General features: G+C 41.6%; 3 protein-coding genes and 2 non-coding genes across 7 annotated transcripts; 3 read left to right on the plus strand and 2 right to left on the minus strand.

Annotated features, from left to right (window-relative positions):
- Positions 1–44,186: 44,186 nt before the first annotated feature.
- PWWP3A (PWWP domain containing 3A, DNA repair factor) lies at positions 44,187–71,463 on the plus strand. Of its 3 annotated transcripts, XM_072601391.1 has the most exons (15): positions 44,187–44,506; positions 45,015–45,098; positions 45,456–45,568; positions 46,011–46,102; positions 47,578–47,648; positions 49,442–50,368; positions 56,322–56,426; positions 57,485–57,555; positions 59,908–59,984; positions 61,281–61,341; positions 64,019–64,094; positions 64,829–64,879; positions 66,464–66,900; positions 68,063–68,151; positions 71,256–71,463. In XM_072601391.1, exons 3-15 carry the CDS (start codon positions 45,512–45,514, stop codon positions 71,320–71,322), a joined length of 2,181 nt encoding a protein of 726 aa, XP_072457492.1. In that variant the 5' UTR covers positions 44,187–44,506; positions 45,015–45,098; positions 45,456–45,511; the 3' UTR covers positions 71,323–71,463. The 3 variants fall into 3 exon arrangements, with proteins under 3 accessions (XP_072457492.1, XP_072457491.1, XP_072457493.1); XM_072601390.1 differs by lacking the exon at positions 45,015–45,098 and having other exon boundaries at positions 44,296–44,506; XM_072601392.1 differs by lacking the exon at positions 45,015–45,098 and having other exon boundaries at positions 44,368–44,506; positions 64,847–64,879.
- A 4,075-nt stretch (positions 71,464–75,538) lies between these two features.
- Positions 75,539–75,611, minus strand: TRNAF-GAA (transfer RNA phenylalanine (anticodon GAA)). The gene has a single exon. It is a non-coding gene; the product is annotated as a tRNA-Phe (tRNA).
- Positions 75,612–76,090: 479 nt separating this feature from the next.
- Positions 76,091–76,164, plus strand: TRNAN-GUU (transfer RNA asparagine (anticodon GUU)). The gene has a single exon. It is a non-coding gene; the product is annotated as a tRNA-Asn (tRNA).
- A 27-nt stretch (positions 76,165–76,191) lies between these two features.
- NDUFS7 (NADH:ubiquinone oxidoreductase core subunit S7) lies at positions 76,192–90,960 on the plus strand. Its single transcript, XM_072601393.1, is given in 10 exon segments — positions 76,192–76,496; positions 76,498–76,589; positions 76,592–76,645; positions 78,022–78,058; positions 78,781–78,840; positions 79,366–79,483; positions 83,999–84,178; positions 84,673–84,719; positions 87,592–87,680; positions 90,084–90,960. Coding segments are annotated over 10 exon segments (1,065 nt in total). The 5' UTR covers positions 76,192–76,206; the 3' UTR covers positions 90,182–90,960.
- A 2,523-nt stretch (positions 90,961–93,483) lies between these two features.
- On the minus strand, positions 93,484–109,335 carry GAMT (guanidinoacetate N-methyltransferase). Its single transcript, XM_072601394.1, has 6 exons — positions 108,996–109,335; positions 99,897–100,042; positions 99,495–99,558; positions 97,858–97,925; positions 97,558–97,668; positions 93,484–95,121 (listed from the first exon to the last, which is right to left on the minus strand). The coding sequence occupies exons 1-6, from the start codon at positions 109,177–109,179 to the stop codon at positions 94,981–94,983; spliced, it is 714 nt and encodes a 237-aa protein (XP_072457495.1). The 5' UTR covers positions 109,180–109,335; the 3' UTR covers positions 93,484–94,980.
- Positions 109,336–144,179: the final 34,844 nt, after the last annotated feature.

Consider the following 144,179-nt stretch of genomic DNA (forward strand, 5'->3'; position numbering starts at 1 on the left):
ATCCAGTGACACTGGTCTTGTAGTTGCTTAAATAAGACAGTCTGTCTCCCAACTCCAGACACTAGCTGTCTCCCATGTCTAGAATATTCTCCTTTATTATCTCTGCCTCCTGGTTTCCCCTACTTCCTTTAAGCTCCAGCTAATATCTCACCTCCAAGAAGTCTTTCCCAGTAGCCCTTCATCCTACTGCCTTCCTTCTATCCATTATTCCTATGCATAACTTGCTTGTACTCACTTGTTTGCTTGTCTCCCCCATCAGACTGAGTTCCTAGAGAGCAAGGGCGGTCTTTTGCCTTTATTCATATTCCTAGTGCTTAGTACAGTGTCTTGCAATTCAATTCAATAAACATTTGTTAAGTGCCTACTATGTGTCAGGCAGTGGAGTTACAAAAAGAGGCAAAAGACAGTTCCAGTCCTCAGATCACAGTAAGTGCTCTGTGGACTCAACTTTATGACTTGCCAGAGAGATTGTGACTTGCCCAAGATCACACAGGTACTAATTAGCAGAGAAGGGTGCTCTCAGTAACATGCTTTTCATGGGGAGTTTTTTAATCTTTGGCATTTCCCATCACCAGTGCAGAGGAACTGAGGTCAGAGGCCATGCCACTTCTTTTCTGTGATGCCTCTAGAGGCTGCCACTGGAATTCAACTGCCTTCTATGTGGTTGATCCCGTGTTGAGTGCTCAAGAGACTGATAAAAAACGGCCAATCTCCTACCCTAGCCAATTAATCAACAAGCATTTCTTAAGCACCTACTATGTGCTGGGCTCTAGGGATAAACCAAGACAAAAAAAGAAAAAGAATCAATAGTGAAATTATGACGTTTATATCAATAAGTAATATAGTATGAGATAGGGGAGATAAAACTAAACTAAACGTAAGTCTTTGTGAAAAAGATCTTGAAGTCTTGGTGAGTTGCTAACTCAGTAAGAGTAAACAGTATAACAAGGCAAACCAAAAAAAAAGCAGTTATGTTAGGCTACATTACAGAATAAGAGAATCCTAATTTATCCTGTAAAGAAATTCATCATCTGCTTAAAGATTGCCAGTAAGAGAAACCTACCACCTTTAGAAGAGGCAGCTCTGTAATGAAGAGGATAGAGTGCTGGGCCTAGAGTTCAAATCCAACCTCAGTCACTTATTAGCTGTGTGACCCTGAGCAAGTCACTTAACCCCTGTCTGCCTGAGTTTCCTCAACTATAAAATGGGATCATAATAGTACCAGGGTTGTTCAGATCAAACGAGATTATATTTGTAACTGTCCAACTCTTCATGATTCCATTTGAGGTTTTCTTGGCAAAGATACTAGAGTGATTTGTCATGTCCTTCTCCAGGCATTTTTATGAATGAGGAAACTGAGGCAAACAGGGTTAAGTGACTTGCCCAGGGTCACCTGGTTAGTATGTGTCTGAGATGGGATTTGAACTCAGATATTCCTGACTCCAGGACTGACTGTATCCACGGCACCACCTAGCTGCCATATATTTATCAAGCACTATAGAAATGCTAGCTGTGATAGCTTAAGTGGCCCATTCCATTTTGGACAGTTCTAGCTGGTAGAAAGTCTTCATGAAGACATAGTAGAGTCCCTGGGTCCAGACTGAGGGAGAAACCTATCCATCCCTCTGTCCTCTGTCCTGGTCAGAACCCATCCATCAGGCATGCTGGATTCAGCGGTAGATGTGACATTTTGGGAAGGGCATTGAGAAGCTGGAGAGGGCTCAAAAGAGAATCACCACTTTGGTGACAGGATTAGAGACCACATCCCAGGAAGATCAATGGAAGGAACTGGGGCTATTTAGCCTGGAGAAGAGAAGGCAGGGTAGAGTGGGAGGGGACAGAAGGAGATAATCCCTATCCTTGAGTATTCAAAGTCCTGGGGAGTAGAAAAGGGATCTGACTTCTATTTGGCCCTAGAGAGAAGGACAAGGAACACTGAATAGAAGTTGTGCAAAGGGAGACTGAGGCTTTTGAAACAAGGAGACCTTTCTTACATCTATTACTACTCAGAAATGGAGTGGGTTACTCCAGGAGGTAATGAGTTCCCGGTCAAAATGAGTCTTCAAGCCAAGGATGGATGACCTCTGCTTGTCAGGGGTGTTAAAGATGATTCCTTTCTAGATTTGCAGTGGAGATGACACTCCTTGGGACCTTCCTTACTAGCCCTGAGATTCTCGAATGTAAGAGAGAATGTGATGGGGCACAGGAGAAATATAAATTAAGTTCTCTAAAAAATTCTCCAGCTAGATCGCTTTCCGCTTTGGGGGAAGGGTGGCAGAGATATCAAGGGATTCTTCTTCAGGGAGGGACCCCTCAAAAGTAAGGAAAGAGTGAATACACAAAAGTGGAAGATAGAAGAGAAGATGGGGGGTTGCCAATAGCATCTTTGGGATTCAGAAGAAGCATGTGTGGAACAGGGTAGAAAGAAAGAGTGGTAGGCTATGACCGGACTGGGGAGGGCCTCAAATACCAGGAAGAAGTGTTTGTAAGAATCAGGACCCCCAGCATTTTACCTCCAAGTACAATATGAAGAAATGTTTTGGTGCTTATAACACTTCTTTTTACTTTACTGTTTTAGTCTTAAAAAAAAAAACCAAAACACAAAAAAACCACCACCAACAACAAAACAGCACCAACCAGCATTTCTTTAGCCCCCCAGAGGCTCCTGTTCTGACGGCTCTCACAGGTCTTAAGCGTTAACCTGGCAAGAGCTCTGGACCAACTGTTGCCAGTTATTAATATACCCTCCATCCTCTGCACTTGCAGGCATTTTTCAGCCCATGCAGTGAGCAGGACATGGACAGCAGGGTTCAGAGCTGAAAATCTGAATTCATTTCCCCAGGTGGGGTGAGGTCTCTCTCTCTCTTGATGCCAAGGACTCGGTAAGCAATTCAGTGCCTCTGCATGGGAATTAACAGAGCTGAAGGAAGTCGCTACAGGAGATGGGTTTGGGTAGCAGAGGGCCCTCTCAACAACATGATGAAGCTGGCCCACTGGGTGGTCCAGGCAGGAGGGGGACTTGGAAATACACTGCCTGGAGGAATCCCCAGGGCATCAGATGGAGCTACGGCTGCAGAGCGGAAAAATTATGTAAAATGCACCACTCGGCTGACTTGGAAATGCTTCAGAAAAGCAATGAAGGAAGAAACTTTGATTACTGTGGCACCAGAAGTGAAAACCCCCATACGATCTTTGGCAACTTGGGGACAGCAGTGAGTATTTAAGAATAACTTGAAGTATGGTCAGTATGACCTGTTAACTGATTTTCCCTACCACCCTACAAGCATGGACTGGTGGACTTAGAACCCAAGATAACCTTAGAGGTAATATATTCCAGCCTTTTACAGGAGAGGAAATTGAGATCCAGAACGGGGGAGTGGATTGCCTGGCATTTCTCACCTAATAAGTGTCTGATCTGATTTCAAGTCTTCCAGGTCTTCCTGATTTCAAGTTCAAAATTCTATCATTCTCTGCAGCTACTGCTTTCTAGCTGGGTAGCTCTGGGAAAATATAGTACCCACATCTGTAAAAGGACAATAAAGGTATTTCACATTGAATGAATATGTATCTAGCTAACATTTATACAGCTCACAAGTTATCTCATTCAATCCTCACGACAACCCTATTAGTTAGGTAAGGGTTATTTCCATTTTACAGATGAACGTGGAGCAACAGGGTATCTTTTAAAAAGTGTTGGGGCTAAAACACATGGAATATGGCAGATTGAAAGGACTTCAGAGTTCATCTCTGTCTAAGCCCCTCGTTCCTAAAACCCAACTCTGACTTTGGTATCCCACCGCCCCTGCCCAAGATATTTCAATGGTTCCCTATTATTTTTAGGAGAAAACACAAACTCCTCTGATTGGCCTTGAAAGCCTTTCACAAAGGGAAGCCAGGTGTGGTGAGAAAAGCATGGGATTTAATCAGAGAATCAGCTTTGCCACTGTCTAACCTGGATCACTTGGGTCGAGTAATGTAACCTACCTCAGTCTCAGTTTCCTAATCTGTAAAATGAGGGGGTTAGACAAGATGAACTCTAAAGTCTTTTCTAGCTCTAAATCTATACTCCTATGGTGATCTGACTACACTTTGTCTTTCCAGACCAATTATACATCATCATTCCCGCTCTACTCCCCTCATATTCCAGCCAAATTGTCCCCAGTGTATGACATTCCATCTCTCCCCATGCATAGGATGCACTTTCTCGTTGTGAAGTCATTTCAGTCATGTCCAACTCTTCGTGACCCCATCTGGAGTTTTCTTGGCCGAGATACCAGAGAGGTTCACCATTTCCTTCTCCAATTCATTTTAGAGATGAGATAACGGAGGCAAACAAAGTTAAGTGACTTGCTCAGGGTCACACAGTGAGTGTCCGAGTCTGGATTTGAGCTCAGGTCTTCCTGACTCCAGGTCCTCCTCCCTACCCGCTGTATCCTCTTGCTGCCCTTCTTATCTCTATGCCTTAGAATCCTTAGCACTTTCAAGGCTCAGCCCAAGAGCTTCACCCTACTTTTCTCATTTCCTCTCAATTGTTAGTATCTCCACCAACCCCCAGTGAAATTCTTTGTATAAAATTTGTGAATATTTATGTGTTTATATGTTGTTTTCCTCAGCAGAATATTAGCTCCTAGAGGACAAAGGCTGTTTCTTTGTATCTCTAGAGCCTAGAATAGTTCTTGGCATATAGTAGGTGTCTAATCATTACTTATTGAATTGAATTTTACGGAACAGACTAAGGTTCAGAACGGAGAAGCAATTTGCCCATGGTCCCATAGTAATTATCAGGGTCAGGTTTGAAGCCAGGTCTTTTGATTCCAAGTCCAATGCCCTTGCCCCTGGAGCAGAAGACCTGTGTTTACGATCTTATTACCTGTGCAACCTTGGGCAACCACCTCTCCAGCCTCAGCCTTGATCTCCATGTCCTCCAACAAAAAAGTTCATATTTGCCCTACCTCCCTCATGGGAAGAAAAATGGTTACCAAACCTTAAAAACACTATAGAATGATAGTTGTGCCACCTCCCTTAGACCCAATCTATGGGGAAAGCTCTTCGTGTTCCTGTTTAAAGCAGTACAGGATATAAAGGATGCTGTGTGACTCTGCCCAGCTCACTTTACCTCTCTGACTAACCTCATTTGTCTCATTTGTAAAATGAGGACACAACCCCCTCACCCTCATTTAGAGGAACTCAATGCATAAACCTTAAAGTACCAGGAAAAAATGGGTATTCTTAGTGGTTTGTGCTTAAAAGACCTCACCTAGAACTGGTGTGATCAGAAAAGGAGGCAGCCCGGAGTAAAGTAAGCCCTCTCCTGCATTTGGTCCTTTGTCAGCTGAGTGCTTACATGGGAGCCAATGGTCTTTTCCTCTTTTTGTGGAGAAGTAAATTTCACTGCTCCCAGGGAAATTCTAGGTGGGGACACTAGCCAAAAGAGTGATGTATCAGAAGCCCCTAAGATTGAAACTAGTCTATATAGCTTTCAGTTCCAGGTCACGGGTCACATTTGCTAACTAAAGTCTGAATTTCCTTGCACAAACCTAATTGCCAGCTGCAGGTGGCCTGAATTTGCTTATATTAAAGCGCCCTGTTTTTTGCTAAGGGCATGCACTTCTGCTCCCCTCTAAATCGCCTTCAAAACCCTTTCATGACCCTTCAAATTGGCTGGTGTCTTAGCCGCCGTCTCTCCTGAAACCCTCTAATGGCTTCGAGTAACCCCACAGCCCATTAATAAAACACGGGCCCTTGTGCTTGCCTTGCCCCCCTTCTTACCCAATGGAGGCAGCGGAAGTGCAGCCTACTGATGATGGATGAGGATGGCTCTGGAAGAGATGCCTGGCTTTCCCCCAGCCGTGATCAATGATTCATGGCCAAGTGGAGTAATTGCCTCTCAAGCTAGTCTTTCCTTGGATGCATCTGACAGTGGGGCAGAGGAAGGAGGGGAAAGAAGGAAGGGGGAGAAGAAGAGTCAGTCCCAGAAGATTTGGGATCCTCTGCCCCGTATTACATTGATGGACAGAGAAATCTCTCCCCACCCCCATTGGTGATCCCCATTGGTGATCTATCATTTTATCCCACCCAGGACACCATCTTTGCATGAAAAAGGACTAGAAGCATAGAATGGGTGTGGAATCGATTTGTTGGCCAGAAGGTGGTGAAAGAGAAAATGGTTAGTTGTAATGGACCCACATGTTCACACAAAATTCCCAGTAGGGTTTACTGATGGAAAAGCTGGAATATGGCCAGAACCTCATATTTCCCTCCTTGATTAGAGGAGAGGGGGCACAGGTTCTGATATGTACAAATGCATCTATCAGATGTCCTTTGCTGCTCCCCAACTCAAATCTTAATAATAATGCTAATGATATCTCAGATTTCTTTGCAGTTTATGAAGCATTTCCCCTCCACAACAGTTCTATGAGGTTGGCAATGTCAATATGATTATCCCCATTTTACAGAAAAAAGAAAATTAAGAAAATATACATAATAAAGTTATAAGAATACTAAGGCTTAGAAAAAAAGTAATGACTTACCCAAGATCACATTGCCAGTTAAGTAACAGAGCCAGGACTCATAAACTGTCTCCACCCCCATACCCCCATCACTAGCACTGTCTTACTCTTCAAGATATTTGTGTATAATGTTGCATTCCCTCATGAGAACAGAGATCACAGGAGAGGTCATAGATTTAGAGGAAGAAGGTAGAGATCAACCCCACCCCACCCCACCCATTTGACTGAGGAAGGCACTGAAAAGTGAAATGAAATGAATTAACCAGGGTCACACAGCTTCTAAGTGTCTAAGCAGAATTTGAGCCCACGTCTTTCAGACTCCAGGTTTAGCTTCTCTCCACCATATTACACAGAGTCTTTGTGTAAAGTCCTTGAGGGTAGGGATTATTTCATTTTGGTCTGCATCCCCCAGCTCCTAACACAGTACCTGTAGAATTGAAGTGAACTGAATTGAATTAAGTGAACCTTAGAAGAGTTTGAGGAAATATCAGGTCAGAATGGGCAAGGATCTTAGATCTGTGGAGGTCTCTCTAGCTTAAAATGCCCTGTCCACAAATCCTCCTTTGATTCCTCAGGTTCACTCCTCTGATCCAATCTTAGCACAGTGAGTTCTCTACTTATGCCCTTCATTTCAATTCAACAATTCACTTATGAAACAGAAACAGTGACAGTGTGCAGAATATTGGACTAGGCACAAGAAGGGATATCTGTGTGCAGATCAGGGGAGATGCACAGTTTAGGCAAGGCATGATCACTCTTCTCATGGAGTTTACAGTCTCATGGGGATGATCCATACACAGATAACTGATAGCTAGAAAACTAGATAACAAGATAACTAGAAAAGACTGTAAAAATACACATTTGTTGTTTAGTCAGATGTCTGACTCTTCATGACCCCTTTTGGGTTTTTCTTGGCAAAGATACTAGAGTGGTTTGCCATTTCCTTCTTCAGTTCCTTTTATTGATGAGGAAACTGAGGGAAACAAGGTTAAATGACTTGCCCAGGGTCATACAGGTTAGTAAGTGTCTGCGGTCTTATTTGAACTTGGAAGAGGAATCTTCCTTACTCCAGGCCCAGAGCTCTAAAGATTGCACCACCTACCTGCCTAGATTGTAAAGAATATATATTTTGAAAGAATATAGAAAGAACATATATATATGTATATATAAAGAATGGATTTTAAAAGGTACAAAACGTGTTCATTACTAGATTCTCATTTGTATTTGTTCTATGTGTCTCCATGTCATCTCCCCTATTGTACTGTAAGCTCCGTAAGGGCAGGGGTCATCTCTTATCCATCTTTTTGCATCCTTCCCCACCCCCAACCCTCAGTGAAATACATTCAATTCAAGTTTTTAAAAATGAGCACCAGAATGACACCAGGGCTATGGTGTCAGGTGACCTGGGTTTGAAGTTTTCCTCTTGACAATTTACTCCTTGTATGACTTAGACAAGATGAGGAAACTGAAGTTCAGAGAGGATGAGCCACTTGACCAAGGTCATACAGTTAACAAATGTTTGAAGCAGGATTTGAACTCAGATCTTCCTGACTCTAAGTCTAGCACTCTAGACACTATTCCACCTTGCTGCCTAGGTAGAAACAAGATAAATCCAAGATAGTCTGACAAAGGAGGCTCTAGTAAGCAGATGGGGAGGGTTAGTCATCAGGAAGGGCTTCATGGGGGTGGCACACAAGGAAATGAAGATTCTAAAAGGTAGGAATGAGGAAGGGGAGCATGGTAGACAGCCTGGGTAAAGGTGCAGAGAGAGATGCCATCTTAATCAGAGAGCAAGGAGGAGCAGGAGGGCAGTCCAACAGTGCAATGGAAGAGAGTGATGTATCACAAGGCTTGGGAGATGGGACAGAGCCAGGTTAGAAAGGCTGTTAAATCCCTAACAAATACATTTGCATTTGATCCTTAAGATCATAGGAAAGCACTGGTTTTTATGAAGCAGTGGAGGGACATGGGCTAGTACGTGCTTTGAGAATATCACCTTGATATCTGTGCAGGGTGGATTAGAGAAGGGAGAGACTTGAGACAGGGAGACCAGCTGGCACTTGTCCAGGTAGAGGTGATGAATGCCTGGACTGGGTGTGGGGAGGGGGGGGTTGGAGTGTGAGGGGGAAGAAGGGGAAGGTGTGAAAGAAATGGCAACAATGAGACTCATGCAGCTGACTGATTATGGGAATGAAATGAGAATGAAGAGTTAAAGATGGTTCCCTGGTTATTACAGCTGGGATGATTTGTGGCACCCTTAATAGAAAAAGGGAAATTCTGAAGAGGACAATGGAAACGAGTTCTGTTTTGGAAACGTTATGTTTGAGGTGCCTTTGGGATGTGGGTACAAAACGCCCCCTAGTTTCATGGTGATGTGAGACTGATGGGGATGAGATCTGAAGCCCTAAAAGGAAAACACCATGTCTTTGAAAGTTTTCTCATACATTTCAGTATCCTAGATGGAAAGAAGGCTCAAGTGGTCCAATTCTTTTGAGGCAGACCCATTCCTTGTATTTTGGGGTTCTTAGCACCCCTACATCACAACAGGACTGAAGCTCAGGAAGGAGACAAATACTAGATATGTAGATAGGAGAGACAATCTGCATAAAGATGATGGTCTAACTTAAAGGAATCAATAAGATCCTCAAGAAACAATGTAAGAGATAAGAGAGGAAGACCTACACCTACAGTTGGGGGTGGGAGAGGATAAGTGTCATGATCCAGCAAAGGAGAATGAGGACAGATAGGAAGAAAAAAGCAAGAGAACAGTGTTGAGAAAGCCCAGAGAAGAGAGTATCCAGAAGGATGAGATAGTCAACAACAAGATATTGCAAAGAGGTCAAGAAGGATGAAGTTGGAGAAAAGGTCATCAGGTTTGCAATTCAGAGATCAGTCGTGACTCTGGAGAGAGCAGTTTTGGCAACTAGATGATATAATGGAGTTAGGAAGTCCCAAGTTCAAGTCCAGGCTTAGACAATTTACTGACTGTGGGATCTCGGGCAAGTCACTTAACCTCTGTCTGCCTCTGTTTCCTCATTGGTAAAATGGGGATAATAATAATTGTTGTGGAAATCAAGTAAGATAACATGTGAAAGACACTTTGCAAACCTTACAATGCTATAGGGATGATAGATATAGGATAGACAGACAGATAGATAGATAGATAGATAGATAGATAGATAGATAGATAGATAGATAGATAGATGATAGATAGATAGGATGATATTATTGTTAATAATAATAATGTTGTTGTTAGATTACAAGGCATTATGAACTAAAGAGAGGGGATATAATCAATAAATGTAAATAGTTTCTTCTAGGAATCTAGCCATGAAAGGAAGGTATGGAATGATAGCTTGAGGGGATGGTAGGGTCCAGTGAGTTGTGTTTTGGGAAGACCTGTACATATTTATAGGTAACAGATAGATATATCAATATCAATAGATAGGGAGAGGTAGAAGATTGGAGAAAGGAGGGGATGATTGTGGGGGCAATCTTCTGGAAGAGACAAGAAGGGACTGGCCCATGGAGAAGGACCATTTCTTCATCAGAGATTGGAGTAAAGAAGGACAGAATGGGGGATGATGTCAAGAGGTTTTTGTAAGTAAAGGAGAAAAAGAGCCTTGAAGTGAGTGATGATTCTCAGGAGAGTATGAGGTGAGTTCTTCTGAGAGGGTGCAGAGGAAGGAAAGGACTAAGGCACTTAAGAAAAGAAGAGAATTTGGGAGACTGCCATAAGGAATACTTTAGACAAAGAAGGAGGAGTAGGATTGCCTTGTTTCAGTGAGTGCCCAGCTGAGATTAGATGACAAAATTCATAGTGAACCCAGTGATCATAGTGACATACATGACTTTCTTTACTTCCTCTAATGGTGAATCACTGATCAGTAGCACAAGTATACGAATGGAAGAGGATGGAAGCATTGCAGGATGGGGCAGGAGATTGGCAACACAAAGGGGCAACGAATTCAAGAGTAGGGAACTGAGCAATATCAAACTTGGTTAACTCTGGGATTGCTGTAAGGAAGGAAGGAAAATATCCCCAGAGCAGGGCTGGTGATGGCTTGAATGAGTACTGAGATATGGAGGGACCAGGATTAAGAATAGCTTTAGAAGGAAGGAAGTCAGGGAGAGATGGAATGCTAAGAATTTCAGAATTCTTGATGCTGGAAGGAGAACTTTGGTGGGTGACATTCAAGGACATGACTATCCTAGTGTGTGACTGAGGGTGGAATGGAGGTTGAGGAGATGGAGGAATTAGAAAGCCACGGGGTTTGAGCACACATCAGTGTGAAAATATATGAGCAGTGGTTGGCATGAGAAGGAAGATTATGGCCAAATACTGAACTCCTTGGAAAAAAAAAAGAATGACGTAAGGATCACCAGGGTCTGGATTGATATATTTGAATGGAGTAAACCTCAAAAACAACGTGGTGGCTAGGTGATGGCCACAAATAAGGAGTCTGGAAAACCCAGGTGTAAATCTTCCTGATACTTACTAAACATGGGATTGTGGTCAAGGCACTATCCTCTCTAGATTTCAACTTTCTCATCTGTAAAATGGGGATAACAATACCCACAGAGTCCACATCACAGGGCTACCAGGAGGCTCAGATGAGAACCTTGCAAACTTTAAGGTGCTATTATAAATATCAGCTGTTATCATGAGAATGGGAGAAGAACAAGATTAAGCTGGACTGGTCAACTGGCTCCAAATTGTGGAAGATTTGAGTCTTAGTGCCAGGCACTGAAATTCGATTTCAGAGGTTTTTAAGTATAGAGGACTAGCCCTGGAGTCAAGGAGACCTGGGTTCAAATCCTACCTTTGATATCACTTATTGTCTCAGTGGCCAGACACTGACTTACTTCTGAAACTACTAGCTGTGTGACCATGGGAAAATCATTTAACTTCTCTGAACCTCAGTTTCTCCACCTATAAAATATATATTATAATACCTGTAGAACTTACCTCAGAGTTGTGAAGCTCAAATGATCTACATGTAAAGCATTTTGCAAACTTGATAAATGAGTCATTATTATGCTGTGGTGCCCTGGAGAAAAGATTTAGATATTGGGTCAAAACCTTTGAGATCATCTAGTACGAAGTCTTCATTTTACAGACAAGGAGACTGAAGCCTAGGGTGTACCTGGTACAATCATCATGAGATACACCCTGAAATCAATTCTTCAAGACAGATTGAATTGAGAGACCTATAGGAGACATCATGGAAGGTAGATAAGAGACCTACATTGTCTCCTGGGGGCAAAGACCTTGAGATGTTGAGAAGATACTGGTGGGGACAGGAGGTAGTGTTGGACCAGACAGTCTGGTAGCTTCCCCATTGAACTATTCTTGCTGATAAGTTCTATGTCTAGTTGTTTCTGAAGGTATACAAGTACTATTATTAGCATCCTTTAAATTTTAGTTCCCCAAGACAAAGCCTTGGTCACCCCACCTTTGTTATGGCTTGGCCCAGAGAGCACAAGCAGTAAGTAGAAGAATCAGGATATAAATTCAAGTCTTCTGATCCGAAATCCCCTGCACTTTTCATTATGCCACATTGCCTGCTGGGTACAAGGAGATGATGATGACAGGGAGAAGTGGCTGCATAACCAGTCAAATATCCATAGACGGAAATAGCAAGAGGAAGGGGGGAGCGTGGTAGAGAATAAATTGAGCTCATATTGTATAACACAGTAAAGATTTAATGCTGTTCATAATCACAGGGATCTTGAACTTGGATCTCTTAACCTGAATCTTTGCTCATCTCTGGTCATAGGTCAAAAATCTGCTCGCCTCAGATCCCCAGAAGAGACTGACCACAGAGAAGGCTCTAGGGAGCCCCTGGGTCACAGGCAAAGTTACTAACTTTGCTCATATGGAAGGCACAAAAAAGAAACTCCAGGAGTTCTGTACCTGCCAGAAATTGAAAGTAAGGCCAAGGGACCATGCTGTTCTCAGTGCTAACATTTTTCCATTTTAATCTCCCTGAAAGTGTTGGCCTCCTGTGTGCACCCCTAGATGCGGTTACTATTAGGCTGTTATGCTATCTGAAATCAAAAGAGAGACAGGCTCGTGAATAGTTCAGGTTTCTGGGGGACTAGATTGGGCTGGGGATTGGTAATTGGCTGCTGGGGATGGAGACTTTAACCTCTAGGGGGCTGGTTAATGCCTAAGTTACCCAGATCCCAGAGTTACTGCCATTTTCCTTATGTGGGGTTTGGATCACACGATAAGTTCCCCAGAAGATGGTCACTTGTACCAGGACAGGGACTTTCTTAATCCAAGATTTCCCTTTACCACTGAAATCCCAGATCCAGTCCTATCCCTGTTCCTATCCTCCATCCATTGTTTATACTGTATTATTATGTTACATAGTATACACAATTTGTTACATAATGTAACAAATTGTGTATACTATGTAACACAACATAATAATACAGTATAAACAATGTGTACATACATATGTGTATATATCATATATGCCTGTTATATATTATATATACATGCATTGTATATATTGTATCTATATTACATATTCATATAGTATAGGTATATATGCATGTATTTTCTGTAGTATATATTATGTGTATAGTATATATACATATGTTCTATATATAATATATACTATATATGGCATATATAGTATATATATAGATAGTGTGTATCTATCTATATATACAATAATATGTTATATATCATGTTAATACTCTTGATATTGATCTAGTGAAGTACCGGTGTGTTTTTAGGACCCTGGTCCTCAAGGAACCATCCACTAAGTTGTGCATAGGACTATGAATCATAGTATTGCCAAATCAGAATTAGAAGGGACCTCCAAGGTCTCTAGTCCTGCCTGGGTGAATCCCCTCTACAGGGAACACCCATTACTACATGAAAGGATTTAGAGTTGGAAGAGGTCTTGGGCATCATAGAACACAGGAGAAAACTGAGACTCAGGGAAAGGAAAGGACTTGCCCAAAGTCATCTAGGCAGTAAGTACCAGAATAGGGAGGAGTGGGGATCAAGGTCCAGCGACTCCAAATCTCATGTTCTTTTCTGCACCATGTAACTAAGTGGTTCCCCAGCCTCAGACTGAAAATGTTAAGTGATGTGGAACTCAAATTCATGACCATCCAATGCAGCCCAAGTCTACTTTGGGACCATTCTCATTGCTGGAAAGTCTTTCTTTTGATGGAGCTTTAAACTGGCTTTCTGCACCTCCCTCCATCCACAAGCTCATTTTCCCATCAGACTCACTCAGCAAGAATGGATACCTCCCTCCCCTGAGATGAAAATGTCCATATCTTTAAGATAATTTAGGTCAGGTTTGGCAGCCAGCCACAGCAAGCCAGCCACAGCACTTTGGCACCAGGCTAACTTTCAGGGACACTTGGGCAAGTGATAACTCCATAAAGCCCTTGGTACTACTTGCTATAGAGGTTGCCCTCAGAGAAAGCTGGCACAGTAGTAATGTTTTCTCCATCATTCTCCCCTTCCCTCCCATGAGAGCCAGTGGATATTGCGTGATTCTGGGCAAATGTCTTAAGCCTCTGAACCTCAATTTTATCACTCGTAAAATGAGGACAATAATACTTGCTTTCCCCACTTACACAGAATCTCAGAATTGGATGGACTTTCCAAGGTCATAGAATTATAAATTTAAAGATAGAAAGGACTTTGAGATCATGAAGTCCATCCCCTCTTTTTTTCTTTTACAGAAGAAGAAACTAAGGTAAGTGAGCTGACTTGCCTCCAAGTCATTCGCATAGTAGATGGTGGAGTAAGTCATCTAATCTAAAACCTACCCAGGTAGGATTTCCCTCTGTAGCACCCCAAACAAGTGAAAATTCTATAAAAATCAGAATTATTCAAGAAGAGGCCTTACCATGTGTTTTGCCACTGTACCCTGAGGACCATGGGACCTTTCCATATGAGTTTCATCAGAAACTTTCCATGTGTGTTGTCTCTCCTACTAGAATGCAAATTCCTGGCTAGCGAGGCCTGTCTTCTTTTTCTTGTTGGAATTCCAGTGCTTTGCATATAGTAAGTACTTAAGGGGCAACAAAAATGGTGGCTGTTTTCACTTTGCTGGGGGAACCTGGACAGCTCTCAGAAAAGGAGTGGGAGGGAGGGTCCCAAAGATCAGACCCTAAAAGAGTCAGTAAAAGAGACCCTGAGTCCTGTCTCCTGGAGGGTTCTGGGAGCCCTTCTTGCTCAGTCTACCTTCTGGGAGACAGAAGCCAGAGGGTTTAGTTAAGCTAGAGAGTTCAGGAGCCCACAGGCGATTTTGATCATGCCGGCAGCAGACATTAATATTCCAAAGGGAGTCAGGCTTGTGGTGTTAGATTGATAGATCAAAAATAGAAATCACTGTCTCCTCCACCAAACCTGTCTCTCTTCCAACCTTCTCTCTATTACTGCTGAGGGCCCCTTAGTCACCTCTTAGTAATCCAGACACCCAACTTCTGACGTACCTTTGACTCTTCTCGCCTCCTATCTTCCCCCAATCCAATCAGCTGCCAGATTTTGCTAATTCTACCTCCTTGACATTTTTTGAATCCAGAGGCACTACAAACCAGCCCATAGTGTCAATTGTTAAATTTTCATGGTGAGCATTTTCACCTCAGAAATTAGCAATTGTTAAAAATCAGGGTTTGATAAACTATTTGTATTGTCTCTAGACTTAAGAAAGGGGCAGTTAGGTGGTTCAGTGGATAGAGCACCAGTACAGGAGTCAGGAGGATCTGAGTTCAGATCTCACCTCAGACACTTGACACTCACAGGCTGTGTGACCTTGGGTAAGTCACTTAACCCCAATTGCCTCATCTTGGGTCATCTCCAGTCATCCTAATGAACATCTGGTCACTGGATTCAGATGGCTCTGGAGGAGAAGTGAGGCTGGTGACCTACACAGCCCTCCCTCACTCAAAACAAAGTCAAGTGCATGTCATTATTTCTCTGATGGCATGGTCTTCTTTAGCAATGAAGGACAAACACACAGACTTAATAAAGTTATGGCAAGAATATGAATAATGCAGATTAAACTTAAAAATGTGTCATACATCTATTTTTCTCCCTGAAAACTGATTGATAAATATTTGCATGCATACCCACCTTCTACACACCATCTATGTCCTTTATTATATTCACACCACAACCACTATAGTTTGGGCCCTCATCACCTCTTTCCTGAACTATTGGAATAGCCTCCTGATGGGTCTCCCCACTCTAGTCTCTCCATCTACCTTCCACACAAGCTGCTGAAATCATCTTCCTACAGTCCAGGTCTGGCCATATAACTCCCTTACACTAGAAACATCAACAGCACCCTATTGCCTCCAGGAATAAAATCCTTAGCTCAGCATTCTATGCTCCTTAGAGTTGGGCACTAACCTACCTTTCCAGGTTTATTTCACCTCACTCTCTTTTCTGCACTCAATATTCCAATATCGAGTATTATCAAGTAATATCAAGGGATATGCTATTCCCTTCCCTCGTGTTGAAGCATAAAAACCCCAAGACCCTTTTCTGTATTTAATTGGAATTAAAGGTCAAGGATGGAAGAAATAAGAATCAACCCACAGGCCCTGGGAGGTCCAACTACTCACCAAGCTCTTTTACAACATATCCTTTGCCATCCTATTTATCCCATTTCAAACAAACTGTATAGAACTGTATCTTGAAAACTGTGTACCCTGTTCTGATCTCTCCTTTTATAGAATATTGACTGCATTCATCACTTGTAATCTAATTGGCCATCATCAATGTACTTCCTGGTCGTATTCTATAAATGTCAGATGCACAAGCTTGGAGCTAGGGTGGGAGGCTGGTACAGAGCCACTTGGGCATTGTCATGGTCAATGGGTCCTTTCTTCAATGCCTTGTATCAACAGTCAAGGGATTCTGCCAGACTTTCTTCCTTCTGGCCAACTGCAGAATAAAAATTGTTTTGTGTTTACTCATTTATAAATGTGTTCTGTCTAGGGGTGTTGTGAGGGTCAAATGAAATAATGGCTGTAAAGTACATTGCAAACTTTAAAGTTCTGTGTAAATACTTATCATCACCATCCCCCCATCTTCCCATCATCATTGTTATTAGCCTCTAGTCACCTGGCCTCCAGTCTGGCAATGACTTCCCTACCTGAGCCTTCTTCTGCCCTCCTGTTGAGCTCAAGCAAAGTTTATAGAGCAATGCAGGAGCTTGCATTTAAATGTTTAACAGCTTCACTCTCCAAAAAGTAGAGCACACACACTTTCAAGTTTAATCTGCATTATTAATGCTTTCTTAAATCTAGACAATCATCAAAACCATAAAACAAGCCCCAATTCATAGGGCTTGGCAATTTCTGCAGTATAAATGCTCACACTGAATATTTAACAATCAGCCCTCTAGTTAGAACTGGTTCCAGCACACCTCTGCTTACATTCCCTGGAAGAATGTGTGTGTTTTTTCCTTCATTGCTGAAGAAGACCATGTCATCAGAGAAATAATGACATGACTTGCACTTGACTTTGTTTTGAGTGAGGGAGGGCTGTGCAGGTCACCAGCCTCACTTCTCCTCCAGAGCCATCTGAATCCAGTGACCAGATGTTCATCAGGATGACTGGAGATGACCCAAGATGAGGCAATTGGGGTTAAGTGACTTGCCCAAGGTCACACAGCTAGTGAGTGTCAAGTGTCTGAGATGAGATTTGAACTCAGGTCCTCCTGACTCCTGCACTGGTGCTCTAACCACTGTACCACCTAGCTGCCCTTCCTGGTAGAATAGGAACTTCTTGAAGGAAGGGGGATCATTTTTATTTTTTTTGTATCCCTAGCACCCAGCATAGTGCCTATATTTTATAAAAAGCTTATTAAATTGAATCAAATTGAATTCATGTGTCATCAGTTTCTGAACTACTCCTTGGAAAAGCAATGTCCCTGCTGTCTCATTATAATGACCAATCTTAACCCTTGGTGGAGAGCTGAGGAAATGCCTCTTTTGTTGGGGGAAGAAAGGAATGGGTGGGTTGTGACCCATCAACCTGAAAAGATTGACTTACTGGTTGGTTTTGTGTAACTGTTTTTCTCTGTTAGGAAGGAAGAAGGTTCATTGTGTAAAGAGAGATAGAAATATTTCAAAATGACTGTCACGCAAAAAAAAAAAGCCTCAATAACGTATTAAACAATAACAACAAACTAACAAGCAATGTTTCCTTTAGCATTGGGACAATGGGCAGAAAGGTCAGTAGCATCCCAAAGCTGCACATGAACATCTGAATGTACTGTCACAGGGCTCTGGCTAGCACCATTAGTAGAGGTCTCTTCTCACCCATTGTCTCTGGTTATCCTCCACGTTAAGAAATTAACAAACACGACCTGGCAATCTCTGGGCTGCCACCAACATTTCAAGAGTCAAGGGTTTCTGCTGTAGATGGTGTACAATCCACTCAGAACCTAAGTGAATTGCTTAGAGTCTACACATTTCAGAGGCAGGACCTGAACCCAGATCCACCTGCCTATGGGGCTTAGCTATCTACCACACCACTTTTACTTTTTTTCTAAGATTTTTTAAAAAGAGTTCATAAGAGCATAGAATGGCTGAGATTTGTGGGACTCCAAGAGGTTATTCTCTCAACAGGACAATTAGGTGGCACAGTGGATCTGAGTTTAAATCTGACCTCAGACACTTACTACCCAAGTGACTCTCAAGTCACTTAACTCTGATTAGAAGAAGAAAAAGAAGGAGGAAGAGGAGGGAAAAGAAGAAGGAGAAGGAGAAGATACTCCTCTACCTCCAGCAATTGCAACCCCAGAATTCTGTGATAATTATTGTAGACTTCTAGGCTGGTATGGAATATTGGAACTAGAAAGTTCCTTAGAGATCAAGTCAAAAGGTTCTTAATCTGAGGCCCATGAACTTTTTTTTAATATTTAAATAACTGTACTTCAATAAAATGTTCCCTTTGTAATCTGATGGATTTTATTTATACATTTGAAAACATTAAGGATTCCACAGACTTCACCAGGCTATTAAAGGGGTCCATGAAACAAAGAAGGTTAAGAATCCCTGATATACACTATTGATTAGAGAAATGCAAATTAAAACAACTCTGAGGTACCCCCTCACACCTACAGATTGGCTAATAGAAAAGGAAAAAGACAAATGTTAGAGGGTATGTGGAAAAATTAGCATTCTAATGTACTGTTGGTAGAGTTGTGAATTGATCCAACCATTCTGAAGAGCAATTTGGAACTATGCCCAAAGAGCTATAAAACTGCATATCTTTTGACTCAGCAATGCCACTACTAGGTCTATATCTCAAAGAGATAAAAAATAAAGAGAAAGGACCTATATAGTAGAAACTTGGTTTATGAATTTAATACATTCTGAGATTCTGTTCATCATGTGATTTTTGTTCATATTGCAAAGCAAATTTTCCCATAGGAAATAATATAAAGTTGGATGATTGGTACTACATCCCCCAAAATATTCATATAATAATTATTATTTGTAATTTTAAGTAAGTTTTTGTCCTTTATGCACCTGAAATACAATAGCGATGATCAGTACACAATATAAACCGAATGTAAAATAAATTAACCTGCACTTTATCTCTGAGAAGAGTCATAGCTGGCACGAGGGAAACTAGAGGGAGGATGGGGAGGAAGGGCTATTGCTTGGAAGGAGAATCTCCTTCTAGGAGAACATTGGGGATTTCAATGTGGGGAGTGTTCTCTCTTATGCTGCTCTCACTGAAAGTAAGACTACTGTCTTCACTTATTTTTTCAATTTTTAGAATCACTTTCATGTTTTGACTCGCTGATTTCTTTTTTCTTTATTTTCACTTCTGACTAGGAATCTATCTAACAACACTTGCTTTTGACTTTTGTAAAAAATTAATTTATTTGTTTTCAGTTTTCAACAATCATTTCCATAAGCTTTAGATTTTCTCCCCCTCCCTCTACTTCCCTCCCTAGAGGACATGCAATCTTATACGGGTTCAAAAAAAACCAAAGCGGGGGAGGAGCCAAGATGGCGGAATAGAAAGATACACATATGCTAGCTCTGAACCCACAGCCCATAAAATACCTGTAAAGAAGAACTCCCAAAGAGTTCTGGAGCAGCAGAAGCCACAGAGAGAGGGAGTGGAGGAGATTTCTGTTCCAGAGAGCCCTGAAGGGCCAACACGGAGGGTCTGTTGCTCCCCAGACACGGAGCGGAGCCCAGCCCTGCCTTGGCCAGGCAGCATTGGGAGGAGTGGATATGAGCAGGCTTCAGGGAGAGAATCTCCAGCCACGCAGGTCCCTCCACCCACAGGCACCAAAGGTCAGTGAGAGACTTTCTTTGGCTGGCCAAGAGGGGAGTGGGGTGTCCCCCATGACTCGGGCCCCCTTGGGAGGCAGCAGTGGAGGCAGCAGACAGGGGCTCCCAAAGCAGGCAGGAGCTCAGATCCATTGTTGAAGGGTTCTGCATAAACCCCTGAGGGAACTGAGCCCCGGTAGTGGCCCTGCCCCCACCCGAGCCCCTGAACTTAATCTCACACTGAATAGCAGCCTGCCAAACGCCCTGAGGCTGGGAAGCAGCATTTGAATCTCAGACCCCAAGCACTGGCTGGGCAGATCTGGAGGAGAGGTGGGTGTGGAAAGGAAACTCAGAAGTCAAGTAACTGGCTGGGAAAATGCCCAGAAAAGGGAAAAAAATAATACCATAGAAGGTTACTTTCTTGGTGAACAGGTATCTCCTCCCATCCTTTCGGATGAGGAAGAACAATGCTTACCATCAGGGAAAGACATAGAAATCAAGGCTTCTGTATCCCAAACATCCAAAATAAATATTTAATGGGCTCAAGCCATGGAAGAGTTCAAAAAGGATTTTGAAAATCAAGTTAGAGAGGGGGAGGAAAAACTGGGAAGAGAAATGAGAGAGATGCAAGAAAAGCATGAAAAGCACGTCAACACCTTGCTAAAGGAGACCCAAAACAATGCTGAAGAAAAAAAAACCAAAACATTGCCCTAGTTGAGTGTCATCCATTTGTGAACCCTTCAAGTTCAAACATGATGATTGTACTGCAAATTTTTGTTCAACCTGCAAGACAAATTTTGTGAAAAATTTTTCTTTCTCCAGTGAATTACATGTAGACCAGTTTACTCATAAACCAAGGTTCTACTGTATGTGCAAAAATATTAATAACAGCTCTTTTTGTGATGGCAAAGAGCTGGAAAATGAAGGAATGCCCATCAACTGGGGAATGGCAGAACAAGTTGTAGTATAGGACTGTGAAGAAATGTGTTCGTCGTTCTTTGCTAAAGAAGACCATGCCATCGCAGAAATAATGTGACTTGCATTTGACTTTATTTTGAGTGAGGGAGGGCTGTTCAGGTCGCCAGCCTCATTTCTCCTCCAGAGCCATCTGAATCCAGTGACCAGATATTCATCAGGATGACTGGAGATGACCCAGGATGAGGCAATTGGGGTTAAGTGACTTGCCCAAGGTCACACACAGCTAGTGACTGTCAAGTGTCTGAGGTGAGATTTGAACTCAGGTCTTCCTGACTCCTGCACTGGTGCTCTATCCACCACACCATCTACCTGCCCCCTACTGTGAAGAAATACTGTTGTTCTGGAAGAAGTGACAAGCAGACATTAAATTGAAAAGTTTTTGTACAAACAAAGCTAACGCAACCAACATTAGGAGGGAAGCAGAAAACTGGGAAAGAATTTTTACAACTAGTGGCTGTCATAAAGGCCTCTTTTCTAAAATATATAGAGAACTGAGTCAAATATACAAGAATATGTCATTCCTCAATTGATAAATGGTCAAAGGATATGAATAGGCAGTTTTCAGAGGAAGAAATTAAAGCTATCTATAGTTATATCAAAAAATGCTCTAAATCACTATTGATTGGAGAGATGCAAATCAAAACAACTCTGAGGTACCACATCACACCTATCAGATTGGCAAACATGACAAAAGAGAAAATGATAAATGTTGAGAAGATATGGGAGAGTTAGAACTCGAATTCATTGTTGGTGGAGCTGTGAGCTGATCCAACCGTTCTGGAAAGCAATTTGGAACTGTGCCCAAAGGGCTACAAAAATATACATACCCTTTGACCCAGCAATATTGCTTCTAGAATTGTATCCCAAAGAGATCACAAAAATGGAAGAAGGTCCCATATATATAAAAATATTTATAGCAACTCTCTTTGTGGTGGCCAAAAACTGGAAATCGAGGGAATACCCATCAATGGGGGAATGGCTGAACAAGTTGTGGTATATGAATGTAATGGAATACTATTGTACTATAAGAAATGATGAACAGGATGTCTTCAGAGAGGCCTGGAAGGACTTATATGAACTGATGCTCAGTGAAGGGAGCAGAACCAGGAGAACATGGCACACAGCAACAACCACAGTGTGAGAGGAATTTTTCTGGTAGACTTAGCCCTTCGCAACAATGCAAAGACCTAAAAAATTCCCAATGGACTCTTGGGGCAAAATGTCATGTATATTCAGAGAAAGAACTATGGAATTGGACTGAAGAATGAAGTAGACTATTTTCTCTTGTGTTTTGGTTTGGTTTGATTTTTCTCATGGTTTCTCCCATTCATTTTAATTCTTCCATGCAATATGACTAAGATGAAAATGTATTTAGTAAGAATGCATGTGTAGAACACATATAAAATTGCACAGCATCTTGGAGAGGGAGCAAGGAAGAAGGGGAAGAAAATCTAAGATTTATGGAAGTGATTATAGAAAACTAAAAACAATTAATTTAATTAATAAAAAAAGATTAACATAAAAAAAAGAAATGGCAAGCAGGATGGTTTCAGAAAAACCTGGAAAGACTTACATGAACTGATGCAAAATGAAGTAAGCAGAGGCAGGAGAGCAGTGTATATAGTAAGAATGATACTGTATGGATGATCAATTGTGAATGACAGCTATTCTCTGAAAGATTTATAATTAAAAAGCTATCCACCTCCAGAAAACGAACTGATGGAGTCTGAATGCAGATAGAAGCATAACTTTTTAATTTAACTTTCTTTTACTTTTCTTGTTTGATTTTGTTTTGCTAATATGGAAACATGTTTTGCATGATGGCATATATAAAATCTATATCATATTGCTTGCCTTCTCAAGGAGAGTGAAGGAGGGAGAGAATTTGTAACTCAAAATAAAAAAAATGTTTAAAAGTGTTTTTACATTTAACTGGGAAAAATAAAATAAATGTGTATGTATATGTAGGTATATATCCATCGATCTATCTAATCCCTGATCTAGTCCAATCCCTTTCTTTTACAGACGACTTCAAGTCCGCCACACCAATAACCTGGGTTCATTCTTTTGTATTTTGTATTTCTATGATAATTTTTTACAGTTTTCAAAGCACTTTCATAGGAATCATCCATAGAGCTTATAGACTTTTCAAATGCTCCAACTGGAAGAGATGTTGGGTTTCATCCAGGTGAACCTCCTTTTTCTACAGAGGAAGAAAGTAAAGTCCAGAGAAGGAACTTACCTAGAATCACAATGTTGGTCAATGACAGATCTAAAGCTTGAATTTGAATCTCTGATTCTTTTTTTTTTCTTTTTGGCCAAACTTGGAGCCAAGAGATCTGGGTTTGAATTCTAGCTCTGTTAATAGCTGAGTGAACCTGGCTAAGGGAAACAACTTCCCTCTTTCAACATAAACATTTGCTCAATGGCCTTGTCATGGCCTTAGGCACCCAGGCTCTAGTCTTAGATCCATCCCTTTCCCAAATCATGCTAGCCCTGAACCTGGGAGCCCATTTTAGGTTTGAATACCTTCTAGAAGCACTGGTTAATTGCAATCGAGCAAGCAGTAACTAACACAGAGAGGAGGGAGAGAGAAGAGTCAAGGTAGCTCCCACATCATACAAGATCTAGTAATCAAGTGTTTTGCACATAGTAAATGCTTAATAATGACTCTTGAAGAATGAGTGGCTCTAAAGGTGGAGCATTATTACAGTTTCCTCTTCAAGATCTTAGAGAGTACAGGGGCAGTTCCAGGTACAGGACCAAACAATTTCATATCAGACACCCTGGATTCAAAACCCACCTTTGTTATTTACTACAAGAGTAACCCTGAGCAAGTTTCTCCATCTCTCTGGATCTCAGTCTTCCCATCTATAAAATGAGAGAGTCTGGACTTGATCTCTAGCCCCTTTAGCTCTGAATCATGTGATAGTCCATGGCTCATGTAAGTTCTGGGACTACTTCCCAGACCACCATCTTTGCAGTGAGATCATTAGCTCCCCAGATTAAGGTTACTACTTCCTTTCAATGACACAATGGTATCCCTGAGTGGTTGTGACTTGTCTTTTTCATTCTGCAGCTCACAAGCTATAACAGCAAGGACCCCAACATATATAGGAGGGCCTGATGCACAGGTTCTTAGACCTACTTTTCTAAAAGGAAAGCAACTTTTGAAGGGTCAACAATCACTTTAATCAAGCATATGATCATTACAACTGCCTGACAGTAAACAATATATACATCACAGATCAACAGACAAATAACTGTCTGACCATACATACATAGTTACCAGAGAGAGAAGCCCCAACATCTGGGTTTTCAAAGTGGCAGGGGGAGGGGGGGCGGGGATTCCTTAGCAGCTGCCCAGAGTCTCCTCTGGCCAAACAAATACTTCCAATGAGTAAGCCCCAAAGTAAAACCTCACCTCAGAGTATTTATAGACTTTTCTGAGCCAGAATGCATCACAACCCTTGAAACCCAGTGCCTCACTAACAAAATGTGTGGGCTTTCCTTCAAATCTTCCCAATTAAACTCCCCTTAATGGGCAGGCCCATTAATGGATGGGGAAGATCTTTAACTCTCTGATTAGCATTACACAACATTCCATTAGTATGTTTTTTGATATGATTATCAATTAATATAAATTAAGTCACCCAGAAAGGAGTATTTACAAAGGTGGTATAGTAAGAACAGCTGGTATAAAACATTTCTCCCCAAAGGTCTGTGATCCACTGTCCCACAAGTACATACACAGTCCAGGGGAAAGTGGGCTCAAGCTCAGAGCATGTGCTGCAAAGGGGCAAATCGCTGGCTCCTAGAAATCCTTTTGTTGGAGTCTTCAAGATACATCCCCTTAGGGATGACTGAGTTGTTTTCTGCTGGACTCTTTGTAGAGCTTTAAATCTATATCCAACCCATTGTTGTGGCTACAGAGGCCACCAGCCACTGCTATCCCAATAATGCTCCTGGATGCCCAATGAGAAGTCCAGTCCTCTAAATTTCCAACTCTTTCTCAGCTCACAGCTCACTCAGAATTCCTGATTCCATCTAAGTGGATGGTTTGATGCAGTACCCAACCAGGATGGCCTAGTCCCTTAGTCAATCAGAATAGATTTCCTGCATCCAGGCCTCATTCACTTCTAGTGAGCAATGAGATGTGTATCTTACCTGATTCATGTGGGAGAGGGAGGGACAATTTCCCTTTCTCCTCCCCTTACAAAGTCTGTGATCTATGACTGAATCCTAATAATAATTCCCATTTATGCACCATTTCAAGTTCTACAAAATACTTTCCTCATAGCCACTTTGGGATCTAGTCGAAGGTTGCTATCTCCATTTTATACCTGAGGAAGCTGAGGCTTACAGAGGGTAATCCAGAGGTGAGACAGAGTCAGGGGCTCCTTCAGTTCCACTGTTGACCATATCAATAAAACAAACATGATGTCCATTTTATTGAATGACTATATATACATATATGCATGCATGTGTGCACATATATAAATACATTTTGTAAATCAAGTTAGCCAAAATTATACATTACATCAATGTCTAAATACAGGAATATTAATAGGATCTGTTATTTAATCAATATAAGGAAGGAATTTTCCTCCACCAAAGAGCACAACTATTCTCTGACAATAATAAATTCTAGGCATTTGCCTGAGTCACAGAGAGGTTGACTACATAGCTGAGGATCACAGAGCCACTCAGTGAAGAAGACAGGCCTTGAGCCCATTCCTTCCCTGCTCAATGTACCACCCACTAGTTGACCATCTCTCTAACCAGTGTATCAGCTTACCTAGGCTTAAATGTCTAAGTAAAGCCAGATAAATAACAAGAGTTTTAAGTCCTTGACAAAGTGTTAAAAATCCTTCTGCCACTCTCTGTCTCGAAGAACCTTTCTCTATGACTTCCTGAGGCTGAGCCAATCACTCGGACCACCCAGAAGCACCTTACAGATTGAAAAATCGGAGAGAAACAATGCACAGTTTAGCTAACGACCCACTGAATTCCAAAGACCTAGAACCTCACCTCTTTATTGTTAGTGTCTTTTGCCTCTTTTTTGTACCCCTGGCACTTAGCACAGCACCAGACACATAGTAGGTGCTTAATAAATGTCAATTGATTAGTGTGAAATGACACTGGCTTTAGAACTGAATGACCTGTGTGGTTCATGTCCTTCCCTTCGCAGACTCTCAGTGTCCTCAATTGTAAAATACCAACTACTCAGACTTTGGGAGCAAAAGAACTCTGTAAGCCTTAAATGTCTAAGACCTACCATTATATCTACAAGCACCAACTGAACAACCTGCTATAATAAAAGTCCCTATTTCTGTTGTAAGTAAGGGTCTGCAAAGCTTTTTACATATGTTATCTCATTTGATCCTCACAACACTCCTGTAACGTATTGTTATCCTTATTTCACAGATGGAGAAACTAAGGCTTAGGGAGATCTGCCTTGCCCAGAGTTCCACAGCTTATGAGTGTCTGAGGCGGGATTTGAACTCATATATTTCTGAATCCTGTATCTTCAGCACCTAGCAAAATGCCTCATACACAGAGGCCATGTAGTAGTACACCGGATAAAATGCTAGCCCTGATCAGGAAGACCTGAGTTCAAATCCAGCTTCAGACATTTTCTAGCTGTATGACCCTGGGCAAGTCACTCTGATTGCTTCAGTTCCTCATCAGTTCCTAAAATGAGCCAGAGAATGAAATGGCAAATCGCTCTAATAGATCTCTGCCCACCATTTAGATACCACTGAAACAAGTGAACCATTTCCAACTCCAGGTTCAGTGCTCTATTGACTGTGCCACCTAGCTGCCTCTGTGTATGAGGCATTTGCTAGGTGCTGGAGACACAGGAACAAGAAGGAAATGATCAATCCCTACTGGCAAAAAGCTTACATTCTGATGGGAAAAACACAATTACATGCCCAAATATACACAGCAAAAATAAAGCAAATCAATACAAGTAAATACAAAGTTGTTAAGTATAACATAGTCAGAGAGAGGGAGGACACTAGCCATTTGAGGCATCTGCAAAGGCTTCTCACAGAAGATGGTGCTTAAGCTGTTTGCTCTGCAAGGAGGTTTTACAACATGTCAATCCTAGGGAAGGGCTGAAAATTGGGAGGGACTCAATCACCCCCTCCCCAAATAAAATGTGATCAAATTAAAGAGAGGGAGGGGTCAGGAAGAAAAGGGTTCATATTTCTCCATCTTTTGAGCTAGAAGAGACATCGTGGATCATCTAGTCCTGCCCTCTTCATTTTTCATAGAAGGAAACTGAAATCATAAGAGGTAGTGTGAAAGTAAATGGAGAAAAATGTGATTTCAACTCAAGTCCTCTCACTCCAAATCCGATGCTCTTCCCCATCCCTGCTTGAATTCATTATTAATCCTCTATTCCCATGGGCTCTCCAAATTGGATAATCCATCTCTTTCATGTGATTTCCTGAGTTTTCTTTCTTTAGACACCATTTTTTTTTCCTTCTGGGATATGGCTCTCTTCCATTCTTCCTTATAGAAAGTTTTCCAGGCCAACACATTATTTTCTGTAAGAGCCTAATCAGTTTCAAGAAAGGGTGAAGGATTCCCTAATGAACCTTGTACCTAAAATTCTTTTGAATACATCCAAGTATCATATGAGTTCTTTAAATAACAACATATCCTGGTTGAGTCCTCTCCAGCTTATATCTTTACTTCACTTCCAGGTCCTTCAAGGTTGCTCTTTTTGCCCAACTACTTAGCCCCAGCCCATCTAGCATGAGCCTGACAACATCGGAGCATGTCAGAGCTGGGAGGAACCTTAGAACATATATTGCCATAACTGGACATCTATAAAATGAGCTGGAGAAGAAAAGGGCAAACCACTCCAGTGTCTTTGCTCAGAAAACCCTAAATGAGATTATGACATGACTGAAAAATGACTCAACAGCAACAAAACTTCCTCACTCCAGGTACTGAGTGTTATCCACTACCCGGCTGCCTCTGTTAATTGCAAGACATATAGCTTTTGCTAAAGCCCCAGTCTTTGCCCTGGGGATACAAGGACAAAAATGGAATTCTTTGCCTTTAAGGAGCTTACCTTGTAGGGGGAAAAATCTACAAGATCAGGAAGACAAGTGTGTGTGTGTGCATACACACGCATTATACATACATATTGCCATCACATACATACATGCATATATACACACATATACACATGGACAATATGTTATATATAGATAATACATATGTATATGCTTGTATGTGTATTTGTGTGTGAATATATATATATACATACATATCTATCTATATATATAGATATATATGATAATTTGTGCCATCCTGCATTGGTGAAGGGACTTTCTTCACCTAGAATTCCCTATATCAGTGAAATCACAGATCTGCTCTAAAACCACAATTTTCTGAGAAGGGAGACATTAAATATTGGGAGCATACTAATATGATAATAACTAACATTTATATAGGGCATTAAGGTTTGCAAAGCACATTGCAAATATCTCATCTGATCCTCACAACTTTGGGAAGTAGATCCAATTTTTCCCCTCATTTTACAGTGGAGGAAACCAAGGCAAACTGAGGTTAAGGCACTGCCTTGGGGTCACCCAGCTAGTTAAGTGCCTGAGGTTGGATTTGAACTCAAAGACTTCTTGGCGCTAGGGCTTCACCTCAAAGAACTCTGAAACCCTCGGAGGAGCCGGGCAATGCATTGTAGCTATGGGGCTTTGGAGAAGCTTGTGCAATGGAGAGTGGAAAGCCGAGTGTGGCCAGGCTGAGGTGTACTTAAAACATAAAAACCTTGGAGCGTAGAAAGTCAGAGTTTAATCTGCCTTTTGATGGACTGGCAGAGTCGGAAACAGCTTTAGAGATCAATTAGCTCAGGGATTCTTATTCTTGTCTGTGAACTTGTTTTGTTGTTTGTTTTAACACATTTGATAACGCTAATCCATCATACTTGGTTTCCTTTGTGATCCTGTATTTTTTTTTTTTTTTTTTTTTTGCACATTAAAAAATGTGATCTGAGAAGGGGCCCATGGATTTCACCAGGCTTCCAAAGAGTTCCATAGTGCACACAGGAAAAAAGGTTAAAAATGCCTCCCCTAGGAAGAAATGTTGATTTGCCTCAGGTCACCCAGCTAGTGGCTAAGAGCTAGCTGGAGCTGGGACTCAAACCCAGGTCTTCCGGCTGGTTGCCGGGCAGGGCCCCTTCAACACTCGTCGGCTGCCTCCCCAGCAGTTGGCTTTTTTCTTCCTCTAACCGCCCCACAGCTGTACATTCCTCCCATTGAACTTCATCGTATTTATTACGGGGCACCTCTTTAACTTGTCAAGGTCATTTCGAATTCTAATCCTATCCTCCAGGGTCCATCTTTATGTCAAGACCATTTGCTTCAGATGCCCCGAAAATAAGGCAGAGAGAGCAGTTGAAAGCTTCCTATTCTCTCCCCACCTCCCATCCAGGAAATAGTCACTGTACTTAAGAGAGAAAAAGGACACAGGGGTTCAGAAAGGGCACCCCCTGACCAAAGGCAGCCTTTGGTACCTCGACAAACAACCTAACGTTTTATCTCCGCCAAAGGGGCCCCTAACACGGTCTTCATGAGCGTTTTGCCATGGTTTTAAATGTAAGTTGTCCTGAAAGGCATATTTAAGGAAGGAAGAAGTGAGGTCTCTGTCTCCAGTCTAATTCTTTGAAAATGCAGTGCTTTTGGTCGGGCCAGAGACTGTTTGAATCTGACCTCAGTCATTTCATCTCATCCACAGAAATATGTTTTAAATCATTGACTCCCTGTGGATCATAGCTGTTGGCCTTCCTCTCCATGGGGACCCTGCTGATTGCAGCCTTGTCTGCACTTTTCAGAAGCTGTCGAGTTCCAGTTGCTTCAAGACCCTCCAATTGCCCGGCAGAATAATAACACCATCCTTCATTATAACAAAGAACACTGAGCCACCGCAGCCACTGGTGATCCCAGCCTTCAGACTGGTTTGCAAAATCCCAATATGCGGTATGATTTTAATGGGGGAAAAGATTTTTAAATACGTCAGCAGTTCACCTTCAAAAGACTTCTGCCACGAAAGAGCTGGGGACCTGTTTTTAAATAACACTGCAGTCTAAATCCTTCCCACGAGTTAGCATCTGACAATCTGCATAAGGCTTTCAAATGAATATCTGGGCGCTGGGAAACAGACTCGCTGTCATGACACTGGAAAGTCGACGGAGGCATATGTAATGGAATGATAAGAGTGGAAAGGACCTTCTGAGGTCTAGTCCATACTCCCCCGTCTCAGGCAGAAGTATTCCTTCAAGCACGGGAGACAGATGGGAATCAATCCTACTTGGAAAAGGAGAGATACAAATGCAGTGTAGGAACATTTCAGCTCCACAAATGAGACAGACCTGTCAGTCATTTCCATTACATGCCACCGCTGTGGTATGTTGTGGGTGGGATGAAATGCCTTCTAAACGTGCTCTATAATATATATGGCAGACAGACAGGATAGAAAGATGGCTGATTTCCATCTTGACTTTGAACAGCTCCTAAAATCACCTTCTTCTGACAGGGTGGGGGGTTTGGGAGGGTTGTCATTTTTTTCTTTTTACATAAAGACTAAGAAATTACTTGACTGGCACTTAAAGTGAGTGACTCTATGTGAGCTTAGGACAACCCTGTTCTTTGAAGGGTATCATGCAGAGAAAAAGATTTGTTTATTTTCATTTATTTCACCTCTCCCACCCCTGAACATAGATAACATGCTGTTCACTTAGACCCAATTGTCTGACTTTAAATTGTTTATAAAACTGAGAAACTAAGAAAGGGGACGTTTAAAGACAAATTTTCAGCCTCATAACCAAAGGGAGATGAGGCAAGGATTGAAACATTACATTTTTAAAATGAGCCTTAATAATAGTATTAGAATATGCACATTAGTACATTAATGCGCTAAAAGTATTTTTATATATTATCTTGATTAATCCCTTATAAGGACCTTGTGAGGTACCTAGGTGCTATTATTAACCCTTACAGATGGGAGAACTGAGGCTGAGAAAGGTTAGGTTATTGACTGACTCTCCCAGGATCACCCAGCTAGTAAGTGTTTGAATCAGAATTTGAACTCAGGTCTTCCTAACTCCAAGTTAGGCTAGATCACCAAGCTTCCTTGGGAACTAAAAAGGCCAGAGAGAAGTAGGATGTTCCTTTATTTTATGTGAGTGTAGTATCAGCCTGGAAGTCCAGAGGAAGCTGAGTTCAAATGCTATCTTTCATACTTAATAGACAATAGGAAAATTATTTAAGTCCTCTGAGCTTCCTTTTCCTTCTCCACAAAATAGAGGTCACAATACTTGTGATCTCTACCTCCCAGGAATGTTGTAAAGAAAGGGCTTTGTGAACCTACAGTAATTTGAGGACCAAGAGCCCCCAGTGATCATACATGTTCAATACCAGACCAGAAAGTCAATATTAGAAATACTGAATGTGTTACTAGAGGTTTGTTGAAGTAGGAGTCCATACAAACAGACACACAAATGCAGAGAAATTAATAGTGAATAGCTTCTGCAGTTGTGGGAGGAATGCTGAACTGGATTCAGAATCAGACAAAAGAGGCAGTGTGGTGTAATGGATACAGCACAATACTCAAAGTCCAAAAGAACTGGATTTCAATCAGTCAGTTAATCAATAAATATTATTTATTAGCTACCTATATGTGCCAGGTCCTGTGCTTCAGACAATTACTACCTGAATGACCATGAGCAAGTCACTTAAGTTCTTGTTCCTCAATTTCCTCATCTGTAAAATGAGCAGGTTGGATTCAATGACTGCTAAGGTTCTTCCCCAGCTCTAAACCTCTGATTCTATGACTCATATTTGACTCTTCCTTCTGCTTACTGGCTAGATGATCTAAGCCTAGTCTCTTCTCTCCAAACTGGTTTCCTTACCAGTCAAATATAAGGGTTGGATTAGACAAGGCATTCTTAATCTTTTTGTGTGTGTCCTGGACCCATGTGGCAATCAGTCTGTTGAAACCTGTGGACCCTTTTTCAGAATAATATTTTTAAATGCATAAAAAATACATAGGATTACAAAGGAAACCAATTATATTGAAATCATCATCAAAATATTTTTTTGAAAAAATCTCACAGACTCCTTGACTAGACTAGAGGATTTCTAAGCTTCCTTCCTGCTCTCAGCGTTCTGGTCTTATACTCAATTTATAAAAAACACACATGTACATGTATGTATGTGCACACATATGTACATATATATACACATACACATATAGCTCTGTAATTTCAGTCAGTGAGGATGAACTCCTGATGTAAAAACCCCTGCTACTAATAAAGATCTCAGGCAATGATCTGTAATTGCTTTAATTATTATCCCTGCCTCCAATTTCTCTGTTTTCCAATCCATCCTCCCCACAGCTGCCAAAATAGTGTTCCTACAGCATGATCCTGTCAATCGACCCTCTGCTCATGAAGCTCAAGTGGCTCCCTATTGCCTCAAGGATCAAATTCTCATTTTAAAGCCCTTTACCATCTGGTTGCAGTTGACTGTTCCAGGTTTATCCGCATGCCTCCCCTTCATTCTTTCCCCTTCATATACTCTATATTCCAGTCAAATTGACCTTGCTATCCGTCTTCTTTCATCTCCCACTTCGATACCTTTCCAGAAGCTATCCCCTGCCTCTTGAAATCCTTAGCTTCCTTTCAAGATCAAATATTGCCACCCTGTCACCCACTCAGGGCTTCCCACACTAAATTACCTTATATCTACTTAAGCCAGGTAGACAGATATACTCTTAAGTTCCTTAAGAGTAGAGGTTCTTTTGCTTATATTTTGGCCAAAGTGTTTGGTGCCTGGAACATAGTTGGGGCTTAATAAATATTTGGTGATTGTTGATGATAGTTTTAGAGAGTTACCTGGGACATTGAGAAGTTAAATGATTCATTCAAGTTCATATAGCTAGTATTATCAGAGATGAGATTTGAACCCAGACTGTTGTGATTCTAAGGGGCAGCTCTGCTATCCCTCTCTCCTAAAGTATCTACACTTTTCTATTTAGCATGAATTATGGCTAAAATTGATATAAAATATTTTGATGGAAATCATGATTTTTAACAACTCCAGCTACTGAGGCATTTAATGAAAACAAAAAATATGCTTTGGATTTTAATTTGTTTAATGAGATTACTAACTTAGCAATGGAGTGCTGAGTTTGGAGTTAAAGGACCTGGGTTTGAATCCTGGTTCTGTCATGTACTGTCTGTGTGACCTTGGGTAAGTTGATTAACCTCTTCGGGTCTCATCTACAAAAATATGTGATTTAATCAAGTTATCAAAAGGCATATGAAAAATGTTCTAAATCACTAATAATTAGAGAAATGTAAATCAAAACAATTCTGAGGTACCATCTCACATCCATTAGATTGGCAAAGATGACAAAAAAGGGAAAATGACAAATGTTGGAGAAGATATGAGAAAATGAGTACACTAATACACTATTGGTAGAATTGTGAACCAGTCCAACCATTCTAGAAAATAATTTGGGACTATGCCCAAAATGCTATTAAATTGTGTATACCTTTTGACCCAACAATAATACAGTTACCAGGTCTATGTCTCAAAGAGATCAAAGAAGAAATGGGCCCATACGTACAGAAATATTTATAGATGCTCTTTTTGTGGTAGGATTGGAAATTGAGGGGATGTCCATCAATTGGGGAATGGCTGAACAAATTATGATATAAGACTGCAGTGGAATAGTATTGTGTTATAAGAAACGACAAAGGGGATGGTTTCAGACAAAGCTGACAAGACCTATATGAACTGATGCAAAGTGAAGTAAGCAGAACCTGAAGAATATTGTACATAGTGACAGCAATCCTGTAAAGAAAACAGCTATGAAACACAGTAAAAACAAAGCAAATAAGCAAAAAACTATCCACCTCCAGAAAGAAAACTGTACACTAAAGGGAAGATTAAAGCATATTTTCTTTTTTTTCTTTGCTCTTCCTTCCCCCACCCCTTGCCATGGTTAACTCAGCAATTTGCTTTGCATGACAATATATATTTTTAATAGGTTTTGTTTTTCTTGCCTTCTTAGTAGGTCAAGGGCTGGAAGGTGGAGGGAGGGAGATAATTTGGACCTAAAAATAAAGTTAAATTGATTTAAAAAATAAAAATGAGCAAATATGAGGATTAAAAAATAAATTAAATGAAGTAAATTAACAAATGGATAACATGCATTGGACTGGAGTTCTAAGATTTCTTTCAATTCTAAACTTATGATCTGATATTCCGTCACAAAGACAGGACTTTAGAGAAAAAAATTAGATGTAAAAGTTGTCATTGCAAGAGAATCAAATATGTTATCAGATCATAGATTTAGGGTTAGAAGGGACCTTACAGGTCATTGAATCCAGCCCCCTCAATTTATAGATGAGGAAATTGAGGCACAGAAAGTTAAAGTGACTTTCCCAGTGTCATGCAGATAATAAGCAACAGGACCAGGTCTTGAATTCAGGTCTTCCAGACTCCAGGCCTAGTGTTTTATGTACTTTGACACTTAGCTGAGCTGCTACGGGTGGAAAATTCTTCACTATGAGTTTTCTCACAATTATACATCTCAAGCAACTGATGTGTCTTACCTGGATACCTTGTTCCTTTGATTGAATACAGATACTTGGCAAGAGGGAGGGGGACACCTCTTTTTCTGATTTCAGGGAATTGCACCTATTTGCTGTCCACTTCCCAGTTTATAAAGGTCCTAATCTTTCTTCCAATTAGAAATCAGATGACCTAATCTTGTTGTTTCTTGTTAATTGTTTTCTTTTAATGCATAAAAATCGGTCTCCCCTATATTTGGGATCTAGTGTCAAGCAAAGGCCTAGTCCTGATTTGTTATGCAATTAGCATTGCTTATGCAATTGGCAATTATGCAGAGTTATGGCATTGCCTAATAAATTGATCTGCTTGGAAGCTCGAACCTTTGTTTCCTCAGTTATTCAGGTTTTGCCCCTCATACTCTCTGGTTAACTGTGCTGGTCCTCACATGACAAACATAAAACACCAATGCTGATCTCAAGGCAATTCCAGATTGATAGGACCTTCCCTTAGCCTGTTCCACTCTATAGTCCACTGAATAGCCTTAAGGAACCCAGAGTCACTCTCTGCCCCAGTGAACCATTGAAGGAGAACTTGAGAGGAATATATTTTATAGAAGGATTTACAATAAAATTAGGATTTTGCTGGAATCCAATTGATGGCCCTACAGATAAAAATCTATCTAGGATCAGAAAATCACAGAGGTATAAGGGAACTAATTTCAGAGGCCATCCTGTCCACTCTCTACAACATATACAAAAAATGGCTTTGATGCTTGAACACCTGCAGTGAAGGGGAACCTACTACCTCCTAAGGCATACCATACCATAAGGCATTTTGGGATAGCTCTAATTATTAGAAAACTTTCCTCTACATCAAACTAAAATTTATCTCTTAACAACTTTTACTCATTTTCCTAGTTCTGCCTTCACTGGGTAGATAGAACCCACTGGGTTTTTTCTTCCCCTCAAATATGCAAATACAACTGTAACATTCTTCCTCTGCTCTTTTAAAAAATACATTTTATTGATATCTTTAGTTTTTCCAATGTCTAAATTTCCCTTTGTACTCTTACCTTTTGTCTCTCAGAAGGTCAACCCATATAACAAATTATTTTTAAAAGAAAAAAAATTAAATGAAGAGAATAAAATCAGCAAAACTCACCAATACATTGAAAAAAAATCTGAAAATATATGCAGTGCTCTACACCCATGAACCTCCCACCTTGGCAAAGGACTGAAGAGAAGTATTTTCTTACATCTTTTCTTGGAGGCCAGGTTTGTTCTTTGTAATTCTGCAACATTTTCAATTAAGTTAATTTTTTTATGTTTTCCCTTCCATTTAAATTGTAGTCATTTTATAGATATTTTTTACTCTAATGATTTCATGCTGTATCAGTTCATTTAAATCTTTCCACGCTTTTCTATATTCATGTTATTTCTTACAGCACAGTAATATTCTATTACATTCAAGTACCACAATTTGTTTAGCTGTTCCCCAGGCAGTGAGCATCTACCTTGTTTCCAGTCCTTTACTACCATAAAACATGCTGCCAAAGATATTTTGGTGCATAGAGGGCCTTTTTATTTTTTAAAAATCATCAATCTCCTTAGAGTTTGTTCCTCACTTTGAATATGATATGAATTATGAATATGATATGCTAAGGATACGAACATTTCAGCCTTTTTTTTGCATTATTCCAAATTGCTTTCCCAAATGGTTACACTGTCTTTACCGCTACATCCACAATGCATATTAGTGTAACTTTCTTTCTACAACACCTCCACCATTCACTATTCCCATCTTCTGTTGTCTCTGTTCATTTTTAGGGGGTGAGGTGAAGCCTCACAATTGATTTGATTGTCATTTCTCTTAATATTAATGATTTGAAGCATTCTTTCATATGGCCCTGTCTACTCTTATCCAGTCTAAACACCCCAAATTCCTTAATCAGTCTTCATATAGCATGAACTTGAGATCCTTAATAATGACAGCTGCCCTCCTCTGGAAGCTTTCTCAACCTATCAAGGTCCTTTCTATAAAATGGAGATGAAGTTAACATAAAAAACTAGTTAATCACAAAAAACGGGGTGGGGAGACACGGGATAGGAAGATACATTGAATTAGCTTAGATTTTTCTTCCCTCTACAATCCAGGAAAACAAAACCAAACCTGTTTGTGACCTCTGGGCCCCCAGGTGCCATTAATTTATATTACCTTTGTATACATTGCGTTTACACTTACATGTATCATTTCCTTCTAGTAGAACCGAAGGTCTTGGAAGGTGGAGACTCTTGTCTTCATATCACCAGATAATCTTGGTTCACACACATATACAGTAACGGGATACAGTAATTCTGTGGATATTTTCAGGACGTTATTGACTATGAGTTGAGCCCAAGGCATCTTGGGACTTAAAAAAGCCAAAATCCATATTTGAACTTGCTATGTCTTATGTCAAACAGAAACACGGTTAGGAGTGATCCCAAGAGACTGGGTAGTGAACATTGCTAGGTGGAGAAATCACTTCAGCATTTCAGGGGAACTCAACTATGAAAAGGTGAGTGCAGAGAAGTTTTGAGGAAACATCTCTGAGAGGACTAGTCTTAGGGAAAGTGAAAGTTATTGTCGGGAACAATGCAAGAAACTCTGATATAGGACCTTGAAGAAAACTAACAAAACACAGTTGTAGATCACCTACATCTGGGAGAAGAACAAGGAACTCGGGGACGAGAGCAAAACAAATCCTTCCAGCAATTCTTTTTGAAATGCAGATAACAGTAGGCATTCTGCCCTGAAATGCCTAATAGTTAAAATGAAAGGCTTAAAAAAAAAATCAAAGACAAAACAGGATGGAAACACTGTGGGGCCTAATCCTTTCCTCTTTGTGAAGGCAAAACTCTAGCTGATTCCAACTGGAGTTTGGCTGGTCTAAAGGACAGGGGGCTAGGTCCCTGTGGAGTGAGAGAGGATACCAAGCAGCCCACAACAATGGACAGATTCAAAGGGGGGAAACAAGTAAAAAAAAAAAAGGTAGCATTGCTAGCTAGCTTGTCTTGTCAAAAACATTATTCTGTAAACTTGTGATCTTGGTAGAGAACATCAATCCCCTGAAACATACTGGGTGTGTACGGCCACGATTTCAATGGTGTGTTTTTGAAATGTGCTCTAATCACTATTTATGAATGCAACCTAGTGTTAACATTTTCAATGTTATGGATATTTATACAGCTAGACTTTTAGAAAAATAAAATAAAAATAGAGATCATTATGTTGCCTATTTTTCTTGATATTCAGCTGACAAACAATGTCACTTTTTGGCTGCATCTAGACTAATGAGTGTTTGTCATACACCTTGCTTATTTTAACAGGTCCAAAGCATCTTAACAAACAAAGATTCTATTGGGGGTGCATCCTAACAGCTCCAAACAGTTTGTTACAGCTGAGAATGGCAGCTTCATCAAGCAACCATTTCCAAAAGAAGAATGCCTATTTTAATTCTTGTGGTGAAACAAACATTTTTGCATTGCTATTTTTTTTCTGAGGTTTAACAGACATATTTCCCCCATAGTTTCTGCAGGTTAGCAATCAATCACATAGGCTCCAGAAATCTTTCTTGTTGATCAGAAACTTTCTTTGCAAGGTGTCCCTGGCTGCCTCATTCATTCATTTACCCCTCTATTGGTCTCATCAGCCACAGTTGGACACACTGTACCTTGACCCCAACATAGTGATACCATTTTGGTCCTCTTCAAGAACAAAGGACAACAACCAACCAACCAAAAGATGTAAGCTCTTTGGAAGTAGCAATTATTTCATTCATTGTATCTGTATCCCTGATGCCTAACAAAGTCAGACCCATAGGTGCTTGATAAATGTTTGTTGATTGACTCACTCATTCATTCATACACTTAGACCTAGAAGAAGCCTTAGATCTAGTACAACAGGCTTGTTTTTTTCAGATAAGGAAATGGAAGTCAGTAGAAAAATACCTTTCCCCCCTAAAATGCATGCCAAAAGGCTGGTGAAACTAAAACACAAAATCTAAAAATTAAATCCTATTGTCACTTTTTGGTTTTTTTTTTTTTTTTATCACAGTCATTTCCAGATATTGTCCCACTTCCCAATGGAAATCTCTCTTGTATAAAAGAAAAAGTTAAGCCAAACTAGCCGACACAGAGACAGAGTGTGCCCATATGGGTAACATCGTGCACTGGTATTCCCCCACCTCACTCCTGGAAGGAGGGAGGAGGATATATTTCATTATCTGTTCTCCAGGACAGAAACTGGTCATGTTGAAGAATCGACCCAGTACTTGCTTAAAGGCACATCTTTATTTCTTGCAGTTAAAAAGGGGAAGAGACATTAGAACACAGACACAGAGTAGCAGTGATGTGAATGAGAAGCTCTTCCCCAGCCAAGTGAAAGCATGGGGGAAGTTTTTACAATCTTTGGAGAAGACAAAAATCAATGGAGGATAGTCCAAAGTTAGGAGATTAATAAAGGTACACAAGATGGAGAGATTTTAAGGAAAAAAAATTGTATTGATATCTTTTGTTTTCACATCACCTGCATTTTCATACACATCCCTTCCCCCATCCCTTCCTCCATCCTTCCCTATGGAGCTATCCTCAGAAACAAAGAACATGAGAGGGAAGAAAAAAAAAAGCAGTTCGGCAAAACTAACCAATACATCAAACTGGACTGACAGTAAACACAATATTCTGCACCCATATTCCCCTACCTCTGCAAAGAAGGACGAGAGGTGCCTTTCCTTATCTCTTCTTTGGGACCAAGGTTGACCCAATTATACAATGTTTAGTTGTTTTTGCTGATTTTCCCTGCTCTGCATTGTTGTAGCCAGTGTGTATGTTGTTTTCCTGGTTCTGCTTACTATATTTTTATATTTTCACATAAGTCTTCCCATGCTTCTCTGTAAATTTATGGGGTGTGAGGTAGAATCTCAGAGTTGTTTAGATTTTTATTTCAATTATTATTAGTTATTGGAACAATCTTTCATAGGATTGTGAATAGTTCTTTTGAGAATTAGGCACTGGTAGGCCAAATGAAACAGTCTCTACCCTTAAGGAGTTTATGTTGTAAAGGGATAGAAAATCAACATATTTAATTTCTTTCTATATAACTATATGTTAACTTTTTATATATATTTGTTATCTGAGGCAGCTAGGTGGTACAGTGGATAAAGTGCTGGGCCTAAAGTCAGGAAGACCTGAGTTCAAATTCTGACTTAGATACTTACCAGCAAAGTTACTTAATCTTTGTCTGCTTCAGTTTCCTCATCTGTAAAAATGATAGGACCTACCTCCCAGGGTTGGTTGTTGTGAGAAATAAATGAGATAACAATTATAAAGGGTTTAGCACAGTGCCTTGCACATAATAAGAGTTCTATAAATGTTAGCTACTACTACTATTATTAGCGTATTATTAGCATATTACCTGGCACATCACACAGTAGATGCTTACTAAATGTTATTCCCTCCCAATTAAAATGGAAACTCCTTTTAAGTCTGGATTGTTTCATTGTAAAATATTTGTTGATTGATTGATACATAGGAATATGCAAAACTGATACAAGGTAACCTTAGAAGGTACATCATTAACTGCTGAAGGGATCAGAAAAGACTCAAAAGATGGCGCTAGAGGTGAGTGTTCCGGCCATGAGAATTAATGAAGGGATACAACATATTAATGAAAGGGTACAAAGTTGAAGCAGCGAGGTTGAGTAGATGAATTGGGGAAGGAATGTTTGGAATATTCTTAGAAAAACATAACCTATTTTAAAATAAACAGGCCTTTTTTGTTTTTTTCTGAAGCTTCCCTCAGGAAAGCGGTCCCTTCAGGACAGTGATAGCTAGTCTATCCATCACCAACTGCAATAATGTGAAGCCTCTAAAAACCACAGCAAAATAAAAAACCCTAAAACCCTCATTCAGCTGTAATTAAAGCTACTCAGACTTGACACTCTAATTCACTTGTTTCTCAAAAATCCCGGTGACCCAACAGAACACGTATTTTCAAAAACACTTACTCTATCTTTGAAGTTTTCCCTACATAGTACCTCTTTAGAGAAAAGACTCAAAGCTAAATTAGTGACTCCATCTCACCTAAAATATTGTTAATGAAAGAGCTATAGGTGGAAGTAAAAAGGAACTTAGATAATTAACTATCATTGGGGGCTGAAATGAGGGCATGTACACCAAAAATTTTTTGCTCCTTTGTAGCGATTCCACTTAGGAATTGCTCTATGTATGTCAAGGTGCCATCTGTGGATGGTACAACATGATAAGCTAGAATAGGAACAAAGATGTATCTCGTTCTAGGCGCATAGAAAAGTAAGTAACCCAGGGAGAGCGGGCGTTAGTGAAGTGTGCAGGAGAACATCTGAAAATGAAGTCTGAAATAGAAAGGGTTTCTTACATTATTTATTTTACTTCTTTTCCTTTTACTTTACTTTGCTGCACCGTGAACCAAACTGAAGGCTTATTTTGTTTTTCAAAAGGGGCTTTAAAAAACTGTTAGATGGAGAAGTGAAACTGTCTCTTCCAAAATGATTGAAATTGGAACATCAAAATATTCTCCAAATGGAACCAGTATTTCATTGCACTGGAGTCCCTAATTAGGCCACAAGAGGATGCAACCTGAAACCTTGACCTCACCTTGGCCTTGTTAGCTACATGTTCTAACCAACTGATTTAACAGGTTCAGACAGCCAGTAATGTACTAGGTGTTGTACAAATGTAAAATTAAGATACAACCCTGCCTGGTGGTTTTAGCATCTATGTTCACCAGACAAAATTCAAAAGCATGGGAAAAAGTGATAACTCAACTATCTGAGTTCTGGGGAAAATGAGAATAGTATAATAGAAGAATGTCAAAAATAGCCCTCAGTAATAACACTAAGTCCCCAAAAAACAGAAAAGGGTTAATAACTAGGCAAGCCCTTTCCCATTTCTGGGCCTTAGTTTCCTCATCTGCAAAACAGAATCACTGAATCGGAGAGTTGAAAGGGTCCTCAGTAACCATTTCAGTCAAGCTAGTCGTAAAAGCAATCCCCACTGTAACATACCCCACAAGTGGTCGGTCATCCATCCTCTGCTTGCAGACCTCCAAGAAGGGAGAACCCATCACCTCTTAAAGCGGCCCATTCCACTTTTGGACAGCTCCAACTGTTAGAAAGTTTTTTGCCTCAAGCCTAAACTGACCTTTTTACTGCTTTCACAGATTGCTCCGGATTCTGACCTCTGGGGCCAGACAGAACAAACCTAATCCCTTCTCCACATGACAGCCTTTCAAACACTTGAAGACAGATATCAAGTCTTCTCTTCTCCGTGCTAAAACATCCCCAGTTCTTTAAACAAATCCTCATTAGAAAGGAAGTCAAGACCTTTCCCCACATCCTTCTTGTCCTTCTCATCTTTCTGGATACTCTCCAGCTTATCTATCCTTGTGATGTCCAGAACTGAACACAGTACTTCATCTGAGGTCTGACTGAGGGCAGAGTACAGTGGCTCCTAGAAAGAACATAATAAGAAGATTGGATTGGATAATTTCTAAGGTACCACCTCCAAATTGTATGTTGCTAAAGCTTCAATACTGAAGCTGCAACAATCATCTAGGAATAGTAGAAAGGGCTTGGAATCAAAAGACCTGGGTTCAAATTCACTCTACTTACTGTGTAATCTTGAGTCAGAGCAGAGGAATGGAGATCTCATTCCCCAGCCTACTTCTCTTGTCCTTAGTGAATTATGCAGTCAGCAGGAGCTGAGAGCAGCTGAATTAGCAAAGTGAGTGTTGGACATAGCAGCCTATGATCACAGGATTTTAAAGCAGAAGGCATCTTAGAGGCCATCTAATTTAACTCCCTCATTCATCGATGAGGAAATTGAGGTGCCTGAGGTTAAATAATTTAGGCTGCAAGTTAGAATATCAGGATTCTAAGCTTGGCTGTTACCTTTTTAACTTCCCCACTCAAAATCTCTTTTTTTTTTATCTGTAAAATGAGAGGGTTGGACTAGATGGTCTCTCATGTCCAGGTTCAACATTAAATGCTTCAGATTTGAATTTGAAGATCTTTGATTGAGTTTTGCAGTTATAATGGAAGGAGCTCTGGATTTGGAGTTAAGGGACTTTGGTTTGAATCCCAATTTGGAAGATTGTCCAAGTCCCTCCATCTCTGTGACAGTTTCCGATCTGTACAATGAAGGCAATAGACTGATGGGCTTTTCAAAGTCCCTTCCAGCTGTAAATCCTATGATGAGCTTTCAGAGGAGAGGATGAGTAAAGTCATTATAAAATAGCTGCTCGGCTTTTGTTATTGACAATTATTATTTTTTTTTCAGTGCAACAAAATCACTTTTACATTCTAAAGACAGCCTAGAGTGGTCCCAAATCCCAATATCTCTTCCTTGGACTGCCCAGGATATTTAGTTTGAAGATTCGTGGAGTGTAGGATATGGAAGAGGGGGCCAAGCACACTAAGGACTTGTTGAGAGGATTGAACTGGCAGAGACTGAGGTGATAAATGTTTTTCTTATAAACCCAACAAGGAATTCAAGTTGCAAAAGGCCCAGTCCCACTTACACCCCTCCAGATTCCCACCACCCATCCTCTCTGACCTCTGACCCGAGAGTCAGAACACTTGGGTTCAGTTCTCAGCTCTCAGCTCTCTCCTTGATTTGTGGTCACACAACCTGGATTTGAATCCTGGCTCTGCCTCTCACCACATCTGTAAAATCTCAAGGTTGGACTAGATGGCCTCTGAATCCCTACATCTAAATGAAATGGGGGTGGGGGAGAGGAGAGAAAGAGGGACTCCTGGGATATGAGAGAAAAGGAGACCAGTCCGGTCAACTAGCCCATATTCATAACATTTGCTAAAAGACAGAAAGGGAAGAGATACGGACAGAGACCAGAAAAAGCGAGTCAGAGAGAAAAGATGGGGGAAGGGAGGTGAGAAGAAAGGCTCCCCCAAAACTAAGCAGGAGGACAGAGTGGATCACGCGCCTTCCCGCCTCTCCCCACAATTGCTCTGGAGCTGAGAGGGGGGGAAGGGCCACTCCTGCATATTCGGAAGGAGGAGAGCTAAGGGAAGAAGAGGAGATGGGGGAGGGGAAGGAAAAGGGGGGAGGAGGGAGAAGGGGAAAGGGGTAGGTAAAGGGGGGAGGAGAAGGTGCAGGGAGAGGGGGGAGGGAGAAGGAAAGGGGAAAGTGGGGAGAGAAGAAAGAAGGGAAAAGGAGGAGAGGGGAGGCAGGAAAGAAAAAGGGGAGGTTGGGAAGAGGAGAAAGTAGGACAGGGTGACAAAGGACAGAATAGGGAGAGAAGAAAGAGAGAGAGGGAGGAGGAAGAGAGGAAGAGGAGAGAAAAGAAGAAAGGGAGAGACTGGGAGGGAAAAGAAGGGGGGAGGGAAAGGAGGGAGGAGGGGGGAAGAGAAAGGAAGGATGGGGGAGGGGGAGAGAAAGGAGGAGTGGGGGAGGGGGAGAGAAAGAAGAGGTGGGGGAGGGGTGGTTGCTGGCAACAGCTCCACTTCGAGGCGGGCGGGAAACCTGGAGGGAGGGGCAGGCGGGGGCAGTTCGAGCCCGTCCCGCCACGTGCAGTGGCAGCAAACGGCGGTGAGCGCGTGCACGTGCCCGGGTGAGCGGGGGCGCGCAGGTTCCCGGGCCCCTCAACCTTTTTCAGGGGGGTTGTCATGGCGTCTAATTATGAACCTCGGTTACTCCCCTAAGTCCCGGCACCGTCTGTGACGCTCCCATAAGGAGAAGGCGACGCCTTCCCCCACCCCAGTTGCTAGGGAAGTGGCAGGATGTGGGAGTTGGCGGGGTTCGACCGGAGTTTGCGGGCGAGGCCCAGGGGTGGGAGGTGGGGGTGGGGAGGAGCGTGACCGCGAGCTTGGCTCTTCCTCAGCCCCGCCCCTCCTTGGCCTCGCCCCTCTCTGGCCCTGCCCCTCCCCAGGCCTAGCTCCTGATCGGCCCCGCCCCTACGCCTGCCCGTGCACATGCGCTCTGGGGTCCACGCGTTGGTGGGAGGCCCGGGAACAGGAGGAGGTCCCCGCTGCTGCTTGGCCTGTTTCCCCCTCAGCCCGGTGACTGGGGGCCCACCGCGGTAAGAGGCTCGAGGAACCAGGGCTGGTCTACTCGGACCCCCGCGCTGGGCTGAAGGAGAGGCCGAGGGCGGCCCCTTCCCCCCTGGGCATCTCGTGCAACCCCTTCCTATCAGTGGGGAAACTGAGGCCCAGATGGGAGGGAGGGGTGGTCTGTCGGCCAGAACAGCCAGAGGATCCGGTCCCCTCATTTTGCAGATGAGAAAACTGAGGCCCAGGGAGAGGAAAAGGACCTGAGGTTGCTTTGTGTTAAATAGTTGAAGGAAGCCAGAGAAATGGTGAAAGTGGGAGGCCCCAGCTTCCCTTTGCTGGGAGGATGGGGTTCGAAAGAACCGATCTTACAAGTTCCTGTTGTCGGAATCGGGGAGGTGGGGCGGGAAGTACTGAAGTTCCTTCAAGCACCCGAGAAGCAGCTTGGTGTAAACATTTCCCTCCCCAGATTTTTGAGCTGGAAGCTGTAAATATATGTTTCCTACTCTACAACTCCCCCCCCCTTTTTTTTTTTTAAAGAAAAAGAGTCGTTTCATTTCCAGACTAACCACAGCCAGGATTTCATGCTGAGACAATGAACAGACTGCAGTTGTGAAAGTCTCGGTGAGATCCCAGTTAATGCGCCTTATCTATATTTGTTGTTTATTACCTGTTGGACCCAAATCGTGGAAAACTAAAACCTTCGAGGATGTACTGGGCAGTTTTGCAGTCTGGCCCTCAAACTGTAGAGGTGTTTTATTCAGAAGCTAGGTCTCACTTTTTTTAAAAAATTAAGACAAAACCTACCTACGTATCAAAAGCTAGTTTGCTTTTCTAGTCTTAGATTTTATATTGAGTATCTCAGTATAATTATCACAGAATTTACTATCCACTTGAACCAGTCTTTGCACTTGGCTAGGATGGCATCATTAAACCAGTGGCAAAAAGACTTTACAAGCTTTCCTGTCACTTTTGTTGCAGGTTGCATTCTCAGACCTTGAAGTAGTTCAACCCTACTTTCTACATGCATTTTCATCATGATGGATACTCAATATGTGCTCTGCAGATGGAGAAAGCGCTTATGGCCAGCAAAGGTGACAAGCTGTTACTGTTTTCATAATTTCAAGAATTAGAGATGACTTTTTGGTGACACTTAATGTCTCCATCAGATGTTAAAAAGGGTACTTAAGATTCAGTTTAGCAAAATGATTGAGCTGTACAGTTTTGTCTCCATGAAAACATTGGCATAAACTTCTTATTTGTAAACTTGTCCCAAAGAGCTTCAGGGCACCATTCCAAAATCTTGCATTGTGCATACATTTTTAAGTGAACTGAGACAGCTGTGTGAAGGCTTAGTGAGTTAGGATTATAATTCATGAGTAAATATCCTTAAACAGTATCTCCAGCACAGGCAGATTTTTTTTCCTTCTTGCTGTGTTTTTTGTTCCACGTGACCTTATCATATTCTCTTTTGGGGACCTATTTTATCTTCTCAGAAACAGACCAATAACAGTTGCCTTTTTTTAAAAAACTTAGGTTTTGCCCCAAACTGGAATCTCCGGAAGACTTCGTATTCAGAAAAGGAAAACAGCCTTTGTAGAAGTTGAAATACTGAGTCTAGATAAAAAGTTAAGTATTGTTTCTTTTCCTACAGGTGTGGCTTCTATTTAAAATCTGATATGTCAAAAAAAATCCAAAAGAACCTGATATCTCTTTTGCTAAGAATAACTAGAGAAAATAAGTATGTTTTGTATAGAAGGCCCTCTGTGTTATTCAATGGAACAACACTGGAAAAATCAAATAAAAATTACACAGATAAAGCTTGCCTAAAATAAATGGTCTCATCAGTTTTGAAAGAAGTATGTCTATCTTCACAAATCTGTTTTGTTTTCCTCCTCCTTTGAAAGGGTTGAATCTGTTACAAAATGAGTAACTGCAATTTATTGTTTATAAGAAATTTTAGTTTACAGGGCAGTTTTAAATCATCATCTTCTATTTTTGAATTTGTTAATGGAAAAATGCAATTATGATATAGTGCTTGAAAGTTAATAAGGCACTTTACACCTATTTAAGAAATGAAAACATCCATATTGTATTGGGATGTGGAATGAATTTTGTATTATGTTCAAACAAGGTTGTAGGCTGATCTAATAGTTCCACAAGACTTTAAAGAACGAAAACGAAGCCTCATTTTGTCTACAACTTGAGAGCGGTGGAAAGCTGTGTTATTGTGTCCTGGGGATAAACAGTGTTGCTTCTTATGTATCAGGCTAAGCTGGGCTGCCTTTCCTACTCTGTAAGCTCCCTAGCTTTTGAGCTCAGATTTTCACCGAAGAGAGAGGGAGATAATTGAGTACAGTTAGATTTCACACAACAATTGTTTCACAGAAGCATTCTGATACATTGTGTGTTGGGAAGAGTGCTGGATTTGGAGTCAAGAGCTTGGGTTTGCATCCCAGTTCTGTCTCTTGCTACCTCAGAGACTTTGGGTATGATTATTAACCTCTTGGGGACTTTCTATTCTACCTCATTTGTAAATGAACTATCCATGATTGTCTATGATTTTGCTGTAAAGTGGCAAGCCCCTGATGAGCTTCAGCCGGGTTCCCATTTATCGCTTTATTCTTATGGAACAATTAATTGCTCCCTTTCCTCACCTCTAATCAATTAATAACATCGAGTGGGGTATACCTGTATTTTAGTTTAAAAAGAAGGAGCACCAATCCCAGCTGGACTATAAACAGATTATTTCTTTGTTAGCATCCTTTCCAGAAAAGGCGATAATATCACAAACATTCTCTGTAAGGAAGTTATAAATAAGATATACCTTAGATAAATCAATTAGAATTTATTTAGCTCTGAAGTGAGGATGCCTTTTCTTTTGTTGAAAGGTAGACCAGGAGTAAAGGTCTTTATAGCTCATTATTGCCAGCTTCTGGCATTTAATTTAAATGTAAAGGGGTATGTGTGTGAATTTTTATTGTGAGAAGAACTTATGTTTTCATTTTCTCTCATATTCTCTCCCCCTGCCATGTACCAGTTATTACTTGAAAATGTTTTTGTGGTAATAGTGGGTAACATATGACTTTTTTTGTCTCGGCAGAGTTAAAGTGAAGGAGACAGAAACCAAGATTCTAGAGAAGTCTCAAATAGAAGAGATTGCTGCAGAACTTAGTAAGAGGCTATGTTGCTGTAAATGTTTAATTTTAATGAAATAAGAGGTTGCTAATTGGAAGAATTGTAAAAATCTGGTTCTCAAAACGAGTTCCTGAGCTCAGAGGAGAAGAGGCAGAGTTGCTGCCCTAGTCCTGTCTTTCTCCTATGCTTTCTCCTGGAGCCTCAACCTTCTCTAAGAAAGGAGGTTGTTAGTGTACCCAGTGATCAATCTCTGAAGGTACACATGGTTGTTTCATTATATGTGTAGTCCTCCTTTTCTCTGCTCAGAGTGCAGAAATCTAGGGCAGCTGCTGTGGGTTTAATTTCTTCTGGTCACTGCTCTTCAGGCCGGAGAATCTGCCAGTGTTTTTTAAGTATTTTCAAAAAAAATTTTAGGTAAAAGAAACAGCAGTGTTAAAATAAAATTCATAATAAAGCATATAAATGTTAATGGCATAATTAATGATTTTATTAAGGGAAAACTTCCTCACTTACAAAAATAAAAATAGCGGGAAATTTCAACAACCCACTGAATTGTACATCAGACAAAAGAAAGAAGTTAGACTCCAGGTTCTTAGTGTTGAGACTGGATTTTATACACATAGAATAATGAACTGGACATAAAAGGAAGGAAATAACCTTTTTCAGAATACCCATAGGACATTTGTAAAAACTGATCATATGATTCCTGGTCACAAATCTTGCAAGTTAATTTGGGCAAAAAATTTTAAGCTCTATTTATGGGTCATAGTGCAATAAAAATGGGTTAAAATATGTGGCAAGGATAACAATATACATTGTATACTTGCTTAGTCACTAGCATTATTTCCCAACTATTTACAGAACATAGTATTAGGCAGTGGGGGTAGTTAAAGAGAAAACAAAGTGTTCCCCTCCCCCAACCCCATGAGGATTTCACAGTCTCGTCTCGTGGGGTAGAAAGGTCAGATACTCTGTGTGAGAACACATAGGATAGCAACATGCTTACACAGATGTATCCTGCTTTAAGCAAACCCAAGGATGAAATCAGAATTTGCCAGACAAATAAGGGGTGATTATTCATTTTACAAAGGATCCTTTGCTTTGCCAGGATTATTAAGCGCTGGGCTTCTTTAAAAAGGAAACTACCTAGGAAATGGAGTTGTCTACTAAGATTCTGTTTACATGTTCTCTATGGTGTAGATATATCTGTATATGATAGTTATATCTGTCATTACCCCAGAGTATCGTCTCTGAGGGGCTGTAGTGTCCAGCATATTACTGGTAACTTGTATTTCTGGACAATTAAATATTAAAACGAAGGAGAAATGTTTTTATTGATGTTTGAATCATCTTGTTAGCATAAATAGCACTGTCCAGGCTTTTTAAAAAAATGCAGTCAATGCAACTACTTCCAAGATTATTATTCTATTTTGTTAATGCCTTTAAAAATAGTCTTGGAAAGGACAAAATATTACCTATCCACAAAATATTTTTATCAGTTTGCACAAATGTTGAGAATAAATTCTCAGCATCCTTTTCTATTCAGTAGGCATTAAATATTTGAACACATTTTGTGGTTATGGGTTGTGGTTTGAAGGAATGTACATTTTTATCCAAGTCAGGTTAGTAATTTGTTTATTTAAAAATAAGGTTTGGGTATGTCAGCTCTCTAAGCACCTTGTACTTTAATTTCTTTAAATTGCATTCAGTCCGTAGTTTAAATCACCAGTTTTGCTGTGCTTGTAAACCATCACTATATGATAGGCATCATAGAAATGTTTATGTTTTCAGTAAAAATTATAATATTGATTATTTTACATATTTTTTAGCTACCCAACTTAAAATAAATACTACACCTATTAAAGAACTGATTTATAGACGATCACTTAAAGTTGCGCTGGATATTTTGAGTGAGAAAGCAGATGCTAGTCAAGTAAACACTTTGGGCAAGAGTATAACTACTCCCATACTTCACAAAGTGAAACAAACAAGACCTGCACATGCTGTCTCTGAATCTGACCCGTCACCTTTTGTCTGTGAAGAAGTAGTAGGAGGGTCTGGGCCCTTTAAGAAAGAAAATGTATTTCAGAGGCTGTCCAGTTCCCCCATTGAAGAAAATAAAGGCAAAAAGCGTTTAAAGAGGTCTAATAGAATTTATGATAATGAAACAGAGTCCTTGGCTTCTCAAACTAGAAAAATTTTTGGCACTCCAAAGCCTCAGGATCAGAATTGTGAGATTTCTCAGTCACGGTCCAGAACTTGGAAAAACTGGAAACAAAAGAAAGATGATTCATCACAAAACTCACAACTGAACCTGAAGAGGAAACTCAAAGTACAGGATAGTAGAAAAAAGGGCAGGAAGAGGCCACGGACCTCAAATAGGAATTCATCGCCTTTTAAAGTCGGAGGAGATGATGATGCAAATACTGAACTTGGAGAACTCAGTCCAGTTTTATCATCCAGTAGTTCTATCCAATTGATGGCTTTGGAAGAAAAGGCAAGTAGTTCTGTCCAAAAAGCATTGGACTTTTCTACCGGTCATTCTTTTGTGGAATCAGAGTGTGAAAATGAACATCGCAAAATGCCTTCATGGAAGTACTGCAAAGTTTTAGGTGGCATTAAACAGTCATCGGTTTCTGAATGTCATTGTGTGGAGCCAGAAGAAACAGGGCTGTGCACCAGTGGATCTGACCCACGCTGTTTTGCACCTAAAACGAGAACTCTTAAGCTTCCAGATTTTGAGGAAGATGAAGAAGGTAAAAGCTCATGACTGGGGAAGTTTGACTTACATGTGATTTCAAATAGTTCATAATTTCTTTATGGAGATCTGTACCTGTGGGGTAAGATGGGTGGGTACCAGAAACTCTTAAATCCAATCCACATTCTTAATTGCTAATAGCCATTCATTTTAGAAATTGGCACCATTTATTTTGGCCACTTAAAAATGGCCCAGTGTCCATCAGATTGGTGATAAAAGTGGATTATAGTTAAGATTCTTAATTCTTTATTGTGTTCCTAGTTCAGTGGGGTATGTTGCTTCTACTTTGTAATACAGTATTTTTCCAGCACTTTTTTTTGGGGGGGGGGGGGGTGATGAAGGAGCAGTACATTGATATGATTTTAAAGAGGAGCGGGAAAAGATAACAGGTTTATTAATTATGTGCTTTGTGATTAGATGGTATAGTGAATAGTCATTATTTTGCATTTATCTTGTTTAGAATTGTTCCTTTCCCTTGCCATTGGTGAATGTGACTTTTTTTTTCTGTCAAATAAGCATAACAGGGACCTGAGGAATGATTTACCCACTTCTTAAAAGGTGATTATTTTTGAATAGTAGATTCTAAAAGCCTGTTCAGGATTCTGTGATACTGTGACTGCTTGGTTTGTTAAGCATCCTAGTCTTAAAGCTAGTGATAACATCTGACTGTATAGTTAAGTGCTTCATGAGGAAAAAAAAATCATTTAATAGTTTTTATCTTGGTTGAACTATTTATAGATACACTAAAATGGGCCTCATTTTTCTCATCTGTAAAATGAAGGGGTTAGTTTAGGTGATTTCTAATTATGCTCCTTTCCTGCTCTTATCTTTTGAACCATGGTTTCCCAATCCAGACTGTACTGTAGAGCTTTAAAGATGTCTAAATTTTCTACTGTGGGCTGTTTCCCAACATAATGAGGCAGCACAGTCTCGTAAGGGCAGAGAGGAGAATTGGGAGTCATCGAATCTGAGTTTAAACCTTGGCTCTCCTGGCCCATCTGGGTGACTTTGGGTGAGTCCCCTTCTTTTTGTCCCTTTGGGCAAAAGCCCGCTGGGCTTCGTTTTCTCCTCTTTAAAAATAGGGGTTGGGACTAGGAGATAAAAGTCCCTTCTGGCTCCAAAGCCTATCATCAGGGAAGAGATTATTAGAGGATTGTAAATCCAGTAGAGTAGAAGTTTTAAGAAGTAGAGATTTAGAGATTTTTCATAGTAACCTCTGGCCTGATACTGGCATTTGGGAGATGTTAATCTAGGTCATTGGTGGGTGTCAAGTTCAAATGGAAATGGGGGCCGTGAATCCCTCCATAAGGATCCCTGCAAGCTGCACACTGACTTTTTTTTAATGTAATATTATTTATATTTTATTGTGTTTTTAATTTATTTTGTTAGATATTTCCCAGTTACATTTTAATCTGATTGGGGTGGCACTCTGATCTAGGTAATTCACTTCCAAATTGAAGGGATTCCCTTATCATTCATTGCACCATTTTCTGAAGAACAGAGCCCTACTGTTGAATATAGCTTTATAGGTAAGCCCTTTAAGAGCTTGGTATGTCACACTTGGAAACATGAGATCATAGATTTAGAAGTAGAAGGGACCTTCTAGGTCCTCTAGCCCATTTCTCATATTATACAGGAGAAGAAAATGAAGCCCAGGGCAGTTGTGACTTACCCAAGGTCACACAGGTTGAAAGTATCAAAGGTGGAATTTGAACCCAAGTCCCCTGACTTCAGAGTCATGTCCTTTTCACAACAGCACAACAGAGATAGTATGTAGATAAAGCACACCTAGCCGGAAGTCATTTTCCCACATCAATAACTACAGACATGTCATCCTCCCTAAAGCTCATACGTTAATTCCTGGAAAATAGGACTTTAAGCAAAACGTATTCAGGGGGCAGTTAGTTTTATAGCATAGTGATACTTTCCTGAATGGCCAGAATTTCAGACCAGACACCTGAGACCATTAGGGCAGTGTGGATTAGGCATGTTTGGGTACAATAGATAGACCTGAGGAGAGGGGACCTGACATATGAAGTTATCAGAGGCACAAATGAGATTTATGGCTAGCAGCCAACAGAATTTGGTGGGGGTGACTGACTCAAGGATAAAAAACAAATAACTAGCACCATCTTGAAAAAGGACATGTCTCTTCCTCCCCTCTGTTTTAAGATTAGCTGGGATAAAAATTGTCACATGAATTTGGACATGGTTTTGGTCAGAAAAAGCAGTTGCTCACATCTGGGGAAGGCTTCTCAGAGAGAGAACAATGGGAAAAGGGGTGTAGCACAGTCGAGTGAAAAGAGTACTGACTGGAGCCAGGGGACTTGGGTACAGTTACTGCTACTGCCACTTAGACCTCTCACCTCCTGGGGCCTCAGTTTCTTCATTGGTATTATGAGGTGCTTAGTCTTGAAGCTCTTTGAGGTCCCTTCCATATCAATGTTCGTGGTCCTTTGAAAAGTACTGAGCCCTTGGATCTTGTGTTAAAGGGAGTGGGTAATTGATTGGAGCTTAAACCTGAGGAGTTCAGAAACCCAATTCTCCTTTTCCCCTACTTTGAGACTTGGAGTGGTCAGTGACTTTTAATTTATGGGTGTGGGACTACTAGAGTTTTAAAAACCTCAAGATTTTTTTCTTTTTCACCTAGAAGAACTAGGTGAAACAGCTCATCTGATGCCCTTTTTGTTGTGAATGGGGCTGCTACTGATAAAAACATGGCTAAGTGGCTAAAATACTGAACATCTCTGTTATGCTTAGCAATCCAAATGAAGAGCAAAGGCCTAAATTGGGTTCTCAGACTGTGTTAGATTTGTCTCGAGGAATTAGCTGACAAAGACACTCAGGAAAAGCATTGGGGCTGGATATATCTTGAAGTGGGAGTCATATGCATGGAGTTAGGGTACATGGTGTGGATTGAGCTTGTGGGTAGGGTAGGCCTCGGTTAGAATGTATACCTCTGAAATAATACTGGCAGAGGCCTTTGTGTAAGGGGTGTCTCTAGACTCTTACTGACTATTGATTTACATGCTGGACCTAGGGAGTTCAAATTCCACAGAAGACACTAGGTACACGATGGTTACGTTGTTTAAACACTCCAGGTGTCAGTTTTGTCATTTGCCTTTTAGACAACTAATGGATGTTTTGTAGACAACTCATGTCCCAAAGGGAATTCAGTATCTTTTCTCCCAAATCCACCCCACTTGTGAGCATCTGGATTGCTGCTCTGGGCATCAGCATCCTTTGAGTGATGGGTTCATAACCTCAGTGTCATTCTCAGCTCCTTCCTCTCACTCACCTCACGGAACAATGAGTTGCTGAATCTTGTCCTTTTTTTCTTCACATCTCATACACTTGCCCTTTTTTCCAGTTATGTGACCACCACCCTAATTAAAGCCCTCCTCACTTCTCTCCTGGACTATTAAATATCTTCCTTTTGATTTCACAGATACAGGGAACTCGTAGGTGAGAAAACTCCCTTCAATGCAGGATCAGCACTTTCTCTGCAACTTAGAGTCTCAGAGAGTTGCCGAAAATGCTGAAAAGTCAAGTGACTTGCTCAGGGTCACAGCCAGGATGTACCAGAGGAGGAATAGGAACCCAGGTTTTCCTGGCCCTGGGGTCAAATATATATATATACTCTTTAGTATTTAAGCATTGCCCATGGTGGGTATGTCACCTGGTCCTTTCTTACCTTTCCGGGCTGCTTAGCCCATTATTCCCCTGCCCCTGCTGTTTGGCCTCCTTGCTGTTCCTTACACAATTCAATGCTTCACCTCCTGTCTCTGTGCTGTGTACTAGCAGTCCCCTCTGCCTAGAATGCCATCCTTCCTCACTTCCACCTGCTGCCTGAGTTTTTCCTTCAGAACTTAGCCCAAATGCTACCCCCATCACTCCTCTAGTTCCCCCAGCTGCTAGTAGGCTCCCCTCCAATGCTACCTTCTGTTGGACTCATATGTATCAGGTGTTTGTGTGAGTGTGTGTAGAGATACACACATGATGTAGATATATCTGTGTGTACGTGTTGTCTCCCCTGTTAGGAAGTAAGCTCTCTGATGTCTTTGTCTTTGGTTCTTAGCACAGTTCCTGGCACATAGTGGTTGTTCAATAAATATTTATTCATTAAGTGAGTGGGGTAATGACTCCTGTAGCACATATCTTGGCTTGTTGGATCAAGAGTTGGTCGCTGATATGCTGGCTGTAGAATCTTAGGCAGTTCTCAAAGACTGTCCACTGTAAGAGGTTTTCCTTAATGGGAGTTTCCCCCATAAGCAGATGTCTACTATATGTTGGACACTAGGGACCCAGGAAAAGCAAGGCCCTTTCCTGAAGGAGGAGAGATAGTGTGCTTTTAATGGTTATCTACAAATCAAGTACAAGATACCACTCAGCAGGACCTGGAAAGACCTCATGTAGAAGTTGGAGCTTGAGTATTAAAGTCAGATGTGGGATTCTGAGAGACAGAGGTAAAGAAAGAGGGTGTCAGTTTTAGGCATGGAGATGGTTTGGGAGGGAATAAGCCTTTATTAAGCACCTACTTTGTGCTGGACACTGTGCTTTTACAAATATCAGATCCTCACTACAACCCTGAGGAGTAGGTGCTATTATTATCCCCATTTTACAGATGAGGAAACTGAGTCAGACAAAGGTTAAATGACTTTCCCAGAGTCACACAGCTACTTAGTGTCTGAGGCTGGATTTTAACTAAGGTCTTTGGAGGTCCAGGTCTAGCACTCTATCTACTTCACTACCTAACTGGAGGGAATGTGCCTTAGAAAAAATCACTTGCCTGGCTTTCTAAAGGGTGGACTGAATTGGGAGTAAACTTTAGGTAGTGAGACCTCCTCCAATAAAGAGGTGATGATGACCTGAACTACTCAGAGTAGAGAGAAGGAAGCATGACAGCATTTGACAACTGACTAGATATGTGGGCTGAGCAAGCAGGAAGAGTTGAAGATAGTGTCATGGTTATGGACATGAGTCACTGAGAGGATGCTGGTGCCCTTGACAGCAATAAGAGAATTTGGAAGAGAGAGGTGGGATTGGGGGAAATAGGGGTTTCGTTTTGAATGTATTGAGTTTAAGATGCCTAGGAGACGTTCAATTCTAAATATCCACTGGGTAGTTGGTGATATGGGACTGCCTAGATCTAGAACGGAGAGTCACACACTTAGTGTAGATCAGCAATACCAACGAAATGACACCCCTGACCTCCCTGGGCTGTTGAGAGGCTCAATATCATGTCTAGAAAATACTTTGCAATTACACACTTCGTTTGTGATTGTTAGCGTTTTAATACCTAAAGCTACCTTTGGATAGGGATGGGAGTAAGCCGTTGTATGGTGACTTCTTTACTATCGCTCACCTTGTTTAAATCTGAGATTGAAAGTTCACAATATGTGTAGTAATTTATGGTTCAGAAAAACACTTTCCCTACAAAATGCATGAAATAGATAATGGAAGTGTGGTTGTCCTGTCTGAGAGATGAGGAAAATGAAGCTGAAAGGGAGGAAAGTCATTTACCGATCGTCACTTGGCTGGTAAAGTTTGAGGTGGGGAGTCTTCTGACAAACCCACAATGCCATGCTGCTGATACTGCAGTGGAGAACCTTTCCTTTTTCATGGACGATCCTGGGTCAGCAAATATTTTCTTAGGTGGCACAGTAAATAAAGTGTTGAACCTGGAAACAGGAAGATTCATCTTCCTGAGTTTAAATCTGGCCTCAGATACTAGCTGTGTGACCCTGGGCAAGTCATTTCACCTTTTTGCTTTAGTTTTCTTGTCTGTAAAATAAGCTGAAAGGAAATGGCCAACCACTCTAGGATCTATGCCAAAAAACCTACATGGGGTCATGAAGTTGGACATGATTGAAACGACCCAACAACAGCTCATCTTCAAAATATGTCTTGTAGTATAGCAAAATGAAATCGAAATCTAACTTTATTTGTAGAACTTCAGTCTTCTGAACAGTCATTGGAGTTTAGTACTGTTAATACCACTGTGGTAGACGAAGAGGAGGAAGATGAAGAACTTCCAAGTATACTTTCACACCCTGGTAAGAAATAATTAGATCTGTTGAAAGTGAGAGCATGGGAATATTAAAGTGGGTTGGGACATGGCATAGAACTATTTCTAACACCTTGAACTAAAGGCAGGTTCCTATTTCTTGTTAATTTGTTCCCATAGCAGCATCCTGGAACTGTAAAGGATCTTGAAAGGTCATCTGATTCACTAAATTTCATACAGATATGCTCTTAGGCTTTCATCTAATAACTGCTCATTTATTTCTAAGAGTCTCTAAGGAAAAAATTCCACACTTTACCACTGGTAGTCCATTCAGCCCTTGTTCTTAGGATTTTGTTCTTTTTATGTAACTTAAGTCCGTTATACTCCAGCTTACACCCAGAAGAAATCTTTCTTCAATGGGAGAGAAAACTGCTAAAAGAAGCCAAAATCCCAGAGAGACAAGCCTATCAATCCAAGAGGGAATTAGGCAGTTGAGGGTATAATCCAGGTCACCAAGCACAAAAAGCAATCAGAACTACGTTCTTTGAACCATTCATTAGTAGTTCCTTGGCTTCATTTACTGACAGTAGTTTAATAATTAATTTTATCCTTGATTTTTTAATTTAAAGTTTTTATTGGTATCATTTGTTTTTATAGCACCTTTATTTCTGAATATATTCCTCTCTTTTTTCATCCAGTGAACCATCCCTTCTAACAAAGAGTTTTAAAAGAGAGGGGAGAAAAAAGCAGTTCAACAAAGCTAGCCAGCCTGTCACCTGAGTTGGACAGTGTATGTAGTGCTTTGCCTCCATAGGGTTCCTCCCAGCTCTGCAAAAGGAGGAAGATACATTTCTTTTTCTCTTCCCTGGAGCAGGCGTAATCATTTCCATGACACAGTGTCTAGTTTAATTTTTTTGTTCTTTCCATTTACGTTGTAGTTTTACTTACTATGTATGCTTTAAATGACCTGGAGGAATATTGTGTGATATTGACCACTTTAACTTCCAGCAGAAAAAAATTTTTTGATCATATTGTTGTCCATTTGCACTTGTCTGATACCTTTAGACCAACGTCTGAAAATTTTTCTTGTGTTTGTTTATGCTTCAGAGCCATGTTCCATAGAAGCTGGAATGTTAGTCTGGTGTAAATATCAAAAATATCCCTATTGGCCAGCAGTGGTAAGAATAACCATATCTATCTTTTGAATGTAAAATATGATGAAACTTCATTAATTTGGGCTCCATTCTTCTGAAAATTATGCTAACCTGACCTAGCTTGTGTAAAGTTTACTCTCGTAGTATCTCTATTGATCATCTTATAAGCAGATTGTAAATAGGATTACAGGGAGGCCTCTAACTGGTGGAATCTAATCGCACATTCTTTGTTTATATCGATTAAAGCAAGCCTAGCAAAATCTTGCTTGCCTTGGAAAAACTTTAACAAAACTGAACCTTATTTAATAGTGCATAATTGCAACTAGATTTTCTCCCACTTCGTCCCAGTTAGCTTTTATATGAGTTAATGTGCTCGTGAGTTAATTCATCATTGATCCTAGATGAATTAAGTGTAGAATTAGCATCTTTTACTGTATGTTTGAACTTCTGCCGTTTGACCCCTTTTTTCCTCCTATCTTCAGTTGTCTTGGGGCTCATAGTGATTTCCACTGTGTCTTAAGGTGATTTTAAAATTTTGAAGAATTGGTTTCAAACTTTTCTTTCTCCTCTGATCTGTAATCATTCTTTGGAATAATTAAAGGAACTCTTGTAGGAAGAATAATTGTGGAGTCAGGATTTTAGACTTCTTCTTTAGCTCCATTTCGACATTACTGCAAAGGTGCATGAGTAGGTGGCTTGTTGTCCTAGGCAGAGCAATGGAAAGCACCCTCTATGATTACTTTTCTTGTTAAAATGTTACTCTTTTCCTAGAGTATGCCAGACCACATCTTCGTCAGTGAACCCTCCTCACTCAAGTTTGCATACCTTCATTTACAGCCACAGACACAGACACACACACCGCTTTGTCTTTCTTTTTTCGTGTATCTCTTCCATTTGTATCATCCTCACTTGATTTTTGTCTTCTCAAAGACAATTTTCCTTGCTCAGTTTAAGGAGAAGCTTCTTCACCAGACGCTGTCTCTGCTGAAGGCTCCTTACTACCTTGTTGCTTTAAAAATACAGCAGTGCCTTGATTAAGCAAGCGCTCACAGAGTACCAGGTTAATTCTTCAAAATAATAACAATTTATTCCTTAGGAAATTTCACTGTTAGGTGCCAAGAAAAAAATACTTCCCTTGAGACTTTTGTTCCCCGTGGCCAAAAGGACTAAGGGAAAATAGAGAAGGGAGAAGCCCTAAGTAGCTATGAAGATAGATTATTAAGATTATAACTGATTAATATGGCATGAAATCAGGAAGATTTCAGGGTGTCAAGGCAATTGTGATTACTTGTGAAGTTACTTTGTTTTGGGCCCTCGGCTCTCTCTTCTCTTCAGCCTTCTTTCAGCGCCCTCCCTTCACCAGGCATCTTACTTGGATCCTTTTTCCAATTTACCTTGTATATATCTTGTTTGTACTTACTTGTTTTTGTGTTGTCTACCCCAGTTAGACTGTGAGCTCCGTGAGAGCAGGGACTGCCTTTTGCTTGTCTTTGTATCACCAGTACTTAGCACAGTAACTAGCACACAGTAGGTGCTTAATGTTTATTGACTATTGGCTTTGACACATTATGATTTTGTTTGATATGAGCCCTTTCTGCACTGATTTGAATTCATTCAAACCTCATCCTCTGCGAATTTTTGTCCCAAAATCCTACATGGTGGAGATTCTGGAGGCCTTCCTCTGACTCTTTTGTCAGATATGTGGGGATATTGTTGCAAAACTCAGACTGTCCATCTGTGATCCATTGCTCTTGCTACAGACCAGACCTTTCACTGATCTTAGAAGTTGCTAAGAATACCAGATACCTCTTTCTGGCTTATGATGTCCAAGGTCCCCTATTGGGAAGGACAGAGAGAACTGTGCCGCTGGGCAGGTTTCAGGTCTTTTACGCCTCCTCTTATCAAAACTTAACTATATTCCATCTCATCCCCACAAAGTCCTGCTTAACGACTGGTCATCTGATCTAACTAAAATGCTTGTGTTAATGACTGTTACCCTTAACATTTACATTTATCAACTTTTACTACCTTAGTTTGAGGGAATGAATAGTAAGGGAACTTCAGATAACATGGAGGGCTAGTTGGGGAAGGTATTTTAGAGGGTTAGAGGGCTGGGTTTACTGATACATGAGGTCAGCCTTAGGAGTTATATTAGGTATTTAATTAGGGGAAAAGCATATAAAAATCCATTCTTATATTTCAAATGTATTTTTTACTAAATATGTAGATGAGATTTTTCTTAATGTAGACAGCGCATCTTGTCATATTTTCATTATGTCACATGGTCTTCCACAGAGTTCAGTGAAATAATATAGAAAATGTTTATATAATTTTCTGAAAATAAAAGCATCTCTTTTTTCTTGAATTTATCTACAGGTAAAAAGTGTAAAGCGGAAGGATAAGAAAGCAAGCGTATTATATATTGAAGAAAATATGAATCCAGAAAAAAGAGGGTAAAAATAGTAATGGCTTTTGGAAGCTGTCACCTGAAGGGACATCTTTCGAAAAATCTTGGAATCTGAAATACTTTCTGTGTGCATATTGCTGCAGGGATTATACTACTGACTAATAAGAATGGGGTTTGGCCTGTGTGTAAAAATCTGGTCATTTGAAGATAAGACTGCAAATTTTTCTAATTTTACAATGGCTAAAATGCTCCCCACCTAGGTGCGAAAAACCATTTTGAGCTACTCAAAACCAGCCCAAAGTGCCATTTTGAAAGGTATTTTGTGATGCAGTGGAGCTGAGCACTGAGTTTGGAGGCAAAAGCTGTATGTTGTACTTGGGCACTGACCTCTGACCTCTGGGAGCCCCATCCTCATTTGCATAATGGGGATACTCGTCCTCATGCTACTAATCATGATTCACATTTAAGGTTGGTGAGATCCTTTTCTCATGAGAGACAGGGATCACCCAGCTGGTATCTATCCAAACTGGACTTCAGGCTGGGTCCTATGGTCCTTCCATCATATTAACTTGCTTCTTTCATAATGTGTCTAGAGTAAAAACTTGCCATGTGTATAAATGTGAGTCCTTGTTGAAAATGAGTTAATAGATGTAAAAGGCTTTGCAAACTGGGCTCTCTCAATGTCACTTTGGATCATTGTTACTCTTAATAATGTAGTTATTTTAACCAGACAAGTAAGAAAACAGTAAAGCTGTTCAAAGTAATTTGTAGGCCATTGGGGCTTTAAAAGCTTTGTTTTGATGACCCAGGTTTATTCTACTGAGCCCCTCAGCTGTCCCACAATATAGCTTACCTGCTTGCAATGGAATATTCTTGCTCTGACTTTATTAATACCAGTATTAAAGCCAGGAGTGCTTTTTACTTGATGAGATAAAACTGAAAGGTAAATATGTTGTTTTTTTTTAAAGCTACAGTATAAACAATGTGGAATTTTTATGATCCATTATTGACTGGGTAATGTTGTTGAGAGAACTTGGTTTTGGGGACCTAGATCTGGCTGATGCTGCCATTAGAGTCTCCTGCCTCTTAATAGTGACTTGTGTTAGTACTTTGAAAACAGTGTTCTTATTCCAAAGGCAATCTCAATTAAGACCACCACTTTGGGCAAAGGAGGGGGAACTTTGGGGTGGAGAAAGAAAGAAAATAGCTTTTGTGAAATAAACTGAACATTGTTAAAAAGGACCTCAGACTGTCACGTTAATAGGAGAAAAATACCATTCTGCTTACCTGGTTTGCCCCACAATTCATTCCTGTGACCCTTTCATGCCTTTGTTTCTTCAAGGTTTATAGTGTGTCTTAGAAGATTAAAACACTTTGATTGTGAAGAAAAGCAGGAGCTTATGGTAGGTGGGATAAAGCTTTTATTGTTGGTTCCTTAAAATCCTTTTCCATATAAGCATATTGCCTTAAAGATGCAAGTCTAGAAATCAGTCTTTCCGTAGATCGGCTATTCCAGTTTCTAAAGTAGATATGAAAACCCAACGCTTGCTTTGATGAATTGAGAAGGCTGGCAAGATCCTTCTCCTGGGGTATCGAGGTGAGACTTTATTCTTTTAGATCTAGTCAAAGCAAGGCTCAGAGAGAATAGAGAAGCCCACGGTCCCACACCTGAACAGGACCGAGAACCCAGGCATCTGGATTCTTAATGATTTTTCCACTGTACCACTCAGTTTTTCCTAAGCTAGGCTGAAGACATTAATTTCCCTTATGACTAGCCTTCAGCACACAGTGGTCCACAGTCTCTGTTTAATTGATGTCATTTTTGTCATTTTCATCCTGGACCCCTTTCAGATTTGGTAACCTCATTCAGAGGCTCTTCTTCTGATACTGCAATCTTAACTGCCAGATCTCTTTTAAAGGGGCCTGTACCCATTTACACACAGTTGCAATATACATTCATGTGCTAAGTACAAATTCATTTATCAAATACTAGCAATTCTTAATGTAAGAATTTGTTAATTTCTTGCTTTGAGCTCTGTTCATGGTTGATATTTACCCCTTCCCCCCCCCATTCTTATTTCTCAACAAACATACTTGAAGATAGACAATTGTGTAGAATGGTCTTCAGTGACTCTCCAGGTGTGGGAGTAGGGAGGGAATTAATCTCTTTTCAGATCTGGACTTTTAATAGGTATATAGAAGAGACCATTCATTTTTTATAACATAAAAGTAGCTTCTAGGATAAAGGAACAGTCCTTTGTACTCCAGTGTTTTATTGTGGCATTGAGTCAACTCTGGGCTATGGTGGGTTCTAACATTCCAGAAAGCCTTTTTCAACTTTTGTATCTTTCATAGGACTAGCCCAGCTAAGTGCAGAGAAGCTTGGTTTAACCACCCAAGGTTAACTAAATGTGTTTGGCCACAGCAACTTGAGAAACCATTTACTAAAGTAGGAAGGGGTCTTTGATATGTGTTTCTAGAGAGTGCCCACACTAGTAAAAATCTCAGTTCTTGAATATATAAACATTGACTTTATTATATCTGCATACCCACAGGTACAACAATTTTTGTTTGTTTTTCTTCCTGTTCTCTTATCCTCCCTCTGATTACCCTTAAGGGAGCACAGTTCCAATTGTGGGATAAAGATTCTAGACCTGTGTTACTTTGTTGTACTTCTAGAGAATTGGACCTTACTGTAAGCAGCTATGGGTAGAGATCCCTATCCTAAAGGACTATGGAAAAATGTTTTCTCATGGGGAATCTCTGCCATGTCTAAGTAGAATGATGGAAAGCACCTGCTTAATTTGCTATAATCAATTACCCATTAACATGTAATTTTTTCTCAGAATATTCCCTTCCATTTCCACTTGGCTACCGAGTCTCCCTAGCCTTACTTTGTATACCTTCATTAATCTAACTTTGTACCATTCTTGTTTGATTTTTTTTTTTTGTCTTCTCAAAATATTTCCCATGTTCCAACTCAAAACAATAGGTTCTGGACAGCACTACACACTGACATTCTGCATCTGTATTTGAATACTTCTTCCCTTAAAAGCTCTAAGAATAAAGCCATATCTTAAACCAGAAAGAAAATGTAAAGCACACTGAACCAATTCTTCAGCATAATCAACTATGATATTAAATGAGAGCATACATTTATCCATCTGGATATGCTTAGTAACAGTATTAAATGCAGTTTGAAAGTGATGGTGTAAAGGATACAGTTGTTTCACACCAACCTTATGTTGGAGTATTTCTTTGTTAAATTAATAGGAAGTAAATACTATTATTGAAAATGTTGCTCTTAATCAGTTGCCACCTAATGTGGAGACTAATTCTTCAAAGTTCCATCCATTTATTTTTCTGGGTCTTTGTGCCTCTGCAATGTACAAGTACAATATTCCTCCTCCACACTAAATTCATTGAGCTTCAGTAGGAACAGACTGTGGCAAATGCTTCTAGAAATCCATACCGTAACGGTTCCTTTTCTTCAGCCCTTGTGAATTGTCTGCAGCCCAGCTCTTCTCTCTGTGGCTCTGGTGTCTGGTACTTAACGTGCCAAAGCTTAAATGATTAACCCCTTTTTCTTGAGGCTGCAAGCTCTGCTTTTATCTAGCAACAGCTGCTCAGAAAGATGAGCTTTAATTGCATATAACCTTAAAAGAAAGCTGTCTGAAGTTAGGTGAATTGTGAAAAGAAGTCTGTTGATGGAAACGGAAGCTTGCAGAGCAGCTGGGTCAGGCTGGTAATTGATCTCAGTGCACTGGGGTCCTTTACCAAGTTGGGACAAGCAGGGCTGCTGGAGGAGTGTGAGAGGGGGTTAATGTGCCCTTGCAGAGGACTTCTTTTCTTAAAGACTCGAAAAAGCTATCGTTTACTGAAGTGGTCTTTATGAGGCATAAGGCTATATTTCTCTGTTGGAAGATGAAATTGGAAAGGAACTCCCCAATTGTTGAATAAGCTTTTCCAGCTTTTCTTTCACTTTTCATTTTACATATACCAAATGTTTATTGTGTTTTATTCAGCTGCTCAGCCACTTGTGGACTTTACTAATGCCAAATTGATGAATTCTGATTACAGGATAAAGCCAAGGAGGATTACAGTCAGGCTGTTGACTGGTGTATCATGCTGATTTGTGACTACAGAATTCGAATTGGTAAGCAAGGGAATCCAGTGCTATTAGTAAAAATTAAAGAGTATCAAAGCCTTTAAAATTTGTTAATATTAATCCACAAAGAGTAGGACAAAAGAAAATGAGCTCTGAGGTATATTTAAATTCATTAGTTTTAGAGAACTGATGGTTCCTTAGGAAGGGAAAAATTGTAAAGTTCCTTTTTTTGTCTTCCCCTCCTCTTGACTGAAGTTGCCTGAAGGCAGGGAATTAAACTTTATCATCCTTCCAGATTCTATTTTTCTTATCTGAGCAGTTCTTGATTTTCCAAAGTCTTGGAAGAGGTCCTGTATCTCCAGGGTAACTGGAATTTTACTATGTGGTATAGTCATGGGCCCCATGACTTGAGGTAAATGGACAGGGTTGTGCATTAGTAGCATAAACTCCCTTCTGAAAAAAAGGGAAGAGTGGTTTAAACAAAAGGCTAGTTTGTCCTTGAAGTCTCCACAAGGAGGACGTTTGAATACAAGCTTTGCTCTATCTGTTCACCTCTAGGGAGGTTTATGCTTGGAAAAAAATACTAAATATTGCTTTGACTAGCCCAGACCCCAAATAATAAGTGTTTTCTATTACAGCCTTCTCATTTAAGGCTGGACAAAGGTTGTCTGGGTCAGTCTTGTAATAATAGCAAATACCAGGTATTTTGATCTAGAAAAAAATGCTTCCTAAGTGGCTAGCTATTTGTGTAAACATCCCCTTTTTACATTTCTTTTTTATAGGTTGTGGTTCTTTTGCAGGATCTTTCCTGGAATATTACTCTGCTGATATTAGTAAGTACAACTATGCTTTCTTTTCTGATTCTGTCTTCCTATATCCTTCAAAAACACAGACGTATTTAATGCCATCCAGTGGACTCTGTTCGAGAGGAATAAGTCAGCATAGCAGGGGTTCTTGCTGACTCTCCTGTAGTCTACTCCGAAAAAATTGGCCTCTGGGACTGAGTTTGAATTTGGTGCCCTGAGGGCAGTTTCAGATTCAGCTCTGGTTGGGAGCTTGGAGCAGGGAAGGCTCTCCCTCCATTCCCCCAGCCTGCAGCTGCCCAGGGCCGAGGCCGGATCTCCACCCCTCCCATGACTATTTCTGTGTCCCTTGCTCCTCATGGGTCTGAGGTAGGAAGCACTCAGTGCACCCCAGTCGTCTGTGCCAACACAGGTTAGAGAAAAATCTCTGTTGATAATAATGTTAATGAAATGTTTCAGTGTTCCAGGCTTTTAGAGTGGGGGGCTATAAAAAGCATAATTCCTTTGCATACATTGTGTCACTCTAACATACTAATTGTTGACATCCAATCTTCCTGCCATGAAAGGAGTGAAGATTAATTTACTTGTCTGTAAAGTGGGGGCCTTTCTCCTATTCCCCTTCAGTTAATTTGGCAGTGAGAAAAGCGGCTGGATCCTTCTCATGAAGGATCAGGAATTCTGTCAAAAGAAGAGTTCTTCATTAGGTGCAGTGCTTTGCTCTGTTAATTGCCTCACTGAAGTTAGCCAGGCTCTCTGGCTACTCTCTCTTCCTAAAGTTGAGAGAATATATGTTGGACCAGGGCCAGCTGGCTTCAGTTGCCTAAGTTCCCACCCCCATCTCTGGAATGAACTACAGGCTGGTGCATTTTTGGACTCTGTGTTCATGAGCAGAGAGAAATCAGTCTCTGATAATTATTCATCCAGAGCAGAGTTCACCAAAAAAAAAACCCCAAAACATTGGACATTTTTGGGCAGGAAGGGAGTGGGGGATGGGAATGTGGAAAAAGCTATAGATTATATAAAGCAGAGGCTTTACATAGGAAGCTAGCCCCTTGGCTGATTAGCCAAGAAACCAAGTTCTTGCTGGTGTGCAGAGTCTGGACTTAAGTTCAGCAGCTTTGTATACCGAGTCTTGCCTCGTCACTTGGCAGTGATCCATCATCTATTAGCTATCTGATTGTGGGCAAGTCACTTAATCTGCAAGCCTCAGTTTCCTCATCTAACGAGACACTACCTGTACTTCTTACCTCACAAAGTAATTATAAGGAAAGTCTTGCCTAATCTGAAAGCAGGGATAAGAATGTGAGTAGTATTTAGCATGGAGGGACCACCCATCTGCCAACTGCCCTGCCTGTAGGAGAAGCAGAATTGGATATTTGGGGGATCCAGTCATGCATTGAGACCATTCTGAAAGTACAAATTGTAAAAACTTGTTGAAACAGCCTGTCTATCTTATATGAAGTCTTCCCCTTCCCCTAGAATCTTAGTATGTTTACAAAATTTTGCTTATCCCCAGGGGAAAAAACTAGGGTTTATCTACTGAATGTATCTTTGTTTCCTGTCGTTTGTTTAAATGGTAAACTATTTTACTTTTAAAGCTGGTATACCTTTTAGGTTGTCCTGTGAGGAAAATGATCCAGCAAGCTCCTGTCCAAACAGTGTTTCCCATCCTGAACAAGGAAGACCCCGAAGATGGTCTGTCTGATACCTCCTTCAGCAAGAAGCAGCTCGTCAAGAAAGTCCTTCCCGACCGAAGGAGGGCTGCCAGAAACAAAGCCAATGAGAAGTTAGTGGAATACATAGTGAATGAAAAGGGGGCAGAGAACCATCTCTTGGCTATTTTAAAAAGCAGAAAAAAATCCAGGTGGCTGAAAGAATTTTTGAATTCAAGTCAGTGCATGACATGTGTTGAAACATACCTTGAGGATGATGAGCAGCTGTTCGTTGTGGTGAAATATTTACAAGGAGTCTATCAAGAAATAGACAGGAAAATGCTGAAGCTAATAAATGGCGATGGAATAAAATTTATTCTGGATGTTCTTTTGCCTGAAGTAAGTTGCTGACTTTATCAGATTCTGATTTTTTGGCTTCGGGTTCTCCTGCCCGTTGGCCCAGCAAGATCCCCACTCCAAGGATTAAGTGATGATTGAGCTGAAGAGTTTAAGTGCTGTACCATTTTGCTCAGCACAGCAGTCTGAAGGTTCTTTATGTAGAAACTGAAATATGTTTGAAAATACATTTTAATTAAGTAGGCACTGCTGAGCTGTCCCTGCAGTCTTACCCAAAAAGCTTATACGTGTAACTTAGAATGCTGGCAGCATGGAACATCTATTTTGGAGATTGTAAATCAGTTTTCTAATGATTAGAACCTGTTTTCTCTCTAGTGTGTCATCAGAAGTCTTCACTGTGAAAGTGGGTTTTCATCATATCAAATCTCTTGGCCATTTTGCAACTAGAGACTGAATAGATATATAATTTGTATTTAAAAATTTTTAATGACATGGTAAAGAGAGCTAGGTGTATCTTGTGTATGTTCTTGCTGCCCTTTGCATGAGATAACATAAGAGTCATATTGTCCAGCATATTTAGTGGGACCTCATCTGGAATATTATAACTACTTTTGGAGGAAATTGGGAACCAAGTCATACAAAAATTGGTTGAAAGAACTAAGAAATTTGACCTGGAGAAGAGAATACTGTGGGGAAATACCTGCCTTCAAGTATTTTTAAGCTATTATGTAAAAAAAAATTTTTTTAAACTTGTTCTACTTGGTTTCATATGGCAGAACCAGGAGCAATATGTGGGAATCACAGAGAAGCAGATTTCAGTTCAGTATAAAGGAAAACTTACTCATAGAGTGGTCTAAATAGGAGTCACCTGGCTTGGTGTTAATGGTGTTGTTCAGGCAAAGGCTAGATGAGTATTTATCAGAAATGTTCTTGAAGGGATTCATGCTCAGTAACAGATGAGACTAGATGACTTCTTAGGTCCCTCTCAACCCGGAGACTTTGGAATCATCAGAATAGTATTATCAGGTACTTCTTAATATGAATTTTTTATTTAAAGATAAACTAAAAATATCCACAGAAACACCCATATGTTCAGTAAACTAATTACCAAACTTCATCAAAATAGCACTTGGAGTAATTCAGACTGTGGTGTTTCACCTTTACCATTAAGTGTGATGAAGTATTATGGCATTATCTCTTACAGGCAGTCATTTATGCAATAGCTGCAATTGATGACATAGACTACCAGACAGCTGAAGAGAAGTATATAAAGGGACCATCTGTGAGCAGAAGGTATGACACTGGTGACACTTCCACGCCATTTAAAAATCAATTTCCAAATTCTTTGTTTCCATCAGTTATTAGAATTTTGTTTTAAATGATCTCTATTTCTTTACTCTCTAAAAGGTATAAGCATGCCCCAACAAATATTTCACTTAAGAGCCTTAATCCATTCTCACAACCATTTGCCCAGTTGCCCAAATCAGATAGTTGTTATCTGAGCTAGTGCTTGAAATTTGGCAGCCTGAACTTCCCTAATTGTTGGTTTGTTTTCTGTGTAGTTTAGTATATTGTTGCAAATTATTCCATCCCTTGATATTTTGAGGCAGTTTATTTTGTGAATTTCACCAATTAAGAAGAGTGAAGTGTGGAGTGGTAAAAAGAATACTGGTCTTTGGAATAAGGAACACCTGATTTCAGGTTAACATTAGGCAGTAGTGTTACTGTAGTCCAAATGTCTGTTTCCTAGAATAACCATTCTTTTGTGACTTTGAAAATAAAGATTTGAGTTGAGGATCTAAAAGAAAAGAAGTCAGGACGAGTAAATACTTGGATCTCCTGGCTCTTTGGTTTTGGTGGGAGGTTCATTTTGGAATGGTCCCATTGACGTTATGCTGGAGCCAGCTCAAACCAGCTCCTGAGAGCCACTTGTTCAGTGTGAGCATTTATATTTTGGAAATCAGCAAATCAGGGTTTGGTTTGTTGTTTTGTTAATTGTCTAAGCTTAATATTAATGATGAGAGAGAATGTTTATAATTCAGATTAAACTTTAAAATCTTGTGCATATATTCCCCTACCCTGGCCCCCATTTTCCCCCAAGAACCACTTGTTAAGCATTTACCAGCCTACTTCTGGCCCTGTAGTTTATTGGCTTATAACAAGCAAACCTTTTGGAACTGGTTCAGACATTGCTCTTGTGTAGTTTCTAATGGTCCAGATCAGCCAGGCAGAATGTTTATTCAAATCATTATGGAAAATTGGGGTGTTCGGTCTTGAATTTAAGGTCCAGCTAGTTAATTAGGAGCTAATGGACACAATCCCTAATGGAGTCTTTGGGCCCCTCTCCAATACCTGTCAGGTGGCCTATATATAAATAACAAGTCAAGTGAGAAACTGAAGACAGAAACCTAATTTGGTCAGTCTTAAGACTTTTTAACATGTTGATTAGATAGGTCAGAATTATAGATAATTAGGTTATTGGTTATTTCACTGAAAAGACAGCTAGGAAAGAAATGAGTTTGAAATTCTTAAATCAGATAGTCATAGCCTCATTGTGTAATTTCTGAAAATGGATACCTACTTACGCATTATGGATGGTTAATCAGCTAAGAGGTCTCACTGCCAAAAACATTTAGCCATTGCAGAGCTTTTAGGCCAAGTAGAATTTAGGCAGGCTGAATAACTCTGAGAAACTCTCATCTTTACGTTAAGAAGAGCTAGTTGTCAGACTGCCCCATGACATGACTTCTTTATGGCACTATTGTTAGCCTTAGTGAAGAATAACAAAAAATTGGAAGGGAATCTTCCGTAAACCCCTCATATTACAGATGAGATTGAGTAACAGACTTCTCCATTTGCTTCAAGTCCTAAGATCCTAGTTCTCAATATGGACATCAGAGGCAATCTAGTCTTCACTCCCACACATTTTATAGATGATGAAACTGAAAAACTCGGCCCAGGTCATGCTGCTGGTGATGAAGATGACAGTTGCAAAGCCAAGACTTACCCTAAGTCTCCCCGCTCCTCCTGAACAACCTGTGGGGAAAGCATTGAAATAGAAGGTGTTCTCCTCCTCCAGTTCTAGGCCTGTATAATCTGGGGAACCTTGGGCTCTAGCCCCTCACTTCTGGAGCTTTCATTTTCCACATTTATAAAATCAGAAAGTTGGACTGGGAACCTCCGAGGTCGGTTGCACTGCTAAAATCCCGAGGCCCTCTCAACTACACTCCGCTGTCAGCCTTAGCATTACGCTGGCCTATTCGTTTCCCTTCTTTCTTTTGGAATGTGTCCCTGAACTGCTTCATGCAGACAGTTTTAAACATTTGTCAGAGATTGTTTCCTCACTTGGCAGGACCTAAACATTCTCAGGAGTTAGGGAGGTAGTTTTAATGTAGTGGATAAAGCAGTGGGACTTAAAGTCAGCAGATGTTCATGTGAGCGCTGGGTCTGCTACTTCGTGGCGTTAGGACTCTGGGTAAAACTGGTAGAGTCCAGGTTCTTTGCAGACAGTGGATGGTTTGAGTTTTCCCTTGAGAGCATCTCTCCCCTAGCACCAAGTGCAGGGCTGTGTATAAGTGGTGATTAGCTTGAAAGTCAATACTCCTTTGCTGCCTCTGTTTCCTCCCTTATAAAATGGAGATAGTAATATTTGCAGTACTGATGTGAACCTTAAAAAAGGTGATGGAAATGGTAGTGATTCTTTATAGGGAACACCTTTTTTTTCTAAGTTAAACTTTAAATTATGTCTGAAGCAACTATAATCAGCTGCTAAAGTAAAGAAATAGGCAAGAGAATTAATTATGTTTGATACTCAGGTGATGGTTTGATGCTATACATTTGTGATATGTGTTAATCTAAGGATGCCATGGAATGAACATACAATCAATTGGTTGTGTTGTATATAACATCATAGTATAGACCGATCGATAACCAAATCTGGTCAATGGTCCTGCGATCTGAAATGCACATAGAGCTTTATGGTTCCAAAGCCCTTTTCATACTTTAAAGCCCATCCTTGCTACCACCTGGTGAAGTAGCTTGCTCTTTGTTTTGCAAACAAGAAGGTGATTTGGTGAAAATCACACAGCTGGGAAGTGGTAGCGGGAGAGCTCAGGTCCCCATTTTCTGATTCCAAGCCCTATTTATTTCCTTTGGAGAATGCATTTCATGAAGGGAGAAAAACATTTCCAAGGTATATGTACCTTGTTTGTGTAATTATAAACATTATTTCAAGGAGGTCTTTATTCCTAATGAATCATGAGCAAATATTTTGGTGGCTTATGATAATGTTGTTGAAGAGTTTGATTATTTTAAAGATGACACAATTCATAGAAGAGTTTTAAAATGAAATATCCTTTGATATAAAAGAATCCTGACTTATTGTTTGTTTCCTTCAGGGAAAGAGAAATATTTGATAAAGAACTTTTCGAGAAAAAACAAGGAACTTACCTTGTAGAAGACTGAACCAACTTTTCCAGCAGTGCCTCCAGATGGGTCAAAACCGTAACAGAAAGCCTTTGTATTCTGAGTTGACTTATAGGTATAGTTAGTAAGAGATCTTTCTGTGTAAAATTCTCTTTATGTTATAAATATGTTTTGTGGAAATGGGAGTTTCCAAAGTTCTTACTGATTTTAGACGTGCGGGAGCATCTGTGCCTTGGGTGTGTTCTGTGGCACTGGTTATGACTTTGCAGGGATTGGATTCTCTCCTCAGAAAGATCATTTACAAAAGCAGTCAGTAGTGTGCATTCCTAGTCTTCTAACACACTGCAGGCCAGGTTCCTGCCCTTGTCCCTTTATGAAATTTGTAATAGCTGAGTAATTAATGTCTGAATAGCCAGCACATTGGGTAGCTTCTCTGGTTACTATTGTGCTGTCCTGTTTACTTACTGCAAAGTACACATGAATTTTTTGATATTGAAAGAAATCACTGGTATCAGTCTTTAAAGAATGTTGTTGTTGTTTTGATCCAGGTTTTGGATATGTAATTACATAAACATCAATCTTTTTAAAATATTGTTTCATTGATATTCAATATGTTGGGCTTCCTCTTAAAGAATTCTCCCTGCCCTTACTCTCTTTATATTCACTTTGGGAAGAAATTACCTCTAAGAGGTGAAACCTGAGTCAGAGATGTTTTCTTATTGCTAACAAAATAACCACAATTGTGTGTGAAAGAAAGTCTAAGTTGCAATATTATCATAACTATTTTAAATGAAGCTTTTCCAGGTAATCCATAGTGAGAATGGATCTATGAATGCTTACAAATCATGCATTTTTCAAGAATGTGTGACTGAATGAAATTACATTGTATTGTCAACCATTTTGATAGCCCCGGGCCAGATTCTCTCGCTACTTATCTCACCTTCCCATGTGCATCTCCATTTTTGGCTGTGACTGAATCTTAACCTGGCAAGCCTTGGTCTCAGGCATTGTGACAGCCAGATTTCATTGTATCAGCAGACTGGTTCATTTGACCGGATCATCTTAGTTTGATCCCCACAGGCTTTCTGAGTAATGCATTATAGGAAAGTCAAACACTCCTCTTTAAGGCTTATCTAGATCATTGGTTGGGGCATAAGTTAGTATTAGAAACAATTGCATTGTCCGTTCTGTATTCTCACTGAGAACAGCTATCACCTGGAAAAAAGCAGTAGAATCTTCAGATTCTGATAGGTTTAAGCCATTCAAATTTAGGAACGACCATTTTGTTGGTAACAAAAGACTCAAACTAATAAGTGATTCAGGCCCAGATAGAGATGAAAGTTTGATTTCTGTGGACTTGAAATATATAGAAGTTAAATTTATTTTTCAGATTTTTAGTGTGAATATGAAGGTTAAAATGTGATATAAGCACAAACAGTATAATTTTATATCCTAGTATGAATGAATTGCACATAGTCTTACTATATATGTGCACATAAATGTATTTATGCATACAAATGAAAACATATTATAGATTTTGTGTGTGTGTGTGTGTGTGTGTGTGTGTGTGTGTGTATATATATATATATATATATGAGAAATTCCCTTGCATATTTTTTTTCCTTGACAGTAATTAGGGAATCTTAAAGATTGTATTTTTGGATTTGGGAGTGGGCTAGGGGACAGAGAGAAGACATATCTATTTTCTTAATCTCAGTATACTTTAGAGTCTTGTATTAATAAGCATAGGTGAATATAATTCTAGTTGGGCAACTACACTAAAAATTTGTCGCTGTTACTGTTTCTTTTTTGAGAGAGGACATAATTTGCACATGCCTGAGTCACACCAAGATCATTATAAGCCAATGATAACTTATAATGGGGCTGTAACCATTTTCAAAGTGAATTTTTAAATATACAAAGTAGAAAGAAATGTGAGTTAATTTCAGTGCTGTTCTCTTTGCACAACCTAGGGAATATTTGTGCTTGTAAATAGCCTTCTTCCTTAATACCCTTGAGTAAAATCAAAGAAATCTAAAAAGAAATCCCATTTTTAAGCAACAGAGGCTTTTTCTTTTATTATTTCACCTTCCTTTGCCATTTAATTCAAATGAATTGCTTTAAGTATTTTCAGTGTTTATGATCCTACAAAATAAATTGCTGGAATTAGTATATTCAGAGGTCTGAGAGTCAGCAGCCACTGTCCTTCATCTGTTTGACTTTCCTCCATATCCTCTCATCAGTTTCTTCTTCAAGCATAAAGAAATACATTTTCTCCTCAGTCTCCATCTTAATATTCCCAGGGAATGTGAATTAGTAACTAGTCTGGATACACAGCTGCAGAGCCATTTACAGATCAGAAAGGATCTTGCCGTGCAGCCCTCGCTGGTGTTTGAAATTGTGTGCCACAGCTCATCCATGGACAAATAAAAAAAAGAGCCCTCTTCATCCCAAAGCCAAACACAGAAAGAAATATGGGACAAGGGGAGATAGAGATTTCTTGCATGAGGAGAATAAGCTTTCCATATTTCCCACAGTGGTTTTACAGCAAGGGTACTTGTCTCTGTAGCAAAGCCAATCATCCCTCCTTATGAAAGAAGCCTAGACAATTTAATCATTTCCAGTTGAAATTGGTTAGTTCTTTGTTAGTGGTGCCATAACCATTTTTAATGCTTACTAAAATAAAATCATACTGCTTTAGATAACAAGGTCAAATGTGTGTGAGTTGTGTGTGTAAGGAATCTGTCAATGCAAAAATTTCTGGTCATTCCAAAGTATTTTGATGTGTAACATTTTAAAAGTGCAAAGTAATTGTCTCTACTGTTCCCAATATAAAAGTTTTTGTTCTCCCCATGTAAAATTAAAAGATAATTGATACAGTTTGTTGTGGGCTTTTTTTTTGTTGGGGATTGGGAGGAGGGCACAAAGGGATGAGGGGGACCAACTTTTTTGGAGTTTTTAAAGGGAAGAATGTCAAAGATCACTGAGAATAGTTGGCATTTATATGACAATAACTTCACATACATTATCCTCATTTGAACCTCATGATACTTCAGATCTATATTGTGTATGTATATATATATACGTATGTATATATATACATTTAAATACATATATACACACACATACATATTCTATATTCCTATTTTATAGATGAGAAGTCAGTAGATGTGCAATTGAGTAAGACATATGTGTTTTCAAGGAAGCTTAATTTTAAGCACTCCTGGTGTGTTTAATGTTTTCCAGGTCATTCGTAGGAAAATAGTTTGTAAGCTGGAATGGTTCTCAGAGGCCCTCTCTAGTCCAGACTCTTGTTTTAGAGATGAGGAAATAACCTAGACAGAAGCAAGTGACTTGGCCAAGGTCACATAGGTAGTAGGGGCAGGACTGGCCTTCAGGCTCAAACCCACGGGATTCCCAATCCTGGGCCTTGCCCACCAAACTGACCCTTAGGAAAGCCCCCTGCTAAGACACAATTGACATCGAGGAGCTCGGATTTTGGGAGGAGATGTACATGGAACGATAGATTCCGAAGAACTGGTGAGGTGAGGGCCCTGGCCCCTGGGGTGGGGCGAGGGGGGAGAATCCAGCGCCTCGTGAGCTATCTCTTGAAGGGGGCAGAGGCGAGGAGCTGGGGCCGCGCCAGCCTGCCAGGCTCAGGTTGGGTGCATGTCGGAGTCAAGGGGGTCAGGCCCGGAGGGTTCATCTGGACGGGCCGCAGACGCGCGAAGGAGCCCGCGGGGGCGGCTTTGCAATGGTCCAGAAACCGAGGCCTCTGACTGAGTCCGGGGCTGGCCCCAGCAGACGCCCGAGCATCGCGCCCCGCTGGACGTGCAGGCGCTGCCGCGGCAGTGCGGCCCTGGCGGGGTCGGGGAGCCAGTGCTCACTGCGCCTGGGTGGGTACCTTGGCGACTCCGGCACTTGGCTCTTCCGAGTCCTCTCCCCGGGCTTTTCACTCGCGCAGTAAACGTCAACTGGAACTGCTGGATCGGTGCCCTGCCCGGGACCGTGCCAGTCTCTCTCTCCCCCGAGCTCCCATTCCAACCCAAGTCCCTGGCTCGACTGCAGGAAGCCTAGGTCCGGACTGCGGAACGTTCGGAAAGAGTGGAGGGAGGTTTGGGGTTGGGGGCGCTGGGCTTTGTCTCTGAGAAGCCAGGGGTGATGAATAAAGGGGCATAACCCTGCAGGGAAGGGCCTAAGCACATCTTCCCCTACCCGTAAAAGGAGATCAGGGTGACCGGGGCCAAAAAGCTTCTGCCGAAACCCGGGATCGAACCAGGGACCTTTAGATCTTCAGTCTAACGCTCTCCCAACTGAGCTATTTCGGCTGCGCAAGACCCTCCGCTCACTCTCCTCATTCAGTCCAAGCCCACCCTTCTGGGCTGCCCCCTCTTCTCACCTTGTTTCTCAGAAGTGTGCTGCCGGGAGCCCTAAAAGGACTTTCCCCCATTAAGCTGAAGGTGCTAAAAACCCTGGGTAAAGACAGATGATGGAAAAGATAATCCCAAAGGCCCGGGCCCTTCCCCGCTCTGGCATCCCTCCCTGCCAGGGTCCTTCCAGTGCTGGCACCCCAGCTTCCAACGTTCCCTTCCAGCTGACATTCTTTCGGAGTTCCAAGGGGCCCGGACAGACTGTTCTAAGGTTCTAAGAGCCCTCCCGGGCCGGACAGACTTGTAAGGCGCCCTCCGAGATTCCAGCGCCCAAGGCTGCCCTCTGAGCTCCGCTCTCCTCCGCCTCAGCACTGGGCGCGCAGACTTCCAGTTAAGCAGCCATGACTAGGGGCTGCGGAAAGTTCCTTCCTATCCCCGTCTCTGTGGCGCAATCGGTTAGCGCGTTCGGCTGTTAACCGAAAGGTTGGTGGTTCGAGCCCACCCAGGGACGCGGTAGCTTTTTCCACCGCAAAGAAGAATTTCCCAGAAGACCATGGCCTGCCAACTAAGGATCCCCCAATCGCTCCTTTTGGGGCCAGACGAGATTTCAAGGCTGAGGGAGGCCTACGAGAGGGAGGCTAAGAGGTATAACCCTGGCCCGTTCCCTCAGATCGGCCGAGCGGCCCGCCTCACCAGAGCACGCAGGAGCACCCAGAGGCAGCCCTGGCGGCTGGCAGGGCTCGGCCCGGGCCCGCCGGGGATAGGGGCAGGAGGCGGCGGAACTCGGAGTCGCGTGGCTCCGGTGGCCACTTCGGGGCGCCGGACCTCTTTAGGAAGTGCACTCGCCCTCCGCCTCCGCCTCCTTCCCACACCCCGGGAGCACACACCCAGACACACTTCCGCCGCCCGTTCCCTCCAACCCGGAACGGCTAGAGCGGAGCCCCGAGGAGGTCGTCTGAAGGCTGTGTACAAGATGGCGGCGGCGCTGGCGGGTGAGCGGAGCGAGAACCCGGGGCTAGGGCATGGGGGGGCGCGAGAGGCGACGGGGACCCCTTCCTGGTAGCGTTCGCCGAGGCCGGGCGGACCACCTTAGGTAGCCCCCTACCCCGCCCCCGGCCTGGTGGGCTGGCTGAGCTCCGGGCTCCCAGGGGAGGGGAGCGCCGCGGGAGGGGCGGGCCCTGGGAGAGCCGGCGGCGCATGCGCGCCCCCGGGCTCGACCCTTGCTGCCTGCGGGCACCGGCCGACCTCGGCGGGGGTCTTTCCCGTCGCGGTGCCCAGTTTGAGTTTATGGCTGTGAGTAGCATTTGTAAACGTCGATAAGAGTTGAATAACGGTGGAAGCCGGGAGCACAAACCTCTGACCTCTACGACCTTTCACCTCTGAGCCGCGACTTAGCTGCGCCAGGTGCTGCTCCACCTGGCCGAAAGCGCAGAGCCTTTGCTGGGGGCGGCCTGGCCGTGCCCACTGGCCTTGCTAACTCGGGGAGAGCCGGGGTCTGAGCCTGGCTTCTCATCCCCAGGGACCTTGGGCGAGGTGGCCAGGAGGGCCCCGGCTCGGGGCCTGGAGGCCGGGCCACCCGCGGGCGCATGCAGCCTCCGGCTTGGATACTGGCCATGTGGCCCTGGGAGAGTCACCTACCTCCCCAGGGTGAAATAACTTTTGTAAAACGTCCTCCCAACCTCGGAGGGTCTTATTTGTCCGCAGCCAAACAGCTGGTGACTTAGTATAGTAGATCGCTGGGACAGGTCCCATCCCGGAACACCTGGGGCCCTGATCCAAGCCTCTGAGGTCAGCGCTCTCTCCCACAGGAGCGCCCCAGTTTACCTCTCTTGTGGTGCCATTGAAATCCTACCCAAACCGTCCCGCATCTCATTTCACTTCTTCCCACCCCTTCCAGAAGAGGGAGGCTGAACAGGATCCAGGAAACTTGGGGAAGCAAAGTTTAACCTTATGTCACTTGATTCTACTTTAAGTCGACAGTCTTTTTTTTAGGGCTGCTTTATATGAAGTGCTCTACTGGGTTCTAGACACAAAGAAGCAGATAACCCGGACTCCCTGGAGCTTGTATTCTAATGTATATAAATCAGAACATCCAAGATGAATACAGAGGAGAAGGAGAGGGCACCATTATTAGGAGATCAGGAAAGGCTTCCCCTAGGAGGTAGCCCAGGAGCCGAACCTTGAAGGAAGTCCCTTTGCTGTTCTGGCCCTGTCCTTGTCTTCTTGTAAAGGAAGGCCTTTCTCTCTAGATGTTTTAACAGTTTGGGCATGATGATAATTACAGTATTGTAATTAGCTTTTGCCCCACTTAAAATAGTTAAGTGGGTATGCTATTAAAGTTCTTTTTTTCTGTGCGTTCTGCCTTCAGTTCCTCGCCTGGCCCGGTATGGATTGTTTAGTTTTCGGTGAGTACTGTGGTTTCTGATATTTTACCAACCAGAACAACAGAGTATTTTTATGAGAGCAGAAAAAGAATCAGAATTTTAGATGTCGAAGAGAATTTGACAATCCTGTAGTCCAACCTCTTCGTTTTACAGATGAAGAGACTGAAGGTCCTGAGGGAAATCACTTGCTTGCCCAGTACTACAATGAAAGTCAGGGGCAGTTACGGTGGCACCAGGAGAGATACAGAGGCAAGAGTGCCCAAGGCATGCTGGGGGGGGGGGGGGGCAAAGAAGAACCTTTTGACTGAAACTAATGATGGCTATAGAGGGAAATAGGAAAGAAGGCCAGAAAGATGAGTCAGGACCATAATATGCGTAAAAGTCAGAGTTAGTTTTCTAGGCAGTGGGAAGCCCCTGAAGGTTTTTGAGCAGGACAGTGAACATTATCAGAGCTGGGCTTTAGGAAGATGTGAATTCAGGTCAGTCATTTCTTCTTCTGTGCCTCAGTTTCCTCATCTGCATAATGAGGGAGTTAGACTAGTTTAAAGAAAGACCCCTTCTCATTTTAAATTTACAATCGCATGACAACCTGTGACAATGGAAAATTGAATCAGACCATCTATATAGCCTGGACTAAATGTAGGGACATGAGCTGAGAGGACAATGAACTCAGTTATTCCTGTGTTCCTTGGTGGGGTACAATGTTGAATTCTCTCCTGATTCTTGATTGTTCCTTTGGACAGACCCAGCACAACCCTTCAGGTTCAGCTGCTCCATCAGAGTTCGGTAACAGATGCAAGCAGGTAAAAGGTAGCTTCTTAGGAGAAGCCTGTTAATTCTTTCTTTTCTTTCCCAAGAGTTTCCCATGAGCATCACAGGTGCCCTTTCCAGTGTAGAGCCCCAGGACTGTTGAGAAAGAGAAGGGAAGACTCTGTGGGGATTGGGTAGAGGAAGGGAATGAAATAGGTTTGCATTGAACTATTCATCTCTCCTAGTTCCCCTTATGACCAGAATTGTTCATTCACAGGTTAGCTGCCTATGGTCAGTTCTCTGTCAGAGGTCCGTGTTGGGATTCATCCTCTCAGGTTGGAGGACTCTCAGACGAGAGTCAGAGTTGGGCCTCAGACTGGGTTGGGCGCTTAGTAGGCCAAGAATAAAACAAGTGACCTTGATCTTCCCACTATCCACTGATCCCCTTCTTGATAGTCTAGTTCATGTCAGCAATATATGCTGGCTTCAGGTGTTCCCCTTTTCTGCAATGTCTTCATGTAGGATTTTTCCCATTGATGCTGTACATCTCAGTTTGTGTTTGTGTTCCTCTTTCTCAGCCCTGTCCCAGAGGGAAAGAAGAGTGGGGCAATAGTCTCCAAGTCCTCCTCACTCCCAAGTAGCAGGGGGGAGTATGTAATCACCAAACTAGATGACCTGATCAACTGGGCCCGGCGGGTAAGTCACTACGAGACCAGTCTCTTTTCCCTAAAGGCCTGAATCTTCACAGTAGGCAGAATACATGAAAACATGGAGCAGGGGAGTCTCATCCTAGACCGGATTGCCAAAGGGAGTCAATTTCCCCTAGCTTAACTAAGGCAACTAAGTCAAAAAGACTTGGGTTCCAATCCTGCCTCAGATGTTTGCCTTTTTGCCTGTGCATACAGATCTTTTATTTATAACCTTTTTCTGTTTCAATTCCTTATCTGTAAAATGGGTACACAAACACACACACACACACACACACACAAACAATATCTGTAAAATGGGTATACACACACACACAGTACTGTGCAAGCCAATATGAATGCAGCTAGTATTATATATCAAATGGAATGCGTGCATATATTCAGCATGGAGGCTCTGCTTCTTGCATGGGGGCACATGTGAGAAAGAAGCCATCACTGTCTTTATTAAATTCATTGAGGAAAATGTACCAGGCCAAGCATAGTTCCCTAGGACAGTCCACAAGAGCCCTCCTGCCATCACACCATTAGTTTGCCTGTGGGGCTGTCACCATTCAAACCCTTTGAACCTAACTGTAATAGAGCCCACATCTCTCCATTTTGTCCGTAGGAAGAGCACAGGAGACCATCAGATGTTAGCTACAAGAATCCCTTGATCTGTCACTCTAGTAATCCTGTCCAGAAAAAGAAAATATTGTTAATCTGTTACTGCTGAAGTCCTGCTGATGGTTGTGATCACTGCTTCCTTTTCTAAATGTTCACTGATCTCCTCTTTAATAACATATACTACTCGTATTCTTTCAGGAATTGTAGTCAAGCTTATTGTCCTTATAGTTTGCAGCATCTACTCTTTTCTGTTTTTGGAAAATCAGGATATTGCTTCTCTCTAGGCCTGTGCTATTTCTCTTGCAGTGTCACAGATGTTGATCTGAAAGGGACCTCAGAGTCTGTCTAGTTCAGCCTTGTCCTTTCACCAGTGAAGAAACTGACTTCAAGATGTTAAGTGACTTGCCTAAGGTCATACAGGTAGTAAGCTTCAGAGGAGAAATTTGAACCCAGGTAGAATGTTCCTCCATCTGTTCTCCACTGCCTGTCTGACTTGGCAGTGGCTTAGCAGTCCCCACTTCTATTCCTTTGGGCCAGGTGACTGGAACTCATCCCAGTTAGCTAGGTCCTTTCTTACTGTCTCCTGAGCAACCAGAAGAAGAGCGCTAGGTGGTTGATTCTCCCTGCTCTCTCTGTCACTGCTTCTCAGGCCATCCGTCCTCAGACCTCCAAGGCCTAGAAGCCTTCTCTGTGGAGGTATAACTCAAGCCCCCTCTTCTGTCCTTCCTGAACCTCCCAAGTGCTGGTGCTGGCCCTCCCTCCCAGGCTCCTTTTGATTGAATCACTTTGATCTACTTGGACTTAGACCCCAACATACTTGGCTTCCCCCTTCCCATTTAAGTATAAGGTCTTTGTGGGTAGAGATTGTGTCATTCAGAGGGCTTGTCTCCACAGAACCTGGCCTGTAGCAGGGTTTAGTAAATGCTTGTTAATTGACTGATTGATTTTGATCCATCCAGGCAGCAGCCTTATCCTTTTTTTGTTTCCCTTTTCCCCAATGCAGTTTTAAAAATAAAACTATCTTTTGGTTCTTAGCTTTCCTATACAGTATCAGCTCATCTTCAAACATTCTTTTTTCCTCTTGATGTTGTTTTTCCAGGACTGTGCCATGATTTTGTGTTCATCCTCTGTCCCCTGTCTTTGTTTCTGTTTTCTGTATGTGACTTTTAAAAACTCAAGTTGACTAATAAAGTTCCTTGGGCCTTCACATTGATGTCTTTAGGCAACTATTCATTTCCTACATTATCAGAATTTTTTGTGTGTGTTTTCTGGATTTTATTTTTCAGACCTTCTCATCCTCCCTTTGCTGACTGCCTGTAGCATTTGAATCTGTGCCATTCTCCCTTATCATTTCTCTGAGTTCTTTGAAGTCTGTTTTCCCCAGCCTAAGGGGAGATGTCACATAATGCCCTACATTCTCCAATGGAGCAGTCACCTCCCTGCAGTGTTCCCAGAATTTCCCCCGGTGCTAGATCTGGGATAAACGTTCTCTGCTTTGGTCCTTCCTCCTTTTGAAGGATGAAATCAGGCAAGTCATGAAAATTGTTAGACGCTCTGAGCTCGTGCAGAATTTGGAACCATTGAAGGCCCCATCCCTCCTGGGTGATTCTTGGGGGTCCTGCCTGGGAGCCCATCTCCTGAACTCATCTGTTTCTCCTCTCTGTTTCTATCTCAGTTTATCATCACCCACATATTTTCATCATGCTCCCCTGTATAAGTACATCTTATTGCTAATAATGATAGCTGGCTTTGTACTGCACTTGGAGTTTGCAGAGCTCTTGCTAGGTGTTAACCCTGTTGATTCTCCTCACCCAGGGAGATCGAGGCTTCTATTATCCTCCTACAAGCGAGGGAGCTGAAGGTGATAGAGGTGGGTTAGGGACATAAGCATCTCAGAAGCAGGATTTGAACTCCCTTCCCACAAGATTCAGGGTCTTTAGCCAAAACTCTAGAGGTCAAATTCACTTTCTAGGGTTTCAATCTTTGGTTTGCCTTGCTTGTTGCCCATACATTTCTCCTACTGAAATCTTACCCAAGTCATCCCGTGGGTCCTTTTCTCTTATTCAGTTCCTCCCTACCTCCCGCAGAGGAGAAAGGCCAAACATAAGCTTCCCTTTACATACTTTTTGCTTGGGCAACAAAGTTTAACCTTATGCCACTTGCTTGTACTTTAAAGCACCAGACGCTTTTTATCATTGCTTTATAACAGTTGTCTTGTTTTTTCATCTTTACAGTTGTAGATCTCCAGATAGAGTAAACTCCAATTTATCTGTCATCTGAGCAGCTAGACAGTGTCTGTGAGAGAATATTTCTTCTGGGCTTGTCTTTTATGAAAGAAAATGAAATCGGAATTTTATTCAGAAACCATCCCCTGGAAGCAGGCATACACCGAGTCCTTTACCCACAGCCACACCTAGGTAGTAGAGTAGAAGCAGCCCTGAGCTGAGAGCCAGGAGACCAGGCTTCTGATCCCAGATCTTCCCCTACCTTGTATGACTTTGAGGGAATTCCCTGTTGGAGCCTCAGTTCCTCATCTGGAAAATGAGGAAGTTGGAGTAGATTCTTTCTGAGGTCCCATCTAGCTCTGGTAGTCTGTGATTCAGTCATTTAATAGTCTTTTCAAATGAAAGTGAGCGTTCAGAGGACACTCCCACGCCATCCGTTTGCTGAGGTGTAAGTCCTGGTTCTTCAACGTATTGATCAGTAATGTTGATTTTTGTTCCCTTTGTCTTCAGAAATACCATTTGTTATACTGAGTGACCCAGGGAGAGGGAAGATTGGGGGATGAGGGCAAGGAGGGACTATAATGATATTTAAAAAATAGCGAAAGACATGAAAACTTTTTTTAAATGTTCAGAGCAACGACCCTGAGGGCTTGAGGAGACTTATGCAACAAAAGCAGATTTATTTGTACTTGCCAGGCTTTGTGGTTTAGTGAAAAGAGCAGAGAACATGGAGTCAGTGGGCCTGACCTAGCATTCTGGCCCTTTTGCTTCCCAGCTGTGTAACCTTAACCAGGTCACTTCTTGGGACCTTTGTTTCATCATTTGATAAATAAAGGTGTTGAACCTGTGATGTCCCTTCTAGCCTTATTGAGAGAAGTACTATATTTTAGATGGATTTTTGTTACAAGAAAAATGCTTTTTTGCTTAGCCACAAGTTAAATTTGAGAATCCAGTTACTCAGAATATCCCCTCACAGTTTTGTTGGTCAGGATTTTAGTTTGCAGAGAACACGAGCATCTCTTCTTCTAGGTGGAGGTTCTTTGAGAAAGGGGAAAGCCTGCTGTCTTCATCTTTTATATGATCTAGAGTTACACTAGCCTAGAGTGGGAAGAAACTGCAAGGTCTTAACCCAACTCCCTGTCTAATTCAGGACTCCTCTCTGCAGGGAGTCTGTGAGATCAGCTCCTTTTTTTTCCTTAGTCAGTTAGTTGTATCCAACTCTTCGTGACCCTTCTTGGGGTTTTAGTGACAAAGATAGTGGAGTGATTTGCCATTTCCTTCTCCAGCTTGTTTGACCTGTGAGGAAATGGAGGCAAACAGGGTTAAATGACTTCTCCAGGATCACACAGCCGTTAGGTGTCTGAAGCCAGATTTCAACTCAGTCCTTCTGATTCCAGGCTGGAGCTCTGTCTGCCATGCCACCTTCTTTCAGATAGCTCTTAGTTCTTAGGAATTACTTATACTGAGACACAATCTATATCCCTGTAACACTCAGAGTGTGACTGCTTCCCTCCCCCTGAGTGATCCTAGACCCAGAATGTCTGCTTTACACAGCAACAAAACATCCTTCCTTCTCCACCTCATGAGCACGTGTGTCACCTGGATCGCTCTCCAAGGCAATCCCTGCCTCATTGAAGGTTGTCATGTAAGACTCAATGAGCTTTTTCTCTCTTTAGAGTTCCATGTGGCCAATGACCTTTGGGTTGGCATGCTGTGCTGTGGAGATGATGCACATGGCAGCTCCCCGATACGACATGGACCGGTTTGGAGTGGTATTCCGGGCCAGCCCACGTCAGTCAGATGTGATGATTGTAGCCGGCACTCTCACCAATAAAATGGCCCCTGCTCTCCGAAAGGTAACCCCCCTCATCTTTGCCCCTTGATGGTGAGAAAGCCAGAAACGGCCATCACACCCTGAGAGAGCACCATCCCAGCCTTAATGGGGGCAGAGGACATTTTTGTTCAGCAAAGCACAAATCAGTTTTACCAAAAGCAGCAAAGAACTGCCTGAGGAAGGGCTGGGTGATTGCTAGCTGGATGTTTCTTACTTTATGTGCTCTGTGTCGGGAGAAAATGGGACACCTGAGAATCAAAAGGTTCCACTGAGATAGCTGCAGGAGTCCAAGTGATTAAAATTCAGATTCAGGCCGAGTAACTGATGATGTGACGTGGTCTCCAACGTGGAGTGACAAGATCAAGTTGTAGGGCTGTCAGAGATAACCGCCATAGGGTGAGTAGCCCTCCACCATGTAGCGTACCCTCTGATCCTTAATGGGGCAATATGCTAGGCTCTACTACAACTGAAGTGAATTATGCAGGGAGAGGACAGTAAGCTGGCTTTGTGTTCCAGGTATATGACCAGATGCCAGAGCCTCGTTACGTAGTCTCCATGGGAAGGTAAGTGAAGGGTGGATACCTTTTTTTGCATTTCTCTGTGACCAGGGTCTGAATTGTGGATGGAACAAAAGCAGTGTTGCTATGCCAGTAGCAGTAGGGGACTGCAAAAGCTGCCCTTGAGCCTGCCTTGAGAAGTTCGTCTCTCACTGGGGAGTCCAAAAAACACCTTCAGAATGATATCAAAGAGTGAAATAGTGTGACACAGGCTATAATGATAGTGTGAGCCTGTGTGGAAACCAAGGCATCGTCAGCTCCACAAAACTGTGAATTTGTCCAAAATGATGGTTAAATTAGAAATGGTCCCCAAGGCTAGAAGTGGGAGAACATGAGGATATGAACAGTGCAGTGTGGGATGAAAGAGATATTCTAGGAAAGTAAGAAGAGGCATCGTGGTGTCATGGCTAGGACATTAGATAGTATGTGAAGGATAAGGCTGGAGCCAAGAGAGGCTGAGGTTCAAGTCCTGCCTTGGACACTTACTAGCTATACTAATGATAAGTTACTTAAACCTTATGGGTCCTCATTTTTTGATCTGGGGGGCAAAAAAAAGAATACATGTATTACCTCCCTGGTGGGACTGTCATTAGGAAAATACCTTGCAAACCATCATAAGCCCCCATAGATATGAGACCAGTTGTAAACATCCCTGCTAGGAAGTGATCCAGAGCAGTAGAAAGCACATGATGCTTCCCACCAGCTACAGTGCACCGAGAGAAGCTTCGGTCTAGAGTTGCTTTTTCCATCAAAGAGCCTTGTCAGAAAGATACTCCACAATGATAATAGACATGGAATGAACCTTAGACAGTGTTTGAAATGAAATAAAACTCCCCTTAGGGATGGAGACACTTCTAAGGGTCTTGAGGGTAGAAAATGAGCCAGCCACAGCATTCACCTTATTGGATATCACAAAATTCATGCTGGAAAGAAAGCCCCCGAATAGAATAGATATGTGCTGAAACCTTCCAGCTATGGAGTGGGGTCTAGAAGGAGCTCCAGGGCATCAGGTCAGAAGCACAGGGTTCAGGCTCTAACAGTTAGCTGCATGGCTGACATTGAGCAAGTCACTCCTCTCCCTCTAGACAGTGATCAGGTGGTCCTGGTGAGGTTCGTTCTCTGACACCTCAGATTCTGTAAGTGCTGAAGAAATTCAGGTCTTCCTGTGGGCTTAGGCAGAGAAGACTTTCTAAAGGAACTTAGTGTTGAGGTTGGAACAGGGACATTTGTGAGTGGAGTCAGCACCCAAGATAAGCAGGTGAAATAAGAATACAGGAAACTGACAGGATCATAGCATTTGATGAAGTCATTATGAACTGCAGCTCCCCTTCAGAGAGAGTGAGCACTGTCATGGCTCATCAGAAGAGAAAAGCCAGGGGGATGAAAACCCCATTTGCATCATTTAAAATTTATATCTTTTTCCAGCTCCCTCCTTCCCTGGTGCCCTTATTGTCCTGATAATTGTCTTCTCTGCTTAAGAAGAATTAATCTTTTCCCTCTGACTTTGGATAACAAGGGACAGTGAATCTAGGGATGAGCTTGTACTAGTCCCAGCCAAGTTCCAAAAAAACAGATTTCTTTATCAAGGTGGGAATTGAACAGCCTGTCCCTGTGCTAGCAAGAATAACAGAAATCCATGTTGTAGCTGTTGTAGAGAAACTCAAACCCCATGAAGAACCAGTGGGAGCAACTTGTAGAAAATGGGAGGGCACACAGGGCAGAACTCTGCATCCCTCATCAAATGTGGTCACTATATGACTTATTTTTGCTTAACGACTTTTCTTTATTACAAGGGAGGGTTCTGGTGGGATGGAGGAGGAAGTGGATAGTGGAAGGTATGTATGTGTGTGTATAAATTTTATGCACAGACTCATATGCACATGGACTGGCAAGAAGAAAATGATCAGCACAGATTAAGTGATGTTGAGGAAACTAATTTAGCAAAGGGTTTGCGTCCAGGACCAGGAAACAGGATGAGAAACGTCCAGTGGGACCAGAGCATAGCATAAGGACTCTCTTGCCATCTAGGGCCTTCCAAACTATCAAGGAGCATTTGGAAAGCCAGCTGATAGGAGTGTAAGCTCCTCCTCAAACCCCTCCCCAGCCTGGTTTGTGCATTTGTGCCCCAAGCATGTAGCCCAGAGCTAGCCACCCCAGAGTAGGCACTGAACAATACTCCGTGAATCCCCTGAGTAGCTGCTGCTCCTGGGCTGTGGCCCGGGAAAGTTAGGGCTCCTGGGAACTTGAGCAGTTTTCCTCTAGTCATCCATGAAGGCTTCTGAACCAGGGAGTGAAATTGCCTCCTGAGTGAGTTTAGTTTTCTTGGGCGTGCTCTGCATGAGCTGCTGGGCTCTGAGGTGAATGAAAACAGACTCAGAAGGGTCAGCGGGCCTGGGCTCCCAGTCAGGAGGGCCTGCTGGAATCATGTTCCAGGACTCGTTATGTGACTGGTTGTCACATAATCCCTCTGCCCTGTATGCGAGTGATTATTATAATAACCCTTACTGTTGTTAATAATGACAGCATTTATATGACGCATCGAAGTTTGCAGAGCACTTTATATCAGTTATCTTATTCGATCTTCGCAAAACAGCCCCAAGGGCTGCGTGCTGTCATGTTCCCTGTATTATGGATGGGGGAAACTGACGGAGACAGGTGAGTGACTTGCCCAGGGTCACGTAGCTAATAAATGTGTGAGACAGAATTTGAACTTGAGTCTTCCTGACTCTGGCTCTGGATCCACTGGACCAGATATATTATAAAAACCCATTATACTGCCTCTATCTTGCAGACACAATGAACAAAGTTGCTACGTTACAGCTGAAGTGCTCTGGAATTGGGAGATAATTCTTATGATTCCCTCTTTTTTTCTTAACAGTTGTGCTAATGGTGGAGGATATTATCACTACTCGTACTCTGTAGTGAGAGGATGTGACCGAATTGTGCCCGTGGACATCTACGTGCCAGGTAGAAGAACCCTTCCTTAGCCACAGTGTGCCAGAGCCCAGCTCTGATGCATGTTTTCTCGTAGCACTGGAAGGGACTTGTAGTTGGCCCCAGCTCCTCCCTCACACTGAAGTTTTATAGATCTGGAAACTGAGGACCATAGAAGGGAAGTGACTCCCCCAAGGTCATTCAGAAAGCCAAGGGTAAAAGAGTGAAGTCTAATTATGTGAGAATACAGGTAATAAGCTTAATTATACAGTCAGCTTAAGGTATTTTTGCAGGTGGGATGCCCTTTGCACATTAAAACCTTCATAATTCCTCAGCCTCTTATAACCTGTTTATATGCAGATATAGCAGTACCTCACTAGCTTGTTACTAACTTGTCATCTAAGGTCAGGCATAGTGGAATGGATGGGGGCTTTGTAGTTAGAACCTAGGTTTGCCAGCTGTGTGAATTTGGACAGGTCCCCCCCACCCCTGGCCCTCTGTTTCTTCATCTGTAAAATAATGGCTAGACAAGAGGGTCTCTGAGGACCCTGGCAGTTTTAAGTCCTGTGAACCTCTCCATATGTCCCTTCACTTTTCTCATCTAAATGAGGTTAGACTGAAGGATTCGAGTTCCTTTCTAGCTCTCTCATCACGTGACCAGTATCTGGTCATTGAAGAGCCAAAATCATTGATCTGCCATCCAATCAGAATTCAGAAAAGAAACCTTGAAGTCTTTTAGGGCTCCCCAAATTGATATCAGAGAGTCCTGGTGCCAAAACTCAGTGACTTTCCGCAAGGCCAAAAGCGCTCAGAGAGGTTCCTGCCTTTTCACATAGTTCTGGCCATGTGGCCTTGGGTCATCTGAAGTGAAGCCTAGAGCAGAAGCAGCAGGAAGAGGAGGCAAGGGGCTCAGGGACCTTGGAGAAGCAAGAAGTGAACGCTGCCCTCAAGGAGAGAGAGACAAAAGCTATAGAAAAAAGGCACACGTGACCTCAGATGGCCCTTCTGTGCGGGGGAGAAATCTGAGGCCCAGGCCCTCACTCTTTACAGGCTAGTTCAGTTGATAGTCACTTATGAAGATGACCTGGAACTTTCAAGAAAATGTTCAACTAAACTCACTGAACCATAGGTCCTCAGAGTGGGAGGGGCCTCACCAGCATCCTGGCCAGTCCATACCTGAGTAGAAATCCCATCAAGAACATCTGGAACTGGGGAGATCCCACTCTATGACATATTTTGGGAGGTGGTTTCATTCAGACTCCCAGTGTGAATCCATTTCAGCTCTGAAATTCTCCCTCTAGGGAGCACCAATCAGCCTGTGGGCATTTTGGCATTCCTGTCCTCTTTCACAGGAATCCCTGGCATAAAATGCCACCAGCTGCTTGGTTCCTTCCACCATTGCTTTAGAAGTATAAGTGACCTTTCAGTCAGTAAGCCAGCGTATTTGTAGCATTGGTGGGGTGGAAAGAGCCCTACTGAACCAGACCGACATCGGAAGACTGGCCCATTCCCTGGTCTAGAAGACTGAATTAATCCTCACCCAGTATTTCCTAGGCCTGGTGAGAAGATTAGAACATATGAAGGTACTTTGATTCTGAAGACATGTGAGGACTGTGGCCTGTTGTCCTAGAAGAGAGCAAGTAGTATCAGGGCAGATTTAGGCACCAAGTTCTGCTTTAGTGTCTCATGTACCGCTTCCATTCAACTTGAAGTCCCTTTGCCAAACTTGAGATTCTTTGGGAAGTCTGTAGTCTTCCTGATTTCATTGGGTCTGGGCTCTCTTCCATGCCCAATCCCAGAAACAGTTCCAGGAAAGACCTCAGAGGGTAGGCGATCTAGCTTGTATGTGAGCAAGAATCCCTTTCAACTGGTCAGCCAGCCTGCACCTAAAGCCTTCTAGGCAGGAGGGAAATTTCAACTTTTGCAGGGGAAGTCATCAGGGTTTCCTGGAAAGAGTAAATTTCAAGTTAGAGGATCTGAATTCAGATCCTGGCTCCACTCCAACATAGGTGATTTTGGTCAAGTCCCAAGCCTCAGCACCCCCCTCCTCTGTAAAAAGAGTGTCCTGAGGTCCCTTCCAGCTTCGAACCTATGGTCTCTTAGCTCCTTATCCCCTCACTTCTCACCTTCTTCCAGTTTGGACTCTTGAAGTCTTCCTGGATCTTGTAGTGTGACCTCTGTGATCCATAGCCATTGTAAGCTCTTTCTGTGTCCAGAGAACAGCAGCCTGATTTTACCTAAATTAACCATGTGCACCATCAGCCCCAAGGCTGTGTCCCAAAAGTCTTAGGGCAGCTGTAAGCTCCAGTAATTTTAATCATATGGTGAGTACCATGATACTAGAATACCTTTAATAAAGTACCCCGAGTCTTTGTGCTTCGTCCTCCCTTGCCTGGAGATGGACCATGTGACTACATGTGGTATGTGTCCCTTCAGGCTGCCCGCCCACCGCTGAAGCTCTGCTCTACGGGATCCTGCAGCTCCAGAAGAAGATCAAACGGGAGAAGAGGCTCCAGGTGTGGTACCGACGGTGACCAGCGATGGTGCTGTGTGCATGGAGCAGGGCCGGGCTCCTATTCGTTTGTGAACTCATGCTGTGTAAATGTCAATAAAACACCCAGATCTTTGATACTGTTTTCTCTACTTGGTAGTGACAGAAGTACCCAGGGCACCCTGGTGTGGTGGAGAGAGAACCCTGGATTGGCACTCAGGATCTGTGCTCACATCCATTCACATAACTCCACAGGGCCTCAGTTTTCCTATTTGTTACATGAGTGTTGGACCAGATGACATCTAAGGCTCCTCGGAGCTCTTTGTCCCATACAAGTGTGTTCTGAGTCCTAGGTGGTTTATAGGCTGGATAGGACTGAGAGTGAGGCTGTAAGGTCCATCCCTTGTGACTAGATCGAGAGCTGAGCTGTTTCTGGGAAGTCATCAAGCAAGTGCAAGCTATTGGGGACTAGGTAAGGTGGAGGAGGGTTCCACACAAGGCATCCTCACTGGACAAGGTGGGGTCAGGTCATTGGTGTCATCGATTTTCACACCTGATCCCCACTGCCTAAGCTCATTAAAGTGTGTGCCCTTCCCATGGAAAACCTATGCCCTTGGGGTGCCATATAGAGGGGGTTTGCAAGTAACTAGGAGCCTGCTGGTCACAGGTGGACCTCACTTTATATGGTGTATTTGTCAGACCATTTTAATGTATGTTAGGACAGCTCACTTTTAAGGAATACTGGTGAGTCCCTTTGTAAAGCGAAGAATCCTCTGTGATTGATAAAGTAGGTGCTCAATAAATGCTTGTTGGTGATAATAATGGAGTTGACTCATCATTGACCTGGCCTGGGAGATGGAATACTATGGTCCTTGCCATGACTTCCTTGCTGTAGTCCCCAGATCCTGTAAGAGAAGAGGGGACCAGATGATCTCTAAGGTTTTTTGCAGCTTGGCTGTATTAGGCTTTATCTGTTCCCAAAAGGCCTTTCTTTCCAGCTCTCATGGTCTATGGTTCTTTCTGATCTTCAGCCCTCTCATCACAGACCAAGACTTTTGAGACTGTGCTGGCTTCCTAGTCATTAATTTTTTTGTTTTACTCTTGGTGGAAGCATTTGCAGAATATTTGCATGTGCATGTTGAAAGCATGGAGGGAGGGTGCTCTATGCAGACTTGACCTTCCATAAATCCATTCATTTTAGAACAGGAAAAGATCCCTCAGGAATGATGAAAAACAGTTGCAAGTTTTCTTTTAGCACTAGAGTATGAGTTCTGCCATCTGGTGTTCCCAGGGGTCCTGGACTGGGAAAACCTCATGGAAATAACCAAGAGGACTGGGGGAGTCACAAGAACTGAGTTTGCCTCCTTGATCAAGTTCTTTCTCTGAGCGCTTCAAATGGATCCATAATCTCATGGGAGTTAGGGACCCCAGTCACTGGAATGGCCAGCAGTCCTTTCATTCATCCTACCTGGCTTTTGTTCCTTTCTTCCCATAAATCCTCCCGAGGACTTTCCTCTGGTTCTTTTAATAGTTGGGGAGACCAGTGACAACACTCAGGCTGGCCCACTTTATTCTGGTTGAGAATAGCCTTGAAGTAGTTTATGCTTCCCCTCCCACACATGCCATTATCAGTCAGCAGCCTGCATGTGTACACACCGCCCACATCTCTTCATTGCCTTTTGGCATCACGTGTAACAGATTCTTTCAAGATCTTTGTGCGTTTCACAATTTGTGACCGTGTAGAATCGCTTGAAGCCTATTAGTGATGAAATAAGGTTTTCCTGAGAAATGTGTCATGCAGTTTTCTGGAAAGAAACCATCTAACCTGATCTCAGTTCTAGGCCTAGCTTGTAAATATACCAATGGATCGACTCCATAGTCTACCTAACCCACTGTCATGTTACAATCCAGACCCTGTCTTTCATTGTTACTGTCTGCCTCACAGGGTTATTTTGAAGAAAAAATGAAGACCATCATATCATTCTCATTAAACTTCAGCCAGAGTAATCGAAGGTCAGCTTGACTACCAGCACCGTTAAGAGATGTCACCACCAATGGGGTATTCGAAGGTGAACAGTGCTGAGAAGAAAACCTAGAGCTCTGTTACAGGAGGCAGATGTGAAGCAGGATGTATGATATGGACTGGGTAGTGAGGTATCAGGAGTCCACATTGCAGGGCCAGCTATTTTTGTGGTGCTTCCAGCACAAGGCACTCTGGGGAGCCTGGACATGGCAGCCCTGGAGGACCCTGAGAAGGGCCTTGATCTTTAAGCCAGCCAGTGAAAGTTTTGTGCTACTTGTCTAATTTTTATTACATCATCTGTTCATTTCTCACCTTTCTCAGGATACTTTGCAGGCTCCCAGTTTGTAAGCTTCCTCAATCCCCCTTTGAATATGTCCATTAATTTTGCAAATGATTCTCTCCCCTCACTTATGCTCTGTCTTCCCCAAAGGGCATCTTCCACCCTTTGATACTGGTTTCCCAAGACTATAAAAAGTTATGCTTTGAATAATAACAAGACAAAAGTTCATGTTGCAAAATTACAAAGAAGAAAAACATAGTCCTAAAGAAGATATGAGAAGAGACCTCCCTTCATGGGTGTGAAAAATCTCTTCAGATTTTTTTTTAGTGTTTTGATGCGTTAATTTTTTTCTTAAAAAAAATTTTTTCATGAGATAACTAAGGAAGAATTTTGTCTTTCAGTCATGGCCAACTCTTGTGACCCCACTGTGATCCTCCACTGTCTCCAAATGTTGTTCATTGCTTCCATGATACTATCCATCTCATCCTCTGCCTTCCCTTTTTCCTTTTGTCTTCAATCTTTTCCAACATCAACCAATAAAAGAGGAAACTTAGGTGATGTAAAAGCAAGAGGTAATTAAAACATTAAGTTGTGGTTTTCTAAACCTTCGTGAGTCCCACTGTCCAGTTAACTTTTGCAAGGAGTCTCTCTCACATGGCTGGATGTATCAGTGGGCTAGCAACTGGCAGAGTCCTGGCAGTCATTTCTTCAACAGGAGTATTAAGTAATAGGATGGGTTTAAGTAGAGATGGGAGGGACCCAAGCTCAGTGTGGGAAGGGCCTTCCATCCTTTGGACTCATTTCCTGCTTGCACTTCCCTCAAAGACCCATTTGCTTGCTTATACCACTCCCCACTCATTTCTTTTCCCTATCTCCTCCCTTCCCTTTGTTTTTCCTTAATCTCTCCTATGTCCACATTTCTTCAGTCTTACCTATACATACATACACACACACACACACACACACACACACACACACACACACACACACACACACACACACACGAGTTCACAAGTCAAGAAGGAAATCTTAAGTCTCCAGCTGAGGTTAGAATTCCTTTATTATTTGGGCAGCAGGCCTTCTGCTACAAGTGAGAAGGTGCAAGGCCTTCCCTTTGCCCACAGGACCTCTGGTGCCCCAGTAGGGCACCAGCTTTGAAGAGCGCCAAATAAAGGATACAGGGGCCTCACAGTGTATTAGTAAAAGTTAAGGCTTCTAAATGGACTTAAGCAGGGAAACAGACTTTTGAAAGGGAACAAACAGGGTGTCATGGAACATGCCTGGGCCTAGAGTCCCTCAGCCTCTGGACCTCAGTTTGATAGAGCACCGGACATCAAGAGAGCCGAGTTCAGATCCCAGCTCCTCTTTAGTGGTTGCGGACAAGTCACTTGTCAATTTCTTCACCTATAAAGGGACAGGGACTGAATCTCTGATTTTATCGATTAAAGGGAACTCTCCAGTGAGAAAACTTGCTCTGTCAATGTAGATCTGCACCTTAGTCTGAAGGAGATGCCTAGAATAACTAGGTTTTATAACTTGGCCTGAGTCATAATAGCCAGTATGTCAGAGGCCAGACTTGAACCCAGGTCTTCCTGGCTCCAAAACCCAGCTCTGGCTACTGTCTAGGAGATATAAGGTCTCTCAGTCATCTATAAAATGGGGGTACTCTTTGTAATACCCATTTCAAAGGAAAGGCAATTAATCAGTGTCAGGCACTATGCTAAGCCCTGAGAATACAAAGAAATATAAAAACATTTTCCCTGCTCTCAAGGGATGCTGTGAGGACCTCAGAGACTATCCAGTCTGGTTCAGCTAATAACCTGAAGGAGAATCCCAACCCCAGCAAGTAGACGTTGACTCTGAAGCCCTCCAATGAGGGGGAGTACCAGTCCAAAAGCATTTGCACCCCCTGGATTATCAATACGCTGCCTCAAATGGGGTACAAGCCCCAAGCTCTAGATTTCTCTGTACTTCTCTAGCACCAAGGAGCACATTATAGGTACTTGATAAACCAGGGGAGGGACATTTCCTTTTCTGGGGGGGAAGGGTGGCATTTCCTTAAAGCAATTCCTTGCAGAGACTTTTGGACAAGAAATTCCCATTTAGATAACCTGATTATTGCTTTTGAGAGTAGTCAATTCCTGTCAAGCAGGTACATATACCCATTCTACAGATGAAACAAATAAAGGCCTCAAGTAGCTTACAAGGACCAAGATGATAGACAAATCAAAAGGCATAAAAATCCTGAACCTTAACTTCAAGCACTGGGCTCTAACCAGAGCTTAATATGTGTTTGTTGTATTGAAACAGAAGCCTCTTTGCCACCCTTGAGGCCTTGAGTCAAGAGACAGGCCTAGAGAGTCCCTCAATCCCCCTGTTTGCTCTTTGTTTCTTTTCTTGTCAAGTTCCCCTGTCAAGTCCTGTTAGGAAGTTGGCTGGGATCTACTGAGCAAACCTAGGCTCTAGCCTTGACTGGCTAGAGAGTCCCTGAGGCCCCCACTCCAGGATCAGCCCAATAGGAAGAGGAAGCTGGACACCCTCAGTGTTTGAGGACCGTCGGGGTGATCATCTTGGGGAAGGAGTAGTAACGGCATTCCTCAGGGGGCACCAGGTCCATCACAGTGGTGCTGATATTCTCCTTCTTGAAACCTGCTTCCACCAGGGCTGCAATCTGGGTCTCCTAAGGGACAGGAAAAAGGCCTGGGTCATCCTCCAGGAGGTATACTGGAAAAATGTATCTGGTGGATCTGAGGAGGGACACCCAGGTTTGACTCCTAGCTCTTATCATTTACTCTCAGTGGGACTTGAGACAAGTCATTTCTCTACTCCTAGTTTCTGCTTCCCTTTCCTAGATAGCCTTGAAGTTTGTTTTTGTTTTCCTAATTGAGCTAAATTGGAGATATCTATGAGTTAAAGAACATGGGCTCAAATGTGGGTTCTGCCACAGAGGATCTCTAGGATCTTGGACAAGTTCAACTTGTCTGATGGACTTCTAAGGTCCCCTCCAGCTTAGGTCTATGACCCTCTGAGTATGTGCAGGCCCCTAAAAGAAATGAGATCAGGAGAAATTCCCGGAGGAAAAATTGGTCATGAGTCTTTGCTAAAGGGAGAGGTGTTTGGAGAGGGAGTCCTAGAGAGCTTTGACACAGACATTACAGAGGGTGACATGGTCTCCATGAAGTCATCCTTTGGGAATCAAAACTAGAAAACAATAAAAGTTCGGTTATCTGTTCATCTTTAAGATTTAAAGAATCTATGAATTTGTTGATGCGGCAATATCTCAGCATTGACAGAGGTCCCCGTATCTTAAATGAATTAATGTAGCTAAAAACAAAACAAAACAAAAATGCCAATTATCCTTTTGGGGGGGGTCAGCCTTCCCACTTCTTAGACAGGTGGGTCCCTGAATACCACACAGAATACAGAGTGGTAGAAGGGGTGCTGGACTAGAGAACCTGGATTCAAATACTGGTTCTGCGACTTACTACCATGTGAAACCTATCTTAGGGCTTCGGGCTTCCTCAACTGTCAAAATGAGGGGGGAAAGGATGGAAAGAACAACCTAGAAGTTCCCTCCCCTCTCTCAATCTGTGACGCCATGTGAATCCAAGGACCCGACTCTGACATTATGATCTGTGGGACCTTGGGTCATTCCTTTAACTCCTCTGGGCACATTTCCTTATCTGTAAAATGAGGGCATCAGACTTAATTTCTAAGATCCTGTCCTACTCTAAGTTTACAATACCATGACCTTGGGCTCATCACTACACCTCCTCTGGCCTCAGTTTCTTCATCTGAGGTCCTTTTCAACTCTACTTTCTGTAATTGTTTAAGAGACTGATTGGGGAAGTACTCTGTGAACCAGAAAACAGTAGAGAAATAGGAGCTGTTATTGTTCTTAGTAGGAAAGGAGGAAGGCATGTTTGCATCTCTGGAGGCTGCCCTGAATTCAGTGACTTCACCTTTGCTTCCCATGTCCTTCTAAGTTTTGGGACCTCAGAACACAGGATGTCAGAGCTGGGAGGGTCCTTAGAACATATGATGTCAGGACTGGGAGAGACATTCAGAATATCAAGGCTGGTAGGGACATTGGAATGCAGGATGTTAGAGCTGGGAAGGCCCTTAGGACAGAGAATATCAGAGCTGGGAGGGCCCTTAGAACACAGGACATCAGAACTGAGAGGGCTCTTAAAACATGGAATGTCAGAGCTGGAATGCTCCTTAGAACACAGGATGTCAGAGCTGGGAGGGCCCTTAGAACACAGGACGTCAGAACTGAGAGGGCTCTTAGAACATGGAATGTCAGAGCTGGAATGCTCTTTAGACCACAGGATGTCAGAGGTGGGAAGCAGCTTAGATACTGACTGTCAAAGATGGTGGGAAGGAGCTTAAAACAGAGAATAATAAGAATGATAAGGGATCACAGCTCTGGAGCTGGAAAGGATCTCAGAAGCCATCTGATTCAACTGCTTTAACTTCTAATTAAAAAACTGAGATCCAGGGAAAGTACCCGGTGCCTGAGAGTACACGATGTCAGAAGCAGGATTGGCACCCGTAGGTCCAGTACTTTTTCCACTGTACCACACGGTTGAGAGGGACCTTGTTGTCATTCTTCAAGTCCCTTTGGGTCTGCTTGGCAAAGATACTGGAGTGGTTTGCCATCTCCTTCTCCAGCTCATTTTGCAGATGAAGAAACTGAAGCAAACAGGGTAAAGTGACTTGCCCAGGGTCAAACAACTAGTAAGTGTCTGAGGCTGGGTTTGAACTCAGGAAGAGGAGTCTTCCTGAGAACCAGGTCAGGTGCTCCATCTACTGCGCCACTGGGCTGCCAACTGAAATGTACCAACTTAGGGCATGGAATATCAGATCTTAGAAAACCATCTTGTCCAACTCCTTCATTTATGGGGGAGAAACCAAGGCCCAAAGAGAAGTAATTATGCTAAGGTTAATCACAAGGTGAGTCTCCGACTCACAGGCCAGGGCTCTTTCTCACAAGCCCTGTGATCCTTACTACACAAACCCAGACATATGGAGACAGGAGCAGGGGTTGATAACACTGAGGGTGGACTGTGAGTGGTCATACTGGAGGGTGTCAGGGCCCAGGTTCATGGCTCACCTCAAACATCTTTTTGATATCCGTGTACTTTGTCTTTAGCAGTTCTCCCCAGGATGTCAGGTTGCAGTAAGTGAGGACACCTCCAGGCTTCAACAGGCGGAAGGCATGAGCCTGGCAGGGTGAAAAGGTAGGGTTTTAATGAGCCCCCATCCCCATTCCCCTCTTCATGCCTCTCGCTAATGCTCTAAAGGACAGAAATGTCTCAAATGAAAACCCATCCTGCTGTCTCCCTGACTTTCGCCTGCTGACAGCATTAAGGAGTGTCACGTTCACAAGCGAATGCCAAGGCCACTGCCTTACCTTGATGAAGTTGAACTGGTGGGTATGCCATGTCTCCTCAGAGAGGGGATAGGTGTCATACAGAATTCCTGTTCCAGAGAAACAATGCTTTTAATTTTGTTTATTCTTTAAAAATGTCATATGGGATGGCCTTTGATCTTCACATTTCTGTATGTGTGACAGCCCCTTACCTCTTTCTCACCCAGGACTAAACTGTTTCATGCAACAAAGAAGAAGCAATTTTGCAAAAATAAATGATATAGCCTGACAACATGGCTGTATTTTGTATCCCACTACTTTGCTGAAGCTCTTAATTTTCTTGTTTATTTTCTTCGATGATTCTCTGGGGTTTTCCAAGTAAACCACCACATTACCCAAAAACAGGAATACTTTTGTCTCTGCTTTACCCATTCTTGTGTTTTTAATTTCTTTTTCTTATTGCGATCTTGAGCATTTGTAGAACTATAGCAAATAACAGTGGGGAAAGGGGACATTCTCACTTCACTCCTATGTATTTCTTGGGAAAATTTGTTGGGTTTCCTGGTTAAAAAGAACACTAGCTCTGGGTTTTATACATACACACACATATGCATGTATGCATGTATCTGTGTATACACATATGTATGTGTGTGTATACATTATATATGTACATATATATTTCTTATATTTTCCAAAGATCCTTCTGTGCTATGCTTTGTAGGACTTTTGTTGGTTTTTTAGGATAAATGAGTGTTGTATTTTGTCAAGGGCTTTTTCTGCTTCTATTCCCATCTGATAATCTTCCACCTTTGTGAAAAGAGGAAAGGAATATTTTTTCATTAGGTGTCCATTTGGACCAAAAGTGCTCGTTATAGTTACTTACAATAGTTAGTGTATTATCTCCAGGCAAACGTGCCTGATTTACTATCTTCAGTCCTTTACAAAAAAGAAAAAAGAAAAAGCTAAGAAGCTTTTTAAAATCTGTCCCTGAACTTAGAAAGGAAGTTCCAGGGCTTTACAAGATCCAGGCAATGTTCCTTAATCTAATGTGTAACTATGTTAACTCAGGGAGATAGAGAGTGGGTAGGAAGGAGCCTGGTGTAAATAGTGCCAAGGTCACCAGCTCCCAATAGCAACAAGCCTGGGGAGGGAGGCAGCATTAATACATTAACTCTTTCCCAAGGGCCCTGGAGCGGGAGTCTCCCCTGGAGTCAGTGCCTTAACCTAAAGAGATAATACTATAAAGACAGAATTTCAGGCAACAGCACCAGTTGTCCAGTGAGACAAGGAGACTTTCCGGTCATTTATTTCACCGGTGAAAGGAATTCCCAGACCTACCCACAGACTGCTGTCCCACCATCACCCCTCCTGGAGAGCTAATTGTCCAGTTATCATAGCAGGTAGTGTTGGACCGGGAATCAGGAAGACTCGAGTTCAAATCTGACCTCAGATACTTACTAGCTGTGTGACCCCTGAGCAAGTTATTCAACCATGGTCTACCTCAGTTTGGTCATCTATAAAATGGGACTAATAGCATCTACTTCCCAGGGTTGTTGTATGGATAAAATGAGATAATTGGGAATGTGTTCTGAAAACCTTAAGGTGACACATAAATCATTATTGCTGCTGTCGTGTTACTGTTAGGTTAGTCCTTCTCATGCCTCTTTGCTCTTTCTCACCATCGAAATGTCCATCAGGCAGGTTGGGTGCTACTTCTTCCCACAAGCCTTTTAAGGGAACGACCTTAGGGACAGGAGAGAAAAAAGAGAGATCAAATCCAGCCTCGGACATTTCCCAGCTGTGTGACCCTGAGCAAGTCACTTCACCTTCTTTGCCTCAGTTTCCTCATCTGTAAAATGAGGATATTAACACCACCTATCCATCAGGGCTGTTGTGAGGATCCAATGAGAGTAGTGCTTACACATAGCAGGTGCTTAACAAGTACTTATTTCCTTTCCATTCCTCCTCTCCTACCACAACCCCTTAGAGTCTGTCCCAAGGGCCCATAGGCCACTGCAGATGTGCTATGACTGAGCCCACCCAGGACAAGATGTCCTTCCCAGCACAGCCCCAACCACTACCTTGTGGGGCTGATGCTGGGCCCAGTCCTGCAGCCGCTGGAAGACGCCATCGTTGCACTCAATGATCCAGTGCTCCTGGATGTTGGCTTCTTGTACCTTACTGGCAGCGATGGCCATCCCAAAGCCCACCTCCAGGACCCTTCCACCTGGGATAGAAACCAGAGGGAAGAGTGACCCAAAGTCTACCAAGGCTCCCAAGGAGTCATGGAACATCTCCTGCCCGAGATGAGTTTAAAGTCCACCCTTTACCCCCAATCCTGTGAGAATCGAGGCTGGATTTCAATCTCACCAGATCCTCACGTTCCTGTCCCCTCTCTGTGCCCCACCCCCACCCGCCCAGGGGAGAGGCAGGAATAGCAGAAGGGTGGGGGGAACAGTTCCAATTTTCAGTTGGATTCTAGTTTTGAGCTTCCAATCTCTGCCATGACTAACTCCCTGCATGACTGACCCTGGACAAGTCTCCTGACTTCTGCAGGCCTCAGTTCCTTCTTCTGAAAAATACGAGCTTGGACTAGGTAAGCTCAGAAATTCTGTCTTGGACATTCCCAGGGTCTAGAAAGTCTTAGCTCTTCCTCTCTCTGCCCTAGGGCAGAGCCAGCTTGATCAGTAAGGGAGCAGAAAACCCATCTACCCCAAGCATTCTCCTCCTCCTCCATCCCCAATTCTTGCTCTGGAAACAGGAAACCAATCAGCTGCTTCTGGAAAAAGGCAAGACTGAGGACTGTGCTCTGATCACCATTCCTGTGATTGCCTGGCCTGACTCCCTGCTCCTCCATCACTCCCCTGGCCTGCCTCCTCCTATTGGGATGTAAACTCCATGTAAGCAGAGACCCTCTCACTTTTATATTAATATCCCCCCCACCTCCCTTCACCTAGTATGGTACCAGGTACATAGCAGGTGCTTTAAAATGCTCTTTTATTCATTCGTTAACTCTCTACCTAAGTCAACCCTATCCTTCCCTCACACCCCTCCTCCTCCCAGATGCCTTCTCTGAACACTCCCTACCTCTCAGCTGAATTCTCCCTTCTCTCTACCCCTAAGGCACTTATGACCTATAATATCCCACTGTCTCGCCTCCTTATATAGCCCTATGTTGCATGTTATATGTTGATGCATAGGTTATAGGAGTCTTGTCCCTACCCCCAACACACCTACGCACCCACACACACACACCCACACACACCCACATTCCCACACCCCCCCCCCCATACACACACACCCACTCACCCCCACACACCTCCTGGAGCCAGTCACAGAAACAAATTCATTCAACAACAAACCGTCTGTGTAAACACACTGCGTTGGAGACTGGGAATACACAGGAACAAATCCGGGCCTGCCCTCCAGGACTTTACATTCAACTGACAGGATATGCTTCAAATATACTTAAGTAAATACCAAGTAATTTCAGGAGGGAAGGGGAGAGTTCTGACACGTGGGAAGCTGGAAGGATCAGGAAAGGCCTCCCTAGTGTGGAAGACAGAGGAGGAAGAATATTCCAGCCCAGATGGAACAGAAAATCTGTCAAAGACACAGATGAGAGAGATGGAGTATGGTGTACAGAGAAGGGACAGAGGCTAGGGTGGCTGTATATATGAAGGGAAGGAATGGCAGGGCTCAAAGGGACTTGAAAATGTAGGACAGCCGTTCTAGGAGGTTCCTCGAAGCAGAGAATGTCAGAGTTGGGAGGGCCCTTAGAACTCAGACGCTGGGAGATACCTTAGAGATTGTCTAGTTCAATTTTCTCACTTTACAGGTAGGTAAACTGAGGCCCAAACAGGTAATGTAACTCAGCCACTCAGAAAACAACTCAGTGGTGGAGTTGAAATGAGACCATGCTCCTTCAGCTCCTTCAAGGCTTCTCAACTGGGCTCAGACTCTGAGTGCTCTTGGACAGATGATTAAATTCCTCAGATTCTCCATTTCCCAAATCTATAAAGTAGGAATAAAAATAATTCCCACAAGGAGGCATGAGAGTAGGGGAAATTTCACTGAATGTGGAGTGCTGGGTTTGAATCCTGTTTCCCTAGGATCTCCATTTGTAAAAGGTCAAGCTATAATCACCAGTAAGGTGTCTGTCTGTCAGCTCTAAGTGCCCAAGGCTCTCTCCACTGCACCAATTGCCTTGGTTCTTTTATCTGGCTCCTTCCCAGAGCCTGGGACAGGCCAAGAACATTTGGGAGGTTGTCAGGAAACACTCAGCTGGCAGACTGATAAGAGAGCTAAGGTGTACCAGACCCTGGGAGGGCAGATTTGCCCAAAGCCATCAGTACCTTCTGGGAGAAAGCCCTGGTGCCTCTGACTGGTTATTTCCAGGGGTTTCTCCAGGACTAGTTTACCCCCACCCCCACCTGTCTCCTCCATTGACAAGGGAGCACAAGTGGAAGGCCCTGGGTCCCGAGGGCTCCTTTTACACAGAGCTATTCTGGGGAAGGGAGCCAGGCTGAGACTGCAGACAGATCCCAATTTTTACTTGGAAGGAATTGGCCCAGGAGTAAGAAGGGGAAAGGGGTAGTTAGAAGTTTCTAAAGTATAGCCAAAATTCACTGCAGCCTCAGCATTGTTCATGGTATGAATCCCCTCCCCCCAGGAATGCCTTCTCCTATCTATGCAATCACTATCAGCCAGCTCTCCTCCAGCCCCGGACAATCTTTCCTGGAAGGTCAGAGGTGGGAGGCCCTCAGGCTGAGGGGCTATGTCCCCTCTAGCCAGGGTTTCTCTTGGCACCCGGCACAGGGACGTCCAGCCAGCCCCACTCCTCGCCCTTCAAAGATTCTTAGTCTGGATAGAGGCTAAGTGGGAAAGGAATTGGATCTTGGAGAGAAAAGAATAGGGACCTTGGACAAGTCCCCTAAATTTCCTTTGGGAAGGCAGCTTAAAAGAGGAACGTTGCCAACGATTTGTTGCTGTTGTGTTTGCCTTTCATTCTCAAAGAGGACCACGACATCAGGGAAATGATGCCATAACTTGCAAGTGAATTGGATTTAAGTGAGGCAGGCCTCTGCAAGTCACCAGCCTCACTTTCTCCTCCACAGCCATCTGGGTACAGTGGCCACATATTCATCAGGACGACTGGAGATGGCCCAGGATGCAATGGGAGACCCTGGCCCTTTTAGGCTAAGGTCTTTTCAGGTTCCCACTTTGACTGAGGTTAACACCCATTCAGTGAATACGCCTCTTTAAGAAGTGAGTCAAGGGATGGCCCTTTTAACCAAAAAAAAAAAAAATCAAACTGGGAGGGAAAAACCCTCAGGGTTCCTGGGTAAAAGAGAAAGTTACTCTTTAGTATTTACATTCACTCTGATTGGACCTGTGGTCCAATCAATCAATTAGGTTTGCAAAGCACCTTACAAATGAGGTCTCCTTTGATCCCTGCCACAACCCCAGGAAGTAGGTGCTGTTATTATTATCCCCATTTTATAGATGAGGAAACTGGGGCACAGAAAGGTTAGGTGACTTGCCCCAGCTCACACAGCTAGAAGTGTCTCAGGCTGAATTTTAACTTGGATCTTCCTGACACCAGGTCAAGCAGCTTCCAACAAACACACATACTCCACAAGATCTCTGTAGCCTCATATGATTAAAGATTCAGAGGTAAAAGGGACCTGAGAAGGCATCTAGGTCAACCCAATAATTTTTCTATGAAATGCCCAGAGTATGGACTCCAACCTAAGTCGTCACACTCAAAACCAGCATTGTTTGCACTGAACTACTCTGTCTCATTGACAGGCATGTGCTCCATACTCGGGAAGGCAGGAAGCCAGCAACCTCTGTCATGTGTCAGAAGACAAATGCCTGCTGGTTTTCCACATTTAGATGCTTTCCTTGGTCTCAACTGTTGTTTTTGCTTTGCTTTGTTTTGTTTTAAAGGATCCTTTATTAACAACTGAAGCAGTGTAGTTCAGTGGAAGGCATGCTGGATTTAGAGTAGAAGACCTGAGTTCATATCCTGGCACAATACTATCTGTGAGACCTTTGGCAAAACATTTAACATCTCTGGTCCTCAGTTTTCCTCAACTGTAAAATTAGACAAATGGACTAGATGACTTGAGAGGTACCTTCCACTTCCAAAATCTATGCCCTTATGACAGAGAGGTACCACTGTGTGTATTACATATAAACATATATAGGTGTATATGTGCGTGTAATATGTTTGTGTGTGTATATATGTGTGTATATGTGTATACATACACACATACATGTGTGCATATAGGTATATCTGTATACACACATGTACGTATATATAGTGTTTTAAAATTTGCAAAACTCTTTGTATTAACTTGAATCTTCACAGCAATGCTGGGAAGTGCTATTATTATCACCCCCATTTTACAGATGAAGAAACTGAGGCTAAAAGTAGTTAAATGACTTGCACAGGGTCACAAAGCTAGCAAAAACCCGAGGCAGGATTTTAACTCAGATCTTCCAGAGTCTTGTAAAAACAAGCACCCCAACATACACAGGGATCCTGCTATCACAGGTTTTTAGATCTGCATTTCTAAAAGGAAAGGCAACTTTTGAGAGGTCAGCAATCACTTTAATCAAGCACATGGATCATTCACTTAGTTCAGGGGGAAAAGTCAGCATACTGAACTTCAGAGAAAATACAGAGAAATAAAGATCAACAGACAGGGCTTCCAGCTGCCTGACATAAGCAATACATACATCACAGATCAACAGCCAGATAACTGTCTGATTATATATATCTAGATACCAGAGAAAGAAGCACCAACATCTGGGTTTTCAAAGACCTGGTTCTGGCTTCCCAGAGGCCTTGTCTGGCCAAACAAACACTTCCAGTCAGTAAGCCCCAAAGTAAAACCTCACCTCAGAGTATCTGTACATTTTTCAGAGCCAGAGGGCGTCACAACCCAGGAGAACTAGGGCCTCATTAGAAAATTAACAAAAGGTGTGGGCCTCCCCTAATTAACCTTCTCTTAATGGCCCATTATAGGGTGGGGAAGATCTTTTCCGCTTAGCTTTACTAGTCTGCCTTCAGTATAACCCTCCCCAACTAGAGGAACCACCCAGAACCCTAGTTCTCATCCCTTCTCCAGGGAGGGCCAGTAAAGATGTGGGTCTAAGTACCCCAGGGCCTGGATCTCAGCAGCTGGGGGTCTCCCTTCCCTTTGGGAACCACATCCCTGGGACTATTCTCAGAACCAGGTTCTCACCTTGATTTCTCTCTGTAGGGTTTCCTCCCAGCTGTTATTCCAGTTCGGCTCACTTACCCCATATATAAACTTAAGCGTTCTGAACTGGATGGGCTGGGGGAATCAGGGAAGGCTTCCTGGAGGAGGTAGGACTATGAGTTTGATTTTGAAATTTTGGATAGTGGAGAGAGAAAAGAAGGCAAAAAGAAAGATGAGATGGTCTGAGCAAGGAATGATTTGTTAGAAACAGAGAATAGAGGAGCACTTAGAACAGATGGCAGGAGAGGTAAACTGACCCAAATTGTGAAGGCGGTGTTTAGGAGTTTCCCTGATTGGTCCTCCTCATTGTCATCCACCTCTCTAATCCATCTCCTGAACAGTAGCCAAGCACGGATCTGACCACTTCACTTTCCTGCACAAAAGCCTCCAGTGGCTCCCTAATGTCTAGGACCAAAAGCAAACTTGGTGTGGCATTCCAAGCTCTACTTTTCCAGGCTCATTGTCCATTCGTGCATCCTTGTAGCTTTGCGGGGAACCTGCACTTAAGACCACCTTAAGGCCTAAGATTCCCCACCCCTGGGCTAGCCAAAGACCTACTAGCTGATCCTCAATCAATCAACAAACATTGATTAATGTTTGTGCCAAGCACTTCATTAAGCCCTGGAGGGGCTTTAAAAAAAAGGAACTGATACTACTTGAAAGGAACTTATGTCTTCACAAATAACATTTCATGGCCTGTCTCCTGTACAGGTCTGGAATGTTCTCCTTCCTCACTGCTGCTTTATTGAATCCTTACAAAGCCTTCTTCAAAGCTCCGCTGAAACATTCCCTCTTTCATGAGGTCTTTTCCGACCCCCAGCATCTCCCACCACCCAATTCCCTCTTGTTCACTTTGAATCGATGTTGTATTTCCATTTGCTACAATTTTCGGAGGTAGATACTATTACGATCTCCATTTTACAGAAGAGGAAACGAGGCAGACAGAGGTTAAGTGATTTGCCCAGGGTCATACAGGTAGCAAGTGTCTCCAGGACAAGTGCTCTATCCACTTTGTCACCTACCTGCCCCTCTCCTTACTTCTAAAACAGCTTGATCAGTACAGAATGGTGGACTTGGAGTCACAAAGACCAGCGTCCAAATCCTGCCTCAGATACTTACTCATTTGTGTACACTTAGGAAAGTCATTGAACTTCACTCAGCCTCAGTTTCCTCATCTGTAAAACTGATATAATAACGGTGTTGTGTTGGGAGGCTCGAATGAGATATGTAAAGTATTTTACAAATCTTAGTGTTAGATAAAGAGCTAAGGACTGGACTCATAGTTGCATTGATCTTGGTAACTCCTGGATATGTTTGTAAAGCGCTTAGCACAGTGCCTGATTCAAAAGTAGGGGCTTCGTAAATGCCTGTTCCCTTCCCTTTCCTTCTCCCTGTTCCCTTTGGGTGAGAAATTCCAATACTGATTTCTGTGACCTGAGACAGCAGGCAGGAAGACTTTATAAAGTATAACAATAGCATTCTTCCACCTATGAAGGGAAATTCTGGGCCCTGGCACCTGATGTTGACTCACTAACTTCATTGAAAATAGCCCCCAAATCATTATTAAATACTCACAAGCAGATCACAGTGTTGTGGGAATGGGGGAGAGATTTTGCTTACTAAGGGAGGGGAAGCCCAGACAACAATTGAGTTGGCCCCAATGAGTAAAGCCAAAGGAATCCTCAGAAGAACCATAGTGTTGGATCATGGTACTCCAACCTCTCCACAGTTTCTAGATTTCTGGGACTCCACCTTAAAACTCAAATCACTGTGGCTTTCATGGAATGGCCAGTCAGAGCCACAACCCAAGCCTCCCGGGTTCAGGGTTTAGATTTTGATGACTTACAATGAGTGTTCTTTTCCTCCCAGATAGATAAATTAATTTGTGATGGTAAATTGAACCATCTTTTGTCTCACTTTGGACCCAGCCCTAAATCAATGAATAGGTGGGCTTCAGACAACCAGATACCTAGGAAATATCTTAATTTAGAAAGGTCAAGGTCATCCACTGCCAGGTCCTGGATCTGGCTACTGGATTTTGGTGACTGGAGGAATGAGGCTGATGAACAGAAGTAACTCAGTCATGCTCATATCCAATTCGTGCACAAGTCAAGACATCTCCCTCGTGAAGTCATTTGGTCCTCTCCAAGGACGGAGACGAACAACGTCTATTTTTTGTGTACACACTGATTTCCCAGATAGAACAGAAACTTCTTAAGGGCAGGGAGTACTTTGTTTTTGTATCCCCAGCACCTAGTTATACAGTGCCTGGCACATAGTAAGGGTTTAACAAATGCTTGTGGCTGATTGATTGGATGAGTTTAGACTCTTCTTTGACAATGGGAGTCACGAAAGGTATGTGAGATGTTGAGATTATTCATCACAAAGTCTCCAATAAAGAACCAGGCCTAGATGTTCTAGGAAGACAAAAAATGACCTTGTACCTCTTGTACCCCTGGATGATCCCCAGTCATGGTTTTCACCATTTATTCCTGTTTTCTTTCTCCAGGCTCTGCCTCTTACATAGAGGATGTTCTAAGACAATTCATCTCCCTTCTCTGGGCCTCAGTTTCCCCCTTCACTTTGCAGATGCGACTGGATTCTCTAATCTCACTTGCCAGCTCTGATGTTCTAAATGCCAAGGCCAAGAAAGCAAGCGATAGGCATTTAAGTGCCTACCATGGGCCAGGCATCGTGCTAGGTTCTGAGAATATAAAGACAGAAAAAAATCTGCCCTCAAGATTACATTCTATTGGGGAGAATAAGTGCATATATACAAATGCAGAAAATAAAAATGAAAAGTTTAGCTAAGTTCCAATCTCTTCTGCCACTGAACTGGGAGAAGGCCCAGACCCAGACCATTAAAATACATGGGATCATTGAGGCAGGTAAGTGGGGCAGCAGATGGAGCTCTCCACCTGGAGTCCTGAAGACCTGAGTTCATCATATGCAATCCCAGACTCTTACTAGCTGTGTGACCCTGAGCAAGTCACTTAAGCTCTGTCTGCCTCAGTTTCCTCATCTAAAAAATGAGAATTATAGCACCTGCTTTACAGGGTTGTTGAGATACCTTACATAAAGTGCTTATTAGAATACAGATGCTATAAGGTCCAACCTCCTCATTTACAGATAAAAAAAGGAAACTTGACAGAGTGATTTGCCTAGAGTCAAAGAGCTACGGAATTCAAGGCAGACTCTCCAGTCCTGTACACTTCAGGAAGCCTCTTAATATCACATGATATCAATGCATTAGAAAGGTGTTCTTTGATGGAAGTGGGAGAAGGGGTATGGGAGGGCTTCCTGGAGGAAGTGGGGGTATTCCAGCTGGCCTTTAAAGCTAAAAGGGAAGAAAGGCTATTCCAAGCAGAGGAAAGATTGAGGGACTTCAAGAAGCTTCTTTGGGGGGCAGAATCACTCATCCCAGCCTGACTGCTGTAGAGCCTGTCCCACCTGACTGGAGATGGCCTTGAATGTTGGGCAGAATGGACTTGGAATCTGACTCCAAAGCCAGTAAGCAGCTGTGGAAGACCCCTCCTAGCCGTGACTTCCCATGGTCCTCAGACTGCTGGATTTGGAGTTGGAAGGGGTCACAGTCCAGCCCTCTTTTTCCACAGATAAGGAAAGGGGATGGGGGAATCTACTGGGCTTAAGTAACTATCAGACTCAAAGTTTGTGATCACAGGACTTGGCAGAATTAAGGGTCCTAAAGACAGTCCAAACTCCAAAGGAAGGTCACCCATCCAGAAAGAGAGGGGGCAGGGCCCGCATTTGAGCCCAGCCTCTTGCATTCCTCCCCACCCCCACCCCCTTTTCCTCCCCCTCTAGGGTTCTCTAAGGGCTCTCCTGGAAGCTGACCCCTCGGATCCGCTCCGAGGACGGCCCTGGGGCGGAGGGCCCTGCAGGTACCTCGGGAGGAGGCCACGGCGGCCAGCGAGTGCATGTAGGGAGTCTCCCAGCGCTCCATCACCGGCTTGCCCAGGATCTGCAGGTGCGTGTCGGCCCCATCGTAGCCGGCCGCCGCTTTCTGCCAAGCGGGCCGGCAGTCCTCTCCGCTCTGGAAGATGGGCGCTGGGGCAGCCTCTGCACTCATGCTCCGGCCCTGCAGTCGTCCCGACTCTGGAGGCCAGGGGCAGGCCAAGCGGCCTTTATACCAGGGGGCGGGGAGCTCGGCCGAGGCTCGGAGCCAGAGGGCAGGGAGCAGAGGGAAGGAGGGAGACCCTCGGGCAGAGCCCGCCCCTCGCCCTGCCTCCCACCCCCGCCCAGGCTCCGCGAACGAGAAGGGGACATCTGGCTGTCACCTTAGGGTAGTGCAGCCCCGCCCCCCACACCCCTCCAGAGGTTCCGGAATGGAGGTGATTTCTTCCCCTCCTAGAGCCCTTTAAGGTGGGGAGCGCTAGAATGATGAACACATTTTTACAGATACAGAAACCGAGACCCGATCCCGTTGAATTCAAGAAGCATTTATTAAACTTCCACTTTGTATCCAGTACAAAGACAAAAACAATACAATCCCTGCCCTCAAGTTGTTCAGTCGTGTCCGACTCTGTGACTTTCTTGGCAAAGACACTGGAATGATTGGCCCCTTCCTTCTCCAGTGCGTCCCCTTTTTTACTGATGGGGAACTGAGGCACATAGAGTGTAAGTGACTTGACCAGGAGCGGACAGCTTAGTGTCTGAGGCCCTGTTTGAATGCACACCTTCCCATGGCTGGTGCTCTCTCTACTGTCAACAGCAGCCAGCAGCCTGGGGACCAGTGCCACTGGGCTGAAGGGTACATGTCGGGGAGTCATGTGTAAGAGGACTAGATTTAAACTTTTGGGGTAAGAATTCACTATTTGCTAAAAAAAAAAAAAAATACCTCTTGGTGCTCCATCAGCCCACACCACACCATCCATGGTTACAATAAATGGAGAAGTTTTGAATGCTATGGATAAGTTCATTTACCTTAGCAGTATACTTTTTGGGTGGTACGCATTGATAATGAGGTTAAGGTATGAATTGCCAGAGCTAGCTCAGTGTTCCGGAGGTTCTGAAGGAAGATCTACAAGAGAAGAGGTAGACTAACTACCAAACTGAAGGTGTACAGAGCCGTTGTGCTGACCTCATTGTTGTATGTCTGTGAAACATGGACAATCTACCAGCGTGTGCCAGGGAACTGAATCACTTCCATTTGAACTGTCTTAGGAAGATTCTGAGGATCACCTGGAGGGATAAGGTACTGGACACTGAGGTGTTTTCTTGAACTAAACTGTCAAACATGAACACTCCACTTCAGAGAGCTCAACTCCCAAGGGCTGGCCACGTTGTTCAAATGCAAAATGTACGCTTGTGGAAAAGACTATTTTATGGAGAACTCACATGGGGCAGGCGATCACATGGTGGTCCGAAGAAGCGATGCAAGGACATTCTCAAGGTCTCTCTTGAGAATTTTGGAACTGATTGTATGGCATGGGAGATGCTGGCACAGGACTGCCCAGCATGGTATGCCCTCATCAGAGAAGGCTCTGTGCTCTAGGAGCAAAGCATAATTGAAGTAGCTCAAAAGAAATATGATGTGCAATTTTAGAGAATCCATCCCAGATGTTTACATGGACTATTAGGTAAATAGTAAACCTGTGATAAAGCATTCTGAGCTAGTATTGGTCTGATTAGCCACAGTAGGATACACTGTAACTTGACTCTAAGATAGCGATGTCATTTCAGTCCTCTTCAAGAAAAACGAACTAACCAGCCAACCCACCACCCAACCAACAATACACATAAAAGATTTTGTGTGTGTGTGCATGTATGCGTGTGTGCGTGTGCGTGTGTGTTCAGGAAGACTCATCTTCCTGAGTTCAAATGTGACCTCAGACACTTACTAGCTGTGTAACCCTGGGCAAATCACTTAACCCAATTTGCCTTAGGTTATCTGTAAAATAAGCTGGAGAATGAAATGCAAACTACTTCAGTGTCTGTCAAGAAAACCCCAAATGGGGTCACCAAGAGTTGGACACAACTGAAAAGACCGAGCAACAACAACAAATATATAGATGTGGATATGTACACGTACATGTATTTATGTGTGGATAGTTATATATGAATCTAAATATATATCTATACATAGTTTATATGTCTTGGATATCAAACCCTCATCAAAGAAATTTGATGCAAAGATTTTTCTTTTCCCATTCAACTACTTCCTTTCTTACCTTAGATGCATTAATTTACAATTAATTAACATTACAATTAATTTACATTAATTAACAATATTAATTAATATTGTTTGCACATAAACTTTTCAGTTTCAAATAATCAGAGTTAACTATTTTATCTTTTGTAATTGTTTCTCTTGTTTTGCTAAGAATTTCTCTCTTATCCTTAACTGTGAGATGTACATGATCTATTTCTCTTCCAATTTTTTTTATTGTAGGATCTAATTTGATTTAATATGATTTCGTATTAACGTCATATACCCATTTGGAATATGTTGTGGAACGGAGTGTAAGTGTTGGTTTAAGCTTAATTTCTGCCAGATTACTTTCCAGTTTTCCCAGAAGTTGTTTTGGTTGTGGTGGGTTTTTTTTATCAAATAGGGAGTTTTTCCCTAGGTAACTTACATTTTCCATTTACTGGATTATTTATTGAGTTCTATTGTTTCTGAACTTTCCTTGACTAGTCTGTTTCATTGATCCATCTCTCTATTTTTTAACCAATATCTGATGGTTTTGATGACTGCTGCTCTGCAACATAGTTATTGATATTATTTATAATATAATATACTTTGAAATCTGGAAATGCTATTCCCCCTTCATCCTTCTTTTTATCATTTCCCTTGATATTCTAGATCTTTTGTTTTTCCAAATGAATTTTGTTATTAATTTATTAAGCTCTATGAAGTATTCTCTTGGCAGTTTGACTGGTATAGCATTATTAAAAGCGGAAATTAATTTTGGTAATATTTTCATTTTTTTTATATTGACAAGGCCTAGTCATGAGCACTGAATCATTCTTCAGATTGTTCCTTAATTTTTTAAGGAATATATTCTAATTGATTCTATACAAGCCTTTTGTGTGCTTTAAGGAGGTTGATTCCCCAGATAATTTATGTATTTCATAGTTATTTGGAATGAGCTTTCCCTTTCTATTGTGGTTTCTTGTGTTTTGTTATTATTACATAGAAATGCTGTTGACTTTTGAGGACTTATTTTGTAACTTACAACTTTGCTAAAGCTATTGTCTCAGTATCTTTGTTTATTCTCTGGAGTTTTCCAAGTAAACCATAAAATCAAGGAGCAAGGATAGTTTTATTCCCTCTTTATCTATCTTTATTCTTTTAATTCCTTTCCCATGTTTTATTGCCAATGCTAGCTTTCCCAAAACTATATCAAATAATTGTGGAGAAAATGGGCATCCTTGCCTTACTCTCAATTTATTGGAAAAGATTCTAGTATATATCCCCATTGCATATGGTACTTGCTTTTGGTTTTAGATACTTTTTATGATATTAAAAAAAAAAAGATCCTTCTGTGCCTATATTTTGTAAGTTTTCTAACATAAAAGAGTATAACTTAGAGTCTTTGTGAGTTTCCTGGAGTACTGAGAGGTTCTGACTTGTCTAGTAGCCAGCTTATGTCAGAGACAGGTCTCAAACTCAGATCTTCCTGGATAGAGGCCAGCCTGTGAACCACTACATTTAATGCCCCTCATAAGAAGTAGACACAAAGTAATTTCCGAGGGAGAACACAAACAACTGAGTGAAACAAGGTAGGTTTCTTATAGATTGTGTTCTGTGAAGGTTTCTAGCTGAGTTATGGAAGAAGTTAGGCATTCTAAGAAACACACATGAAGAGGGAGAATATCCCAGTATTCCAGTGAGGAGGGGTAGGGGGAAGCCTGTACAAAGGTGTGGAGGTAGGATATGGAATGTGTTGTATAGCGTGTACTGGAGCTAGCTCACATCTGTTACTAAACTTTTAGTGTGAGCCTTTACACCTCAGCAATGGGTCAGGACTTGATTTATCATTCTGTTGATTGTCCAGCAAGGGTGGGGAACCGGCAGGCCTCAGGCCATTTATGGCTTTCTAGGTCGTTAAGTGAGGCCTTTTGACGGAGTTCAGGTTTTACAGAACAAATCCTTTTACTAAGGGGATTTGTTCTGTGAAATCTGGATTTAGTCAAAGGGCTGCACTTGAGGACCTAGAGAGCCACATGTGACATTGAGGCTGCAGGTTCCCCACCCCTGGAGACTTAAAGTGATGGAGAAAACGTTAATGCAAATTAAACTTAAAAGTGTGTCCTGTGCTTGTTTTCAGAAAGCCTGTAGTTTAACACTCTCCAGCATGTTTTCAGAAAGCCTGTAGTTTAACACTCTCCAGCATGGAGGGAACAGCATCCAAGACATTCTGGCTAACTGTAGAGTTTTTGAGGAAAAGCAATTTGCCATCAATCTGTAAAAGAAGTCAGAAACCAGATTGGGAAAGGCTTTCAATGCACAAAGTTTGCCTTTGATCCTAGAGTCAAGAGAAAACGCCTGGAGCTTCCTAAGCAGGAGAGGGAGAGGACCCAGAACACATTCCATCACTTCACAATTTACAATCACTCTTTCTAAGTGACTGAGGCATGTCAGCATCTCTCCTGCTTGTCTCCCCTCTGTGAATTGAGGAGATTGGATTAGATAATTTTGAATGTTTCTAAATTGTAAGATTTCATAGGCTTCAAGGATTTGGGGAGATAATGGCCATGGGAGCATTTTGAAAACTCTAAAACACACCACAGATGGAGACAGAAGACCTAGGTTAAGATTACAGAGTGAAGTTATAGTTCATAAAAATATATATTTGCACCTTTTGATCAAGAGAGGCACTTCTAGTATCCTAATCATTAGTCTCTGGGGAGGAACACCACAGATCATATCACAGGAAAAAAAAATGCACAACCTAAATTTTAAAACTGAGCTTTGAGACTTAAGTCATTCTTTGGGTTCAGTCTTATTCTAGTGGGATAACTCAGAAGTAGCAAACTCAGAAGTAGCTCATCCCTTCTGGAGAGAGATCAAGTAGGCAGATAGATCTGTGCCTGTGTGTGTAGGAGAAGTAAGCTCTGCTACGTGTATAGAAAATTACTCATTTATTAAAAAAAAAAAAATAACATGTTGACAGCCCCTTGGAGAAATCTTCTAGGTTGTATTTGGAAACTGATGATTAGCTGGGCATCCTTGAAATTTCAGGCCAGATCTTGGAAAAGGAAAGTCAATCACTTACTTTCACGTATAACTCATTTGGTTTGTTGCTTTATTTTAAAATTGGGAACCTTTGCCTTTCCTATTTACTTTCAAGCCATTAATCAAAACATTTGACTGATTTTTCTGTTTTCCATTAAGGATAACTTCAAAAAAATAAATAAATGTCAAACAAGCCTCCTCACCCTTCTGGGTCAGACATTCCCCCCAGAGAACAGACAGCAGGGTACTTTTGGCTTGGGATTCAGTCACTACCCCTGGATGAACAATGGTAAATATCTTGTTTATCACTACACACACACACACATATATATAGATATAGATATAGATAGATAGATAGATAGATAGATAGATAGATAGATAGATAGATAGATTGCTGTGTGACCTCACAAATTATTTTCCCTCAGCTTCAATCTCCCCATTTGTCAAATGAAGGGTTGGGACCATTGAGCTTTAGGGGACCATTGAGCTTTAGGGTCCCATGTGTACCTGGTATGTTGCAGAAAAAGAGTCCACGAGGATGGCCAGACCATACAGAATAGGTCCCCAAATGGCAAAAAGATAAACTCAGAAAGCCCTTAGAACAGTGTTCTAGACACACTTAATATTGGTTGTTTTCAGCTGAATCTATTGAACATCCACATAAAACCAGTGCCTACCATACTCCCTTGCACATACTTCCACACTTGTAACATCACAGCTATAGAACTAGAAGGCACATAAGAGGCCAGCTAGTCCAACTCCCTCATTTTACAAAGAAACCACATTCAGAGAGGTTAATGAACTTGCCCCAATGTCAGAGGGCAGAATTTGAACCCAGATTTTCTTTACCCCAAATGAATGAAGAAAGCATTTATGAAGCACTTACTATGTGCAAAGCTCTTACTATGTGCAAATCGCTTTGCACACAAATAGAAAAATAAGACGGACCTTGCTCTCAAGGAGCTCACATTCTAATGGGGGAGACAGCACAGAAGGTTTCGGTTTAGATTCAGATGGAAAGGACCCAAAGTCCTTAGGGGAAGGCAGCAAAGCGTATAATAATGCCTCTTCTTATGTCAGTCCCACTGTTAAAATCATATCTGTTTCTAATGTTGAAATGGACTTGGGTGGCACAGCTTTTCTTTTCAGGGTCTTCAGTCTCTATGACAGTAGCACTTACCTGCAGAAGAGGCTGCCAGGCTACATTCCAGTATTCTATCTGTTACATTATGTTGTCTCCAAGGGATTAGTGCCATGTGGGTACTCCCTCCAATGATGCAGAATAAAGCTCAAGAAATAGACTTCCCAAATACAAGGTGGGGACGACAGTTAGACAACAGTTTGTTTGAAAAATATCTGGGTATCTTAGTGAAATACGAGTTTAAAATAAGTCAACAGTGATAAAGCCTCAAAAAAAGTTAAGGAGCTCTTGGGCTCCATTAAGAAAAGAATCACCTTTTAGGAATTGCTGTTCTTTACCCAGGTCAGACTATATCCAGGATAATGTACTCAGTTCTGGGGATAATTAATGAATTAAAGGACTTTCTGGTATTCTTGAGGAACGGAAGAGAAAATTTAACTTACAAAAATCATGAGAAACATAAGAAGGCAAATATGAAAGACCAATTCTAAGGGATATAATAAGGGCAAATTGTTTACTTCTTGTGTGGGAAAATGCCATCTGCTACTCTTACGAATGTTATTTAAAAAAAAGAATGTTATCAGTACTAGGGTAGTTTGAAAGAGCATACATAGATAGAAGGTTTGGGGTGCGGTTAATTATGACGGGATGATCCTAAAAATAAAATTGAGAGGTAAAATGGAGCAATTATCTCACACAAAGGAGGCATGAATGGAAGAACTGTTACAGTGAATATAGGAGGAGGTTGGAGGACTGGTAGTGCTAGAACTTTATTCTCATCAGAACTGGGTTAAATAGGGAATAATATACATCTAGAAAGGGTAAAAGTCCTCCTAATTAACAGAAAAACAGGAAGGTGAGGGGATAAGGGTAGGGAAGTTTAGAAGGTTGCACAAATTAAGAGAGGGGGAGAATTTAAAAAATTAAATTAAAAAATTAAAAAGGAGATAGGGTTAAGAGTGGAGGACTTAAGAAATTGGGTGGGCAAGAGAAAAGGATAAGGAAGGGAGTCTTAGAAAAGGTTAGAATTAGGGAGGCAGTGATCAGAAGTAAAATTATTAAATTAGATGAAATCAAGAATATCAAACGAATTAATGAACAAAAGGTATAAAGGAAGGAAGTCTAGCAATATTGTCGTCTGGAGTGCTGGGAACTCCGAAATGTAAGGTGCAGGGTGAGTCTGCCTGGAAAGAATTCAAGCACTCAAGCCTTCTTTTAGTCAAAGTATCAGTGTTGTTATAATGCCAAGAGTGTACAAGATTTCTTGTAAATCTGCTACTAAATGGGGGTATGACTGATGCTTATATACAAAAAGGACAGTGAAAGGATCTGGATGGGATTAAGGAGCCGGTAAGTAGTCTGGGATGGGCCAAGTGAGACAGTGAAAGGAAATCAAGTAAACTAATTAGGTGATCTAGATGGACTGGGGTGGACCAGGTTCCTCGGGCAAGACACCAGGGACTGGGTTGCATGGAAAAATTCAAGGACTGGACTGCTGAAATACATGTGAAAATTCAAGGTCCAGGTCCCATCATCCCCTCAGTACCAGAACTTAAACTGTATTATAAGACAGTAATTATCGAAACTATCTGGTACTGGCTAAGAAATAGAAAGTTGGATCAGTGGAACAGAGTCAGATGTACAATATACAGTAGTAAATGATTATAGTTACCTTGTGTTTGACATATGTAAAGATTTAAACTTTTGGGATAAGAATTCACTATTTGGTAAAAAAAAAAAAGTGTTAGGAAAGCTAGAAAGTAGGCAGAAATCAGGTATAGACCAATATCTTATACCATTTACCAAGATAAGGTCAAAATGGATACATGACGTAAACATAAAGGGAGATATCATAAGAAAATAAGAACTTGGAACATATTACTTAGACTTATGGATAGGAGAAGAATTTATGAATAAAGAAGTGATAGAGAGCATTGTGAAATATAAAATGGATAATTTTGATCACATTAAATTAAAACGGTTTTCTACAAATAAAACCACTGTAGCCAAGAACAGAAAGAAAACAGAAAATTCGGGGCAGGGGGGAATTTCTAGACAGTTTCTTGGACAAAGGTTCATATCTCAAATATATAGAAAACTTTGTCAAATTTGTAAGACTATGAGTCATTCCCCAAAGGATAAATGGTCAAAGGATATGAAGAGGCAGTTTTTAGATAAAGAAATCAAAGCTTTATATAGTCCTATGAAAAAATGCTCAATCATTATTGATTAGAGAAATGCAAATTAAAACAGCTTTGAGATGTTATCTCACACTGTCAGACTGGCTAAAACAATAGAAGTGGAAAATGACAAATGTTGGAGGGGATGTGGAAAAATTGGGATACTAATAGTACTGTTGACTACTAATAGACTGCGAACTGATCCAACCATTTTAGAGAGCAATCTGGAATTATGCCCAAAGAGTTATACAACTGTGTATATGCCCTTTGACCCAGTAATATCACTATTAGGTCTGTTTCCCAAGATGATTAGGGAAAAAGGAAAAGAACCTCTGTGTTTAAAATATTTATAGCAGCTTTCTTTGTGGTGGCAAAGAATTGGAAATTAAAGGGATTCCCATCAATTGGGGAATGGCTGAACAAGTTATAGTATGTGATTGTGATGGAACATTACTGTGTCGTAAGAAATGATGAGCTGGTTAATTTTAGAAAAACATGGAAAGGCTTTCATGAAATAATTGAAGATAATATTGGATATAGTCACAGCAATATTGTTTAAAAAATTACAGTGAATGACTAAGCTACTCTGAATACTATAAATATTCAAATCAACTATAAAGGACCTATGAAGGAAGATGTTATCCACCTCTAGAGAAAGAGCTGATCACTAGAAGTATGCATAGTATGGTTTAAAATATACACACACACACACACACACACACACATACACACATAGTATGGTATAAGTATATACACGTGTGCATACAACACATACATATATGTGTATATACACATAATACACACATGTACATACATATATATGTGGAGAAAAGGAGGAAGAGAAAGCTTGAAACTTAAATGTAACAAAAAATTTAATTTAATTTTTAAAAGATAGACAAAAGAGATGATAGGATCAAATGAATGTTTTTTCAAACATAGGAGAGACATATGTGTGTTTGTAGGTAGAAAGGAAGGAACCAGTAAGAGAGAGAGAGACTAAAGATTTGAGAGAGTGAGGCTATAAGGGGGCAATTTGCTAGAGAAGACGGGATGAGATGGGATCAAAGATGCAAGTTGAAGGGTTTGCTGTGGCAAGGAGAAGGGCTACCTCTTCATGTGAAACAGGAGTGAAGGAGGAAATGAACGGTGGGGGAAGATATCTGATTTATGTGAAAAGAGGAGGGAGCAAGAAGACAGAGCTCTCAATAAGTGACCTCAATTTTTTCAATGAAGTATGAGGGAAAGTTGTTAGTTGAGAGGGTCAAGGAGGGGTGCCATGGGAAGCTTGAGGAAGGATAACAAGCATAGCCCTCGTGGTAAGTGGGATAGGTTATTGATTAGGAGAATGTGAAAGAACTGCCTTGCTTCAGTGGGGGACCAATTGAGATTTATGTAACATCAGTTTGTAGTGGACCAAATCAATATGGTTTTGTGACTTACTCTAGCTCTGTTTAGCAGCAAATGAAGAGGAGCAAAGGTCAGGGACAGTGGTAGTAAGCCAAGCTTACAGTTCAGCAGGGCAAGATTGATAGAGACAAGGAACTCAAGTATAGAAGATAATGTACAATTGAACTGGTTGGTCAATCAATTGAGTTAGGGCAGAAAAGAGGGTATAACCAGTATAAAGGTGATGGCCTGAGAAGGAACTGACTGAGGATTGGAGGAGATTGGAGGTCATGACTAAAGACTAAAGATTGTAAAGCAGAGAGAAAGTTGAAATACTAAAAGATGATGACCAGTAAAGCAATTTCAGAATTCATGAACAGCCCCACTGGTGGGTAAGACCAAGAGGATGACCATCTCCATGGGGAGCTGAGGTGAAATGGAGGTGTTGTTGTTCGGTCATGTCCAACTCTTCTTGATCCCATTTGGGGTTTTCTTGGTAAACATAGTGGAGTGATTTGCCATTTCCTCCTCCAGTTCATTTGACAGATGAGGAAACTGAGGCAAACAGGAAAGTGCTTTGCCTAGGGTTACACAGCTGGATTTGAACTCATGAAGATGAGTCTTCTTGACTTCCAGTGCTCTGTCTACTGTATCACCTAGCTGCCCCCAGAATAAAGGAGTAAGTCATGGAAATGAGTAGATTGAAGAACTAGGAAATTAGGGTGAGGGAATATCAGTATACATGCATATATATACATATGTATACATATATACATATATGTGTATATACATATATATACACACAGACACACACATATACATATATATGTGTGTATATATATATATATATTCACATATATGTATATCCCTTAATATTAGGGCAGGAGTTGGGGAGGAGAGAAAGACTGTGATCTAGGCCCTGAATACATTGAGGAAAGAAGAATATCTTGGCTGTCCATCAGAGTCACCAGATGTAGACTGTGCAGTCAATTTGAATAGCATGAATCTCAAAGGAGTTTCCTGAGTGCTATCTGTAGAATTAATTGTCTGAAAGTGGGCATGGGCACCAAGGAATATTATGACTCCCCCTTGTGGAAGCACATTAAAAACCTCCTTTTCAGTTTCTCTGGATATAAAAAAGCTTTCCCAGACTTGAAGTCCTCTTAAGCTAATTTAAGAAAAAAATAAAAAGTCTTTCTTAAAGCAGTGAATTAAGGATCGAATCACATCAAAAAGCCTTTATTAAGTGCTTACTAGGTGCCAGCCACCATGCTACCAAGAATATAAAAAGAGTAGTCCCTGCCCTCAAAGAGCTTACATTCAGATGGGGGAAGACAACATAGAAAAGGGAGCTAACAAACTGGTGGGAGATAGTGGACTTTCAAGCACTATTGATGAAAAGACCAGAACTGAATAGAAATTTTCTCTTTCAAATGTAAGACTCCAGAGAAGCATAAAAAAGTAAACAGGAAAGGGAAATCATAAGAAACTTATTAAGATTAAACTGTTTACATTCCTACATGAGAGAATATTTGTAACTCATAAGATCTTTCTCATTATTAGGGCATCTAGAAGGCGTATATATAAACAGAGGACACAGGTATGAGTTGAATATGGAGAGATGATATCTAGAAATAAAATTAAGGGGTGAGAGAGGAATGTACTAGGAGAAAAAAAAGGGAGAGGAAGAATGGGGTAAATTATCTCACATGAAAGAGACAACATAAAGCTTTTACAACAGAGGGGAAGAGAAAGAAGGGGAAGGGGAATGAGTGAACCTTACTCTCAACAAAATTGACTCAAAGAGGGAATAACATCCATACTCAGTTGAAATCTGTCATAGCCTACAGGAAAGCAGGAGGGGAAGGAGATAGGAGAAGGCTGTGGTGGTGGTGGTGGTATGATGGAGAAGGCAGATTGGGGGAGGGGGTAGTCAGAAGCAAAACAGTTATGAGGAGGGACAAGGTAAAAGGAGAAAGAGAATGGAGTAAATGGAGGAGGGGGATTGGATGGAGGAAATACAATTAGCAACAGTAACTGTGAAAAAATTTTTGAAGTAATTTTCACTGATAAAGGCCTCATTTCTCAAACATATAGAGAATTGGATCAAATTTATAAAAATAAGAGTTACTCTCCAACTGATAAATGATCAAAAGATATGATCGGTTTTCAGGTGATGTATCTGTAGCCATATGAAAAAATACTCTAACTTAGTACTGATTGAAGAAATGCAAATTAAAACAATTCTGAGGTACTAACCCTCTCATCCTTATTAGCCTGGCTAATAGGACAGAAAATGAAAATGACAAATGTTGGAGGGGATGCAAGAAAAATTAGACATTAATGCATTGTTGATGGAGTTGTGAACTGATTCAATCATTCCGTAGAATGATTTGGAACTATGTCCAAAGGGCTATAAAACCATGTATACCCTTTGACTTAGTAATACCACTACTAGATCTGTGTCTCAAAAGAGATAAAAAAAAAAAAGGAAAATGATCTATATGTACAAAAATATTTATAGCACCTCATTTCTGGGGGCAAAGAATTAGAAATTGGAGGGATGCCCATCATTTGGGGAATGGCTGAACAAGTTTTGGCATGTGATTGTGAGGGAATATGAATGTATTATAAGAAATGATGAGCCAGGTGCTTTCAAAAAACCTGGAAAGACTTATATGGGCTGATGCAAAGTGAAATGTACTGGGTACAAAGTAATAGCAATATTGTAAGATGATCAGCTGTGAATGACTTAGCTATTCTCAGCAAAACAACAATCCAAGACAGTTCTGATGGACTTATGATGAAAAATGATTTCTATCCCCAGAGAAAGAACTGATGGTATCTGAATACAGATTAAAGCATACTTTTCTACTTTACTTTTCTTGAGATTTTTTGTGTGTCTGTGTTTTCTTTTGCAATATGGCTATTATGGATATGTTTTCATGACTACACATGAATAACCTATAATGAACTGCTTGCCTTCTCAATAGGGGATTAGGGAGGGAGCAAGGGAGAGAATTTGGAACTCAAAGTTTTGTAAAGGAATGTTGAAAATTGTTTTTACATTTAACTGGGATGAAATAAATAAATAAATAAATTTTAAAACCTGGTTGAGGGGGGAGGTCAAACAGAGGCAACAGTGAAAAAAAAATCTGGAGGGGAGCTTGGAGAGGAATAAAGAAAAGTGAAAAGAAAAATCAAACATTTAACAAAAAATATCTCATCTTGTAAAGATTCTTTGCCTTCCCCATCGTCTGACGTTATTGGGAGGATTGGAGAGAAGATTCTCAATTTGGAAAGGATAGCGATATTGATCAGAAGAAGGTGAACTTTTCAATCCTTGAAAGGAATAGTCAAGGAAGGAATTAAATTGTAACTATTGTTCTGGAATGCTAACCCCAAATTTCAATTTAACAAATGTTAAGGGGTCCCCTAACTTGCCTTTTTGAGTTGCCATGTTTTCCAGAAATATTGAGTGGGAGTGTGCTTTCCTCATTCAAAATTCCTTATAAATGTTGCCTCAACTTGTCTTGGGGTATAGAGACAGGGTTGGGAGTATTGTGCCAGTTTGGATATTTCTCTTTCTTAACCAGAAGGACTTGGAAACAGACTACATTATTAAACAGACTACATTATTAAAAATTGTTTCTGGCAGACTTAAGCCTAAAATGCAGAAAATAGCATTCATCTTTTTTATTCAACACTCACCAGGACCAGTGAATGCATGGGGGTGGGGATGAGTGCAATGAGGGCCAAAGAGGGAAGCCAAAAGGCTGTAGCATCAGGAGGGAACCAGGTTTCATTGAGGACCAGAAGACCAAGTTTGTTACTTATGGAGCAGGAATCCCCATTAAGTAACAAACTCCAAACAATTTCCAGAGAGCACAGTGGAAGGGTTGTGTACATCTGGAGAGGGATATTGAGGTGGTAGGGGTGAGGGTTATAGGAAGCAAGCAGTTTATGATGGAAAAATGGGTTTTGTATACCTGCAATTGGGGGAATCCCAGAATCACTGAGTATGAGGAGAGAGTATGGAGAGGTGGGAGTGTGCTAACCACTGAGGAATGAACCCCGGTAGATTATCCGTGGCTAGAAAGAGGTCCACCGAAGGAGGCAGGTGATTATTCTGTTTAGTACTTTTTAAAAGCTATCAATAATCCCTTGAAAAAGCGCTCTAAGTGAATATTGATTAGAGAAATGCAAATTAAAACAACTCTGAGGTAACATCTCATACCTATCAGATTGGCTAATATGACCAAAGAGGAAAACGATAAATGCTGAAGAAAATGTGGGAAAAGTGGGACACTGATGGATTGTAGGTAAAGTTGTGAACTAGTCCAATCATTCTGGGGAAAAATTTGCAACTACTCCCAAATTGTGCTTACCTTTTGACCCAACAATATCACTACTTAGGTCTATATCCCAAAGAGATCAAAGAAACAGAAAAAGGACCTATATGTACAAAAAATATTTCTAGCAGCTCTTTTTGTGGTGGCAAAGAATTGGAAAACAAGGAAATGCCCATCAATTTGGGGAAAAGTTGTGATGGAATACTGCTGTGCTGTAAGAAATGATGAACAGGATACTTTCAGAAGAACCTGGAAAGGCTTACATGAACTGATGCAAAGTGAAGTGAGCAGAACCAGGAGAACATTGTACACAGTAACAGCAACATTGTGTGATGACTAACTTTGATAGACTCAGCTCCTGACAAGCAATCTAAGATAATTCCAAAAGACTCACAATGGAAAATGCTATCCTCCTCCAGAGACAGAACTGATAAACTGAGTACAGACTGGTCTATTGTTTTTCACTTTCTATCTTTTATTACCTTTTTTTCCAATGACTAATATAGAAATGTTTTGCATGATTTCACATGTGTAATCAGTATCATGTTGCTTACCTTATCAATGGGTGGGGGAGGGGATGGAAAGAAGGAGAAAATTTGGAACTCAAAATAAAAAACATGAATGTGAAAGAAGTGGAAAATGAGAAAGAAAAGAAAAGGAAGGAAGGAAATGAAAGATGGAAGGAAAGGAAAGGGAAGGAAGAAAGGAAGGAAGGAAGGAAGGAAGGAAGGAAGGAAGGAAGGAAGGAAGGAAGGAAGGAAGGAAAGAAAGAAGGAAGGAAGGAAGGATGGAAAAGAATGAAAGGAAGGAAGGAAGACCCAAGACCTGGATGCTGGCCTATCCACTGCAGGGGAGATCCCAAAGTAAAAGGGCCAGAGAGTGGGCAGCCTGGATCTTTGCCTCTTGAGACTGCAAAGAGAACTTCTAGGGTTTATTTTCTCTTTATTTTTTAATGTTACATGCTGAATTTATTACAACTTAGGTCAAAAGCAAACTTGAAATCGTAGAGGTTTGTAGTTTCATTTATAATCTCCTGGTTTACTGTGTATTTGGAAATGTGTACTTTATTTGGTGTTAATTTCCAAATTTATAACTTAAAGACAATCCATCCTAGACTATGATCTCAAGGAACCTAGTCTTACTGAAGTCTACAAATGTTCATAGATCATTAAATGTGATTTGAGGAGGGAGGCAGCAGCTTCCTGCTGGATGTAGCTTCTGAATTGAACCTCAAAGGACCCTCAGGGGTCTAAGAGTAAGAGGACTCTGCATTCTAGACATGCAGGAGAGCCTGTGCAAAATCATAGAGATAGGAGATGGAATCATGAGTCTAGTAAAGTCAGTGGTCCCATTTGGCTGGAACAGAATGTGTGAGAGAGAGCATAATAAAATAAATCTTGGGCCAGAAAAGGAAGATCTTTAAATGCCAAACTGAGGAATTTGTATTTTATCTTAGAGGCTCCTGGAGATTCTTGATTCACAGTCAAATATGTGCATTAAGAAGATTATTTTTTGATAGTATTTTTTTCCCAATTAGATGTCATGACAATTTTTAGCATTCATTTTTGTAAGAATTTGAGTTCCAAATTTTTCTCCCTCCCTTCCTTTCCTCTCCTCTTCCTAAAACAGTAAGCAGTTTGATATAGGTTATATATGTGGAATTATACAAAACATCTTTCCATATTAGTCACAATTGTGAAAGAAGAAACAGACCAAAAGAAAAACACACATGCACAATTTAAAAAAATGAAAAAAGTATGCTTTGATCTGCCTTCAGAGTCCATCAGTTCTTTCTCTGGATGTGCATAGAAATTTTCATCATAAGTCCTTTGTACTTGTCTTAGATCGTTGTGTTGCTGAGAAGAGCTAAGTCATTCATAGTTGGTCGTCACACAATGTTGCTGATATTTTTCTAGTTCTGCTAGTTTCACTTTGCATCAGTTCATGTAAGTCTTTCTAGGTTTTTCTGAAATCTGCTTGCTCTTCATTTCTTTTTTTAAAATTATCTATATATTTATATAAGTATGAAGTTATATTCTTATTTTTTATTAATTTGTTTTCAGTTTTCTACAATCACTTCCATAAAACTTAGATTTTCTCCCCCTCCATCCCCCCCCAATCCCTCCTCTCTTCCACCTCTCTCCTCAAGACAGCATGCAATCTTATATGGGTTCTACAAATGCATTCTTACTAAATACATTTTCACCTTAGTCATGTTGAATGGAAGAATTAAAATGAATGGGAGAAACCAGGAGAAAAAAAACAAAACAAAACGCAAGAGAAAATAGTCTGCTTCATTCTGCGATCCAATTCCATAGTTCTTTCTCTGGATATGGAAGTCATTATGCCTCAAGAGTCCATTGGGGATTTTTTAGGTCCTTGCATTGCTGTGAAGGGCTAAGTCTAGCAGAAAAATTCTTCTCACGCTGTGGTTGTTACTGTGTACAACGTTCTCCTAATTGTGCTCCTTTCACTCAGCATCAGTTCATGTAAGTCCTTCCAGGTCCCTCTGAAGTCTTCCTGTTCATCATTTCTTATAGCACAATAGTATGCCATTACATTCATATGCCACAGCTTGTTCAGGCATTTCCCAATTGATGGACATCCCCTCAATTTCCAATTTTTCACCACCACAGAATTATTTTCTCCTTAGTCCATTGCCCTCTTCTTTCTGCAAGAAGTCCATTCCTTAGAGATGCCTCTCTGTGAGCTTTTTGGGTCTGTGCTGGCATGGAGAGTCTGTGTTTCTGTTGCTTGCTAGAGTTGGTCATAAGGCATCTAGATGGCACCATGGTGCACAGAGTGCCAGGCTTGAAATCAGGATGATTCATTTTCCTGAGTTCAAATTTGGCCTCAGACACTTACTAGCTATGTGACCTTAGGCAAGTCACTTCACCCTCTTTGCCTCAGTTTCCTTATCTGTAAAAAAGGCTGGAAAGGGAAATGGCAAACCACTCCATTATCTTTGTCAAGAAAGCCCCGAATGAGGTCACCAAGAGTTGGACACAACTGAAACAACTGAACAATAACTTGACTAGTCAAATTTCCCATGGCCAGTGGAGGAGGAAGAGAGAGAAAATTGCTTTCTCTTCCATTCCCCTACACCCAGAGGTGAAGAGGCTGGGTTCTGAATTGGACTCCAGAGCTGGTAAAACTTGGCCTTTTAAGCGTTACCAGGGGTGTGGCCAATCTTGCTTCACTCAATGACTTTGTCCCATTCCAATTCCACATTTCAAAAAGGAGGTAGAGCCTAGGCAATCAGCAGCCGTTCTAACCCTGGGGTTCTTCACCCTTTTTTATGTCCTGTGCTCCTTTGGCAATCTGATAGAACCTATGGACTCCCACTCAAAATGTTTTTAAATGTGTAAGATAAAATATGTAAGATTTAAAAGCAAATCAATTATATTGAAATAGTGATCAGCCTGGACCCCAGGCTGGCAACCCCAGTCTAATTAAAAAGAAACTTTTTTCGCACTTTGCAAAGAGATACAAGGTGTCATCTCTTTAACATGTTAGTACCTCAATAGTAACATATTAGCATGCTAATAATCTCTTTTTTCTTAATGGTATTTTATTTTTTTCCCAATTACATGGAAAGATAGTTTTCAACACCAATTTTTGTAAGATTTTGAGTTCCAAGTTTTTCTCCCTCCTTCCTTTCCCTCCCCCTCCTCAAGACAGCAAGCAATCTGACATAGGTTATACATGTACAATCATGTTAAACATATATCTACACTAGTCAAATATTATAATAGCTTCATGCAGCTAGGTGGCACAGTGGATAGACTGCTAGGCTTGGTGTCAGGAAGACTCATTTCCCTGAGTTCAGACACTTACTAGCTGTATGGCCCTGGATAAATCACTTAATCCTGTTTGCCTCAGTTTTCTCATCTGTCAAATAAGCTGGAGAAGGAAATGGCAAATCACTGCAGTATCTCTGATAAGAAAATCCCAAATGGAGAGTCAGATATGACTGAATAACAATCACAATAATCTCATTAACATATGAGTACTTTATTACCTGCCCCTTGAATTTTGTAATTTTGTCAACTTGGGAGGGAGAATGAATTGATCAGAGACCAGCTAACACCTCCCCACTATCCAATGATAATTAGTGAGTGCTATTCCAAAGTGGAAGGGGCAACTCAAGCAGATATGTATGTACATATATTTATGGATATATATATATATATATACACACACAAACACATCACACACATACATATACACCTATATATGTTTATATGTAATACACACAGTGGTACCTCTCTGTCATAAGGGCATAGATTTTTGGAAGTGGAAGGTACCTCTCAAGTCATCTAGTCCATTTGTCTAATTTTACAGTTGAGGAAAACTGAGGACCAGAGATGTTAAATGTTTTGCCAAAGGTCTCACAGATAGTATTGTGCCAGGATATGAACTCAGGTCTTCTACTCTAAATCTAGCATGCCTTCCACTGAACTACACTGCTTCAGTTGTTAATAAAGGATCTTTTAAAACAAAACAAAGCAAAGCAAAAACAACAGTTGAGACCAAGGAAAGCATCTAAATGTGGAAAACCAGCAGGCATTTGTCTTCTGCCTTCCCGAGTATGGAGCACATGCCTGTCAATGAGACAGAGTAGTTCAGTGCAAACAATGCTGGTTTTGAGTGTGACGACTTAGGTTGGAGTCCATACTCTGGGCATTTCATAGAAAAATTATTGGGTTGGCCTAGATACCTTCTCAGGTCCCTTTTACCTCTGAATCTTTAATCATATGAGGCTACAGAGATCTTGTGGAGTATGTGTGTTTGTTGGAAGCTGCTTGACCTGGTGTCAGGAAGATCCAAGTTAAAATTCAGCCTGAGACACTTCTAGCTGTGTGAGCTGGGGCAAGTCACCTAACCTTTCTGTGCCCCAGTTTCCTCATCTATAAAATGGGGATAATAATAACAGCACCTACTTCCTGGGGTTGTGGCAGGGATCAAAGGAGACCTCATTTGTAAGGTGCTTTGCAAACCTAATTGATTGATTGGACAACAGGTCCAATCAGAGTGAATGTAAATACTAAAGAGTAACTTTCTCTTTTACCCAGGAACCCTGAGGGTTTTTCCCTCCCAGTTTGATTTTTTTTTTTTTTTTGGTTAAAAGGGCCATCCCTTGACTCACTTCTTAAAGAGGCGTATTCACTGAATGGGTGTTAACCTCAATCAAAGTGGGAACCTGAAAAGACCTTAGCCTAAAAGGGCCAGGGTCTCCCATTGTAGCCTGGGCAATCTCCAGTCGTCCTGATGAATATCTGACCACTACACCCAGATGGCTGTGGAGGAGAAAGTGAGGCTGGTGACCTTGCACAGGCCTGCCTCACTTAAATCCAATTCACTTTCAAGTCATGGCATCATTTCCCTGATGTCATGGTCCTCTTTGAGAACAAAAGGCAAACACAACAAGTTGAAAAGGAATGAAGAGGCAGTGCGGATTGAACTGCACGCCTACCAGGGATCTCTCACATTTCAAAATTCCCTGATTCCTTGGTTCTCACCTAGGGCTGGTCTTATCCATGCCCTCCTCTGAATCCTCCAGAATGAGGTCCACCCTGCATGCAGGGGACCTTTCCCTAAGTCTCTTTCAGTAGCATCAAGCACATGGGTTCTCCAACCATTCCTTTTTCTCCTACACTCTCTGACTTCTCTACCTCGTTTTCTAGTTTTGCATTCTTGATGATCTTTTATATCTTGTATATTATTCCTCGTTGCTGACAGCTAGGTGGTGCAGTGGCTAGAGCTCTGGGCCTTGTGTCAGGAAGACTGAGTTCAAATGTGGCCCCAGACTTTTAGCTATGTGACCCTGAACAAAGCACTTCACCTCTGCCTGCCTCAGATTTCTCCTCTGTAAAATGACGATAATAATAGCACCTGTCTCTCAGGGTTGTCATAAATATCAAATGACCTATTTGTAAAGTGGTTTGCAAACCTAAAGTATGAGACAAATGCTATCTATTATTTTTATTTCTGCCCACCATGTATCTTTCAATGACCTTTCAGGCAGCTAGAAATTCTGATTTTATAGTGTGTAGTATTCTACGCTTCACAATCAGGTTTAGCATAGTGTCTGGCACATAGTGGTCCCTTAAGAGATGGATGGATGGATGGAGCAACACTGGAAGAATGCTGGTGTTTAGAAAGGGGATTTTTATTCCAGGAAGAGGCTTGGGGTCATTAAAAGCACTGTGCTGTTTCCCCAATTTGCTTTCTTAATCCTATTCCATTCCAGGCTCAGTTGATTGTCCCACTGTAGTATCTGTTCAATATTTGTACTGATTGATGAGGCTTCTGGACCATCCATTCAACCACGTAGCATGTGAGGCATATATAGCCTGGACAATAGGTATCCTTTGTCTGCTTCATCGATGTTTTGGCAAACAATATTCTATGTCAGGACACATTTTTACAGTCATATGCAGAGAATATAAAATTCCACTGTGATTATTATTTACAAGCCATAAAAATAATTTGATTCCATGGGACAAAGTGCCAGGTTAATTAATTATTTTTTTTAAAAAGTTTAAATTTTAATTTCATTGAAAAGTTTTAAAATTTAATCATCAGCAAGCATTTGTTATGTGTCTACTGTGTGCCCAAAAGACAAAGTAGATACAGAGCTGACCTCCAGCCCTCCCTCTGACACATTCTGTCTGTGGGAAGGCAAGTCATTTCACTCTGGGCAACATTCCAAAATTCAGAGTTTCAGAGAAGATGCCCACACTGGTAGAGAAAAATTTCTCACCTCCTGAGTTCCTTGTACTTATGAAATCAGCTGTCCAGTCTCTTTCCCTACACTCTGGGCACTATGGTAGGACACAAAGGAAGAAAAATGTAAGAAAAAATCTCTAGCCCCAAGGAGCTCAGATTTTGGTACGAAAATAGCATCTCCACATACAACACATATGCAGTACATACATATATACCTATACATACAACATATATACAGACCAGTGATATGAGGAGAGGAAAACACAGCAGCTGATGATAGGATGGAACACTTGAGCTAATGATGGACATTTATGTAATGAGGACAATAAGCCCAGTCATCATGAGCCTGTGCTGTCCCCACAGGGACTTGGGAGCATGCACCGACACTCTGATTTGGATGAAGAGGCGCCTTTTTGACTGGCTCTTTAGTCAGAATGGAGTGGCATTGCAAAAGGCACAAGCTGTCCAGAATTTTGTTCTTCTTTTGGTTTGACTTCATGTCTGGTTGAAGACAAGTGAGAAAAGAGAAATACTGTGAGAAGAGAGAGAGAGGCCTTGGGCTCACCCCATCTGGGACCAACAGGTGGCCTAGGAATGTAGGCTTTGGTTCTTTGTCTAGACACTTCCTTTCTTTTGTTTTTGGTGAAGGAGATTGACGATTGATGGTGGAAGTCTGGAAGTGAAGTCCAAAGCTGGACTTTGAAGCCAGTCCAGCATCAATGACCTGAGGAGGAAGGAGCCTCCTTCAGAATGCAGTCCCTCAGTAACTGGCATTGATCTGGAATTTGATGTGAATTTGATGGCATCAATGATATGTAAGATATGCATTAAACCTGAGCCCACTCTCCCTAGAGCCAGTCCCCAGGTGTTAGAGGGAAATGTTAGTATTTTTACTGCTATATCTTTGAAATGCTCCCTTTGTAAAATTTAATTAATGTAAATTTGTTAAATGGAACTGAAGCATTATTCACTGGTAACTAACAGTGGGGAGAACACAGCAGAATGGGGGCTTGATTCAATAATATTAGGCAAGGATGCCTTCCAACCTCTGCGGGGTACTGCTAGCTTCCCAAAGGGGAAATGTAGCTTGCCTAGCTCTAAAAGAATAATTATGTTGTAAGTTTTGAAAAGTAGTTTTACATCTGTTTGCACCTCACAATAACCCTAACAGGTAGGTACCAGCCTGTTTTGTAGATGGAGAAGCTGAATTTCAGAGAGGTTAAGTAACTTGCCCAAGGTCACACAGCAAGTAAATGTGAAAGATAGAATTCAAACCCAAGCATTCTAAACACTACACCATCCTGCTTCTCTCGAAAGAGAAGCATACATCCACTATGCATATGTTAAAAAGCATACACGTTTTCTTGAAAGATGCAACAGTGAAAATAACTTTGATCAATTCCTTTCTAATTATTATTATCAAGTAAGGAATAAAATAAGGAGATATATGTTTGCCAAAGGTGGTCTGTACCCACACTGAAGATATCTAGTACAAAACACAAAGAGAAGAGCCTTTATTAGCACATCGAATCCCAGATTCTGACAAGATATCCAAATGGAGATGATTGCAGGTCCTATTAAGGGCCTGTAACTAGAGCTGGAAATATAGATCCAGAAATCATCCCTATAGAGATAATAATGAATCCATGGGAGGTGATGAGACTAAGTGTGGAAAGAAAAGAGGGAAAAGGAGGAAAGGTGAGAAGAGAGGAGGAGAGAGGAAAGGAAGTGGAAGGAAGAAAAAGGAAGAGAAAGGAAGGAAAAAGAAAGGATAAGAGGGGGGTTAAGGAGAGAAGGGAAGGGAAGTGAATGGGGAGGGAATAATGGGAGGGCAGGAGAGAAAAGGAGAGAAGAAAAGGGAAAGAGAAGGGAAGAGAGGGAAAGAAAAGGGAGTCGAGGAGAAGAAAAGGAAGCAGAAGGGGGAAATGAGAGCTACGTTTTCTTGGCAAAGATACTGGAGTGATTGGCTATTTCCTTCTCCAGTGTATCCCCATTTTACAAATGAAAAACTGAAGCAATAGGGGTTATGTGATTTGCCCAGGGTCACACAATTAATGCTGAGGCCAGATCTGAACTCAGACTTCTTGCCCAGTGCTCTATCCACTGCACCACCTAGTTGCCTTTTAATTAAGAAAATGCTGTCAACTTTTAGAAGGACATTTTCAGTTGAGTTTTTGGTTGCCTTGCCTTGCTTTACTTTAGGTAGTGTGCCTGGAAAGCAGAATCCAAGGGGTTGAGAAGTAAGTGGGTGGTGAGAAAATGGAAGCAATTACTGCCAAGGGTCATTTATTAGAGTTTGTGAAAGAAGAGATGTAAGATGAGTGTTTAGAGGAATAAGATGTTCTCATGGTTTTGGTTTTGTTTTAGTTTTAGGTTTGGGAGACTGGCCTTGTTGGAAGATGTCAGGGAGAAAGACAGTAAATAAGAAGAAATAGAAGATGAAAGAATAAAAAAGCATGATTGAGGAGTCAGGAGGGGATAGGATCAAGAGCCCAAGTGGAAGGGTTGGCCTTGGTGAGAGAAAAGGCTACCTCTTTAATAGAGACTAGAGCAAAGAAGAAGAAAGTAGGAGATAACAGAGAGGAGGTAATGAGATGTGGAAATGAGGGAAGAGGTATCTTCCAATTGGATTGCCTCCATTTTCTCAGTAAAGTAGGACACTAGTGTTTTTGCTGAGAGGGAATAGAATAGGAGATTTTAGAAGAGAAGATTTGGAAAAAGCTGCTTTGGAGAATATAAGAAGGGCTCTATCTTTCTCTCTCAGATCACAAACTTAGTTTTAAAATTAAATTAAATTTTCAATTATTAAGGATTTATTTTCTTTCTATCCCAACTACCTCCTTTGGAAATAAAGAAATACAAAATCCCTGTAACAAATATGAATAATCAAGCAAAACAAATTCCAATATTGTCTATGTCCAAAAATATATATTTTGTTCATCTTAAATCCATCAATTCTTTGTCAGGGTGTGGGCAAAATATTTTAGCACTGGGCCTCTGGAATCACAGATGGTCATTGCACTAGTGAGAGTCCTTTCAAAGTTGTTTATCTTTCCAATGTAATTATGTATGAATTGTTCTTCTGGTTCTATTTACTTTACTCTGCATCAGTTCAGACATATCTTCCCAGGTTTCTCCAAAACTATCCCTTTTGTCATTTCTTACAGTACAATAGTATATCATTAAATTCATATGTCATAATTTGTTCAGTCATTCTCCAGCTGATGGGCATTGTTTCTCTTGGTTTTCAGTTCTTGGCCACTACAAAAAAAGGTGACTATAAATATTTTAGTGCATATTGGTCATTTTCCTTTCTTTTAATCTATATTTATTTCTTTAGAGTGTTTCATAGTTGTTTTCACTATAGTTCCTGTGTATGTCTTGCTAAGGGCTACATCTTCCTATAAGATGGGGTGAAGGAAATATTGGGGGAAGAAATCTGAGTGATTTGAGATGAGAAGGGGAAAAGAGGGAGTTCTCAGCAAATGGCCTCAATACATTTTTTTATGGTGAAGTGTGAATGAAGGATGAAGAAAGTGGGTAACACAGGAAGTTTCAGATGGCATGAAAAGGTTTAAAATGGCTATTGTGGTAAGTAAGAGACCAAACACTAGCCTGTGGTGAAGGCCCCATGGAGATTAAGCACCATAAATGCTCCATGAGGGCAAAGACAATCTTTTGCCTCTTTTTGTATCTCCAGCGCTTAGCACAGTGTATGATGAATAGTAGGTACTTAATAAATGATTATTGATTGATATTGATTGATTGATGGACCTACTCAGCTTTTGTGACTTTCCTCAACTACATTCCACACCCAGTAAATAGGACTGAAGATGGAGGATGGTGGGAGTTATCCAGGGCTAGAATTTGGCAAGGTATAATTGGTGATAAAACAAAGGAGCAAGGGATTAAAGTGTAGAGAGGACTTGGTTGAGATTAGCAAACGCAGGGGTAATGAACTGAAGAGTGGAAAGATTAGAGATCATGGTGAAGTGAAGTGAAGTGAAGATTTAGGAGGGTGAGAGTAGGATCAGATAAAGGAATTCTGGAGTTCATGAACATGGAAGTGGAACATTGTGAGTGATGGTGAGATCAAGGGTCTGACTATCTCTTTGTAGATGAGATGGAGTGGAAAAGATGGTCACGGGAGTTGAGGAGCCACAAATGAGACTTGGATGAACCAGGTGGACCCCAAAGGCCGATGAGTCCTGGAAAGTTCTCAGCAAACCCTCCCAGCAGAGGTGCTGGTCCTCTGAGCACCCCACACACCCCATTCTATAATATCACAGATGAAGAATGGAATGAGATCTGGATCTACACTCACCCCAAACTCTTTTCATGTAGCAAATGAGGAATCTAAGGAGGGTAAGAAATCTACAAATTCTACAAAATCTAAGGAGGTCAAGAAATTTACAAATACTTTGGCACACAGTAGGCACCATATCAATGCTTTTCCTTCTCTAAGAGCTAAATTGGTAGGAATCGTGTCTCATCTAAAGTTTATACCTCTCCCATTGCCTATCAAAGTGTTCTGCCCGTGGTAGAAACATCATACGTGTTTTTCCTTATTTTTATAGGTCTCCAAAATGGTCCAGCTTGGATAATTCCGTGATTCATTTCCCTCAAGGCCACTAGATGTCTCTGTCACTCTTTCTTTCCCTTTATTATTGTTCTCCAGAGGGATTTGAAGCATTCTATATGGCTACCTTGTCCCAGGAGAATGCCTCACTAGAGGCAAGGCTGTATGTTACTTGTAGTTTTGGTAGAAAAGTGGGAGACCCGATAGCGGGACGGCTACAACTCTCAGGATGCCTCTCCTTTCTGAATCATATCTTCTCCTGATTCTGTTTTTGCAGGGTTCAAGAAACCAGGCCAAGGTGTTATGGAATGAATGAGTGGACCATTTCTCACTGCACCTTTGTTGTAGGTCCAGGAGAGCTGGGTCCTTCACAAGGCAGCTTTTGTGGAGCTGAAAAAACAGGGGACTAAAATTAGAAGGCATGGGTGTGAGTCTTGGCACTGATACTCACTTGCTGTGTGACTTTGAACAAAACTCTTGACCTCTCTGGTCCCCAGTTTCCTCATCTCTCGGATAGGGGTCATCATTGTATTGGTTAGCATTGTGAGAAGTATGCTTTGTTAACCTTAACATTCTTTAGAAATGTCCTTGTTACAGATGAAGCATAATCCTGGATTAGAAGTAGGAGTAGTCCAGATCTTTTTGACACTCATTCATACACAGCATGAATTTGTCTTCATCACTTACATTCTCTAGAATTCAGTTTCCTCAGGGCCTTTCCAGCTAGAACTTGCAATTTCTCATAATTTGGAGTGCATAGGTAGAAGATTATACAAACATGAAGGAAAGTCAGTGAGGAAACAAGCACTTATTAAGTCACTACTATATACTTCCATTTGAGTTCAAGGATGCCTCCACTGTCCATCTCTATAAAGGAAAAGAAAATAGGTTGTCCTGTGACAATCACAGATGGATCTCTCCCTTAATCATTGCTGGCAAGATTCTTGCCAGTCTTCCTTTGATCCTTTACATGGAAGATGGTCATCTACCTGAGCCACTGTAGCTTCAGAAAGGGCCAAGGAAAGGTTGATATGGTGTTTATTGCTTGACTACTCCAGGAGAAATGCCAGGAGCAGAACAGAGGTCTGTACACAACATTCATTGATCTAACCATTGCCTTTGAGACCGTTAGTTGTGGGGGCTTATGGAAAAGCATGGCAAAATTTGGTTGTCCAAAGAAGTTTATCCATATTGTATGCTAGTTCCATTATGGCATGCTTGCATGGGTTTGGGATAGTGGACAATGTTCTTGTGCTTTCCTAGTCACCAGTGGAATGAACTTGGGCTGTGTGCTTGCTCCCATGTTTTTTAGCATGATATTAACAAGGATGAAAATGACATCAAGGTCAGTTACTACACATATAATCAATTATTTCACTTGAAAAGGCTACAAGCCAAGACTAAAGTGGAGGGAGAGTTGGTGAGTGACTTTTTGTTGGCAGATGATTGTGCACTCAATGCACTCAATGCACTCTGAGACTGGGATGAAACAAGAGTATGGATTGATTCTAGTTAAAATCAAGAAAATAGAGGTTCTCCAACAGGAAGCACTATACCACCCATACATGGAGCCATCAGTTATAGCAAATGGAGAGATTTTGAACATTGTGGATAGGTTCACTTACCTTCGCAGTATACTTTTTAGGGATGTACACATAGATGATGAGGTTGATACTACATTGCCAGAGCTAGCTCAGTGTTTGGGAGGTTCCGAAGGAAAGTATGGGAGAGAAGAGGTATTAGATTACCTACCCAACTGAAGGTCTACAGACCCATTGTGCTGATCTTATTGTTGTATACCTGCAAAACCTGGTCAGTCTATCTACCAGCACCAGGCCAGGAAACTGAATTGCTCCCATCTGAATTGTCTTAGGAAGAGGCTGAAGATCACATGGCAAGACAAGGCACTGAACACTGAGGTCCTTTCTTGAGCTGAACTGCCAAGCATTCAAACTCTACAGCAGAGAAAGTAATTCCAATGGGCTGACCATGTTTTTTCAATGCCAAAAGTACATTTGCCTTGTGATGAGTGAAAAGACAGAGTTTCTGGGTAATTAATAACCAATTTATTAATTAGACTAGCAAATAATCAATAAATTAATGACCAGTGGTCTCTTTGGGTAACCAAAGACAAAACCATAGAGATTCTTAATGCTTAAATATTTGAATACCTTAATACTTAAATACCTTTGGTATTTACCCCTGACAGGGAGAGATCAACCTTGACTGGTGAACAATTAGTGAGGGGGTGGGCATCTTAATGAGGTGGCACAAAAGTCTTCAGCTCCTCCTTCAGAGAACCAGACTCATGAGAAGAGAAAACTTCCAAAACGTCCAGACAAAAGAATCTACCACCACCCAGACCACTCATGTTGAACAATGGAAAGATGGGGGGGTGCTTTTTTTCAAGGTCATGAGTCTAATGCTTTAGAGCTGAAATTCACCTAGACTAGACTCTATTTACACTTTAATCAAAAGTAAGCTATCCTAGTAGGATGGGGTCCTGCCCAAGATTGAGAAGAATGTTCCCTGAGGATTGAGCCAATCTCATCATTAGCCATGTCCTTCAGAGACTGACTGACCTACAAGGACTGGTCCCTGAAAGAGGAAATAGAAAGGAAAAACCTCAGTCCTAATTTGGTTATTAATAATAGAAAAATAATCATTTTTCTCAGCCTAAAAAGACTATTTTACAGAGAACTCACACAAGGTAAGTGTTTGCATGAAGGTCAAGAAGGAGCTATACAAGGACACTCAAGGTCTCTCTGAAGAACTTTGGAATCAGTTGTGAGACATAGGAGACACTGGCACAGCACTCCGCAGCAGGGGCCACCCACGTCAAAGAAGACTGTGCTCTATGAGCAAAGCAGAATTGCAGTAGTTCAAAAGAAATGTGAGATGGCCAAATTTAGAGACATCTCCATTCCAACTATTCATGTAGACTATTTGTGCCCAGCCTGTGGTAGAGCCTTCTGAGCTGTATTGGTCTTATCTGAGATAGTCAGACACACCGTACCTTGACTCCAACATAGTGATGTCATTTTGGTCCTTAACCCTGCTTGCCTCAGTTTCCTCATCTGTCAAATGAATTGGAGGAGGAAATGGCAAAATTTGCAAAGAAAACCCTAAATGGGGTTACAACTGAAACAACCAAACAACAGCAAACTACATTCCAGGCAAAGGCTGCTCAGTGGCTCAGTGGACAGAGCACTGAATCTGGAATCAGGAAGATCTGAATTCAAATCTGTTCACTAGCTATTGGATTCTGGACAAGTCACTTAAACTCAATTTGCCTGAATCCATTGGAGAAGGAAATGGCCAATTAGCTTTGCCACACTTTATCTCATCTGATCCTCATAACAACCCTGGGAGGGAAGTGCTGTTATAATCTGTATTTTACAGATAAACAGTTAATTGACATGCCCAGGGTCACACAGCTGGTATGTATCTGAGGCCAGATTTGAACTCAGGAAGATGGGTCTTCCTGACTTCAAGCCCTGTGCTCTATCCACTGCACCACAAAGCTTCCTTTAGCTGTTAGCATTTATTAAACACTTACTGTGGGCCAGACAGTGTGCTAAGCTATGGGGATACAAAGAAAGACAAAATGTAGACCCTGCCTTCAAGGAATTCACAGTCTAATGAGGGGGAACAGGCATCAGATGAACCTCATTCATCTTAAATGGACAAATAAGGCTCAAATATACACACAAAAAGTTGTAGAAATACATTAAACTCATCAGGGAAATAGAAATATAGAGGCATGTGGTTAAGAAGAAAGATAATAATGGGAAGAAAAAGATGCAAATGAAACAAATTCCCTCATCCTTAAGGGGCAGGAGATTAAAAAGAGGAAGGGAAGGAAAGCCAAGACAGAATCCAAGGAAGTACCTTAAATCGGATCCTGGAAACGGTTGAATAGGAGGAGGATGTAATGGAATATTATTGTGCTCTTAAGAAATGACTAAGAAGAAGACTGCAGAGAATCCCGGGTATTTGAACTGATGCAGAAAGAAATTCCTTTCTCTTGGCTTTTAAATTGGGGAGATGGTTGCCAGAGAGGGAAAAGTACAGAAATACTGATGCAAAGAAAAGAAAAAAAGGTCAGTACATTTTTTAAAAAATGCACAGAAGAGAATGGAAGTTCAGAAGGAAACATAGACAAGCTGGACAGTTTTGAAAGTAACACATGGCATTTATTTGTAGTGAGATTTTTTTAAAAATATGGAACAGGGCTTTGGTACACATGCTAAAGTCATGTAGGATGGAAGAGCCCATGTGGAAGAGGGCAGGGATCTTTTTCTGAGAGAAGATATCCCGAATTCTTCTACCACGTGGGTGGGAGCAGCCTCTCTCTTAGGTGATTTGACAATGTGTAATAAAAGCCCTGTTCCTAATAATAATACATTTTTAAAAGCAAGCCATATGAAATGGAGATCCACATTTTCTGTTTTATATATACATATATATATAGAGAGAGAGAGAGAGAAATGCTTTTTATTTGAGTATCGAAGCCCCAATTTTTTTAATTATACAAAAATGAAGTTTTATTAGATAATGAGTTCTTAACTGGGGGTTTGTGAACTTTTTTTTTTATTTTGATAATTGTACTTCAGTAGAATTAATTTCCTTTGAAATCTTATGTATTTTATTTTGTTTATTTAAAAGCATGATTCAGAGAAAGGCCCATAGACTTCACCAGGCTGCTAAAAAGATTAAGAACTGCAATAGTTTAATGCTTATCTGGTTGTTTGCAAAAAGGTCTTTCTCTATTCAAAACTGATTTTTTTTTTTAGAAAAGAAAAGAAAGTTTCTCTTCTCAAAAGGAAATATACAGAATTCAGAGCTGGTGCTCTGTTCACAAGGGATCAAGCACTTGGGGTCTAGAGATGACCTAGACCCCAGGTGAGATGGTAAATTGATTAGGTTTGGTGCTCACAAACCAACAAGGAGTCCTCTCCTTTTTTCCCCCTTCCATAAGGGCCATCATGCCACCCCTCTATTCTGGATTAATGCTACAGAAGTCTACTGAGTCCCTGCATCAACAGAAGACAGCCCACATCTTCTTCCAGGAATTCCTGAAACATATAAGGAGTCCAACTAGAGGTTCTATGAGATATATGTATCAAAACAATTTTTGGGAAAAAAAAGTCTTGGACACCTATATTTTTTATTTTTTTAGGAAAAGAAAATAAGAATTCTTATATCACTGTATTTTAGAAGCAATCAGTTTTAGGTGACTTGCCAAGGGTCACACAACTAGTAAATGTCTGAGGTTGGATTTGAACTCCTGACTCCAGGGCCACCTAGCTGCCCCTTATTATTATATTTACATAAACATCACAAGTCAAAGCTTGACATTTCACACTTAAATTGCAGAAAGAGAAAAAAAATCATGATACCAGTTAATTACACACAGTTAAGAGCACACATGAATTTCAAGCAATAGATTTTTTTTTAAAGACATATAGTGCTCTTAAAAGGAAACATACTAATAACATTCTGCTAAAATGCAAACCTTTGCAGGTAGGAGCACTGTGGAGCTCAAGTCCTGAATACCTGAATTCCAGTAAAATCTCAGAAATTTACTAACTGTGTGACTGTGGGCAAGTCACTTAACCTCTCTCTGCCTCATTCTCTTCATCTGTAAAATGGGAATATTACCTACCTCTCATGGTTACTGTGAAGATAAAATGAGATTTTTAAATATATTATATATTATATTAAGATATTATATATCAATATAATATATTAGTTATTATATCATATATAAAATATAATATATTACTATATTATAACATATTAAATTATATTAATATTAAAATATATTTTAAAAATATATTTTTAAGTAAAATACACCTCACAGTGACACATAAGCAGGGGATAATTAATGATTGCACTAGTTTTATTCCTGATGTCAGAGACTATACCCCTCTTATGTAGTATAGACATACAACATGGCACATGCACATACACATATGTAAAAAATTTTTCTCTTATTATTCATGGTATAGCCTAAATATCGTAGGCTGAGATGTATTGTACAACCGTGTTGTTGTTATTAAGTCATGTTCAACTTTTCGTGACCCCATTTGGGGTCTTCTTGGAAAAGATAATGGAGTAGTTTGCTTTTTACTTTTCCTGCTCCTTTTACAGGTAAGGAAACTGAGGTAAACAGGGTTAAGTGACTTGCCCAGAGTCATACAGCTAGTAAGTATCTGGGCTCTATCCACTACTGCTTCAGTGATACATTAAAAAAAAAAAAAAGATAGGAAACTAACAAGAAAATGGTAGCACAGTTTTATACATGTTAAATGTTTAAGAAATGCGTAAATACAACAATAAATAGTGGCCTAGTCTGCCAATGGAGGCTGCTGTGGCTAGGCCTGGGCCCAGGGTCTATACAGCTGTACAACGGCTTTAAATGACTCATGGATTAATGTACCATATCAGTGAGAAGCTGTGGAATAAGAGTCTCATCCCTGAGTGGGACTGAGCTAAACTCTATGGCAGCTATAAATATACTGAACCATTCACTCAGTAAGTCAGTCAACAAACATCTTTTAAGCATGTACTATGTGTTGAATCCTGTTTGAACCATTTTAATGGTCTCCTCAGAAGTCATATACTATATAAGAATCATGTCTAAAACATATTACAAGTCCAGTTTAAAAATGAAATATACACATGTATTTTATATGTATATGTCATATTACATTATACAACATATGCTGTTTTTATTATATTATTTTATACTATATTATTCATTTATGTTACTTATTATATTATACTATTTTATGTAAAATGTGCTGTTAGAATATTTTGTTTTATTTATATTAAAATATATTATGTTAGAGTATATTGTTATACTCTAACACATTACATATATTTTATATGTAAAATCTCATTCTTCAGTATGTTAGGAAAATTGTCTTTTTCTGAGTGTATTAAGGAGACACATTCTTTAATGAATTCAGGGTTGCTGGGCTGGTCTCACCTGGGATACTGACAACAAATACAAGGTCAGGCCATCCTAAGGAGATCTTCCATGACCTGTTTCAACTCTTCAAACAATGGAATTTGGAGCCCCTTTCCAGGATTACCAGAATTAGTCCAGCTGCTAGCTATGAATCAGCTCACCACTGATGGGGACTGATTGGACACTGGCACATGAAGCAACAACAGATGATATTTTGTTTTTTTGAAAATTCAAGTTTGCTGAGCTGGTCTTTTCTGTGGCATATGCAAAAGTAGATAGGAAGCTGGGTCTCAAAGCATGCTCTAGTCTGGAGCATTATCATTGACCTCTTGGATAACAGACCGTTTGTGCTGGTTGATACTACAACGGCATGGAGACCTTTAACGTTTGATAATTTTCTTGTGATGAATCTTAAATTCATCAGCCTTATCCTCTCAGAGAGACAGTTCCCACACCCAGCTCTCTGCTGCCTGGACTGCTACTGTCCTCAACCACAGGTCCACTTCCAACCCCAAGGATGACTTCCAAGAGCCCCTATCCTAAGGGCCCTCCCAGCTCTGACACTTTTTGTCTTAAAGGCCCTCCCAACTCTGACATTCTACCCTGTAAGGTCCTTTTGAGTTCTGACATGTATATTCCAAGGTCCTTTTCATTCCTGAAATTAAATATTTTCTTATTATGCATAGCAAATAATGAAAGGCAAAATGTAATTAAGTGCTTAATTGTATTCTACAGAGTTCAGAGGAAGGCTCTCTCCAAGAGTTGGGACTTGAGCTAGGAGTTTTCAGATAATTTGTGTAGAGGAAGAGGGTTAGAGAGGGCAAAGTTGGGTGTCTATAAGCGGTGTAGAAATTGTGTGAGCAAGGGCATTAAGGCAGGAATGCAATTCAATTCATGATACAATGGAAAGAACCTTCGATTGGGAGTTAGAAGACCTAGCTCAGTCATTTAATCCCTATCTAACCTTTGGTAGGTCACTTAACTTCTTGGGACTCAGGATTCAGTTTGTCCATCTCTAAAAAAATCAAAGCCTTTGGATTAGATAATCTCAAAGGTCTCTTCCAGCTCTGTGATCCTATAAAGATGTAATAGTGTTGTAGAAAGTAATGCTTGACCTTTCTCTTAAAGGAAGAAAGGGATTCTATGAGGTGGACATGTGAAGAGGGAGTACATTCCAGACATGGGGAACGGCCAGGGTAAAGACTCAGAGGGAGGAAAGAGAGTACCAGGTGTACAGAACAGAAAAGACAGTTTTGTTAGATTGTTGAGTGCATAAGGGGTATGATGTATGAGACTGGGACAATAGATTGGGGTAAGGTTATTCGGGACTTTAAAAACCAAAAAGAGTTTTTTTATTCCAAGGGTGTTAGGTGGTCACTAGAGTTTATTGAGTAGGGGAGGGAGTTGGTCAGATTGGTAGTAAAGGAAAGTCACTTTGGTAGTTGTGTGGAGGATAGATGGACGCTACTTTGGTAGTTGTGTGGAGGATAGATGGAGGCAGCTAGATGGTACAGTGGATAGAGCACCAGTGCAGGAGTCAGGAGGACCTGAGTTCAAATCTCACCTCAGATACTTGACATTCACTAGCTGTATGTGACCCTGGGCAAGTCACTTAACCCCAACTGCCTCATTCTGGATCATCTCTAGTCATCCTGAGGAATATCTGGTCCCTGGATTCAGATGGCTCTGGAGAAGGGAGGCTGGTGACCTGCACAGCCCTCCCTCACTCAAAACAAAGTCAAGTGCAAGTCATGTCATTATTTCTCTGATGGTGTGGTCTTCTTCAGCAACGAAGGATGAACACGCACACATAAAGATGGACGCTGGCAAGGGGATCAGCAATGAGTCTATTGTAGTACAGGTGAGAGGAGGTGAAGGGACTGAAAGTAATGGCTACATGACTAAGAAAGGATCAGGCAAATGTGATAGGTGTTGTGGAAGTAGAAACAGAAATACACAGCAACTGATTGGATTGATGGAGAGATAAGGCCGTCATTATGAACCTTTGCCAGAAATAGGCAAGATTAGTAGCAGGGTGGATTTTAGGAGAAAGCTCATGAGTTCTGGTTTGGACTGGTTGAGCTGAGATGTTTTCAGGGGATGCAGTTCGAAATGGCCAACAGAAGAGCCATTCCCCAACAGATAACAACCCTGAGAGGTAGGTGCAGTTATTATCACCATTTTACAGTTGAGGAAACTGAGGAGAACAAGTTAAATGACTTGCCCAGAGTCACACAGCTAATAAATGTGGAAGGTCAGATTTTAGACTTGAACTCTGGTCCTCCCAGCTCAGGAAGCTAGTTGGCACAGTGGATAGAGTCCTGGGCCTGAAATCAGGATCTTCCTGATTTGTGTGACCTTGGGCACACAACTACAAGACTACAACCACAAGACCGTATGCCTCAGTCTTCTCATCTGTCAAATGAGCTGGGGAAAGAAATGGCAAACCACTCCAGTATTTTTGCCAAGAAAACTCCAAAATGGGGTCAGAAATAGTTGGACACAATTTAAACAACCGTGCAATAGCAAACTTTCTGAC

The sequence above is a fragment of the Notamacropus eugenii genome, chromosome 4 (genome assembly GCF_028372415.1).
Source record: "Notamacropus eugenii isolate mMacEug1 chromosome 4, mMacEug1.pri_v2, whole genome shotgun sequence".
NCBI lineage: Eukaryota > Metazoa > Chordata > Mammalia > Diprotodontia > Macropodidae > Notamacropus > Notamacropus eugenii.

Bases quoted from the DNA above. Each gene is read 5' to 3' on its own strand.
- GAMT (XM_072601394.1), bottom strand. From the start codon at position 109,179: ATGAGTGCAGAGGCTGCCCCAGCGCCCATCTTCCAGAGCGGAGAGGAC. The intron at 100,043-108,995 runs GTACCTGCAGGG...TTTCTATCCCAG, and splicing joins CGCCGTGGCCTCCTCCCGAG to GTGGAAGGGTCCTGGAGGTG. The intron at 95,122-97,557 runs GTGAGCCATGAA...CCTGTCCCTTAG, and splicing joins ATATCAAAAAGATGTTTGAG to GAGACCCAGATTGCAGCCCT.
- PWWP3A (XM_072601391.1), top strand. From the start codon at position 45,512: ATGATGGATACTCAATATGTGCTCTGCAGATGGAGAAAGCGCTTATGG. The intron at 47,649-49,441 runs GTAAGAGGCTAT...CATATTTTTTAG, and splicing joins AGAGATTGCTGCAGAACTTA to CTACCCAACTTAAAATAAAT. The intron at 68,152-71,255 runs GTATGACACTGG...TGTTTCCTTCAG, and splicing joins GGACCATCTGTGAGCAGAAG to GGAAAGAGAAATATTTGATA.